Source organism: Dendrobium catenatum, unplaced genomic scaffold, assembly GCF_001605985.2.
Source record: "Dendrobium catenatum unplaced genomic scaffold, ASM160598v2 fragScaff_scaffold_205, whole genome shotgun sequence".
NCBI classification, from domain to species: Eukaryota; Viridiplantae; Streptophyta; class Magnoliopsida; order Asparagales; family Orchidaceae; genus Dendrobium; species Dendrobium catenatum.
In genome coordinates this window covers 559,682-703,860 of record NW_021318667.1, presented here as the reverse complement: position 1 = coordinate 703,860, position 144,179 = coordinate 559,682, and positions in this window count along the sequence as shown.

Sequence of the window (144,179 nt, the reverse complement as noted above, 5' to 3'; positions counted from 1 at the left end):
GCATTACTGTAATATCCTTGGGCTCCTATAATGTTTCTAGCACAATGAGCCCCCATATCATCTAACATCGACTCGATTCCTTGTTCATGCAAGAGGCTCAATTGGTTGGCCTTGATGAACCTAGAAAAAAACTTACAAATATATTGATTAGGGATGACCAGCAGCTTAGGGTCATCTCTGTGTTAGGCATGGGCGGACTTGGTAAGACCACTCTAACAAAAAAGGTATATGAGAACCTACAAATTGTAGGTGAGTACTTTGACTGCCGTGCCTGGATCACCATCTCACAATCATTCAATCTAACTGTACTTCTGAGAGACATCATCAAGCAAGTCGCATTTCATGACCATAAAAAGGATCTGAAGAAAATACAAAGGAATTCTACTGACAAAATTGAACATAATGAGGATTTTGACAACATGCAAAGTAATGAAGATCTCATCAAACGAGTTGAAAAATTACTACAAAATAGGCTTTATATTGTAGTGTTGGATGACATATGGAGCATTGTGCATGGGAGAACATAAAACATGCTCTACTTGAAAACAACAATCGAAGTAGAGTAATAGTCACAACACGGATAGAGGTAGTGGCAAACAACTGTTGTACTGATGCTGGTGGGGGTGACTATGTCTATAAGCTACAACTTCTATCAAAGGAAAAGTCAATGGAGTTATTCCAAAAGAGAGTGTTTGGTCCCGGTAAGCGCTGCCCGGAGCATCTAGAGAAGGTGGACAATGATGTTGTTACAAAATGTAATGGACTTCCACTTGCCATTGTAGCAATGGCTGGTGTTCTCAAAAGCATGCAAGCCCCTAATGACCATCATCAATGGACTAACTTGCTAAAGAACTTAACCTCAGTGCTAGAAACCAATCCACGCCTTGAAGGCATGAGACAGGTGCGGCTTCTTAGCTATAATCACCTCCCATACCTTTTCAAACCTTGTTTTCTATATCTTAGCATCTTTCCAGAGCACCATCTCATCAACCGCAAGAATTTGATTCAACTCTGGGTAGCTGAAAGGCTAGTGAACAACCATTATGCCATAAGCATAGAGGATGTGGCAGAGTATTATTTCAATGAGCTAGTTAGTAGAAGTCTTATCATACCATCAAAAGTGGGTTTGAATGGGAAGGTAAAAAACTGTTGAATTCATGATGTCATGCTTGAAGTTATTATCTTCAAGTCAATGGAGGAAAATATGGTTTCAATTCATGGTAAGCATAGCAAAGCAACTCTTCGAGATGAAAAAGTGATTCGATGATTATCTCTTTAAAGAGAAAGAAATTAAAATAGATGCATTCCAGATAACGTTGACCTATCACAGGTTACATCATTACCAATTTATGATTATAAAAAGATCCTAGCCTTTCTTCCCAGATTCAAATTATTAAGAGTCTTGGTGTTCGAATATTATCAATTTGACCATTAAGCAGAAAAAGGAAGCTTCTTACAAATTCTTTCTAAGTTAAGACATCTTCGATACTTGAGCCTGAAAGGAACTTATCTAAAATATTATCATGAAAATTTAAATTCTACCTTCTCCAAGTCCTTAAGTAAGCTTCAAAATTTGGTTAAACTTGATATACGTGGTACCGGAGTAGACAGGTTATATTCATCAATTGCCAAACTTCGAGAATTTTGCCATCTTCAAATGGGAAATAAAATCTCTTTTTTTTGTTCCATATTCCAAATATGATACTAGGATGAAACTAGGAGTGTTAAGAAATCTCAAAGATCTGCAAACATTGGTGGGCTTGGAGATTAATAATATGGAAAAAGTTGAGGAACTAGGGTACCTAACTCAATTGACGAAGCTAAAGATCAAGGTTGTTGAAAAATCCCAAAAAATACATAGCTCCTTATGGGCTTCTCTGGACAAATTAAGTGGGTCTCTTCTTTCCTTGAGCTTTTATGGCAAGTCAGATCCACCAAAAAGATTTAGCTTAAAAGACTTCTCAAACCCACTTAAAACATTTAATTTGAACATAAAAAAACTTTATTCCTTGTTCCAAAGACTTACAATGGAAAATATTAATGTACAATATTGGGTAGGCTCTCTTAGTAACTTAGAAAAACTGAGTCTATTTGTAGAACAAGCGGACATTTTTGGAAGTCATCAAAACTCTACCCAACTTGCTTTCCCTTAGTCTATACAATGTTAACAGCATGCCAATAGAGTTGTTATTTAGTGCAGGAGGTTTTCAAAAATTGAAGATATTGAAAATTTGCAGTCCGGTTCGAATTGAATTCCATATGGATTGCATTCCTGTTCTTCAAAAACTTTATTTCTATTATTGCTCAAAACTTGCTGGTGTCATTGGAATTCGATTTTTGCCCTGCCTCCAAGAGATTCAACTTAAAACCGTGCAAAAGGGAATTGTAGATGTATTGAAGTTGGAAGTAGAGAACCATAAGAACACTCCCAAACTTACGGCTCTTGATGTAGAAGATATATTTAAACTAAAATAAAAGCTTTGGAATTGAATGGTTGGCCTACAAGCAGATATTACAGCTCCTCTTTTACAAGACTTGATTTTACATGTTTATCTCCACCAACCAAACACTTCAACATTTCTTGAAATTAGGCATTTGCTATCTTATTTGACTTCTTCTATGTTCAAGAGCATTGATGTGGTTCAAGGTCAACACAAGTTAATTATAAGATTAATGCTTAAGTTATCAATGTACTTTCTAATTTATTTCTTTTAGTTTTGAATTTTCATTTCTAATGAATGTATATTAGTTTGTTGGTATTTAATCACAGTTTGTTTTCACCATGTTATGTGAACATTGCCACCTCATTTTATCAAGTTATCAAAGTGCAAGAAATACAATCAATATAATTGAGAATATTGAATTATATTATGTGAACCATATTTTGAGAATTCAAGTGCATTGTTCCATTGTGCGAACTATAATCAATATAATTTAAAATATATATATTTTTAAAATTTAGATATAAAGACCAAAACAAATTCAATAGTAAATCTATTAATATCTATGCACAATTGAGTTTTTTTTTGTGTTATTTATCGTTTCTCTTGTGTTATTTATCGTTTATCTTGTGTTATATTTTTAAATATCACATAATTAGTAAAAATAAACATTGGAAAGAAATAAAAATTAATAGGGGAAGTCAATTCTTTCTGGGAAAAACTTCGTGGTTTTCGCTTTGCTCATTAGTTGGTATGCTTGAAATAAAACTTTTTAGTAATAAATTTGTATTTATAATTTTTATTTTGTTTTGTGTGGTTTCGCCACTTCCTTCTCTTGCTCTTCCTGAGAATAAAATGATAGCCAAGATCAAGTCTATCCTTCCTTCACCTATAAAACCATCACATCAATATTAATAATAATTATTGTACTTTTTTTTTATATTTTAAGCAAGGTATCTATAATGTTCGAATTCTGGATGAATTTCCAATCCAAAATCAACAAATTTTTTTTATAAATATACATTTTTTTGTGAATTTTCGACTGAAGATTTTTTGCCTGTGAAACACGCAGAAAAAAAAATCACTGAAAAAAAAAATCAACTGGAAAATTTGTGTGGATTTTCGGCGAAATTTTAGCTAGAAAATTTAGTCAGAAATTTGAATAGAAAAATCCGTTAAAAATATCTGGTTGAAATTTTTCTAGATAAAATTTTGCCGGAAATTCCACCAATTTTTTCTGTTGGAAATCATTTTGCAAATTTTGAAAACAAATTCTTATTAGTATTGATCATTAACGTGAATGGCTGGGTGAGAAATTTTGCTCTGCTTCAAATGTTGAAATGCTCTCCACCCAGTCTCTTTTTAATGTTAATTATAAAAGGAAATGCTTAATATTTAGATATTATTGTGCATGGTTATAAATTAAAATATTATAAGGCAAATAGAGTTCACATAAACCAATAAAATTGCCTAAAAATATGAATTTTTATTACGTCCGGTGTCCTGATGTAGCTCTACGTTCGGACGCTAATAAAATATCGCCACATGCGCCTACTCTTTACCGTGCGGCACGACAACCCGACCCAGACCGGAACCCAATATTTCTATGTCTGTGTATTGCTATGTATTGCTCGATATTGTTCGATTTTGCTAGGTATTGCTTGGCAATAACGAGAAATACCGCTCTGTCAATGATATTTCTCAATACCGAGCAATATCGAGCAAAACTTAGTAATATCTTGTTGTGCACAAATCAGCCAATATATAGCAATATTGGGTTCGTGTCCGGGTCTGATTGTCGGGCCGCGCGGTAAAGAGTGTCATGATATAATAGTATTTCTCAATACTGAGCAATACCGAGCAAAACTTAGTATTGCTCGGTATTGCTAGGTATTGGTCATGATATAATAGTATTTCTCAATACTGAGCAATACCGAGCAAAACTTAGTATTGCTCGGTATTGCTAGGTATTGGTCATGATATAATAGTATTTCTCAATACTGAGCAATACCGAGCAAAACTTAGTAATATCCCGCTCTGCACAAATCAGCCAATACATTGCAATACTGGGTACGTGTCCGGGTCGGGTTGTCGGGCCGCGCGGTAAAGAGTAGGAGCACGTGGCACCATTTTAGTGGCGTCTGAACATAGAGCTACGTCAGGACACCGGATGTTATAAAAATTCCTCTAGCTTTGGAGAATTATTGATTGCTTGAAACTATAACTACTAAATATCTGCTGTAAGTTCTAGCATTGAAAATGCAGTATAAATATTCTTCTGAACTGCCGGGACATGAAATCACTGAAAAGAAAATCATTTATGAGAGCAAAGATAAATGGTTGTCTCATTCCCATCCCTCTTAGCTTTCATCTAATACTTAGTGTTTTTATTATTTTATTTAATAATTGGTAAAAAATTGTTCTAGAGTAAAGGTAAAAGCAGATGTAAAGAGATTCAAGAGTATAGCCTTGATAAGATGTGTGATCGTGTGTTCTTGGTTGGGTTTATGGTTGAGGATTCTCACGCTCATAACTTTTTATAATATATAAAGAAAGAAAGGTGTTGGTGAGTAGAAAACTAACACACATTACGTTTAGGAAGAAAACTAATTAGTTTAGCAGAAAATCTACACTCATTTTATTTGAGAGGGAAAAAACAAAATATGTTCCTATTAGGTTTAGAAGTGAGAGAACATACATCCACTTAGCCTTAACCCCAATCGTAAGCACAAGAAGAACCAAGCTCCCCTTTAAGCTTCATGTTCAATAAAGCTTCTTTAGCTTTGTGTTATGGCTGCTTTCGCACACCAAAAATTGACGCGAATGGAGATGGACGGAGCAATTTGTGTGAGAATCCTTGAACTTAAACGAGGGATAAAGCGGTATGGTTAGCTTGAGATTTCTTGAATAGCGATGAGGGATGGAGCGGCAGAGAACTACATTCAGAAGAAAGAAAAATGTGGAATGCCATAAGGGAATGATTTGGGACGCAGCAAGGCGCTCTTTCCACCAGCAATTCCAACAGATTATTTCATCAAAAAGTAAGCCAAAAATTTTTTCTGATTAACTAATTACAGAGAATATTTTATAGAAACTTTCTACCAAAAATTCTATTGATAATACCTGTGATATATATTGAATACCTATACCAATCATATCTTTCCACAATATTTTTAATTCTTCACACAAAATATGCCACATAAAAATTAAGTTAAACCCCAATAGCCTTAGTAGGTCTTGATCAGGCTTGGATCTACCTTTATAAAGCCTTTGAATTCACAAATTATTATTTTTTTGGGGTCACCCATTTCAAACCAGCAAATAAATTTTCCTATTCTATTCTTTTATACCAAATTCAACATTACACCCCACATCAAATGATATCCATGCTCTAGATAGAGCGCAAACAATGAGCAACATATTATCTCCAAAAGACACTTGCTTTGTTTCCACTAGTGGTTAATATTTGCCTTTTCACCTTCATTTTAATTCTAAATTGAAAATTTATTAAACATATTTGTGTTGATAATTACAAGTTATTTAGCAAAACGCATAAAAACTTGTTTACATTCAACTATCGTACTTCATTATGATCTTTAATTAATTTCTTCCTTAATAAATCTATGTTTACATTCAAGGCTCTTTCATTAGGATAAAATTGTTTTCTGAGCTCGGGAACGTCAAAATCTGTAAACTTCTCTCTTTTAGCATTTTCTTTTGCACTTTAGATTTTCTTTTTCTTTTTTGCATGAAGTTTATGCTGAATGATACTACTTTTCACTTCCGTATTTTGGGTGCTGCAGCCTTGCAGCCCAGTTTTAATTTTTTGTTATATTGTATTTGTAGAAAAAGGATCCACCGGCTCGTAGGCTTTATTTTTCCTTTTGATTGTAGCTCGTATGAGCGTAGTGAGCTGGAGGATCCTTCTAAGGACCTTGTAACCGTTTTTTATATTAACGCGTAGGCCCCTCTGTGGGTTTTAACAAAAAAAAAAAAAAATTCCTTTCTACTTTTATTTAAGTTTATCTAATAGGTGAGGGTATTTTACATTTCAATCAAAGTGTCTCTAAATAGTTGGGAGTAGAAAACCAATCATAAGATTTTAATAAAATTCTTAATGCATTAATACTTAGATATATACATTTTCCTTAGGCAAATTAAACAAATTAAACATTAGAAAATGAAACTCTATAGCCTAATAAGATTAAGAAGAAAATTGACTCTGGTCATAGGTTAATAATGTTGTTGTTAATGTTTAATGAGTTATCTATTATTTGTGCAAAATAAATCCTTCTTTTGGAAGCTTTTTGAAAGGTAGATCAACCCAGAAGATATAAACAATCTCATTACTCTTGTATGCCTATTTTTTTTTTTCTCAAATCTAAATAGCAACAACGAGTTTGTATTAAATACTCAGTTGGCCTTGCACTACAATTTCGTAATGGCTATTAATATATTTAATACAAATGACTATTATGGAAGTAGAAGAAGAGGCATAGAGATTTTATGATCAATAAAAAAAATAGTGAAAATTTTTAACTCATTGTGATATAAATGACTGAAGTTAGATCTATCTATCAATAATAAAATTTAAACTAAAATGTAAAAAAATCATAGCATTATCAAAATGATTAATCATAATTCACTGATAAAAATTTATAGAGTTAATTCGGAATTATTTCTAAATTTAAACAAGTTTCAATAAATTTAAATTACGAGCAAAATTACTGAGTGATGTCAAACTTTAAAATATCTTAAGAACAAAACTTAAGATTAATGGCATAATTTTAAGGTGTGGGCTTCAACAAGACCAAACAACAAATGTGAGCATAAGATGGCACAATTATCAAAGATGAATATATGATATGTATCATAAAGTAAAATTGTTAAGTGTTGAAATAAGAGTCGCGATCATGTATATCTTAGCGGTGCAATAAAAGATCAAATATAACACTCGAACATTCTTATTTACATATTTAAAAATTAAATCTTACTATTTACATTTATATCAGCCTGTTAACTTCTTTCATGTACACAATGGGAAGAGCAAGCTATGCAGAATCTCTCGGTGAGATCTCGCCAATGGCCATCAATTGAACGGTGTTATGCAGAAAAATTGCATGAGATGAGAAGAAGGCCATTGATGGGAATGAGGGATTCTATAGTACTGTAACCCTTAAAAATATAAAGTTGGCCTAGCACAATAGGACCGCACAGTCGAGCATCAGTAAACTCTTTCAATGAAATATGAGAATTTACAGTTGGCCTAGCACACTACCCATTTGTTACTCCTTGTTCTTGAGAATCTATGGAACCACAATCTCAATTCCCTCACACCAAAATAATCATATGAAATGACTTAAAATACAGTATAATTTTTTATGAATGAAAGAAAAGATCAATCTTAGAACTAACTAAATTTCTACCCCTTATATAGTTGATTTTATGGCTCCGCCTTCAATCGATTCCTCTAAAATCAATGAACTTATACAAATTTTTTTGTCACAGCCCATCCCAAGATAACTCATATACCTAATGGGTTATATTACGTTAGATGTGAGATAGAACTTTTACCCATGATCTAAATGTAAGGAATTTTCTTATATCTTCCCTATAATATACAAAGCAACTAATCCTTTAATAATTATAATAAATAAAAGCCAACATCCAATACATAAATGTAAGCATCTGAAATATATTCATCTCAAAAAATTTTATTTAATAAAATTGTTTCATCTATCATTTCAATAAACAAATTTGATCCATGATTACAACAAATTTCTTCTAGGAATTAAAAAATGTACCTTGAAAAGAAACTCTTTAGATCTACCCTACGCTGTTGCTCATCCCTAATAAGTAAATCTTTAAGCATTCTTCTAGATTCATCAGTGCCCACCAATTGAGCCTCTTGCGTGAATAAGGCACCGAGTTGATGGTCGACGAAATAGGGTCCCATTGAGCTAGAAACATTATAGGAGCCTGAGGTTATTGTAGTAATGCAATAACGCAATCGAAAATCACTTATGTGAGCAATCTTGTATTTGAGGTCTTAAATCTCAGCTATGATCTCACGACAAACATGTAACGTGAAAAGCGATTGAAGCCGACAACCCGACCAATTTAAGAAATTGTTGCAATTAAACAACATGCAAGTTTTTTTTTTTTTTTTTAATTTATTTTATAAAGCAACAACATGCAAGGTTATGTGGTGCTCATTTAGAAAATTTTAATGTTAACAAGTTATGAGTTCAAACATATCCAAAATTTCACCTAATTATAATAGTAATCTAATATTAAGGTCGCTATAAAATAATTTAAAAAAAAAAAAAAAAAAAAAAAAAAAAAAAAAAAAAAAAAAAAACATTTGTTAAGTTTAATAAAATTATTTTTTAGTCTACACATTTGATAATAAGGAATCAGGTTTAATACATTTTACTGAAATTTATAATGTCCAACAAAAAAACTAAATCTTAAGATATTATTTAATTAATTTAAGATTTATTTATTTTTCTTTAATAAGGAATTGAGTGTAATGCATATCTATATCATAATAGGGATCAATTTGCCCAATGTATCCAAAATATATATTTGACATCAAAGGTAGTTAAAGCTCGCGAAAACATAGAGCTCACTATGGAGGACTTATCAAGCCATCCCAATTATGGTACTTAATGACTACAAGTTACCAAATTGCAAGGACCTAATTCACCTAGTGAACTCGGACTTAATGGCAAATTAAATCAATTCATCCAAGCCAATTTGTGTGAAAACTCACCAAAGCATGCACACCAACTTCAAAACAGATTTGCTCCACATTTGGAGAACACCATAAGTTTAGTGCAATTAATATTTAAACGTTAAAAAACAATTAATAAAGTATGGCAAGCCTTCATTAGGCCTTATAATATAATTTATTCATTTTAATTTTTCTTGAAGAGTCTATATATTTTCTTATATAAATTTGGATCATATATTCTTTCAAGTGTTGTGAACATAATCTATAGGAAAGAACTAAAAAATCAAGCAAAACAGGTACAAAATAAAGAATAACGACACAAGAAAGAATGATTCGTAGTGGAAAATCAAGGATTTATCATTAGCCAATAACAAAATGATGTAGATTAAATGGTAATCAAATAAGCCCTTTGGACTGGTGGTGTTTTGCTTTCGGTTGGCTATTGGTTTTTGGTACAGGAGATAGCTGAGGTTATTTTGGTGTTGCTGGAGGGATGTTAATGGATTGGTTTTACTGGCTGTTAGCAAACTTTTTATTGTTTTTGTTAGCCCTACATTTCTAAATCACCTGTGTGGTGTTTACGTGGAGCTCTATTTGTGAGCTCATTTTTGGGTGGCTGTTTATGGGGTCTTTGACCTTTCTGAACCCCTGTAATGTTTTTCGGTATAATCACACTTCCATTGGTGGTTTGATGGTGCTTCTTTTGTTCTTTGCTTGGGCTGGGTCTTGTAAGTGTTGTTTGAAAGTTCGTTAGGGCACAGCCAGCAATAAATAGAAGAAGAAATACCAGCATCCAAACCTGGAGCACCCAACACCCCCAAGAAGAACCACCCAGAAAAAACACCACCTTACCCCAGTCTAATATACGGCATACCCACCCGATCCAAATGAGTAATGCCAACCAATTTGGGAGGTAAAGAGGTACTAGTAAATTCCATAAACTCATTCAAATTACCCCCCAAATCAGCTAAAAAATCTACCGCCGCATTACCTTCTCTGTGAATATGAGATAAAACAAAGTTAAAAGAATACAACAGACATTTTATTTCTCTAATAATGTATAAATAAAGAGGATTAGCCGAGCCTTTCCCAGAAATGTAATGTATAATAGTTTGGGCATCCAATTCAATCCACACATTCGTAATCCCAAGAGTGTTGCATAAATTTAACCCATACTTAAGAGCAAGAATTTCAGCCAAACAAGCCGTTCTAATAACAGAGGGACCAGCAAAAGCCATAATCGTGTTACCTCTGCAATCCCGAATAATACCCCCAACACCAGCTTTTAAATTGCTAAAGGCACCATCAGTATTTAACTTGTAATAGCCACTAGAAGGTTTAATCCATCTAACTAAGATACGATTAGGAGGCAGCAAACAAGAAGCCTCCACCACAATGCCAAAAACCTTAAGAAGATGATGATAATGATGAAAATAGTTAAAAGTAATCAGCTTAGCCCCATAAATGCATCTCACTTTATCTTTAATTTGGTTGATTAAGGCCATAGCATTCATTTTGGTGGCCTCATGTTTAGACTCATTTCTGCCTTTCCACAGAAACCAACAAATGATAGTAGGAAGGACATTTCTAATATACTTCTTAATGGGAAACGTCCAATCATGCAAAATATTAATGATATTATTGTAATTCTTACAAAAATGGTCCCCAAACATATTATCAAAATATAGCCAAACTTTTAAAGCCACCGGACCATTCGCAAAAACATTATTCCTATTCTCCATATGAAAACAACATTGACATTTAGAAACTATATTAAAACCTTTCTTCATAAGAATAGTATCAATAGGCAAATATTGGTTCATGATCCTCCATAGCAGGATGGAATAGGAAGCAGGAATACAATTTTGCCAGCAATTAGACAAGAAAACAGACTTAGGAAAAGAAGGCCTAATAGAATGCCACACCTCTTTAACAGCAAAAACCCCATCATTAGACTTATTAAATAAAGTTAAATCATTTTGCTCAAGTTGAAGAGGCACAGTAATAATAAGATTTAAAATAAAACTAGGAACCATATCAGCAAGAAGAGATAGATTCCACATACCATCTTGATAAAAATCAGCCACTTTCACCATACTGTTGGAACGAGTATTGAGCATATTATCAATAGAAGCACATCCGAGCCAATTAACTTGCCAGAAAAAAAATCTTCCCACAACCAAGGCCCCCTTGAATAAAATTCTCAACCTCCCACTTAATAGCACAAAGACGTTTCCAAATGGTAGAATCACCACTTTTAAAAAAACCAGTTAGGGGGTGTTTACCAACGCAATATTTCTCAATCATAAATTTAGACCAAAGACTAATATTAGATCTCATATTAAACCAAAGTTTGTATGAAAAACAACAAGCCATATCACTGATAGATTTAAAACCCAACTTACCTTCGTCTTGAACCCCCGAGCATTTATTCCAAGAAGCCCACAAAATTGCAGACTTACCCTCTTTAGCCCCCCAAAGAAATTTGTTAAACATCCTTTCAAGCTTCAAACAAATGTACTTAGAAGGATCGAGGGTGTGAAACAAATATAAAGGAATGGAGCAAAGAACACTTTTGATCAGAACTAATCTACCACCAAACGAAAGAAAATTGAAAGCCCAGACAAAGAGTTTTTTTTTAACATTGTACACAATATCATGAAATAAATGAGACTTTTTTCTACCTCTATAAAGCAAAGTGCCCAAATACTTAATAGGTAAGAGCTTGTGCAAAAAAGCATATTGATTTTGAAGAGGCACAATGGATTGGTTTTACTGGCTGTTAGCAAACTTTTTATTGTTTTTGTTAGCCCTACGTTTTTGAATCACCTGTGTGGTGTGTACGTGGAGCTCTATTTGTGAGCTTATTTTTTGGTGGCTGTTTATGGGGTCTTTGACCTTTCTGAATCCCTGTAATGTTTTTCGGTATAATCACACTTCCATTGGTGGTTTGATGGTGCTTCTTTTGTGCTTTGCTTGGGCTGGGTCTTGTAAGTGTTGTTCATTGGTTTATCAGATGCTGGTTGGTGTCTTGTGGTACAATTGTGGGTTTAATTATGTTTTCAATATCTCTATTTTTAATCTGGTCCATCCTAATATTGTTTCTGAGAACTATCTCAAGTGTTTTCTGGACTTCTTTGTGGTTTGCTGCTCTTTACTGGATGAGGGTACCTTGGTTAACTTGGTGGTGTTATGCGTTTGGTTGACTAATGGATATTGGTATAGGAGATATCTGAGGTTATTTTGGTGTTGCTGGAGGGATGTTACTGAATTGGTTTTGCTGGCTGTTAGCAGATTTCTTACTTCCTTTGTTAGCCCTATGTTTCTGATTAACCTGCATGGTATGTGGAACTATATTAGTGAGCTCATTTTTGGTTGCCTGTGCAAGGTTATGGTGACTTTGACCTTTCTAGATCCCTGTTATGTTTTGCGGTATAATCACACTTCCATTGGTGGTGCTTACATTTTGCTTTAGTTTTTACATGTACCTACTTCTCTGGTTGTTATTCTGGGTCTCAGATAAGACAATTTTGTTACGCTTGCCACCCTTACCTCGTTTTGGATTATTTTTGTTCTGGGAAATACTCTGTTTTGGTTTACTTTACTACTATCGGGCTCCTTCATCAGACGCAATGAAGAAACTATTTTTGCATTCAGCGAAGGATCTGTAACCCTTTTTCTTTTATCCTATGTCATATGCTTTGATTTACTCTTACCCCTTTTCATTTTCCATATGGACTTTTTGTGATGTAGTTTCTTTTTATTGCAGATCTGGCGCTTAGATACTTGGTGTTATAATTATTGCAGGGAGATTACAAGCTCCAGTTTCTCGAGTTTTTGGAAGGTTAATTATAATTTTTGCAGGAAGATCGTGCTGATTGTTATTATCTTTTTCTTTTTATTTTTTGGGTGCTGTTTTCTTGCAATCCTAGAATGTTCTTAGGTTTTTTTTACATCTTAGTAGTAGGAACCACCGGCTCTCAGGTTTTATTTTGTTTTTTATTGTTGCTCTTCTGAGCATTAGCGAGCTGGAGGTTCTTATTAAGGACCTTGTAACCCCCTTTTTTGATATAAATGCGTAGGTCCCTCTGTGGATTTTGTAGGCCCCTCTGTGGATTTTAACCAAAAAAAAAAAAAAACCCTTTGGACTAAACATGCAATTACAAGAAAAAGAGAAGTACCTTGCAAAAGTTGAAAAACAAAATTGTCCATGCCCAAGGCAAAGTTTAGATTTATTTTAATATAATATTTATTTATTTGCATTTCTATTCCCTACATTGGAATCATAAATTGGTTACCTCTATAATGCATTTTGCATGAAAATCAATTATATGTAAAGCATGTTTGAACCACTCCAAGCATTTAATTGTCAACACCATTTTTCTTATGCTTTATTTAAAATATGAGTAGTCCAAGGGTATTTTAATGCCTATAAATATAATATTATATCTAATAAAAGTTTGTAGTTCTTTAACAAAAAAAAGTAGGGGAGTGATTCTCTTCTCTTTGCATGGTTCTTGGTTATTTCAAATTTAGTTTTTACTTAGGGTAGATAAAGCAATTATCCTTTCCAATCCTTCCTCGCACCTTTGTCCGCATCTTAAACACCCTCTAAGATACTCATTAGTCAAATCCTTCTCTTTGCATGGATCTGAATTTAAGTGCAATAGTGTGGTTTGGAAGGTGCTGAGAGATATAAATCCAATGTGAAGCTATCCATGGAGAAAGAGATTGATAAGTTTCCTGTTGATGTGCCCAATATTGAAACTATTAATTGTATTTTGAGCACATAGATTGGTTCTTCTTTTCTTTTTTAATTAGTTTAATTAACATGTTTATCTTAAGAGGTTGATTGTTGGAATTATCTCTTGTTGATCAGATTAATGACTTTTTTATTATTTAATTAAGTGCAAGGTTAACTAGACCAACTATTGTACGATGATTTAATTAATATAAGTGTCTTCTCTCTTTCTTACTTTATTTGTATAAAGTTGTTTTCAAATTCGTCCAATATGATTTTTTTTTTCCAAAGAAAATGTCGGTGTAACTCATGGAGATTTGTTTTCATAATAAATTACTAATCACTTGATAGTTTTACTAAATAAATGTTCTTCTAAATCTTACTATGATATAAATTACAAAAAAGAGTATATTTTTTAGATAATTTATTCAATACTTATCAAGAAGTCTAAAATTTAATTGCATCTAAATAAAAATATTTTTAAAGAACTAATGATAATCTTTGAAATTGACTTAATATTATACCTTTATTCATGTAAGCTCTACTTGTATTCATAATATATAGTTATTTTATTATATTACTTGTATGTTGATATATAGTTTATTCATTTTCTAAAAATAAATATAGAATTATAAATTCATTCTTGCATATATAGTTTTTTTTTTCATTAAATGAAAATGCATTAAAGAAATTGGAATATGGCTTCTTTTTGTTCTATTAGGAGATACATGAATAGATCGAAAACAAATATATGATTTACTAAGGGCACCACATTGCATTCATCACCTTCAACACATAAACAAGTTTTCAATGCTACTAAAGTTAGTAGGTCCAAGCCTCATTGGATCCAAAATTCTTGAAAATGAGTTTGAATTTTAGGTTTACCTCATGGAGTACAGATAAGGATATGTATAATAAAGTAAAAAATTGACCATCTAATGGTATATATTCAAATTAATGTATGGAATGAATGAATTGTTAGTAATTGTTTTACAATATATATATGAGTCCAATTAAAAAAAATATTAAGGGTTACACTTCCACAAAAGCTTATCATTAACTTTGAGCTCATAAAGAACTTTTCAATTCTCGGATATTAGCTAACCAATTAAACTTTCCATGTCATAAAAAATTTTCTTAAGTTTCTTCTATGTAGATCTTTTCTATAATATATAAGTTTACTTTAAATATATTAAAATAATATATTTTTTTAATATAGTAAATTACTATTTTTTATAATTATCATAATTTTGTTCAATTTTATGTGAAAAGGCTGGATTAGCTTCAATGACAGATAAAATTAGAGAGAATCAACTTAGATGGTCTGGTCACATAAAACCGTGACCTTCCGACTACCCGATTCGGAGATTAAATGTATTAGATTTAACCTATGTTAAAAACGGTAGAGGTAGACCTAAAAAGACTTGTTTAGAAATGACATTTTTTTATTAGTTCTAAATGAGACATTGACTCTTAACTAGACACAATGGAGGAAAGGGATTCATGTAGCTGACTCCACATTGTGGGATAAATGCTTGAAGTTATTGTTGTTGTATCATTATTTTGTTCAGTAAATTAAAAAAAAAAAAGCACATTTCTTATGAAATATAAATTTGTATTTTTAATACGAAGTTATTTTTTGTGAAAATCATTCAAAAGTAAAAGTAGCAACAAATATATTGAGAAGGGATATGCCTACAAGTCTGATCGACATTTTAATTAGATTTTAAACTCATCCATGTTGTTCTCCATGTCCAAAGAGACCTCTCTGACTAGCCGCACCCACTCCCTCACCATGGAACCTGTCTCCTGCTTCTCTTCTGCATTTCTTAGAAATGCCTTCATAATCTAAATCTCATCAGTTATATAGGTGATTTCCCCACGAACACCCAGCAAAAGACACAGTTCCTTTGTTTCCGGATTCTCCACGTTTGAACTTATCAATCCTTGCAAGAATGAAGTAATAATATTTTAACCTACTGTCTCAGCCATATCAGTTTATCTCTCACTCTTTTGGAGACGAACAAGAGCTACTGGGCTATTTATATTCTTTTAAGGAGTACTTGAAAGCTAAGTATAGTTCCATAAATTAATAAGTGGAACTTAGTTTCTCAAATTGAAAATTGAATTCCAAGCATATTTATCTCTTTTCTTTAATTGAGTCGTAGCAGTAATCTTTTAGCTGAGTCTAATTAGTAATATTCCAAGAAACAACAATTTTATAAAATATTCATAGTAATAATGAAAGTTCTTCCAGAAAGCAAGTCGTTCCTCCTTCCGGCCTTAGCCAACCTATTATTCTTGTCTTAGTGGGAGTTCAAGGCATCATACATACCCAGCGTCTTAGATTTGATTTGGAATGATTTTTTTATTGTTTCTTAAAGCAATTTTTTAATAAAAAAAATTTAATATTTATACTAAAAAATTGTTTCTTAAGGCAATTTTTGCAAACTATATATGATAAGGAAAATCCTAAGCCCTAATTAAACTGAGCATTTGATTTTCCCTTTTATGTTTCTTAGCTATATTAATCATTTTATCTTATATGAGATCAAATGATATAACAATTTTGATTAGTTGAGTTTTCTATTTTTAAAATTAATTAATTCGTTCAGATTACTGGTTTCATGAAATTTCTTCATATTTCTCAAGCTAGTTTACTCAATTTACCCATCAACAAAATAAATATTTGCTTTACCTGACCTGACCCAAGTGGATTAAGCATAATAAAATTCAGTAAACTTTAACTAAAACAAACCAGCTGAATCTACATTAACCAATAGAAAATGTAAATCCTTTCTATTTTATTTAGAAAATTAATTACTTGGAGCATTCCTAAATTCCTAAACTTTTAAATATTTTCTTTCCATCAAATTAATTAGGCATTTCATAATTTTGGTTTCATGTGATAATCTCTTATTTAAATGTTTGGTGATTTTCGAATTTATTTTTCAATATTGTTAAAAATTTATATGCCTGGTTATTGTGATCATTTTCAGTTTAATTAATTTTGGTGAGTCTTTAGCATGTTATGGCACCTCTCCAAATTTTCATGTAATATTTTAATGCTGTTTGATTTATAATAATTAAAAAAAACTAAATAAGTAAGATAAAATTTGCATAATTTTAATAAATTGCAAGAAACTTTTTACAATTATGTGGGATTTTTTCCTCACTATATGAATGGAATTTGTATTTAACAAAAAAACAACTTTTGAAATTATCATTTACCCTTATCTTTTGCTAATGATTGTGGAGCCTATTCCATGTGTTGGTTAATTTCATAATTTTGAGCCATGCCTAATTTTCATAGAAATTTTGTATAAATAAGCAAATATTTTAAGTTTCATATGCATTCGATGTGTATGAATGGAGATATGTATATTTCAGCTCTAAAAATCATTTTTTAACTGAAGAAAGAAAATACAATATACAAAGCTCTTAAATATGTAGCAAATATACAGTTGTCAAAAGTTATCCGAAGCAAAGCCTTTTAGTATGCAAGGGGGCTTAGAGGATTGGGTGGCTTGGTTTTAAATACAAAATATTGTAAAATGTTTTGAAAATATTCTTGATTTAAATAATATTTTTCATAATGTTCATGCCTTCCAAGAAAATTTTTAAAATATTAATGAATTCTCAAAATGACTTAAATATTTGTGAATAGTTTTTTTAATTAAATACACAGTGGAATTATGTGCTAATATCGATAGAATAATAATTGTCCTTTAAGGGATCCAACACTAAATGCACGCTTAAAAAACTACAAACAAAGAAGAAAAAAAAAAAAAAAAACCCTAAGGAGTTATGGATCCCTATCTAATTACAATAAAGAAAACAAAAAATAAGATAGGCAAGCATCCAAATTCCAAAAAATAAATGCCCAACAATATTGAGTATATCAATAAACCACTCATGTATTATCATATTATCTACAAAAAAGAAAGAATCAGTAGAAAATATAACAAAGAAGTAAGCACCTACAAAACAAACAAAGGTTAAGAAATTCGTAAGGAAAAAATAGGGCAAAAACAACCAAACAAACAATAACAAGAGGAAGAAGCAACAATATGAAGACAAAGAAGACAACCAGAAACTAGTAACAAGAACCTTGCAGAATTAAAAGGATCACCCAGAACTCACGAAGCCAAACAAAGAGAGACAACACCCAAGCAAATTGAATAACCAGAAACCCAACAAACAAAAATAACACCTGACAACCGGTTATCCATTACCAAAGGAACACAACCAACTAACATCCCTAAGAGTCTAACCTAATAGAAAAAAATGAACAACCCAATACAGAATAAGAAACAACAAAAAGAACGAGAAGCTAAAGAACCCACAGTTAAACACACGACTAAACAAACTCAATAGGACACAACATAGCAAGAACCCCATCATAAACCCTGACAAGGAAATAAAACTAAACGAGAAGGAAAAAGAAACCCCATAGAGGAAATAATAAAAAGACAAACCAAAGGCACAAGGAGAAGGTAGGATCCAACAAGAAGCAACAACCAACTAATTGATAATGTAAGGTAACTAACTCCGAAGCATCTAGTATAATTTTTCCTTTAAGAATAATAGGAGCATTTAACATGTGGGAAGACACAAAACAATTTTTGATATAGCCTTTCATAACCAACCACATCACACATGCATTACCAGTCTTTTTAATTTAAGAGATTCTGAAAGAAAGATTATTAATTAGAATTTTTTAGAATCTATTTCAATCCAAATTTTCTAAATGTTGTTGTCATTAGAATTATCATAGTTAATATTAAAAAAAGTAAGCAAATATTTCATCCCTCTAAAATGCTTCAAAGTTAATAAGCCAACCTTGAAGAGTTAATGAATATTGAACAACAAAGAACATAAAACCCTTTGGGGACAAATTTTAATATCATTGTACTTTCTCTCATTCCTTTCATCTCAAAGAAGATAGGGGACCAGTAATAAAATGACAGTGAAAATATGCCTTTTAACTTTAAGATGAAAACAACCATCTAAAAAGAAATAATAAACTTCTTATTAAAATTAATTTTAATTTGCAAACCTTTCTTTAAGCAATACAAACTTTAGCAGCAAACGACCCATTAAAGAAAATATGGCTAATAGTCTCAACATGATAGTAACATTGATATTTAGAAACCAAACATAAGCCTTTTCCTTTTAACCTATTACTAACAGGAATATAAACTTTTTAAAATTCTCTAAGCTACCATAGAAGTGTTTAAAGGAGTAGAAGAATTATAAATTTTACCAAAAGTAGAGATAACATCTTTTTTATTTCTAAAGAGCCTTGTTAAGAATAAAGTTGACATCCTTAGATAATTTATACATAATTTGATCATTACAATTACTGTTAATGGGAATGTCGCACACACTATCCACCAATCTTTGAGGAATATATTAAGAAAGATGATTTTTAGTCAAAATATCATTGGTGATGAACAAAGATATTTTTAATGATGAGGTAGAATGATGGTTGAAGTGAGCGTCTAGACACCCATCACCAGACCAATCACCCTGGTAGAAGAAAGAGGAATTGTTGCATATTCCAAAATTTATGACTGATTTAGCAAACCATTTAATGTTGCACAACCTTTTCCACCCAAGAGACTACCCTTGCAATAAAGAACAAGAGGTTTGACTCTTATTGTTATAATATTTCTAATTCATAAAATTGGCTCAAAAGAAATCATTTTTCTTGAGTTTCCACCATAAATTGAAGGGAAAAATTTTAACCAAATAATAAATAGACATATAACCCAAACCACCTAAAAAAAAAATAAAAAATAAAAGGTTTGGTACAAGCACCACAATTAGACCAATTCTTTTTTTTAGAATTAATAGTGGAGACCCAAAAAAACATTATTCATAGCCTTCTTTAATCTATCACAAACACGAATAGTAAGATTAATGGTTTGGAGGAGACAAATGGGCATAGAGCACAAAACACTCTTGTATGAATAAGTCTATTGTGAAACCCCTTAAGTAAAAGAGGCTCAATCCACATCAAGGCACTTTTTTATGTAGTGGTTGAAATTTCATCAAGAAAATCAATACTTAAGCATGCCAATCTCAAAGAATTTTGGAATGGGTGACCTATCAGGAAGGGCAAAATCGCGAGGGCCTTTGGTAAAAGAGGATAACTTCTTGAAAGTTAAGTGTTTGTGCTATTATAAATGATATCAAAGCAATACGCTAGCAAAAAGATTGGATCTAGTTATCATACAAGATCAATTGCTACGCCATGGGAGCCACCTCTTGAACCATGAATTGGACGAAGTGCTACATGGCGTGAACCACGACTTGAAGTTGTAGGGGTCACCTCTAAAATTATATCCGCCTAGTGGATGATTCTGGGATAATGATACCGAAGAGGATGCCAATTACTTAAGTAAGGGAGATTATAAAATCTCTTAAGTAAACAAAGCTAAGCTCTTGAACATCGAGGAACTTTTTAGTATAATGGTTGTAATTTTATTAAGAAACTCTGAAGTTAATCGTGCTCATCCCGGAGCAATTTTGGGGCGGGTGACCTAATGGTAAGTTTCATCAAGAATTTAAGAATATCCAATTCAGCCCCCTTAGTTTATGTGAAAAATAAACATTAAATCCTATTAATTCCTCCAATTTCTATAAGCTAAACACCTAGTTACCATTTGTTTTTTTACTTGGCCATTTTTTAATCTTTTACACTCTTAGAATTTTTTTTAGAAGAAATGCCAAATTGCATTATAAAAGAAGCCTAGATAAAAAATACACAATCAAAGGAAACATATTACATTCCTCCTTTAACAAAAGAACAAATGAGGGAGGAATATTATTCTCACTAATTACATCCCAAAAGAAATCATACTCACATGCTAAGTTAGCAAAATAATTAATTAACTTATTACATTGTCTATTAAGAAAATTAAAAAAAATATTGCTGAAGTTCTTCATGAATAAAAGGACTTCATTTATTTGATCTCTCATCCTCTTCTCCAGTATGCTATACAACTTTTGGAGAAAGTTGATGACATTTAGATTATCTCCCTCTATAACAATGCCATTAGCCTCAAACATCCAACATTGAATAAAACTTTTCAAAGATTTAAAAGCCAACAACTCCAACCGTGCACTATCCCAATGAACATATGCACATCCAAATGTCATTAAAAACTTGCCTTTGCAATCTCTTACTACTCCCCCAATTCAAGCTTTGTTCTAATTGCATAGGGATCCATCTATATTTATTTTCAACCAATTGGGTGCAGGGGGTGCCAAAAATTAGACAGCCATGAAGATTGATTAGTACCCTAGTTTCCTAATTAGATATTGTCTTAATGTAAAGTAGTCATAAAACTTATGCTCTAAAAGCAATAACAACATCACTTTCTTCCACATCACCATGCTTTACTCTATTTATAATAATCCATGAATGAAAAAGCAATATAAAGTATAGTTTTGGAAAGAAAGGGTTCCTTATAGAAAAATGATTTTTGCTTCTTCATACATTCCGAGAAAGAGCTGAAAACTGGAACCGAGAATCCCTTTGAGTTCAGTAACCTTATAACCTGAAGCAATTTTGGACATGTAGATGTATAATGATCAATACGGTCCACCTCAAGATAACCTCTTGGACAAAGGTTTGAATTAGCAAGCCTTCTATAAAATAGGTAATCTGCAGTTGGAATTGTATTCATACATAGCGTCAAAATAAACAATTCATTTCATGAATTATGCTTTAGCTTGAAGAGTCAATGGTCCACCTCTTCTTGTGTAATATCTATATATCGAGCTACTAAACATAAAGATGAAATGGATTTGCCAAATAACTTAAACTTGAGTTCCAATCTATCTTCCTCCTAGCTCTGTTGTATATCAACTTTGGTAATCAGATTTACAAGTTGTTCTCCAAAATATTGGAAAAGCTTAGAAACATCCCAAGCTCTATTAGCCAAAAGAGAATTTAGAGTTACAATCTCTTCCTCCCAATTGATTACAAATGTTGGCCATCTCTCTAAACTTCTATCAAGAATCCATGTATCCTTTCGAATATCAATCAACGAGCCTGAAGCTATAATCCATCTTAAAATTCCTTTAAGAGAATTCCATCTATCCATCAAGATCCTCCATGTGGCCGAAGAACTCCTCTTCCCATCATTATTCCACCAGCAACTCCCATATTTATCCACAATGTTTCTATTAAGCAGAGAGTTCAGGTTTTCAAGTTGCTTCCAAGAAAATATAGCTCTTAGCGGACCCACTCTAGATACTGCTGAAAATATACCCAAGCCTCCATATTCTTTCAGTTTGCATAAGATATCCCAAGCCAGAAAATGAAGACCATGGGAATTCTCACGTTTATTCCAAATATAGTTCCTACATGCCTTATCAAACTCTTTCAAAATACTCAAGAGAACCAAGAAATGAGAAGAAATAAAAAAAAGAATAGTAAGAAAAATAGACTTTATCAAGGTAATCCTTACTGCCATTGAGATAAATTTGTTTCCCCAGATATTGAGTTTTTTTGAAGCTTTATCTAAGAGAATTTGAAAATCAGATTTCTTCAATCTTCTTAAAGCAAGTTTAACACCCAAATAGTCCATTTCCTCAAGCACTTTTATATTGAGCAACTTAGATATTTGTTTCTTCTTTCTTCTCCCTATATTCTTCCCCATTAGCATAGAAGATTTTAGAAGATTACCTTTTGACCGGTCCACATGCAATAGTCTTGAATCAATTTCTTCACTAATTTGATGTTCCTTAACTTTGCATCAGAGAATAGTAGAATATCATCTGCATACAAGATATGTGAAATTTTCTTTTCATTTTGTGATAGTTTAATGCCAATCTCCAAGCCTTTATCCAAGAAAGAGTTAGACAATAATTGAGAGCATATAATGAATAATAAGGGAGAAAGAGGGCATCCTTTCGAAATCCACAGCTTCCCTTAATCCACCTTGATTTGATTACATTAATCTTGATAGAGAACATTGGATCCTTCACACATTCAAACATTAAATCTGAAAATCTAGATGGAAAACCCAAAATCTTTAGCATTTACCTAAAGGTAGCCCAACACCTACTATCATATGCTTGTTCCATATCGATTTTGATTGACAAAAAACCATCTTTAGCTTTAGAGCACCTAATCTTATTGCAAACCTCTTGAGCCAAGAGTAAGTGATCCGAAATTGATCTATCTTTCACAAAAGCAACTTGTTCTTCAGATAACACCTTATGAATCACCAAAAGTAATCTATTTAATAAGACTTTAGCTGCAATCTTATAAATAGAGTTGTATAGGCTTATGGGTCTGTATCCTGAAGGAGAAATAAGATCTTTGACCTTAGGGATCAACACCACAGATGTCTCTTTACATTCATCACAAAGCTTACCAAATTAGAGGAACTTATTGATAGCTTTGCATACATCTTCACCAACAATATTTCTATAGGATTTGAAGAAGGAATAGGTTATCCATCACAACCTGGAGCTTTTTTCTCACCCGAGTTCCTGATAACATTCAGAAATTTTGAACAAGTGAAGTCTACCTCCAACCTGATTCTATCATCTTCATCCAATACATTCCAAGGTGCCAGCCAATTTAGTAATGAACAATCCCTTTCCCTCTATTTTTGCCTTGAAATAGTTTAGAAAAACCTCTTTTATCTCCTTCGGATCCTCCACCATGACCACATCCGTACCTTATACACGATTAATCCAGTTGCTATTCCTTCTTTTATTTGCAAAGGCATGAAAGTATTTAGAGTTAGAATCCCCTTCTTCCATCCATTTTACCTGAGCCCTTTGCCTCCACCAATTATTCAACCTTGCAAGGTGGACATTAAGATCACCCACTTTATTTCTCAAGATTCTTAACTTTTCTTCACCTAATCCAACTTCCATAGCCTCCTCTTCTTGTAATTGCAACACCTCTTTTTTCATTCCTTCTTTAAGGGATAAGAAGTCCTTCAATTTAACTTTGCTCTGAAAGAACAATTCTTTCTATGTTTTTTTTATTTTTGCATTTTTTTCTTTAAAATTTGCATATCATCTCCAACATAGGACTTTCTGCAAAATTTGGGGATAATACTTGAAGAAGCATGAAAAGACACCCACACATCTTCAAATTTCAAAAGATTCTTCTTCTTATTGGTTGAATCAAATATTTTTAAAATAACAGGGCAATGATCAGATGCTACTCTAGCAATGTGCCTTTCAACCGCCCCTTGAATCTTCTCCAAAGCATATGAATTCAACAAACACCTATCCAACCTTTCCAAGATCCTTCCTCCCCAACTTTTGTTATTGCACCAAGTGAACCTTGGTCCAACCATCCCAATTTCTTAAAAATCATTGAGACTCATAAAATTAATAATGTCTTTTGAGCTTTGAGAAAAGACAAATTTCCTTCCACCTATTTTATCTTCTTGAACCAAAATGCTACTAAAATCTCCTCCAATCACCGAAGGTACTTTCCTATGAGATACCTCATGAAGGCAACCCTGCAAATCCCTTCTCTTTACTACCTCCTTGCTACCAAAAATGATGAAAATCATCCAGGTCCCCTTGTTGAACACTTCCAAATCTCCAACTACACATTGCTCAAAATACGTTAAAACTGAGAAAGAAGCAAGATCCGATCTCCACATCACCATAATGCCACCTGACAGTCCAGCTGAAGTAAAAAGAAAGAAATCCCAATCCATTCCTATCATTCTTTGAAACAGCCATTTTATCCAAGGAAGAGATTTTAGTCTATACAAAACCAACAAAAAAACACTTTATAATCTTTTACAAACTCCTTCAAGTAGAGAGAGACCTCCTTCTTCTTAGCCCCTCTATAATTCCAGAACACAATAGCACTCATTGATCAACCATGGGAGGAGAGCCCCCAGCTCTTAATTTTCCATTCCCATCCATTGACCTGACTCGAGGTAAACTTTTAACCGGCCCAAGCGATCTCAATTCTTTGGAAAGTTTAACTTTAGCTCCTTCATTATTACCACCTACCTCCTTTTTCTCTATCACTCCTTTCCTTCCATTTACCAAAAACTTACAACTTACCACAATAGTTTCATTCTCTACACCATATTTATTTTCCTTCATAGATTTCTTACTAGCTGCCTGAAGACAGCTCCTCCTCCACATTCTCACTTAACGTTTGAAATTTAATGGCCATACTAATAGTAGAAGAAGTAGGAGTTGATTTTAATACCTTGGCATCACCAAATTATTCCACCAAAGTACCAGATGGGTTGTTGCATTCCAACAGTTTTGCTAAATTTTCAGTATAGATTTCTCCACCAGATGTAATTTCACCTTCTTCTACCAGCAAATTGTCAATAATGATCTTCTCTTCTTCATTATTTACAACAACCTCCTTCTCTTTGTTTAACAAATTAGGTTGTTCAGTTTGAACAACATCTAGTTTGCTGTGATATTTCATATCAAATTTCTTCTGTATCAGCCTAACCTTAGTCACTTATGTGTTAATTCTCTTATTCCTTTTGTAATTAACATGGACCCAAGGTCCATAAGTGTCTTTAACCTCCATCTCTTGTGCTATCTTATAATGGTTTCCTTGAACTAGATTTTTTATAGCCTCCCCATTGTTTTTCACCACCACACTTGCATTTTTACAATTACTTTTATCATTGCTAATCATACCACATTCATAACAAAAAGATGAGATTCTCTCATATTCAACCTTTTGATAAAACCTTTTGGCCATCCCTTCCACCCAAATACCAATGGGAAGAGGTTTATCAAGCTCCACACGAACATAAACCCTTGCAAACGCCCTCCTACCCCATCACAACATGTTCCCATCCAACATCAGTGAAACACCCACCCCAGAAGCAATCATAGCCTTATTGTTTTCATCCCAACATTGTAGAGGCAGCTGTGGCATTCTGATCCATATAGGTGAAGTCAATCCTTTCATTGAACTAGGAGAAAATTCAGTCGACCACCTTTCCATACAATGTGACCATTTACAACCCATAGGCCACCTGACAGAACTCCTTCCATTGCATCCAATGTCTTGAATGAACACAAATACCAACCCATTCCTAAGGTTGTAAAATGAAATTGACCAAAAAGAGCACATTGTCGTCTCAACTCCCAAGATGGTATTTTTCTACCAAATACCTTTGCAACCAATGAATATTCTAGCCATTTAGCATTCATAACTTCAGAAGATTCAATTAATTTTATAGCTTTTCCATCCTTAGTTAGAACAACATTCTCCCTATTGAAATTTTAACTTGATATACTATTTTTTGTTCCAAGGATTGGCCAACCTGCTAGCTTCTTCTCTATTCTCAGACATATACTCAATCACTGGAAGTGCATTGCAATCACTGCTCATAATATCTTCCTCTGAAGGAACCACCGTCACCTTAATACTATTATGGAAACTTTTGTTAACCGAATTCAAGGAATTCGCATTTATCGCACTGTCATAAACAGTAATTGCATTTGAATTCCCAAATCTTTTAATAAAAATTTTCATACCAGATGACGAAGCCTCGAGATCAAATGATTTTGGGGGAGAAAAGCCAGTCGATTTCAAAATACATGGAGTCTTGCAATCAATGTTCAAAGAAACATCTTTACTCTTACATTCAACATGCTTAACCTTCTCAGTATGAAAATCAACATTTTCTGTAATGACAAGTTCGCCTTTAATCTTCTTCTGCGAACATCGTCAGCTTCACGATCAACTCCAGTCACCAGACGTCCTTGATCAGTCTTATTTAGCATATTCATTCTGCCTATAGATGATGCTTTCACATTTGAAGGCAATGATGGCTAGCAGCTATCTGCCGCCATGTCCTACAACCCTGCCGAATCAAAAGGAGGAAAAATCGTGAATGAAAAAAATTTGAAAAACAGAATTTTCTCTCTCTAACAAGAGATTCTCTCTCTAACCCCGCAGATTTTTTTGCACTCTTAGCATTTAAATGCTAATATATTGTGTTTTTGATTTATATATAAATATTTAAGTTTTATTTCGATGATTAATGAGCTTAACCTTCTAGCTTTATAATTGACCTACTTTTTAATTTCTATCGAAATTGAGTTCGTATATTAATATTTGATTTTGAATTTACATGTTATAATACGGTTACCACCATCATCAGGTGATAGTCAACTATTAATAAGAATTAATCTATCATATCATTTGAGTATGTCTCTGCCTTTTAAGTTTTATATTATTTATCATGATATTTATTTTGTTGTTGCTTGATTTTTATTTTCTTAATGATGTATGACTATTTAAATACATATGATTAATAGACTCTTAGATGAATATCCTTTCTTTAACTTCAATCAAACTATTTATTAACCTTAAAATAATTTTTTTAGAAAATTTCTTTTGTATACTATAATTCAAACTTGCTACTAAATAATATCTTATCATGCTACTTAGACTGTCTTTATAGATAAGTAGATATATAATTTAATAACTTGATTTAATAAATTAATGAAATCAAGAACTATGAATTCTATCTACATTTTTCAAAATATCTTACGAATATTCACCAAATCTTTCATCCCAATCATTCCATTCGGATTATAATAGGTGTCAATTCCGCCCTTGCTTAATTTGAACAATCATAATTTTTTTATGAAGAGAATTCTTTGATATGTCCAAAATATGTTTAAGCTAACCAAGTTTAAAACGTCACAAGTACTTATCTAACAAAATCATTCATTCAGTATTTTTTACCCAATCTAGCACATCATTTGTCACTCCATCCATGTAAATGAAGATGTTGTTGGAAATTCAATCGATACCTGCACATTAGTAACATATTATTGCATGATAATAATAATAATAATAATAATAATAAACTAAATAAAAAATTTAAAAAATAAGAAAAATATTATTGCATGATTATTTGAAAAAAAAAAGATTTTAAAAAAAATATTATTGCATGATTAAAAGCCTTGTAAGATACATTAACCACTATTATTATAATTCCAAACATTTCTAACTCTTAAGACCTAATAAGCTGGAAACAACCTTCAAATATTTTGTTATGGGAGGTAGGTGAACGTTTACTTATTAGTTAAATGTAATTTGATATTTCAATAAACTTGTTTGGAATCGTACACTATTGGGATGAACAAAATATTTCTAGAATTACATCTATGATTAAAGTTCCTTTATATCTAGATGGCAATTCATTTAAATGGGGGAAGAGGGAGTATGCCAGAGTTTGTGTTCACATTGATTTAGAAAAAAAATTACCCAAAGGTGTTTGGATTGAAGGAAAGCACGGTAGATCATTCCAAAAGGTTGAATATCAAAAGATCTCATCTCCGTGTTATCATTGTGGAAAAATTGGACATCTCAAGAACACATGCCCTCTTACCACTACAAAGACATTTGTTCCTGTTACAAATGTAAGTAAGGACGGGATGTGTCATGAAGAAGGTAATTCTAATGAGCATGATTAATTAGGACCTTGGATACAGGTCAAGTTTAGGAAAAATAAAGGAATTGGGAAAACTACAGTTTTTTCAAATCAGAAATCTGAAAATCAGAAGAATCCTCTTATCCAAATTGAGTCCATCATAAAAGAAGGAGAGATCATTGAACCACAAAGCAATGTTGCTGTACAAAGTAAAGAACCTGATGCCAAGGGTAACTCTCTTGAGACTAACAACTCTGGCATAAGTTTGAAGAACAATTTCAGTATCCTTGAAGAAATATTGGATGAAACAAACATAAGAGATACTATGGAGAATGATGTTATTTCTAAACAGGTTCAGACAGGAAATCTGCCACCAAACATTGTGGTTTGCACTTCTACTGATAATCCAATCAAGCAAAATTTGTTATTAACAAGTGATGTTATTACAGGTGAAAATGTTTTCAAGACAACTTCAGGAAAATTGAAGTTATCTAGAAAAATAAGGGATTTGGGCCCTGTGGATACATTCAGTAAAAATAGAAGAGGAGTTAATAAAAACAAAAAAGAAAAGGTGGGGAGTCATCCCCCCTGGGAATTAATGGCTTCCCTTATTTTTTGAAACTGTAGGGGGGCCAAGAAGAAGGAGGCTTCCCTCTATCTCAAGGAGATAGTAAATGATAATGAAGGTTGTTTTATTGGTCTTGTAGAGACTAAAATCTCATGCTTTGACAGACTTGATGTTGATAAAGTTATTGGAAGGGAGTGGGATTTCTTCCACCATCCTTTTGAAGGTAATTCAGGTGGAATCAATATTTTATGGAATAGAAATAATGTTTCCTTTGAAGTTATGGATCATTCTTCTAAAACTGTCATTGGGATGCTTAAATCTCCTTTGTTTGGATCTTGGATGGTGGGGATTGTGTATGCTAATAAGGATTATCTTATGAGGAGAAGCTTATGGGAGATGCTTGAAAAAGCCACTAAAGAAGACATTCCTTCAATTGTTGGAGGAGATTTTAATTTATTATCCAATGATGATAAGAGAGGTGGCGTTAGGTTCCTTTTTTCAAAAGGTCCTCAAAAAATAAAATTGTTTTTGACTAACAATGATTTTTATGATGGAGGTACTATTGGTCCTAAGTACACTTGGCAACAACAAGGATGGAAATATGAGAATATGGGAAACACTTGATAGATGTCTTCTCAATGTGGCTGCTCTTCAAAAAGTTCCCTTGGCTCATGTTAGACATTTAGCAAGGATTGTATCCGACCATTGCCCTATAGCTTTCAAAATGCTGGAATCACAACACAAAACTCATTTTATCAAATTTGAAGAAACCTGGAAATCATATACAGTAGCAAAAAGTATTGTTTCTAATGCTTGGAGGAATACTAATTTTGGTAATGAGATGGATGTATTACAAAGGAAGCTTAAAATATCCTTGAGGTCTTTTTTCTTTTCGAGCAAGAAAAAGTGTAAGTGCCTAAATCCACTTAAAGAAAATTTATAAAGGGAGATAGCTGATCTCCATTTGGAAGAAGCCTCTCTAGGCAGGCTAAGAGATGAAAAGCTGAATCTACTCAGATTTAAGGTGAATGAATTAAACATAACCTTGGGAAGACTTGCTACATGGTGGACCAAAGAGCCAAGGTGAAATGGCAAGAAGAAGGAGATGTAAACTTTAATTTATTTCATAAATTTGCATCAGCAAAGAGAAATGGTAATCTTATTAGATAAATAAAAAATGATGAAAATGTTTTGGTGGAAGATTTTGAATAGATTTCAGCTATTTTTTTAGAATTTTTTGGAAAGAAAATGGCAGTCTAGAAATTGTATTTTAGATGGTTGGCCAATTTCCCTGAAGAAAAAAAGCTTAACTCCATGGATATTAAGTTCCTTAGCAGTGATTTCACCTAGGATGAACTAAAAACTGCTATTTTCCAGCAAGGTAGAAACAAATCCCCGGCCTTGGATGGGATTACTCCATCATTTTTTCAATTCTTTTGGAATATTGTTAAATATTCTACTTGGAAAGCTGCCGATAACTTCTTCAAATCTAGAAATATGAGAGATGAATGGAAGGATACTTTGATAGTATTAATCCCAAAAGTGAAACATCCGACGGTGCCTTCTAACTTCAGACCAATTAGCTTGTGTCAAACCACTTATAAGTTGGTTACAACCATGTGGGTCAACAGAATAAAGCTATGTATCTCCAAGCTCATTTTTGAAGAACAAATTGCTTTCATCCCCGAGAGATCTATGTCTGAACATTGCTTACTTGCTCAAGAAATCTTCAACAAATTCAGGACCTCAAAGGACATGAAAGGCTTGATGGCTATAAAATTAGATATGGAATTAGCATTTGATAGCATGAGTTGGCCAACATTGCTTCAAGTTTTACAAACTTATGGATTTCCTATTTCTTTTTACAAAATTATCTTGGAATGTGTTATGAATGTCTAATTCTCCTTCATCTTAAATGGAAGATTATCTAGTTGGATCAAAGCTGGAAGTGGTCTTCATCAAGGCTGCCCACTATCTCCTTACTTGTTCATAATGTGCTTTCAGCTACTTTCTCATGTGATTAATCAAAGAGGGCAACATTTGGGAGTTAGTTTAACACCCAAAAATCAGAGAATTACACATCTTTTGTTTGCAGATGATGTTTTAATTTTTTCCCAAGCTTCTTCAACAGTAGCTCAAGAACTGAAAAACATTGTTTCGGATTTTTGCAGTTGGTCTGGACAGAGAATAAATGCATCCAAATCTCATATTTTATTTGGGAAGGTTGTGAAGCTTCCAATGAAGAAACACAAAGAAGAAGTTGGGTTTCAATGTAGTGAACGAGATGATTTATCTGGGTGTTAAAATGGCTCTAAGAAGGCTTAGAACATTTGATTTTCAAGGAATGATAGACCTTATTTTAGAAAGGTTAAATGCTTGGGGAAGCAAGCATCTTTCCATGGTTGGTAAGATCACTTTGGTTAAAGCTTCTCCCCTAACCTTACCAAGTTTTTTATCAACTCATTCTTTGATTCCAAAGAAAATTTTTCATCAAGTTGATCATTTCTGTAAAGAATTCATATGGCATAAAGGAATGGGCAAAAAGGGATTACATTATGTTGCATGGGAGATTTTGTGTAAACCAAAATCTGAAGGTGGAATGGGTTTACATTCAGCTGTCCAATGGATGGGACCCCTTAGATCAAGGCTTGCCTGGAGATTCATTCAATATCCTGACAATCTTCTGTAGAGAAATATTATTACTAAATATGGTGATAATATATTTGAAGGGAAGTAAACCAGCTCATCAACGTGGAAAATTCTGCTTAACTGTGGAAAGCATCTCAAACCCATTGTTAAATGGAAAGCTTCTAATGGGAAGAAATAAATGTTATGAATGACATTTGGCTCTTGGATAGATGTCTCAGCTCATGGACAACACTTGCTACTTGTGCATAATTAAATAACATTAATCTGGATATGTTTATTCTGGTGGATGGCTCGTGGAATAAAATTATGCTACAGAATTTTTTCAATGAAGATCTCATAATGTTGATTATACAAGTCAAAATTGATAAAGAAGCTAGAGAAGACTATTTGGAAACCATCTATAATCACAATGGCAAGACTATAACTGCTATGGCTTATGAAGAATCATTAAAGTATCTTCCTAAATAGCAAGACTGTGATTTTACTGATTGGATAAGAAGATTAAAACTGAACCCGAGAGTTGAACTTTTATGGTGGAGGATGAGCAAGTTTTCTATTCCAACTTTTGAATTTCTCAAATATAGAAATTTAAGCCATAAAGACCAATGCCCAAGAGATTGCCAGATGGTTGAGAACTATGAGCACATAATAGTTCATTGCACATTTATAAAAGAAATCATTCTTAGATTAAGAGAATGGGGTTTCTTTATTCCTTTATTCCAATCACTTGATAATTGCCTTGAAGAACTAAGAAGCCACTCATCTCATTTCCCAGACATGGTGAAAATTTATCTTACAGCAGTCTTTCTATCTTGGAAAAATAGAAATGACCTTGTTCATGGTAATCTCGTTCCTTCTAGTTCATTTGTAGCAGCTAATGTTCTATTTTTGGCAAAGTAGAATTTCTTCCCAAATCTAAATAACTCGGGTGCTAATCTCCTAAGGGAGTTTACTAATGCTTGGCTCCCCCCACCGCTAGATTGGATCAAAATAAATGTTGATGCTTCATTATTGAAGACAAATCAAGCTGAAATTGGAGGTGTATTTAGAGACCACAAAGGAAGGCTATTATTGGCTTTCAGAAAGAAGAAACTACATTGGGATATTTCTCAACTTGAATTAGAAGCTGTTCTAACTATAAAGGAATTCATACAACCTTGGTTGCTTGAAGCTAAAGGCATTATCATTGAAGGTGACAACATAAATATCATCAACTTCGATCAAAATTCTTTGAATAAGATTAAATGGCACTTAAACACAAGGTTTGATAACGATCTCTTATTCTCAATGATTTTAATAAGGTATTTTTTAATCATATTCATAGAGATTGTAATAAAATAGCAGATGGTTGTGCTACTTTAGCTTTAAGCAATGATTTTTTGCTTTGACAGTTTCTCAATTGCCAACATTCCTTCTAAATTTTCTAGCATATTAAAGAAGGAATGTGAGGCCTCTATTTCTTGTAACTAGTTTCCTTTCATTAATGCTTTTTGCATTTTTCAAAAAAAAAAACTTACAATCCACTCGCAATCCCTCTTCCAATTCTTTGTCAACCTCTATTCCTACCAAGTCTATATCTAAACCACATAGAACAACCAAAGGTAAGGCCCTAAGGAAATGCCCCAATTGAAAGTGCTCTAAAACCACTTGAAATTTCAAGGGGGTTGTCAATCCCTAAAAAACTAGTCTCGAGGATAACCAAGTGGGGGATGAATTAGATATTAAAAAAACTACTTTCAATTAATATCAAGATCCCCTTCTTAAAGCTTTTTCAGCATTCAAAAATAGATAATCAATACAACATAATATCAATAACAAATTTTCAACCAAGCTGTTATAACCAAAAATAAATGCGAAAAAGAAAGCCCAAAAAAAAAAAGAAAGAACACAGCAGATTTATAGTGGTTGGATCCAACCTAACCTACATCCACTCCCCGGAGGGCCCCTCCGAGTATTGCACTAAAGATTTAGTGACTATCTTTTAGCCTACTCAGCTAGGCATATGATCCCTTACAAAATCATTTCTACCTTCCCCGGTGCAGTGAAGTTGCTAGGTCCTTTGACACCAAGGAGATTTTCTTCTTCACAAAACATCCCTAAAGACAATCCTTGAATCCGATGGTACTGAGGTGCAAGCTTGCCAAAGCAACCATGTGAAATCCCCTCCACACTTCCTTGAAACCCCCTCAAAGGATTTTCTCCCTCTAAAACTCCACTTTTTCCTCTTTTACTTTCAGGTTCTCTCTTTAAGATTTCTCCAGAAGAATGAAGATATAATGGTTACCAAAGAAAATTACCAAGTGCCTTGAGATAGCTTAAATAAAGTGCATTGAAAAACCCTAAAAATCAATTCTGGTGGAAAAGATCATCCAGGACTATTGCAGGTTCATCTAGTACGATGTGCTTAAAAAGAGGGCATCAAAAAACCCTAAAAAAATACAATTATAGCGTCAAATATCATCGAGTACGATGGCATGATCATTTAGGATGAAGTACAGAATTTGACCTAATAGTCCTAGACGATCTCCGAATAGTCCAGGATGATCAGTTCAAATTTGTACAGATCATCCAGTACAATATTTAGGAACATCCTAGATTATTAGAAGAAAGTTTATGGTATTTCCACTCAGATGATCAAGTATCGTCCCATTTATCTCTCAGGTTGTCCAGTACAATCTTCACTGATTATCATGGATGATTGGATTGAATAAATAAATCATAATTAGTCCCCTAATCACATGATTGATTTAGAAATGATTTTCATATATCATCCAGTACGATGTACATCGTCCTGGACAATTAGAACAAAATATGAAATTTAAAAAAATTGCCTGAATTATGATAGGTGGCTAATTTTCATGATCATCTTAGATGATCTAAATCATACATTACTATTAGTTAAATGAACTAGTCGTATAGTATAATATAAATTGCATAATATAATTAGTTCAAAAATTAAACTTCTGGTTTTGACTCAATCTCTCTTCCTCTGAGTGTGTGTGAGCATGGTCACCAAGAAAGCATACACCCTTATAAGTCTTGACTCAAGAAATAAAAAGTACATCAACTATTAATACAAACATCTTTATAACATAACCTATTCTAGCCAATTTTGAGTATTGAATCTTTGTTAGATGGTGCTTAGCATTCCTGAAATATTAGTATATACTCAAACAAATATTCATTGCAGATACAATTAATAAAAGGATGCGAGCCATAATGTTTGTTATCATCAAAAATATAAATTCGTGAGCTCCTGTTGCAACACAAATGCCCCATCTCTTAATTCATGACCCATCCTAATATTGTATTTTGGAAAATCAGAGGCTTCATCAACCCTAATAAGGTTTTTTGCTGTAAGAATTTGGTTCGAAACCATAATCTAGATATTATATGTCTCCTTGAAAATAGAATTCTCCTCTCTAACCTCAATGACCCATGGTTCTGTTTGACTCAATTTTTTTTAGAATGAAAAAAATTTTAATAACTTGAACATTACCGCTCCTGGGCATATCAGGATTATGTGGAACTCAGATAAAAATGTTTTTTCCCAAACTTTTACTTCCAACAAAATGATTTTTGGAATCATCTCTCATGGTTCCAAAAAACCAATCGTCATCTCTTTTGTCTATGTATCTAACTCGTTTGAGGAGCATTCTGTTCTCTACGATGATCTCAGGAATTTGAAATGACTAAACTGCATTCCTTGGGTGGTGATAGGAAACTTTCATTGTTGCTGGTTCCAATCTAAAACATTTGAACTAAATGATATTATAGCTTCTAGACTTGCTCTTTTTAACTCCTTTATCTATAATAGTAACATTGTGGATGTTCCCTCATTTGGAAACTTCTTCACTTTGTAAATCAAAGAGCTGATAACCCTATACACCACAAACTCGATTGGGCATTTTATAATGAAGCATGGAATAAAGCCTTCCCTAACAGTATATGTAAAGTAATGAATAGTTCTATTTCTGATCATGCTCTATTGATACTCGAGACCAACTCAGTTAAGACTGCTTAATAGAGATTTATGTTTACAAATTATTGGATAACAATTCTTGATTTTTGGGAGTCTCTCTTGTAATTTTTTTCCACTCCTTCTCAAGGAAACCCTATTACAAACTTTTACAATAAGTGTAAGTTGCTCAAGGAAAGCATCAAAACAATAAATTGGGATTCCTCTAATCCCATTCTGAGCAAACGTGCTGTCATGTCTGCTCAACAACAGCACTATAAGTTGCTTATTGATGTATATTCTCTAAATGTGTCTTTGTGTGAAAACCTCAAGACGATTAATGTAGATCTGATGTCTTATAACTCTCTTTGGGAAGCCTAGAGAATTCAAACAGAAAATTTGAAATGGCCTAGAAATGGTGAGGAAGACCTAAAATTCCTATATTCAAAGATTTATAAGTGGAAATCTCATAAATGAAGTTTCCAACATGCTTCTATCCTTGCTGGAAATCAGAATTAAGGTGAAAATATTCATAATATTATTGAACACTTCAAAGACCTCTACAACTCTCCTTCCCCTATTCTAGCTTACATTAATAAAATTCCTATTGGTAATGTTGTACTGAATGCTTCTATGCAATCCCTGCTTATGTCGGTCACCAATGAGGAGAACTTTTTAGCTTTTTCTTCTAGCTATCCCAATTCGACTCCTAGACCTGATGGATTTAAATTTGCATTTTACAAGAACATTTGAAATATCATTGGATCAAAGGTTTGCAAGGCTGATAGATCCTTTTTCAGCAAATGTTACCGTCCAAATCATGTTAAAGAAACTTCTATTGCTCTAATTCCCAAGAATAATCAAGCTAAAAGTGTTCATTATTTCCATCCCATTGTACTCTGCAATGTCTTTCATAAAATCATAGCCAAGATTCTTGCAACTCATATGAAACCGATCGTGTTCGAGGTTATTCACCATAGTCAGGCTACTTTTATTACCAACAGAATCTCCACTGAAAACCCTATCCTTGCACGAGATATTCTTAGTTTCTTCAATAAGAACCATAAAGATAGCTACTTCTACGATAAATTAGACATTAAGAAAGCATTTGACACTATCTCTAGAGATTTCCTCTTTGCTAGAATTACTCAAAAGAAGTTTCCTCCCACTTTCATTAATTGAATTAAAGCTTGTATTAATGGAAATAACTTCTCAATTTGCATAGATGGGTATCTTCAAGGAAACTTTATCATCATGGATGCTTTTTCCTGCATATTGATGACATTAATGATCTCGAGAGATTTGAAGGATTCAGCATGGATGGTTTCTGCCTTTCATACCTTTCCTATGCAGATGACTTATTAGTTTTTGTAAAGCCACCACCCAAAACTATTATCACCTTGTGAGGGTTTTAAGTACCTTCTCTAACTATTCAAGCTTGCATCTTAACTTGCATAAGAGTTCTCTTACTGTCTCGTTCCACGCACTAAATGCTTCTACCATTTTTTAAACATTACAAATTTACAATATTGCCACCAAAATAACATACCTCGGCCTTCCTATCTCACTAGGGAGAATCAAAGTTTTTGATTTCTCCCCTTTGATTAAAAAAGTTACTAACATGCTCTCTACATGGAAAGCAACTCTTCTTTCTTTTGCAGGTAGGATACAATACATCAAATTTACTAATACAAATCAAGTGGCTTATTGACTTAGAGGTTCTACTATCCCTATAACAACTGCTAAGGTCATTTGAAAACTTTCCTCAAAATTTATCTGCAATGGAGATACTCAAAATAGAGATCTAAACCTTATTTTGTTGAAGAATTATTTCAAGCCATTTTTTAAAGGTGTCCTTGGTATTGCCTCTTTTCATGCTTTATGCACAGCCTTCAATTTTGGGACTATTGTTAGACTTTATAATGATGCTACCTCCCCCCTTTCTTGTTTGTTAAAAGCTAGATATATTTCTCCTTAGAAAAATTTGCAACATAACTTTGCATATTTTTGGAAATGCATTTGCAATATGGAACCTTTGTTTAACAACAAATTTATGTTTCAAATCGCTCTTAACAGTCTTGTCTCCATCCAATGGGATCACTAGTGTCTAAATGATAATATCACTACTATTTTTCCTGAACTCCTATCCACTTTAAATTGTAATCAGAAAGCTACTCTTGTCGACTGGATGTCGTGAAACAAATGGTCTTTATCATCAGGAATTATGTTTAGGAAATCCATATATATCCTAACTGCTCAAAAAACATCACCTGGGGAAATATAGTGAACTCCTCTTTTAAAGATTACTACTTGGAATTTTTTTTAGAAGGATCACACCTACAATTTTTATCCGCTAGTCTGGCACAAAAAGCACTCTTTCATATTTTGCATTTTTACTTGGTTGTCGTAAAGAGGTGGTCATAAAAGTGTTGAAGCTCTTTACAAAAGAAATGTTTGTATTTCGGACCTCAAATATTGTCTTTGTCAAGGTTGCTCTGAATATACCTCTCATCTGATGTTTGAATGTGACTATTCCTTTCATGTTTTAACTAAATTAATCCCAAATTTTTCATAACTGCTTCTTAAGATTGGCTATCTCTCAAGCTCTTGATCAATTTGAAGGGGTATCTTTTGATTGAAACCTCAAAGATGAGATTATTCTTACCCTTCATGCTTCGATTTATTTTGTCTAGACAGAATACAACAATAGGAAATTTAATGGTAAGGCTGTTTGTACCATCACTTTATCAAAAAAAAAAAAAAAAAAAAAAAGCTAGAGCAGTTTATCTTAAACTTGATAGGTGGAAAAGTGGAGTTCTCTTAAAATAAAAGCTCAATTTGAGCTACACTTGAGCTCTTATGTGTTGGTTTGCTTTGGTTCTTCCTAGCTAAGACTTTGTTTCTCTTGAATGATCTCAATATGGATGTTCTTACTGATTTCCCAAGAATTTTGTTGCATGGGGGAAATTTTAGTGAACTTTGAATTTTTGAGGTTATCAAATTAATGCAGGATCTCCTTACTCTCTAATCCTGATGGATTTGATTATGTTGTTAAATTAGCATAACTCTCTACTGACTTTTGGTTTCCTTTCATGGAGAATATTCGGTGCCAATATGTTGCCTTCGGTTCACAATTGGTTTTCATTTGACAGGTATTTTTGGGCCTAGAATTATGATGGCGCATGTTAATCTCGTTTTGGATGGTCTATGGGGCAGCCAAAGGAGATTGTGACTCCTAATGAAACTCTTAAAGTCCATGCTGAGTCATGGCCTAGCAGTGTTCACTTCTTGTTTTATAATTTTTCTGGTTCCTTTTTTTTTTGTTGTACATGTCTTCTTTCTTCTTGGGACAGTCTCTTTTGGCTAATGGCTGGTTTTGTTTTCTTATGCACACCTTTCTCTATTTATAGAATATGCTAAACCTTAATTTTTCCTACAAAAAAAATGTTAATAACTGAATTCCATTTAATAGACACAACTGTTATACCATGTTAAACTATACACATCGCTGCTGTTAATTAAGTTGTAAGGACCATAATATAGAGCGCATAAATCATGGTAAACAATTCACAACTTCTGCGCTTATATAAGTTGTAAGGACCATTGCCTTACATACTAATTTTTTTTTAAAATATAATTTTAGGGACCTGCAATACCTTAATACTATTTGTTTCTTTGTTCCATATTAATTGCTCATAGAGGATGCATTTTGGCATTATGGAAAAAATGATAATATTAAAATTAAGAAGGCACTAAAAAAATATTAAGAAAAGAATAAGGGATTCTTTCTCTTAGGACCACTATTACTATTTTTAATTTAGATTAAACATGATCAATCATACAATTAAGTTATTAGTCATGCTTAAGTCAAAACTTTGTCCCCTTTTCTTCATTTTTTTCCTCTCTATTTTTTAGGGAAAATTTGGGGCAAAACCATTTCATTGATAAAATAAAAGTAATACAACAACTCTAAAACCATATATAAGTAATAGTAAAGAAAGCTGTGACAAAAGACAAAAACCCAAAAAATTGAAAAGCAAAGAGAGGTGTGGGGGACTCCGAAGACAAGGACCTGAACCGGATGGACTTGAGCAAGATCATGAAAGCATCGGATATTGGTCCGTAGAAAGAGTCTCACAAAAAAAGGCCCTGTTGTTGCCAGAAACCCCCAAAAATCATTTTTGTAGGTTGTTGAATCAGCCAGACAATTTTAGATACAACAACCATCCAAGGGAGACCCTGAGCAAACGGGTCCAAACATCATCGTCCCAAAAAAGTCACGAAACAGGCAGGGAAAGAAAGGTAAATTTCATCTATATTTTTTTCATTTTAAATCCATCGCATAGATAGAATTTATAACCTTGATGCAGATGAAGTGTAGAGAGGATATAGAATTCCCAAAATGTAAATCATTGCATTCTCTCCATAAGAAATAAATAGTAGCACAGATAACCAAAAAATATAAGTTCTTTTATAGTAATTCACCAATATATTTAAACAAATGAAAAAGCACTGGTCTGGGAAGGAAATCATTCAAAATTGGAAGCAATGAGGAGACAATAGAAAAAGAAAATTTACACTGAAAAAATAAGTGCATTATGTTTTCATCCCCAACCTTGCAAAAAGGGCAAACCTTGTCAATGTGAATTTTCCTCCTTTCTAAAACATCAACAATTTTAAGACCCCCATGAATTACCAACATATTAAAAGAAGAAAAAATTTGAGAATATACCTCTTATGCCATATAAAATTAAACAAGGCCTCCATCTCCAAATAAGAGAAAAGATGCATCCTAAAGGTGTGGAAATTGGGCTTGTCCGACCGATTCCAAACCGTCGAAGCAGCAGGTTGTAAAAGAATAGGAACATAACCAATTTTTGTAGCAACTTGGGAAGAAATGAAATCAGGGAGAGACCAAACCCCATCCTGAATGTAATCTTGAACCCATATCGGCCTGGACCCAGGTGGTTGCAAAAATTCCAAAATGGTATTGCCATCGCACCATGGTTCCCAAAAGAAAGAAATCTTATATGTAGTTGAGAATACTTTAAGCTTAATTTTATCTTTAATCAAAGCAGCAATGCAACATATAAACTTCCAAAATGTAGAAGAGGACATTGGGGCCTGCTTCGAAGGAGAGGAAAACTTGAACCGAAACTAGTCAGGGACCAAAGAATCCACAGAGAGAAACCTCCTGATAAAGAACATCCAAATCCATGATAAAAAGGTTTGATACAAGGGATACCCAAACCCCCAAATCTTAATGGAAGACATGTTTTATTCCAAGCAATAAGGTGCATTTTTTTATTAAAATTTCTCCCCTAATCCAGTAAGATATCATGCTAGCAATGGAGAATTTGATGAATTATAATCTACTTGAATAATAAAAAATTTATACTTTCCAACCATCAAGTAGAGTAAAAATTCTACACGATAATGGTTAGAATTTAAAATTAGGTTTTTGATGGAAATGGAAATGCCAAGATATTTGAGATAAGAATTAGACAGGGAGAAGCGAAGAGAGAAACTGATATCATTATCAGCCACACAATACTGAAAAAAGGATGGAGCATTTTTCATTACTATTGTGAAGCCCAAAAACATCTGTCAAGAAAGCAAGAGTTTCCTTTAAGCACAGAGCATTAGTAGTGGAATCAACCCCGAACTCCAAAATATCATCCTCATATAGCAGATGTTGTAAATTTAAAAGGCCATAAAGAATCCCCAAAAAATTTCTTGCCTATAAAGCACATGAGAAGGCATCCATCATAGTTGTGAAACGTAGAGGGAAAAGAGGATACCCTTGCCCTAGCTCTGAGGATGATAAAAAATACCCTTCAAGAACACCGTTAATTCATACAAAAAAGGGAACATCATAAATGCAGCCTTTAATCGAATTAACAAACTTAGTGGTGAAGCCATTGAAATGCAGCCTGTAGATAAGGAACTCCCTTAAAACCATACAAAAAGCCTTTCTAATATTCAATTTGGCATAAAAGAAGTTGTTGCAAGCCATAGAATTAAACTCTTTCAGGAGTTCAGAGGAAAGAAAGACATTATCAGAAGAAATTCTATTGTTAATGAAACCCGCTTGACGATATGAATGATATGAGAAAAAATATCCTTTAAATGATTTTCCAAGTGCTTAGCAATGATCTTATAAAACACATTACATAAAGATTTGGGATGGAAATTAGTGATGTTTTGCGCATGAGAGCATTTTGGGATTAAAGCTATAGCAATAGGTTTTGCACGCTTAAGGAGTTAACTCGAGTTAAACAAATTCTTAACCGCATTGCAAAATTGAGAACCAATGATGTCCCACATAGATTTGTAGAATTCAAATGTAAATCCATCAGGACAAGGTGTGGAAGAGGCTGGTGAAAGTCTGTTTAGGTTATTAGACCTAAAGAAATTGTCCCAATGCTAACCATGAGGGGGATGAATTTGTAATTTAAAAAATTTGTTGGAAATTTTATAGAAAACTATTTTATAATTTTAGCACAATGAAATTTTTTATCAAATTAAAAAAAAGCTTCTAGAGGAACGCTCGGATTAAATCTTCTCGTACGAACTAAAATGGTATAATATGATTAGTTTAAAAAATTACAAAATTTGATACTCCCCCAGTGTGTGTGTGCACGGTTACCTAATTATAATTACGCTCTCCCAGACTCAAGAAAAATATAAAAAAGTATAGACTTTAAATACAATTAATCCTAGTCTAATCTATGTTCAAGACTTTGACTGTCTGGAGTATGATTTCCCTAGAATGTTAGTACACACAAATAAATAAAGAAATATTTCCAATATATGTTAGGAGCAATAGTAATCAATACAATTATATTTTTTAATCATCAAGAACACGCATGATATAGAAATATAGTTAAGAAAACTAAGTTGCCACATTATCCCCCTATTTATGATGGCAAAATAATTATTATTTGAGTTAAAATTTAAAACTATTGATCTCCTTAGCTCCTCCAAAATGAATGACTAAATAAATAATAAAGGGTTCCAAAGAAGATAAAAAATAATAAACCTAAAAAAAAAGAAATAACAACTACTCAAATAAAAAATAACTCTAACAAAAATGCGAACACAAACGAACATTCAAACATTCAATATGTATACATATGAGCATTGCACACAACACAAACACAAACCAACATTCAAATATTGAATATGTATACATACACACATTACACACTTATATTAATCATCAAACAATATTTGGACTCCCCCTTTTGACAACAAGAAAAGGGAAGTACAACTTGAAATGAAATGTTTCTGTAGATAAACCAAAAGAGTTGAAAGAGAAAATGATTTTAAACCAATTGCAAATACAATATTAATTTCGTAATACTAAAAAATAATTCCAAAATTCTCAATCAAAGAACAATTAAGATAAGAAAAGTCAACTAGGTTCATTATTCATGCTAGATAAATAAAAAAAAATTATTACAAATATGATAAAATGAAGATTAGTTATCTTCGAATTTAGTATTGGATATGATTGTTAATTAGATAGATTGAATGATAATGGAAAGAACACAGTAAAATCTTTCAATTATTGATATTTCAAATCTTTTCAAATATTTGTGGCACACTTTTTGCATCCTTTTTATTTGGGCTAATTGTGTGCCTCTTTTCACTTTGTGAACCATTGCACATCTTTTCTATTTTTGCACGCTTTATGCATTTCTTCCTTTTTAATTTTTCTTTTTGGATCTTTCTAATATTAGTAATCTAAAATAAAATTTCACTAATAGCAAAAATAGATATATTGAAAAGGAAAAAAATAATAAGACATCAATCTTGCAACATTTATAGTTTTGATATATTTGTCTATAATAACATGAAATTGATTTCCTTATCTAAATCCAGTTATAATTTCAATTTAAAATTTTGAAAGATTAAATTTTATAATAAAATTAATTTGTAGAGCTAAGTAATTGATAACCTATTTCAACAATCAGCTTTAAAATGTTTTTCTCATTAAAGAGATAAACATTTCAAGAATTAAGAATGAATACATGTCAACAAAGCATTTCATTGATATAAAGGATCACATACAAACATTTCATTGATACCACACATAACAATAATCAACAAACATCATCTTATAGATTCAAAATAACATATAAAACAACTACACTCATAGAAGAAATAACAGAGCAACAAAGATAAAAACTCAGAAGCAAGAATAACTATGAAGTACAACTAGAAATCTGTGGGGCCCTGATCTGGAGGAGGAAGCTGGTTGAATATTGAAAATTAAATATTCATTATAACTATATTCATGTTACTATGTCAAATTGACCACGGATCTAACTCATGTCTTCCTGATATTTTATATCTTGATGATTTAAGTGATTCTCAATTTGATTAAAGCATTAATCAAAATGAGTCTCCAATCTTTTAAAGTGCTGGACCATTTCCTAGTAGAAATTCTGGTTGGGTCAAGGTGTAGGAGCTGGAGTAGGTGTTTTCCCTTCTTCCTCTGAATCATCACTCTCTGAATTCTAATCCCACCCAAAAAGTACCCCAAAAGAGGTATCAGTGAAGTAAATAGGAAGTTCTATGGGAGGATCATGATGGATAAAGTTGTGCTTCTTTTCTAGGGTGAATGCAACTAGATGTTCTAAAGCCATATTTTTCTTTCTTTTATGATGAGCAAGTCCAATTTTAGAAATATTATAAATATAGACTATGATGAGTTGGGCTTCATCAAAGGGTTTTCAATGATAATCAGATAAATGACTGTGGACAAAAGTAGAGTCATATTTATGCGATCATCAACATTGGGCATTATTAACATTCTCAAAATATGCTAGATGACCCGGGCATTTTGATTTAGAGTGTAGATTATAGACAAATGGCACACATGGGATACACCTTTTAGAGTTTGATTAATTTTAGACTAATCAAAATTGGCTCTTGAGGTCAAAGTGTGGGCTTTAATCCCTGTGGTTCTCAAATGGTGATAGTTACCAAAATCTTCCATTGTAATTTCTAAATATTGTTTCTGAACAAACAAAGTAATCCTTGAGTGGTCTTGGTTAATTCTCATATTGGCCAAAAAGTTTTGAAAAGTCTCTTTGTGGTAGGAAAATAAGAGAGTTAGGATGAAAAAAAGTTGAGTTGATGGTCATGATAGAGAAGTGAAGATCAACCAGAATAAGAAGTCTAAAAATGGTGATTTTAGCAGCATAATATCTAAAGAAGGTATCCTCATTATCCTTAGATTGAAAATTATCATCCCTACCGCTTAAAGAAGAAGAACCCTTAGAATGAGGGGGTCATTTGCTAGAACTTGCCATTCCAAAGATGAGGGCTCTAGAGGGTTTTCAAATGGATATAAAGGTGAATGAAATTGCTTTCAAAGTCACTTCTATTTAAAAGAAAATGACCTATCATACAATATGAAACATGGATCGTACGTATGATTTTAAAATTGTATGGGATGAAATTTTTTTCGTATATACGAACAAAATTGGCCAAAAATGAAACGACTTTTTATAAAATGTCATTTATGAGGCATCCTTTAACATAGGATTTTTGATCATATAATCATACAAACGAACAGGTGTTCATCTAGGATGATTATAGTATTATAGATTATTTTAAAGACGGTTAGGTTCGTCCCCCACAGAAACTAGCAATTGAATCGTACAGACAAAAAATTATTTCATACATATGATTAGAATTAAATAAGTGACACAACTGATAAACCATCTGCACGCGTACAGAAAAAACTGTACAAATCATGCAGTACGATTACAACATCGTACAATATAAACCCTATGAAAATCAATGTTTTGCATGCTCAACTCCGAAACCTACCATGTACATGCTACAGAATTTGTACGGGAAGAAAAAAGTTTTATACAGTACAAATAAAACACATAGAAAATAAGAAATGATAATAAAAAAACTTCTCAAAACCAATCATTTTATATCAACCGACATGCTTCCAATCTAATAAAAAAAAAAAACAAAAAACATAAGACTAAACATACAAAAACAAATAAAATAAATAAACAGAGACAAACTAAGAAAACACATATTTACAACACATCAAGTTTCTAGAATTCTTAATTTAACCATTAAAATCAATCACACCTTACCTGGTTCTAAACGTAATAAAAGTTTCGAAGGCCAGTGCTTTTATGAAAATATCTACAAGTTAATTTTTCATAGAAATATAATTCAATTCAATCTCTCCCTTAACTACATGATCTCTAATAAAGTGATCTGTTATTTCTATATGCTTTGTTCCAGAATGTTGAATTGGATTCTTTGAAATGCATATGGAACTAGTATTATAACATAAAATTAGAATTGTGCCAATTTAAAATCCTAAATAATTGAATTATTATTTCAACCAAATAACTTGTGCCACATAGCTACCTAAGGCAATGTATTCTGGTTTAACAATATATATGGTTACTGAATTATATTTTTACTGAACTAAAGAACTAACGAGTTTCCTATGAATTAACAAGTTCCCGATGTACTTTTTTTATCAACCCTACAACCTACAAAATCTGAATCAGAATATCAAATAATTTCAAATGAAGAGTCGTGGTTAGGATACCAAATCTCTAAGTTTTGAGTTCCTAAAAGATATCTAAGAATTCTTTTTACTATTGTCAAATATGATTCTTTTAGATCTAATTGAAATCTAGCACACAAATAAACATTGAATAATATATCTAGTCTGCTAGTAGTCAAGTAAAGTAATTATCCAATTATACATCTTAATTTCTTTGATCAACATAATTTCCCTTAGGGTCGTTACCTAATTAAATTAAGGAACTCATCGGTGTAGTCACTGATTTAGAATTATCCAATTCATATTTCTTTATAAAGTCCTTTATATACTTTGACTGACTAAGAAAAGTTCCTTCCTCATTTTGCTTTATGCTAAAACGAAAAAAAATAAATCAAATCTCCCAGCAAACTCACCTCAAATTCACTACTCATTATTTTTGAAAAATCATCACAAATATTTTTAATTGTAGATCCAAATAAGATGTCATCAACATATATTTGAATAATGAGTATATCATCTCCTATCTTCTTGAAAAAGAAAGTGGTGTCCACGCTTCCTTTCATAAAAGATCTCTCTAATAGAAAAATTCTTAACCTCTCATATCAAGCCCTAGGTGCTTTTTTCAGACCATACAATACATTTTTAAAATTAAGTACATGATTAGGGAATTTACAATTCTCAAAACCTAGTGGATGCTCAACATAAACATCCTCTTGTATCACCCCATTCAAAAAGGTGCTCTTGACATCCATTTGATTTAATTTAAAACATTTAAAAGTGGCAAAGGCTAATAAAACCCTAATTGTTTTATTTCTTTCTATGGAGGCAAAAGTCTCTTCAAAATCAATCACTTCTTTTTTTTTTGATAGAAGTAACATCTATATTAAAAAAGGAGAATGGAAAAGGACTACAAACTACTCAAGAGAAACATCCGATTTCTCCTTCAAAATTTTTACAAAATAAGGAGGAATCTTATCTAATGAGATGTTTTCCAAAATGGAAGAGCCAAAGATAGCATAGTTAGTACATAAGTCAGCTAACTTATTATTTTTTCTATCTATAACTAAAAATTACATTATTGAAACTATCCAAGAATAAGAGATCTGGCATTTTTTTACATTTCTTCTTTATGGTATCCTGGAGAAGCTTAATGATATTATATTTGTCCCATTCAATGATAATTCCTTTGTATTCAAACATCCAATCTTGCACAACTTCTCTAATAGCTTGTATGGACAAAAGTTCAAAATGAGAATTATCCCAATCAAAACATCGCTTTCCAAATCCCAGTAGAAATCTACCCTTATTGTCTCAGAAAGTTCCACCGGTTCCAGCTTGATAAGAAGGTAGAAGAGAAGCATTTTCATTGATTTTGATCCAATCAGGTGGGGGAGGGAGCCAAAAATTTTCCAACAGCATATGCTGATTGACATCAAAACTACCCGAGTTATTAAGGAATGATTTTGCTAAATTTGCAGCTAAATTAACAGGAGTAGCTGCTATACACATTGAATTCCCCTCAATGCCTTTATGAATCCATTCATTCCTAGCTTTCCATGAAAGAAATATGATGTTGCAATATAAATTTATTAACCAGGAATTTTGGGAGCACATCCATCTATATCAGTTATTGAAGGATTTAAACTCAGGAATTTGAAATCCCCATTTGTTTATAATTTTGACAACTTCCTTCAGTTTCTTGCATTTGACAACCACGTGATCAACATCTTTAATCCCTATATGATAAAAATTGGTTTGTGGGAATTGCTTTATGGAACAATCTCCACCATAAGTTCTTTGTTCTCGGATGAACAACAATTTTTCTGATCAAACTCCAATATTTATGTTATGTTTCACATTTTTCCTCTAGTACTTCAGTTGCCATATAAGAGATGGATCTTCCATAATTCTTGCTAATGAGTTCCATTCTATCATGAATTAGATTAGGTTTAATCTAAATTTTGCATATCAGTTTCACTAGAAGACTTCTCCCAGTTTTTTCATGTCCCAATTTCCTTCAGTGATAAAGTAATCAACTTTTGAGAATGAATCTTTTTGAGGACTTACAAACATAGGCCATCTGTTAAGAATCTTGTCCATAATCCAGGTACCATAAAATATATCAACTGATTTCCCATCAACTATTTCCCATATGGTGATCGGTTTAAGAAAGTTTGCACCATCACGGATCAATTTCCAAGCTGTAGATCTAGAAGATTTTGAACGGGCATCATCATGAGGAGACCCATACTTCTTGTACAAAACTCTGTGTAATAAAGAGTTTTTGTTCTGTGTATAATTCCAAGATATTTTGGCTCTCAGCGGTCCATCTTTTTTTGATCTTTTATACAGACTTCTACCACCAAAACAAATTGGTTTAGACATTTTTTCCCATTTTACATAATGAATTCTCTGATCTCCTCCATTTTTGCTCCATATAAAGCATCTACAAAGTTTATCTAACTCATCAAGTATACCTTTAGGTACCCAAGATAAAGTAGAATGAAAAGTTGGGAAGGTGAGCAACACCGACTGGACTAAAGTAATTCTCCCAGCTAGGAATAATATTTTACTTCCCCAAACGTTCATCATCCTTATAGCCTTATCTATGATGAATTGAAAATCAGATTTAACTAATCTTCACAATGTAATTTTGACACCCAAATATTGCTTTTCTTTGAAAGTTTTGAAGTCCATGATTTTGGAAATTGTTTTCTTCCTTCTCCTTTTTATAGAATTACTAAAGAGAAAACAGGATTTGTTCTCATTAATCTTCAATCCTGTCTAGTTACAGAAATTCATCAAAATGGCCTTCACTTTTTTAACTGCCTTTAACTTTGCTTCTAAAAAGATAACCACATCGTCTGCATATAGCAAATGTAATAATCTATACCCACCAAGATTCACACGAATCCCTACATTATTGCTACTTTGAGAAAAAGCATTCATTATCAGTTGTGAGCATAGAATAAAAAGAAAAGGAGATAGAGGGCAACCTTGATGAAATCCACTAGAAGCAAGGATCCAATATGAGAGATTGCCATTAATTAGTAAAGCAAATGACAGTTGTGAATACATTCTAATACTAATTTAGAAAATTTCATTGGAATTCCAAAGTATTCAAGAGCTTTTTCCAAAGTAGACCATCCCATAGAATCATAAACTTGCTCCATGTCTACTTTGAAGGAAACAAGCTATTTATTATTTCTAGAAAACTGAAACTTGTTGAAAACTTCTTGAGCTACAAGAACATGATCAAAAAGTGATCTTCCTTTCATAAAGTCCGCTTGTTCTTCAGTAACCAATTTATGGATAATAGGAGAAAGTCTATTCATAAGGACCCTAGCTGCCACTTTATAAACCGAGTTGCACAAGCTAATAGGTCTATAATTAGATGGAGATAAAGGATTATTCACCTTAGGAATTAGAACAATAACTGTCTCTTTCCATTATTTACACATTTCTCCCGAGCAAAAAAAGTGGTTGATTGCACTTCAGAAATCCTCTTTGATTATGGACCAATAAGACATAATAAAAGAGTAAGTACCAGTGATATATTACCTCCAAACTCCTTAATTACAGCTTCCACTTCCTATATGGTGAACTTTTATTTAACATAAGGGGATCTTCTTCATTCAAAACATGATTTGAGTTCGGCCATCCCGTTAAACTGCACCTTCTAAGTTTCCATTTGTCTTTAAAAAATCTGAATAGAACCTCTTCAATAAGCTTCTAATCCTCCACTATAATACCATCATCATTTCTGATTTTGTTAATGAAGTTAGAGTTCTTTCTAGCACTAGCAAAAGCTTGAAAGAATCTAAAATTCCTATCACCATCTTCAAGCCATTTAAGTTTTGAACGTTGCCTCCACTAAGTGTTTAGCTGAGCCAAAAGTGGAATTTAATTCATTAACTTTGTTTTTAAGGTTCCACCTATCTTCTACCGAGAGCCCACCTTCATTCGATTCTTTTTCTTGTAGCATAAAGATATCTCATTTTAACTCATCTATAGCAAGATTAAGGTTTTTTAATTTGGCTTTGCTCCAATAGAAAAGTTTCTTTAGTGCTTTCTTCAATTTGTAGTTCAGAAATTGAGAAGGACCGCCAAAAGCTTTACTCTTCCATGCCTTTTCCACCAACAATTTTGAAGCTGGTATAGACGCCCAAACTTCTTCAAATTTTATGATTCTTTTAGCACAAGGTTTTAACTCCATCAAATTCAATAAGATCAGACAATGGTCAGAAGAAAATCTAGCCAAGTGTCTAATAACCACTTGATGAGCCGAATTAAATGCAGCTGAATTTATGTAACTTATGTCAAGTCTCTCATGAATTCTTTCAGCTCCCACCTTGTTGTTACACCAAGTGAACCTTGGTCCAATGCATCCTACTTCATGCAAGTCATTACAAGATTAGAAGGATTGCATCTCTTGAGGTCCCTGGGAGAAAACAAATCTTCTCCCTCTTCTTTTATCTTCCTTAGCGAGCAAGTAGTTGAAGTCACCCCCAATCACCAACGGCATCTCAGTATCCGAGTACAATTCCAATTTTTCCCAAAAAAATATCCTTATATATACATCTTTATTGCCATATATAGTAGCTATTCTCCATCTTCCTTCATTGGGAACATCAAGTTCACCAACAATAAATTGAGAAGAAAAATCTTTTCAAAGCACCAAAATTCCTCTAGATAAGCCCTCAGAAGGAACTTGAAAAAACTTCCAATCCGAACCAATCATAGAATTAATCTCCATTCTATCAAACGAAGATATTTTTGTTTCAATCAAACAAACAAACAAAATCCCATTATCTTTTACTATCTCTTTGAGATATAGAGAAGCCTTTTTCTTTCTAATTCCTCTACAATTCCAAAAGATGATTGAAGACATCATTGAACAAGAGGGGACAAAGTCCTCAACTTATCTTTTATATCAGTGTTCCCTCTTTGTTTTTTTGACACCATACTAATAGGTCCCAATCCCTTTAGTTGTTTTGTGCCTTTCTTCTTGACATTAGAAGAACCTCCTTCTATTAATTCCAGTTCCACCTGCAATGATACCTGACATTTTTATTCCAGAGCAATCTCCTCATCCTTACTGATTAATGATACATCAGTAATATGAATTCAAGTATCACCTTCTGGACATATTATTTCTCCTTCTTCTATTATTTGATTTAGAGCATCAAATTTGTTGAGAATAGAAATAGAATTACCTGAATCAACAGTGAAGATTTTCTCAGTTATAACATTATTTCCCTCATTACTGGAATGCGTCATAGTGGATTGCTTCAAGGAGTTGAGTTCTATTACAACAGCAGTTAAATTAGAATGATTTTTAGGAATACTTGTTTCAGTTGTTCCTACAGAATTCCCCTCGATTGTAGGACTTGTAGCAGGAGCTTTTACTTTATCAGTAACTTCCTTTATAGATCTTGTCCAGACTATGTTAAACTTCTTATTTTTGAATCTATCTTTCCCATATTTCACATGGACCCATGGTCCATATGAATTGTTGTCTTTAGCCTTGCCTTCATCCAGCACCTTCCCAGAACCTATATGAGTTCCTTTGGTCACAAAATCAGTGTCTTTAACTTGGCTGTTTGCTTCTTTAGATCCTAGAGATGGATCTATAAATTTCTCCATACAATTTTTTTTCCAAATGCCCTATCTTTTCACATTTGAAGCAGAAATTTGAAATCTTCTCATACTCAATTTTTTGGAAGACTTTTCCTTAGCTTCCCTCCACCCATACACCCAAGGGCAATTTGTCATCGAGCTTGAAATGGACACAAACTCTAGCAAACTCTCTTCTGCCCCACTAGAACATATTTCCATCAATTAGATAAGTTGTTCCTATCATTGAAGCAATTCTATACACATTGACCTCATCCCGCCATTGTCATGGGAGATTAGGCATTTTGATCCACACAGGAGCCATAAGTCCTTTTAATGAGAAAGGAGAATAGGAAGGAAACCATTTGTCCATTCCTATAATATGTTCATTGACATACCAAGGAACACTACAATAAATAGATTCCAAAGCACCACTTTCTTCAAAGGCAGAAAGTCCCATCCCATTCCAAGCATTGTCATATGAAACTTCCCAAATTGGGACCACTGTCTTCTTAATTCCAAACCAATTAAGTGGAAAGGAACATTCTCCCCAAAAACTTTGATAACTAGTGATTTCTATAGCTTCTTCGATTTTTCTAACTCGATTTCCAAGTCAATTTTAACCACTGAACCATTTCTATAAACTGTTCTCCATAATTCACATTGAGGGCTATGATATTAGAATTCATGTTCCATACAGATGACACAACATGCTGAGGCCGAGAATTATTAAGATTAATTCCCGTATTATAGTTTCCCAAAACTGCAGTTTCATAGATACGAACCTCCTCTAGATATTTACCAAATTGTTCCTTCTTATGAAAAACTTCAGACTTCTGTCCCCCTGAGTTAATTGCTTCCGAGTCTTTTGCTTTAAAAATATCAATTTGTTCAACAACTTCATGTTCCTCTATTATTTCAGACCATTTCACAAGAATTTTGTCAACACCATTTTCATGAACTTTGATCTTAGAACCAGATTTGTATGGGATTTCATTAGCTGGATTGTATTTAAGAGAATACTTCTCAGAAGTTTCCACAAAAATAGATTTGCACTTTCCAACACATTCCGCAACCTTCTTCAGAATCAACAATGCTCCCTCATTGATTTTGAATGGCTTTGTAGTTTTGAGTCGTAGGTTAGCTTCATGATCAAAAACAGAATTGCCATCTCCAAATGTAGGAGGAGAAACAGGAATAACCCCACGAGGAGTCAAACGGGATCCACTAGATCTCAAATTGTCTTGAGGTATGCCGACCGTCAAAGGATGACGACTCTCTGTCATCATCCAGTGAAAATGAAAAAACTGTGAAACAGGAATTCAAAATTTTCCTTCTCTCTCTAGAAACATGGACCTTCTCTCTCTTGATCAAACGTTAAATGTGGACCTTCTCTCTTTTTATCAAACGTGGACCTTCTCACTTATATTTGATTATGCCCCTTGGTCACCAATCTCGCCTTTTTTATAATCACAACTCCTGAATAATTCATTTTTTTTAATACCCACTTAGTTCCAACAACACTTAGATCCTTTGGCCTTTCGATCAATTTTCAAACATCATTTCTTACAAATTGATTAAATTCTTCTTGCATGGAAAAAATCCAAAATTCATCTAAAAATGCTTGATTTATATTTATGTGTTCATCCATCAATATAAAGGCAGAATGGTTCACCTTTTTGCTAAGTTTATGCCTAGTCCTAACACCCTCACTAGGTTCACCTAAAATCAATTGCTTAGGATAATTTTTAAAAAATTTCAATTCTCAAGGTAAAGGGTTTTCGTTTTCCACAACATTCTCTTTCAAATTTATATTTTCAATTTCTTAGAAGATATTTTCAATATAATCATCTTCAAACCTTGGCTCTTCCAAAATATTAAATTCATTAAACACAATATGTGTGGTCTCATCAACTTTTGTTAAAAACTATATAAAATTTTCTAACACTAGAATATCCGAGAAAAATTCCTTCATCAAATTTTGGATCAAAGTTTCCTAAAGGAGTTTTCCCATTATTATGAATGAACACCTTACATCCAAAAACATGCAAATATGATAAATTTGGTGTTCTTCCCTTAAGAAGTTCACAGGGTGTCTTATTCAATTTGGATCAAATGCTCATACTATTCAAAATATAACAAGCTGTTCTAAGTGCTTCAGCCCAAAAATATTTTGGAAGTGAATATTCTACAAATATGACTCTAGCAGCTTTACCTAATGTTTTATTCTTTCTTTCGATTACCACATTTTACAGATGGGTGCTAGGTTTGGAAAAATTATGATCAATTCCTTTCTCTTTACAAAAATCTTTAAACTTTGCATATTCAAATTCATCTCTATGATCACTTTGAATTGATATAATCTTGCATCCTAGTTTTCTTTGAATCCAAATGAAAAAATTTCTAAATTCTTCAAATAATTCACTCTTATGAAATAAAAATTTAGCCCAAGTGAACTAGAAAAATCAACAACAATCTCAAATCCAAAAATTTACCTCTTAGACTTATAGTGCTAATCAGTCCAAAAAGATCCATGTGAATAATTTCCAATGGTTTCTAATTATAGGATCCTTAATTGAATGAAAAGAGGACTTCATCTATTTTTCTAGTAGACATGCATCACACAGATGATCTTTTGTAAAGTCTAGTTCTAGTATTCCTCTAACAAGATATTTTTGGGTAATTTTTCTAAGATTTTTTATGTTAGCATCACATAGTCTCCTATGTCATAACCATAATTCTCACTTATTATTTTGAGATAAAATGCATTAGGAGATTTAATACAATTCAATTCAATCATGTACACATTATTAACCCTAAATTAATTCAAAACATCAATTCCATTTTAGCTTATTAAGTAGGTAGTGGGAAAAAAATTACACTATAACCGTTATCACATAGCTTACTAATAGTCAACAGATTATGCTTTAAGCCTTATATAAGAAAAACATTTTTAATGAAAATATTATTCAAGTTTCCAATCATACATGTTCCTACCATTTTCTTATTTGTATTGTCTCCCAGTGTAACCTTGCCTCCATTCCTGGCTTCCAGTGAAATGATTCGTGTAGTGTCTCTAATCATATGCTTCAAACATCTACTGTACGTCCAGGTTCCGAATGCTCTCATGAGGTCTTGTATGAGAGCATTTTTACATGATAATCAAATGTTAGTCTTGGAAACCCAAACAAGTTTGGTTTCTCCTCTTGACAAAATTAAGCTAAATGCATGTTTGGTATACTTTGTTATATGTATCTTTGGTATCAATACTAGATATGATTTATTATGTATAGTACAAGTGTAAGATATATGGCTAATCATTCCAAAAGAAAAACATTTGATTCTAGGAAAGGATTTATCAATCTATGTAAATAAAAGTGTCTTTTCCCAGGTTTTAATATTTTTGGCTTCTTATCAGGATTAAAAAATTATTAAGGTGCCGGTGGAATCCTATTTTCCTCAAGTCCTTTTAATTCAACTTTAAAAAATGAGGTTGCACTTTTTAAAATAGCATTACCAACCTTCAAATAATGCTCTCTACTATCAGATTCAGCCATAAATGTGTTAAAATCAATTTCAAGTTTAGTGTTGGATGATTTCAATAGTTCATGCTGTTTGCTGAATTCATCAAACTCATCCAATAGTTTCATGTGTTTCCTATCAATCAGTGCATGTTCTTTCTTAAGGATTTCATCTGCTTTTTGTAATTCAAGGAAAATTTATGTTTAACCTAGTATGCATCTTTTTGAGTTTTCGATATGCAGTATGTATTTTCTTAAAAATATCAAATAGCTCTTCATAAGTTTAGTCAAATTCCTCTTCCTGATTTAACTGATCAAGCTTGTCAGCCATTAAATACAAATTTGTGACTTCCTCCTCAGCTTTTACTTCAGAGGAATTTGAGATGAGTCCGTCCAAAAATGCTCTTTGTAATATCCTCTTCTCATTTATCACATTTGTTTTCTCCTCTACCTTCTCCTTGCTAGGATTGGCTTTAAGATTTTGACATTCATATTTAATGTGTCAAACATTCCTGTATTCATATAAAATAACATCGCTAGAATCCTTAGCATTTTTTTGGAACTTACCTTTATTCCATTGCTAACATCTCCTTTACTTCCTTTTTAGAAAACTCCTAAATTGTCTTATCATCAAGGCAATGTAATCTTCATCCTAAGGTTGAGATTGATCACTCTTCGAGTCATCCACTTTCAACGCTTTGTTCATCTCTTTCGCTTCTCACCTGCATCAATCTATCTTTGAGTAACTCCTTACTCATAAGTAATTAGTGGTCCAAAAGGATTACCAATAGAATAAACATTTAAATATTTTGAATCAATTATAGTAGAATCTTATTTACTTTCTCAGCATTTATTAGTTCCCTAACTAAAGCATGCAATGAGGTAACTATTTCAGTGAAATGTGTATACATATCCATGATTGATTCATTTGGTTACATGCAAAACAGTTTATAATCATGTAGAGAATGTTCAATCTAGATTATTTCACTTCGTTAGTCCCTTCATATGTGATATAAAGTCTATCCCAAATTTCTTTTCCACTTTTATTGGTAGAGACATGTATATAGTCTTCATATTTAACTGCACAGAAAAAATTATTCAAACATTTAGCATTTAACGGAGCTAATTCTTTTTCTTTTACATTCAAGTTAGTATATGGTGTTTTAGTTCTAATGCCATCTATAAGTCTAGTTGGCCTAGTGTATCTTTCATGTACTAAAATTCACATGCGATAGTCAAGATATTGAAGAAAAGTAGACATACGTATTTTCCAAAAATTTAAAGTGATGTTATCAAACAAGGGGGATCTAGTGATCGAATACCCTTCCAGTGTGTTACAATTTCCAAAAGTAGCCCTGATCATTTTCAAAAGGTTTTCTTAACCTTAAATTTTGAAACTAAGCTCTAATACCACTTGAAAGTCTATTTGGGTTGTTAGACATAAAGTAATTGTCCAAATGATAATCAAGAGGGTGCTGAATTAGTAATAAATTTTATAGAAAATTGCTTTATAATTTTAGAACAATGAAAAATTTTATCAAATTAAAAAAAAAAAAACATTTCAGCCATAAAAATAAAATGAGCAGAAAAATAATAATGTGGTAAAGTAAAAATACAGATATTTATTGTGGTTCAGTCCAACTAAACCTACATCCACTTCATGAAGACTCCCTCTTCAAATATTGCACTATTACCAAAGTAACTCTCATTTTACTCCCACAGGAAGATGGATAATCCTTTATAAAACACCTCTCTTCCACCAATCTCTAGTGCGATAGAGTACCTTCATCCTTGCATACTCTATAAGTGTCGGTAGAGAATCATCATCCTTTCACACCTTCCTTGTCTCATCAGAGAACTATCATCTTTTTACACCCTCCAAGTGTCAGCAGAGAACCATCATCCTTTCACACCATCTTGGTGTTGGTAGAGAACCTTTGAGCAACCTTGTAAACCCTTCAGAAATTCCACTTGAAAGATCTCTCACCATACTCTCAAACACTCTCCCAAAGCACTCTCACACTTGCTTTAAAAGAAAAAATGAAGAAGGATTTCTTGCACAGTTAATTTTAAGACCTTACATATGAAAGATACGAAAAATCATCTAGAAAACTTAAATTTTCAATTTTGATAGTCCACGATCATACAATACGATCGATGATCATATATACAAATAATTCAAAATTTGCTTGTACGATTAAGTACAAACTAATTTCATACTCTGATAGACCTATGTCTGAACTGACATCGTATAGTATGACTATTCAAAATTAAACAATTTTGTCCAGTACAATTCATTACGAATAAATTTTGTACTCTGAAAAACATTTTGTACGAAACTCATATCGTATAGTATGATATTTTTTAATCAAACCATGTTTCATTTGTTATAAAAATGGATGCAACCATTTCATAATCTAGAAGTTATCTATACGATCCAAGAATCGTATACTATAAACAGTTCAAGAAATTATACCTATTCGTAAGGACGAAAAGATATGCGAGCATTTCATAGTATGGATGTCATCTATATGAAGGTAACTTCATTTAGTATGAACACGAATTAGAAATTTTTTCATACATAGTTTTATTAGCTACTTTCTAGAGGAATGCTCAGGTTAAATTGTCCCGTACAAACCAAAATTATATAGTACGATTAGTTTAAAAATTATAATTTTTTACACTCCCCCAGTGTGTGTGTGCACGGTTACGCAATTACAATCACACTCTCTCAAACTCAATAAAAGTATAAAACATACAGACTTCAAATATAATTAATCCTATTCTAATCTGTCTTAAAGTCTTTAACTATCTTGAGTATGATTTCCCTTGAACATTATTAGTACACCCAAATAATAAAAGAAATATTTCCAATATATGTTAGGAGAATTATTAATCAATATAATAATATTTTAGAATGCTCAAAAACATACATGATATAAAAATATAGTTATGAAAACTAAGTTTCAACAGCTGGACCTAAAATCATAGCTTTAATATTAGAATCAGAAAAAGGAACAATGAGATAATCTCTGTGGTGAGAAGGGATGGAATTTCCACAAGGAAGATCAACTAGGTGGTCCACATGTGGCTTAGGAAAATTGTAAAGAGTTTTAAAGTAATGAATAGCATCAAGCGCAATGTCTTCATGAGAAGTGAAGTGGCCATCTTAAGTAGTAAGTTAAATAATTCTACAAAATTATTACAGGCTTTAATCCTGGCATACATAAAGCTTAGATCATCTTCCCCCAAGGAGAGCCATTTAGCTTTGGCTTAATGGATGATCCAGCTACTCTAGGAAACCTAAAAAATAACAAGAGAGGAATAGATACATTTTAAGGTCTCATTGAGGCTCGCGCCAAGCAGATTGCTTTGTAGTATAAGCATACAGTTCCTCTAGCAACTATGAAGCTCTAGAGGAAAAGAAGTTAGAAGAAGACCAATTCTGACTCTTAACGAAATTCTTAAGTGTTAAAGCTAAGAGTAAAAAACTCCAATAGAACTTCCTTCAAAACCAGCTGAAAAGTAGTATTAACTCCATCCCAAAAATTTTCAAGGTTGGTCCAATAGTTTTTAAAAAGAAACCTATGATTCTTAATAGAAGAAGCATCAGAGAAAAGAATAAGCGTAGAGTGGTCAGAATAGTGAGGTGGTTCCACCTTATAGAAGGAGGAAGGAAAATTATTCAGCCAAAGATGGCTTAAAAACATTCTATCCAATTTAATTTATATAGGATTATCAATCCTCTAGTTAAGCCAAGTGAAAAATGAACCAGTAGAAGTAAGATCCAACATACCAGATTTTAAAACCCAATTGTTCATTTCACCAAATCTGCTAAAATGAATGGGAGTACCTACAAATTTATCTTTCACATCTCTACAGCAGTTAAAATCTCCCAAGACAATCCAAGGTGTAGAAATATAGTCGGCCAGGAAATTTAACAACTGCCAAAGTGGAGCATGATTCAAAGGAGAATTGGTCGCATAAACAATTGACAATGACAATAGAGAGGGAGGTAAAGCACCAAAAGTCAAAGTGTCATGATTCATTTGATGGTGGACAATTATAGGTGAAAATGAAAAAACAACCGGATTCCATTTCGGTCAGATCCTCTCCAGAGCAGATAAACCAAAATTATTATAACTCAGCTCATTAGGAAAAATGAGATGAGAGTTCACGAACCAGTTGTCATCCAAAGCAGAGCTAAGGATCTTTTCTTCCAGCACAACATGTCAAAGTGATGGAAGAGATAAGTTGTTTGCAAGCTAACACGTTGTCAGGAGTCGGACATTCTAGCACCGAAAGTAATGGAGGGTCCTTTAGATTTTGAAGCAGTTTGCATGTTTTTAGCGCCTTAAGATTTGGAGGTTTCAGATGATTGAAACTGTAAAGTTTTAGAAACTTTAGAAGCTGTATCAGGATCATTTACCACTTGATATGGAGGATCTTCTTACTGCAAAATCTAAATTTTATTGGATGACCTGAGGCTTGGTTAAAAAGGAACCCACAACCTTATCAGTAACATTATGAGCCATAGGGGGGAATGACCCGAGAGGGAAAGGGGTAACGAATGGGGTGACGAAGGACTGTCTGAAGAAGAAGATTCTTTAGTTGGAGAATTTAAATTAGAAATAAGCAATCTTGGAATCAATACCTCAGGAGAATGGTTTTTGGTTTGAGAGATGAGAGCAGGTAGAGAGGCAGTGGGAGGAACCACCAAAGTGGAGGTATAGGGGATGGAGGGGGGATGGTGGGAAGAGTCTCTAATAAGCTGGGCATAGACAAGGGAAAGCACATGACTAAGTGGGGTTTTAGTAACAATGGAGGAAGGGATAGGCGATTTATGAGGGAGAGGTGGATGGGTAGCAGCAGTAGAGGGAAGTGAGGAGTTTTGATTTAGCAAAGGTTGAGCAGTGTTAGAAAGGATACCAGGGGGTCTCAGGTTGGCAGGGCGGGAGGGTCAAGATCTAGAAGTGGCTTGATATGGCACAAGTTGGAAGGATGAATATTAGAGCCACAACCCTGGCAAGTGGTGGGCTTCAAAACATATTGAACCTTAAGGGATACATCATCTCCATCTAGAGAGATTGGAATTTCATTAGGAAGTAAAGAAATACTCAAAATCATGACACATACCCTGGAAAAAGTGAGGCGAGTTTTCCTCGCAGTGAGATCATCCACCACCAGTGGGTGGCCGACGAAGCTAGCAATCTTCGAGATCCCCAAATGGTTCCAAACTGCTAAAGGAAGTTCCATAATCTTGATACATATGGAGAAGGAGCTGAACTCATCACATTTTGATTTGAACTTAGGTGTCCACTTCTAAAGTATGAAAGGTAAACTAAAAAATAACCAGGGACCACTTGACCAGGTGACATCAAAGCCTTCGGGAGAAGAAAAATTAAAGAGGAAGAAACCATCATTCAATGACAATAGGTCAATCGAGCCTTTAGGGGACAATAACTTCTTAACAGCACTTAGGAGACTCAGATATATAGCCATATGCCCAATGGAATATCTGACATGAGAAAGACTCTTATCAAAATTCACCAAAAAATGATCATCTGCAGTAAAAGGGTATTCGGCGGTAACAGGGATAAAGGACAGGGAAAACTCGTCAGCCACTGGATCATGCTAGGTAAGGTTTTAGATGTAATTTAGGTTAGAGGGTGCAAAAATGAGAGGGTAAGATCTCTCAGGGTGGGGTGGAAAATCATTAAGGTAAGAGGAAGATAACATAAGAAGAAAGGAGGAGAGGTGGGAGAAACCCCCCTCTTGCGGCTAGAAGAAGAAAAGAGGGGCGGCGGGAAAGAGGAGAAAACCCTAGCAGAGCTCCAACAAAAAAAAAATTTATGACTAACTTTTTTTTCCCTCTCTCTCTCTTTTTATATGTCTCTGTATGAGTTGTGTCGGTAATACATGTGAAAGAAAAAAGATGGCCATGTGCTCTCTTTTTTCCCCTGTAAAACTTTTTTTTTTTTTTTTGAAAAATTTATTACAAAACTTTCTTTTCCTTTCTTTGTATAATTCTAATATATTTTTAATGTTATTATCTTATTTAAGAATATATTTTCTGCTTAACATAGGAATAAATGCTCATTTAATAAGCATAAATAGGGGTATAAGTGAGTCAAGCCAGTTTAAGCTCAACATGTTCATGGGCTCGTGCGTCAAACTTATCAAGCGCACAATTTAAGTTGGAGCTCAAACTCAACCTTATTTATTTAACGAACTCCAGTTTGAGTTTGATAAGGCTTGACTCACGAGCTCACTAATCGGTTAAATTATCTATTACATTTGAAAATAATTTTTATTTTATTTATTAAATTTGAACACACTTAATCCCACCTAAAAATTAATACCAAATGTTTTAATCCCGCCTAATCCTACTCAAATTTGAGGCGGACAATACTCGAGGCGCTGTGTTTGTACAGGCCTCGTGCCCATGGGACGAGTGTGGAATGAAAGAGTGTATGGAATGAGGCAGAGTACGCATGTGATGAACAACAGAATCGATCCAATTTACACGAGGAAGAAGAACGGGACCGCGAAAGATGGCAGAGGCTTGCGAGCCAACACAAGCTCATTTACATCAGGACTAGCAGACTTCGAGCTCATTTTTTTGGCTCGACTCGAGCTCAAGTTTGAGCTGTTTTTTTTACTAATGAGATGAGCTCGATAAGGACAATACTCGAGTCGTTTACACTCCTAAACAAATATACGGACATGTGAATGATCCCATCCAGTTAAAAAATTTTGCAACATTTTCAAATTGAGGACCTGCAATACATTAATATTATTTGTTCCCACTATACATCGTGAATGCTCATAGAAGTAGCATTTTGTAACTCTAAAAAATAATATAATAATATTAAAAATATGAAGGCATCAAACACCCCAATATTAAGCAAAAAATATGTGATGCTTTCTCTTATGCACGTTTGATTTATTAAAAAAAGTAATCTAAAAAAATATAATATAAAATAAATTTACTGTAAAGTAAATTCAATCTATTTAATTTAAATATGCTTGGCCTTAATTGAGGAAAATAGGTAAATATTCTTGTAAGATGTTTTACTATTCAACTCATTTTAAATATTCAGTCCAAGAAACTTAGACAAACATACATTGCTTTCAAGCATTCGTTTCCAGAGGAATATAAATAGCCCAGTAGCTTTTCTTTATCTCCAAAAGAGCGAGAGAAAAGTAGATATGGCGGAGGCACTTGCATTGAAAGTTTTCCCTTCATTTGTGGAGGGAATGATAGGTTCAAACTTGAGGAATCTAGCATCAAAATAAGTGGGTCTTTTTCTTGGTGTTCATACGGAAATCACTTATGTAATTGAGGAGGTTGAGATGATGAAGGCCTTCCTCAGAAGTACAGAAGAGAGGCAGGAGACAGATTCCAATGCAAGGATGTGAGTGCGGCACCTCAAAGAGGTCTCCTTGGACTTGGAGAATGGCATGGACAAGTTTGAAATCTATTTAAAACATCGAATAAATAGGTAAGCATATTCATTTTCATTATAGTTTCTACTAATTTTACTTCTAAATCATTTTAACATAAATTAACTTAGGATTAAAAATACATATTTAAATTTCATAAGAAATATGTTATATTATTTTACTATAAAAAATTTGATAATTATAAATAATATTATTTTACATGATTTAAAAAATATAATTTTTATATATTTAAATTAAACATATACAATATAGAAAAAATTACATAGAGAAAACTTAAGAAAAGTTTGGACGATGTGGACAAGTTTGATTGGCTAGCTAGTATCCTAGAAGTGAAAAACTCATGATGAGCTCAAAGTTGATGATGAAATTTTGTGGAATTGTAACACCTAATTTTTTTTCATACCCTCTTCAAATGAGAACAATGATAAATTGACATACATATAATCAAAAACCCTAAACCATGATAATTAATGAAATTTGACAAGGGAAGGACAAACTCTACTTTGGTCTCGTTCTACCAAATGAACTATGATCTATAGATTGTTAGATGATGTCCACATGAATAGTCTTCTTCTTAATGGTCAAAAAATTAACTTTGTGAATATTTTACATGAGATAATGCTACAATTCCAACTTATTTTTCTAGATTTTGGTATATCCAAGCATGATTGGATCTACTAACTTTGGTAGCTTTGAAAACTTGTTTATGTGTAGAAGGTGATGAATGAAATGTAGTGCCATGAGTTAATCATATATGTGTTTTTGATCTATACATATTCCAATTTCTTTTATGAAAATTTTAATTAATGTTGGACAAGGTATGCATGAATGAATTTATAATTCTATATGTATTTTTAGAAAATTAATAAACATTCCAAGATGATATACGAGTGTGTTTCAATGTGCATAACATTAAGAATGCATACAAGTAATATAACATCATAACTATAAATTATAAATACAACTAGAGCTTACGGAAAATGAAGGTATAGCATTAGGTCAATTCCAAAGATTATCATTAGTACTTTAAAAATGTTTATGTTTACATGTAAAATTTTAATTATATAAATTGACTTTGTTCTTAATTTATGACAATAGAATTTAGAAGGACTTATAAAATAAATAAGGCTTCGTTTGGGACGACGCTTATTTTCTTCTTCTTGAAACAGCTTTCTAGTACAAAAATTTTAATTTTATGCTAAAAAGTTGCTTCATGAAGTAGTAAAAAAGCCGTCCCAAACGAAGCCTAAGTTTTCATATTTTATTTCAAATGAGTAACTTTAGTTTCTAATGATAGAGTATGATGATAGATTTTTTAGCATTTATCAAAATAAAATTAAAAATCAAAATTTTGTTTAAAGATCTTATATTTCTTTTAATAAAAAAAAAATTACTTTTTCTATTACTATGTGCAATGACTATTTAATGAAACATATGAGATAAGTTTACAAAAAAGAAATGGTTTACCTATTTACTGTCCTCTGAGTCAGATTATTGTTGTGTGAATTTAGATGTTGGTGTGGAGAATGCAATGCAGTTAATCCTATGTGTTTTTTAACAATTAATTTATCACATAAAAGAACAAAAATAACCCATATTCAAATTTATTTAATGAAATCTTTAAATAATTGTCTTTGACAAAATGTACACGAATGAATTTATAATTCTATATTTATTTATATAAAATGTGTAAATATTCCTACACGATATATGAGAGTGTCTCAATGTGTATTACATGCAGAATTCATTCAAGTAATAGAACAACATAACAACAAATTATGAATACATCTTTTTTTCTTAATTTTATGATAGTAAGATAATAAGAACTTATAAAACTATTAAGTATTCATATTTTCTTTCGAACGAGTAACTTTAGTTTCTAAAAATAGATTATGATAATGAGAATTTTTAGCATTTATCAAAGACAATTTACTTCCGTTTAGTTTCTAAAAATAGATTATGATAATGAGAATTTCTTTACAAGTGCATGCCATAAGGTTATTTTAACTCAATTTTAACTCAAGTGTTCACCATCAATTTAGGTTTTATCATTGAACCCTTCTTAAACTTAAGAACGGTATCATTAAAAAATATATGTTTTAAACTTTAGAACTGTACCTATCTATGAAATACTTTTTTTTTTGTTGGAACTTTTAGGGGATTCGAGCGCGAATGAGAGGGGAGGAATTGCTTTCGTCGACCATCTTATATAGCTTTCAGACTCATTTAGGGAAGTAGTATTTAATTAATCTTTATTTTGTTAAATTTAGAAAACTGTTTATCTAAATTTAATACATTTTGAATGAAACCAAGCTTTGGCTGTAGATGGCTTTTTTGCTGATAGGTTGGCCACTTAGGCTTCGTTAGGAACTTTTTTTTTAATTATTTTATGAAGCAGATTTTTTTAGTACAAAATTTTTTGAAATATTTTTATTAGAAAGTTGTTTTTGAAAGCATTAAAAATGCTATCCCAAACTAAAGCATGAGTAAGATTTAAGAATAATTTAATATAAAATTTGTACTAATTTTAAATTCAATCTGAAATAAATTTTGAAATTATAGCATTTGATTAAATTCTACCCTTATCATAATTAAGCAAATACAAATAGAAATGTGATTAAGAAATATATTTACTTAAAATATATTCCTCTAATTCTCGTAATATTTTTTTCCAATATAATTTTTATTCTTTTTGCTTCCTACATACCTAGGTTATTTCTTATTAATAGATTGTTCATTGTTAATGTTTGGCATATCCAAGATGAAAATTCTCCAAAGGGATGGAATAATTAATATTGTTCTTTTGATTGACAATGAGTTGTCAAATGAGAATTGCATACATTGTTGCAGAATTAAACATACTAAATCTTCGTTTCTCAGCAGTAAACATAGAATTTAGTTTAATAGCATCTTTGATAAATTATTTAAAATTTTTTACTTAAAAATTTTTCCGATAAAATTATGAACTGAAATATTTATTATCACAAAAAAGGAAGAGATTGTTGGACATTATAGACTTGATGAACATAAAAAGATTTTAATTATCACAATTACTCGCTCGCGCAAGCACGCGAGCTCACGTGAGTGCAAGTTTTCACTATTTAAGCTAGTATTTTAAATGAAATGAAAGATGGAAGACAATGAACATTTAAGGAAGAAGAAGACTGATTGACTCTAAATAAAAAATGTGAAGCGATAAAGAAAACAAGAAGATCTCAAAAGGTAAAGTCGTGTCAAATTATAAATTTTCATTTTCTTTATTCTTATTGTAGTTATACCAATATATAGTGGGTTAAATAAGATAAAGAGAATCAAAGGTGTGAAGCAGGATTAGAAAGGATAATTATTTTATCTAGCCTAAGTAAATACAAATTTTGAAATAACAAAGAACAAACTAAGAGAAGAGAATCACTCTCCTATTTTTTTATTTATTTATTAAAGAACTACATAATTTTATTACATATAAGATGATATTTATAGTCATTAAAATATCCTTGTACTACTAATATTTTAAATAAAACAAAAGAAAAATGCTTTTGACCATTAAATGCTTTGAGTGGTTCAAACATGCTATACATAAAATTGTTTTTCATGCAAAATGGATTATAGAGGTAACCAAATTATGATTCCGATAAAGGGAATAGAAATTCAAATAAATAAATAAATATTACATTGAAATAAAACTAAATTTTGCCTTGGGCATGGTCCATTTTGTTCTTGAACTTTTGCAAGGTAGTTCTCTTGTTCTTGGAATTGCATTTTTAGTCCAAGGGATTATTTGATTACCATTTAATCTGTGTCATCATAAGCCTCTTTATATCTTCCAAGTTATTCTCTTATCCATTTTGTAATTGGCTAATGATGATGCCTTCATTTTCCACTACAATTCATTATTTCTTGTGTTTTATTCTTTGCTTGGCTTTTTGTTCTTGCCAATAGATTATGATCACAACACTTGAAAGAATGTTTGATCCAAATTTATATAAGAATTACATTCACAATAACAAGATAAATCATCATTTTTGCCAACGTAGTTAATTGCAAGAAAAATAAATGTATAAATAAGAAAGAAAATAGCACGCCAGATTTGTAGTAGTTCGGTCCAACGTGACTTACATCCACTCCCCGGAGGCATCCTCCAAGTATTGAACTAAACCTTTAGTGACTCTCCTTTAGCCCTCGTAGCTAAGCAGAGAAGCCCTTACAAAATCACTTACACCAACCCCGGTACGGTGTTGTAGCCGAGTCCTTTGTCACCAAAGAGATCTTCTTCTTCCCAAAACATCCCTCAAGACGAACCTTGAATCTGATGGTACTAAGGTGCAAGCTTGTATGAGCAACCATGTAAATTCCCCTTCACACTCTCTTAAAACCACTTCCAAGGATCTTCTTCCTCTCAAAGTTCACTCTTTCCTCTCTGCCTTTTAAGTTCACTCATCAAGTTTTCTCTTGAAGAACAAGGAAATAATGGCGGCCAAAGACACTTACGAAGTGCCTTGAAAAAGTTTAAATAGAGGGCTTTGAAAAACCCTACAAATTCAATTTTGCTGAAAAATATCATACAGTACAATCTTGAGATCATCTTGTATGATTATTAAAAAATATGAAATTCAAAATCTTGCGAGAATTATGAATTGTGGCTATTTTTCATTATCATAACTTATTTTTCTTAATGATCTAAATCATCCAGTATTATTAGTTAGATGATATGATCGTATAGTATGATATAATTTGTATAGTACGATTAATTAAAAATTGAATTTTTTATTTTGACTCAATCTCACTCCTCGAGAGTGTGTGTTTGCATGGTCACCAAGCAAGCATACTCCCTTATAATACTTGATTGAAGAAATCAAAAATACATCTATGAATATTACAAAATCATTATAACATAACCTATTCTACCCAATCTTGAGTTTTGAATCTTCGTTGGATGGTTCATGGTATTCCTAAAATGCTATTAGACACACAAACAAAAAATATATTACAAATAGAAGTAGACAATAGGATGTGGAGCATAATATTTGTTATCATCAAAAATATAAACTCACGAGCTCAAGTTGCAATAGGTACGAGTTTTAGGTGCATGAGCTTTGAGTTCCGAGAGGACAGAGGCCTCATCGGGGCTTTTTAGAGACTACATGTGTTAAAATAAGGTGGTATGAATCCTTTTGGATATGTGACTAAATCATATTCTTTCAAGTATGGTTTACCTTTTAGAGAAAATGAAGTACCTTGAGATTTAGCTAGCACTTCTTAGACTTGCTGCTCTACCATTTGCTTTATATTTAGAAATTGGATTGATTCTATTTTTATCATTACTAGTTTATTCTCTACTTCTCCCTTATGTTAACTAGCATTGATTCATGAGGAAAGGATTTAACCTACACGTATGATATCATAGATGATTTACTTTGTATGATAGCGATCAAAGCCATCATCTCCTCCAATTTGTTTTCCATTCAAAATATCTATTCATCTTTTTAAGATAACTACACCATAAGATGTTGAGTTGAATTTGCTGTATCATCTTCATCAACGTCATCATCCATGGCTCTTGCTTTACCTTTACCTTTTTCTTTTTCCCCTTGTAATAATGAATGAATATTCACCATGTTGATACTTCTGCATTTCTCTATATCTTGTGACTCCATCTCAATAATTTCTATAGCTTCCCGCTCATTTATTTTTCTATTATATTCTATTAAAAGATACATCATTTCAACGATGGATCTTGTTGCCATATTGTGAGGATCAACTGAAGTACACTCTCCAATAGATGACTATTTAGCTTTAATTTTTTCTTTCTTCACTTTCACTTATGCTACACCATTTTTATGAGTGATTAAAATAGTTAGAGTTGAAATCATTTTTGGCCTAGAAACCCTCTATCTGTTAGATAATAAGGTTGGTTGAATAATTGATTTCAACTTCTTCCTATCAAAATAAGATGATGATTTATTGCATTATAAATGATGCCAATCTATTCTTGAATGGTGTTGATTTGAAGAGTGATTAGAGGTTCTAGCCAAACAATTTGTCAATTTATTTGAGGGTTGAAGAGATATTAAATTATATCCTCTATGAGATAATGCTCCATATCTTATTGATTTAATATGAGTTTGCTAATTCTGAGAGTGATATGATGTTGCATGATGATTATCAAATGAGAACCTTGGTTCTGAATGTTGATCTATAGTGATAATTGGTCAACTCAGGCCTCATTCTTAAAATTATAACTTTGTTTTAGAAGGGGGATACACTTCTCATTCTCCTATTGAATTTGTTTGTATTTTGGTAGAAATAACATCCTTAACAATTTTTAGAAATTCATTCTTTTACTGCTCATAACTAGTGGTGTATTTATGAATCAATCCATTCAGCAAAGATTTAAATTTTTTATTACTTTTTTTAAAAGCTAGAATAAGATTTCAACTAGCAGTGATAGAAGTAGAGTTTGTTATCCTAATAGGTTTATTTTCTCTAGCAACACCTAACAGTAAAAGAAATTAATTTTTACCATGAAATGTAGAGTTTATAAATACTTCTGGAGTTTTAGAGTTTGCATTTATTTTTTCTTCAGTAGTTGTGGTAATAAAAATATTCTTTTCTAATAGTATGACCTTCTCAGCCCTAATCCTTAGTGGGTCGTTCATGTTGCAACAATGAGGTTTTGTCATCTCTTTCACTCTAGAAGATAACCCCATCTAAAAATTCTTGAAGATAGGCATTTAGTAATGAGTGAAATTCAAATGAGATAAGACTGTTGCAGATCTATTTTCATGATTTATGATTTTGATGATAGCAAACACTCTTATTTCTCTATGACTGCTTTCTACTAACATTTCAGGTTCACACGATCGGACTGCAATTTGGAATCAGCTCAAGATTGGGTAGACTAGGTCTGAGTCAGTTTGTATCTTTTTTCCTTTCTTGAGTCTATTGTATTTGGTGTGGCTCCAGATATTTTGTAGCATAGAAGATTTTCTATTGTTCCCTAAAGATTTATATTTTTGGTAACATCGTCGTGGAAGATATTTATATGGTCCTAGATGATCTGTCCAAAAGCAGAAATCCTGTTTAGGGTATCCTCATTAAAGCAGCCGTCATTATGCAAAACACATCGTCCTGGACGATTTTGTATCGGCCAGGACGATAGGCTCAATTCAGAAAGAATCTGCCGCCAAATCTGTTCAGAAATAACCTATTTTTGGACATCGTCCCGGTGGATCGGCCTGGACTATAAAATATCGTCCTGGCTGATCCACGTCAATTTTTTCCCAAATTTCTCATGCAGTTTTGGAAAGAAATTAATGGGGATTTCGTCCAGACCGATCGCAAGATCGTTCGGGACAATTAGACATCATCCAGCTTCATTTCAGGGCGATATTTAGGACGATTTTCCTCATATTTGAACTAATCGGCCAGGACGATTTGTCTATCGTCCTGGACGATAATGGCGGCAACTTGCATTAATGAGCTCATTTTGAGAGCTTCTATTTAAGCTATGGAAAGGTACTTTGTAAGGGTCTTTGGCAGCCATTGTAGCTTTATTCTTGTGGGGGAAACTTGAAGAGAGAGCTTGAAAGGGAGAGATGAAAGGGTGGAGTTTGAGAGGGAGAAGATCCTGTAAGGGGGAGGAACTCAAGGGAGTGTGGTGGGGGATCCACACGGTTACTCCGGCGAACTCGCATCTTAGTACCATCGGATTCAAGGCTTGTCTCGAGGTAAGTTCACCAAAGAAGAAGGTGTCAAAGGACCCGGCGACTCCGCCGCACCAGGGAAGGTGGAAGTGATTTTGTAAGGGCTTCTCCACCTAGCCGTGGGGGCTAAAGGAGAGACACTAGTTTAGTGCAATACTTGGGGGGTGCCTCCAAGGAGTGGACGTAGGTCAAGGTTTGACCGAACCACCATAAATCCAGTGTGTTCTTTCCTTATTATCGTTTCCGTATTTATTTTTCTTTCGCACTTTATTTGTGGTGATTTTGGTTGGAGTTTTATCTTTGGTTTTAAAGTTTTCCAATTCACATATGTAACAAACTTTCAATTTAATGATTTGCATAAAAACCTTGAACTATTGAAATCATCTTATACTAAACTTGAAAATGATTTTAAAATATATATGGATGAATTTGATCGTAGAGATCACTATTTAAAAGTTGATAATACTATTTTAGAAAGTGCTAACTCATATTTTAAAGTGGAATTGAAAGTTCATTCGAAAAAAATTACACCCCCAACACTTGAACAAATTTTCAGTCTTGATTAGACACCTAAAACTTCAAAAGCTAGGAAAAGATAGTATAACTCAAGTTAATTAATAAATCCTTTTCTGGGAGTTAAATGAATTTTTTTTTTCGGAGTGATTGCTCATATTTCTCACACTTTTACTATTCATAATAAATCATATACAGTATGGAGACCTAAGATGCATAATTTACAACAATTCAAACATGCATCTTGATTATTATTGCCAAAAAGAGAACCTAAACTTGTTTGGGTTCCTAAGTCTAATATTTTATTATTTTGTAGAATCGCTCTGATATAAGATCTCATGAGAGTATTTGGTACCTGGATAATAGATATATTCAAAGTATATGACTAGAGACATGACATAATTTATATCACTGGAAGCTAGGAATGAGGCAAAGTTACGCTGGGAGATAATACCATGAGGAAAGTGGTAGATATAGTTATGATTGGAAACAAGATTAATTTTTTCATTAAAAATGTCTTATTGGTAGAAGGCTTAAAGCATAACTTATTGAATATTAGTCAGCTATGTGATAAAGGTTATAGTGTAAATTTTTTTCCCACATGCTGTATAATAAGCCAAAATGGAATTAATATATTACATGAAAATAGGGTAAATAACATGTACATGCTCGATTTGAATATTGTTAAATCTTCTAATGCTTTTTATCTCAAAATAATTACTAATGAATCATTGTTTTGGCATAGGAGGCTTTGTCAAGTAAGCATGAAAAGTATTAGAAAGATTTCCCAAAAAGAGTTAGTTAGAGGTATACCTAAATTAGATTTCACTCAGGTAGCAGATATTTCCTTGTAAGAGAGAGAAGGCCTACAATTTTCTAGAGAGAGAAACTTGCTTTCAAATTTTTTGATTCGTTTTAGTGATGGCGATGAAAGGTTGCCGGCCACCAATAATGGCTGGCGGTTCGAATGTGGGTTGAAAATAAAATCAGACAAATCTATTCTCATGACAAGCTAATGCGGCTTCCTCCCCTCAAGCATTCGGTGAAGATCTTCCGGTGATGGATAGTAAAGTTAGATTCATGTCCAGGAAGCCATTGATTATCCATTAAGGTGTATTGTTGAAGTAGAAGAAACCTATTGAAATAATATGTAAAGGTAAGAAAGTTATATGTGAAGAAGGATCTGAGGTTTAAATTTCTATATCTCCTCAAAATTTTGGAAAAAATATTTCTATGGATGTTGATGGGTCATCTTCTGAGTCAAAACTGAATCACAATAAAACTATGTTGGAATTGAATACAAAGGAAATAGTGAATCTATGGCTGCTAAATCTGTGTCTCAAGCTTTCCCAGATTCAAGTATCAAAGTTGTCGAAATAGAGGGAAATACATCCAAACAAGGTGGAAAAAAGTTGAATGATTTAAATAAAGATCATTTATGTGATGAAGGTGACCTGGTTGGATGCAATTCAAATGATATTCTTATAAGGATGCAGAGGAGACGCTAGTAGTGAAACAGAGTTAAATTTAATAAGAATGTTAAAGTTTCTAATAACGCGATTTGTTATGAATGTAGGAAATACGAACATATAAAATCAGAATGCCCAAACCTAAAGCCACTCCTAGTAAGGAGAAGGCAGAGGAGAAACCAAATCTGAAGAAGGGCAAGAAAAGATTCCAAATAACTTTTTGGGCAGACTCAACTTCAGATTCATCAGAAATAGAAAAGGAGGAGGAAGTCACCAATTTATGCTTAATAGATGATAATCTTGATCAGACAGATCAAGAAGAGGTATATGATTTAACTTATGCTAAATTATTAGAAGTTTTTGAACGGATTCATGATGCATATAGGAAGCTTAAGAAAATTCATGCTAGTCTGAATTTAGAATTATAAGAATTATAAAAAGAATACAAAATCCTTAGGAAAGATCATGCATTGATAGATAACAACTACATGAGCTTACTTGATGAATTTGATGACATGAACAAGAAAAATGAAATTTTAAATTCATCCTATGTTAAAGTTGAAAAAGAATTCAAAGATTTTAAGGATGAATCTAAAAATAGAGAGCATCATTTGAAATATGGTAATAATGTATTAAAAGATTTAAACACATTTTTAAAAATAAAAGTTCAAGCTCTCCAGAAAAATAAGAAACCACCAACACTTGAAGATTTTACTAATAAGTGTCTTTGGCAGTCATTGTAGCTTCATTCTTGTGGGGGAAACTTGAAGAGAGAGCTTGAAAGGGAGAGAGGAAAGGGTGGAGTTTGAGAGGGAGAAGATCCTGTGAGGGGGAGGAACTCAAGGGAGTGTGGTGGGGGATCCACACGATTTCTCTGGAGAACTCGCATCTTTGTACAATCGGATTCAAGGCTTGTCTCGAGGTAAGTTCACCAAAGAAGAAGATCTCTTTGGTGTCGAAGGACCCAGCGACTCTGCTGCACCGGGGAAGGTGGAAGGGATTTTGTAAGGGCTTCTTCGCCTAGCTGTGGGGGCTAAAGGAGAGACACTTTTGTAGTGCAATACTTGGAGGGTGCCTCCACGGAGTGAACGTAGGTCAAGGTTTGACCGAACCACTATAAATCCAGTGTGTTCTTTCTTTATTACTTTCGCATTTATTTTCTTTGTGGTGATTTTGGTTTGTACTTTGCTTAAAGTTTCTTCTTTTCACCACTCTCTTTATTTAGCCTTGGGCCAGTTCTATAGGGCTTAACATCCCTAACAAACTTTTAAAAACTAAAGGTTAGTAGCTTCCGTAGAAACTATAGACCCACCCTTAATGTTGATCTGAAAAGGAGTTGAATTGGAGTAAATATCTGTATCCACTTCAGTCAAGGGTCCATTGAATATGAAATGTACATTACCTTAGCCTGATCCAAATTTAATTTAAGTGCCCTCAATTGATTGGGCCTGGTTATTGTAGAAGTAAAAGATTAACTTGCCTTCAATTTTCTAAAACTAAACCAAAAATTTGTATCCATTACTGAACTTATCGAGTCTAAACACCAAAATGAATCTTTCTACTCACATAAGCAAGTTCTAAATAATATATGATGGAAGGTAACATTGTTTGACTTTGGACCTAATACAAATAATATCACCGAGCTACATCAAAGAATGTAACTATGATGCACTATCCAAGACTAAAAAATTCATTTCTTTAGAATTTGTATTTAAACTGAGTATTGATTGAAGTTTTTTGAAAGATTTGCATATTGATAATTGAAGTGTTAGTCATTCTCATCTGAGAAAAAAATAAAATGATAAGAATAATGCAAGGAAGTAACTCACTACATAAGTGAATACACTACCAATCTAAAATCTAGTCTTTACTAAAGATGAAAGTGAGTTAGTCTCCAATAGAGTCGACAGAAAAATCATGTGGAAAAAAATAAATGGTGTATAAGCCACTGATTTGTTGTAGTTTTTTCTTTAAAAAAACTGCATAACCAATATTAACTACCTCAAAAGATAGACTAATGGCACACTATTAACTTGAAAAGAGAAATATTTTTTTTTTATAATCAAAACTCAGCATAAGGAATGAAAAAATCATCTCGAAGGATAAAATTCATATTAAACTATCATTTTAATTATGAAATTAACCAAGAAATAATATTTATCTAGCATACACAGATTCTTTCCACTATTCTTAGATAACTGAGATGATATATTTTAATCTGGGTCCTTAGGTACCTATAGAGGCAAGCCAATATAATTAATTACATCACCAAAGAGAAAATATTTAAATAAAGTAGAGACTAGACTTATTTCAAATTTGAAAGTTTATTATAATTGATTTAAATATTTATAAACTTTATTTTTTTTAGTACAAAAGATACTATGAACTCTACAGATTCCCCAAACTCTATATTTTACTTTTGGCTAAATCAATATTTTCTATAAATCCTAAGTCGTAATTTTCTAAGAAAATTTAGCAACATAATGGCCCAATACCAATGTGAATATAAGACTCACTTCAGGTTATCACTTGCTTGTTGTTGGCTTTTGTGTTAGACTAGTGTACATTAAAGTACATAAGATGTATGTATGTATGCATTTCAGATTAAAGGTGTTCATGTATATGGTATAACAATCATATTATCCTAAAGCTAGCATACATGTTCTTACAAAATCCAGAATATATACACTAAAAGAAACCTATGAAGAAAGCTACCCTCTAATATACTCTATAACAAATATGAATGTAATGTATGAAAGTATAGAAGTGAAGAATAGAATTTTATTTCATTTATTGTATGAGAATTGTGTGACCTAGGGTTTGCAAGAAAATAAGTTGGCAAGGCTTTACCATAATAAACTGGATTTCTAAACCTATGATATATATATATATATATATACCTACTTATGAACTTTTTGCTCCTAATCCTCTTATTGAATTCCAAATGAGAGTATCATCCCAGAGAGAGAAATTTATCATTAGGATCCATATATATATATATATATATACATAAACAAGTTCATTTGAATCTTTACAACTCAATGACACTTCACAACTTGATCTATATACAATTTATATATACAATGACTCCTTATATTTACATCAGATCCTAAGTACATTCTACATTGAATTTTGCAAGTAATAAAAGGAAAGTAAAAAAAGATATACTAAAAAAATTTAATACAGGGTCTCAAAAAAACCTATAGAATCTAATGCAACCTATAAGTGTAACAACTAAAATTAAAACTTCTAAGACACTAAAAGTACTAAAAATATAAAAAAACAAACACAAGATACTCTCTAAGCAAAGCATCCAAAATCATACCAAATGAAGCACTAACAATGCATAGACTATAGTTTGTTGTCCAAGCAAACCATCTATAATGTGTCAAGGAGGCTGTGTATCTTTGATATATCTAAAGGGGTTTATAGTTTAAGCAGGCTTTTTTAAGGCATTTGTTTATTAAAGGTGAAAATTTGATTTTAATTTAAGTTTAGGGCTTAATGATTTGACGTTTTCATGTTCATACTATAAAGTCTAAAGTTGATTATTTAGTTTTAAAGGACCATGTAAGCTAGGGACTATAAATCACCAAAGAAAATAATGTACAAGTTTTAAGAGTCAGAATTGTAATGCTTTCATTCCTTCCTAAAGGATATAATAATTTGCACAGAGTACTTAAACATTTATTAATGATTTATTAAAATAATTAGAAGAAAGATTCTATCAATCAAATACACAAGTTAAAAAGTTCAAAGAGGTTGTGAGACCTTAATGAACTAGCCTCAGGCACTCAAAGATGGGGTGATTTAGAATTTTCAAAATATTACATGTTTTCAATATAAACAAAACATGCCTTTTTTATTTTTTCATAGTTTAGAGAAATAATAAATACTTATCATCTATTATGGAACAAAACAAACTTATCTAACATTTTGATGATGATAATGGAATTCTAATTAACATAAATAAAAATGGCAATCACATATGTCAACGAAGTAGTTATAACATAAAATATAATTTGAAATAGTAAAATGCAAAAAAAAAAAAAAGAAAATTAGAACAAATACACAAAAAGTTTATAGTGGCCTGACCTACGCCTACTCCCAGGAGTCATCCTCTCCAGGTTATGCATTATCATTATAGTGTATCTTCTTTAGCTCCAATATATAGGTGGAGAAGCCCATATAAAATCTCTTCCACCGCTCGTTGCGATAGAGGGCTATAATTCTTATCACCCTCCTAGTGAAGTAGAGAACTTAGAATCCTTTTCACCCTCCTTTTGAGGAAGAGAACATGGAATCCTTTTCATCCTTCTAGTGAGGCAGAGAATCTCGAATCCTTTTCAACCTCCTTATGAGGTATAGAATAGGGAATCCTTTTCACCCTCTGAAAGTTCATGAGGGTTGTTAAACCCTTATGAACTAGCCGGAGCCTAACCAAGAGGGGTGGGGGGGTGAATTGGTTAATTTTTTAAAAATCTTTAATAAAAATTAAAACCCTTGATGTAGAAGAAAATCAGTTTCATAATAATAAAAATTAGATCTTTTAACCACACAATTATGACAAAAATAAATGAAAAAAAGAAACATAAAGAAAAGTAAATACAACGAACACACCATAATTATAGTGGGAGAGAAGCCCTTACAACTTGACCTATGTCCATTCCCAAGAAACCTATTTTCCAGATATTGTATTAAAAGTAGTGTCTCTCCTTTTGCTTCCCAAAGAAAGGTAGAGAAGCCCTTATAAAATCTTTCCGCTGTCCCCATGAGGTAGAGTACCTTGAATCCTTTTACTCCCTTATGGAGTAGGAAGAGAACCTATAAATCCTTTTACTCCCTCCATGAGTTGGCACAAAACATTGAAATCCTTTTACTCTTTCCTGGAATAGGAAGAGAACTATGGAATCCTTTTTCACCCTCCTGGAGAGGGCAAAGAACCTTGGATTTGACGATGATGAAAGTCTCTGTCAGATCCATCAAGTAACCTAGAAAGTAGCTTAAAGAAGATGATGGATATCTTTGTTGGAGCTACCATTGTGAATCCCTCATAAGTCCCCTTTATAAGGATCTCTCCCTCCCTCTCTCTCTCTACTAAGCTTACTCTCTTCATTCTCTATGCTCTCTCTCATATCAACTCCATAGCAAATAATTTTTTAATAAGAGTACTAGAAATTCTTAGATAATGTGCTTAAAAAATCCTAAATTTCAAGAGATTTGTCTTCTATTCTTACAATACAATACACATATTGTATAGTACGATCAATGTAATTCATACTCATCCATTAAGGTCATTCTAATAAACTTTTTAACCTTTTACAACATTTTGTATAGTACGATTGAAACATCATACTCTACAAATTGTAGAATTTTATTCTGTTTGTTTTTGACAACCATTGGTATGACCAACTTCATACAAGGGTGATTGTCCATCACTATGGACAACGTACGATATGACAAAAATAAAAATTATGGATTTCATTTGGTATGAACCCTTGGATGACTAATTTTGTACACATGTAATCATACTGTAAGAACTCTATCATATAGTATAATTGATCATAATAATTACCCATGATTTGATTACTTGATATCAGGGATTAATTAAGAAAGATTTAATTATGTTGTAGAGTATGAACCAAATTGTATGGTATGATCGTCATATAGTTGGTATCTTCCTTAACCTCTAATAGCTAGGGTTTTGGAAGAGCATTATATATCATACAATATGAATTCAAACTATACAATACAAAATAAGGTTATACAATATGAAGCTAAAATCATAAAGTACAAGTTTCTTAAAAAAATAACTCTCTAAAAAATATTTTTCTCTCTCACCCTGTGTGTGTATAAGGTTACTCAGCAATGATATCCACCAAGTTACATGATATGACTTAAGAGAGAAAAAGTATAGAACAATTTGAAAATATAGACTATAACCCTATTCTACCCAGTCTTTAGTTAATCAGAATTTTAAGTGAATGGTGGATTGAATTCCTAAAGCATTATTATACACATCAAAAACAAAATATCATAAAAATAAGATAAAGCGGTAATAAACACAATAATATTTGTTATCATCAAAATCATAGTCCTTGAATTAGATTTGTAGCACCCTCCTAGTGAGGCATAGAACCAAAAATCCTTTTTTACCCTCCTAGTGAAGGAATAGAACATATAATCACTTTCACTTCCAAGTGTGATGGAGTAGCCTATTCCTTTGAAACTAAAGAGGTCTTTTTACCAAAGCATCTCTTAAGATAAAACCTTGACACATAGAGGAACTAAGGTGCATGTTCGTTGGAGCAACCATTCAAAACTTTGTCTCACACTCCCTTGTAACCCTTAGGGATCTTCTCCCTCACTCAAACTCCACTCTTTATCTCCCAAGTTGTAGGCTATCTCTTCATGCTTTCTTTAGTGGAAAACACTCAATGAATGCTCAAAGGACTATTATAAAGTCTTATGAGAATGCTTAAAAATAGGGTTTCCCCTAAATATTCAATTTAGTTGGTAAAGATCGTGTAGAATGATCACAGGATCGTCAAATATGATACCAAAAATTTTACCTGTTAGTAATGTATGACTACAAATTAGTACACTATGATTAGTTAAAATTTTCTTGTTAGTACTGTACAATTTGGATTTCATACAACATGATCTATTCATATCGTATAGTACGATTACTTCAATTGACATGTAGTTTGTAAAGGATGAAACTCAAGATGACCAAATATTATCTCTATCGATCGTACTGTATGATCCAGTTCATATAGTACGATAAAAAATAAAAATTAAGCAGATTTGATTGACTAATCACAGGATTAAATTATGCAATATTCTAAATATTATATAATATGGTTTAGTTTATACAGTACTAATAAATTAATATTTTAATTTCAAATTTTTGCCTAATTTAATGAACTAGATGGTACTGTATGATTACTAGTTAGTACAGTACGATCAATTCAAAATTTTCTTGTTAGTGTTATATGATGACATGTATGAAGAAACAATCCTACATTACGATTAATTCAACTGAAATGTAGTTTCTAAAGGATAAAATATCTGATGAACAAATATCATCTTTATTGATCATATAATATGATACAATTCATACACTATGATCAAAATTTTTAAAATAAGTAGATTCATTTGACTAATTACATGATTAAATTAGGTAATATTTAAACATTATATAATACCATATAATCCATACAGTATGAATAGAGCAATATTTCAAATTTAAAATTTTGTCAAATTTAATCAATGATAGAGTTTCTAATTATATCATATCGTCCAATATGAAGTGGTGTTTCTACTTGTACCACCAAAACAAAAATTGGGATAGGTTATGAATTAGTTAAGAAGGTACTAGTGAAATGAAACAAACTAGTATTAACATATTATTGCATGATTATCAACTTTTTTACATGAAATCTTATGAGACTATACCAAATATATACACTAAATTTACTCAAACAGTGACATCATTGCATTCTTTAGGAAGAAAATTTTTAAACATATAGAAGGTTATTAAAATTCTTCATTATCTACCTAATAAATTTGATGCCCTAGTCACTTCTATATAAGAATCAAAAGACTTGACTGCTTAATTTATTAATAATCTAACTGGCTCACTCATTATCTATGAGCAAAGTGTGAGACAAGAACTTTTTAATACATATGATGTGAACGCTAAAGTGCTAAAGGAAAAAGATAGATAAAAAAATTACTTATGATATGATAAGAGCTAGCATTATCAACAAGAAAATTCAAAAGTCTCTTAAAGCGCAAGCACAAGCATTAATAAAAATGGAGCAAAGGTAAAATTGGTAATTATGACAAGTTTGCTTCTAACATTATCTGCTTTGGGTGTAGGAAACCTAGACATCTAAAATATGAATGCCCCAATTTTAAGGAAAAGGTTGAGGATAAGAATTTTGCAATAATGGGAAATGAAAAGAAGTGAAAATCACATGGGTAGACTTACCTTATGACTCATCAGAATAGGAGCAAGACGATGAGGTAATATACATATGATGAATAGACAAGGATTTGATTGGTGATTCTGATCAAGTATAATGTTTGTTTCTTAGTTTGTATGTTTGAGTGTTTTTTTACTTATTTTGTATGTTTTCTTTATCTGATTTATAGTTTATGAATTATTTTTATGTATGATTGCATGTTATAATTTCCTTCTTCATGTAAGATCCGTGTGTGCTTTAAAGGATGGTGAGAAGGGTTTTCAAAGGATTGCTCCATTGAACTTGCTCATGAGTTTCTCCAAGACTCAATATTTATCTTAAGGGAAGCTTTTGGAAGAAGACTTACTTGTTGACAAAAGACCCTCCTACTCTGTTGCACCGCGGAAGGTGAAAGTGATTCCTTGTTCTTTGCCTTAGTAGAATGGCAAAAAGGAGTCAAGGTTCTCTGCTTTACGAGGAGGGTGCAATGAGTCCAGGTTCTCTACCTCACTAGGAGGGTTAAAGTATTACAGGTTCTCTACCTTACCAGGAGGGTGAAAAGGAGTCAAGTTTCTCTACCTGTGAAAGAAGTGCAGTCCTTTGCTACACCGTGTTGGTGCAAGAAAGTTTATATGGCTTCTCCACCAAGCTATGGGGGCTAAGGAAGAGTCATTAAAGATTTTAGTGTAATACATAGAGAGGATGACTCCGGGGAGTGGATGTAGGTCAGGATTTGATAGAACCACTATAAATATGGTGTGCTCATTCTAATTTTTATTTTATGCAATTTATTTTTTCAACATTATATTTTTGGATAAAATTTCATGGTTAAAAATCTATGATTAATATTATGTTACACTGTTTATACTACTATCACCATCTTTGTAATTTTTGATAAGGGTATTAGCTTCTACATCAAGTGATAGTATTTCTTACATCTTAGTGTGCCTTAGGGATAGTTCATTAAGGTTAACAACCATCATAAACTTTCAAGTGGTATAAGAACATGTTTCAAAAACAAGTTTTCGGAAAACTTCAAAATTTTATTAATGGCTCATTTTAATAATCATAACACTACGGAGGGTTAGTCAACAACCAGTTCACCTTTATTTAATAATATACTTTTTAATTTTTTAAAAATCAACATGTTTTTATTTTTATAATATATTAATTTTAGAATGTGGACTATTATTCAAATTAGTTATTCTATACCTTCATGTATTATCGATGGAGTCAAAACTAACATTCCTTTTACTGAATGGAGTATAGAAGAACAAGTCTTTGCACCACTAAATGCTAAATGCATAAATTACTTTTTATGTGACTTAAGTTTGAATATTATATGATTATTTCTACATGTACCACTCGCAAGGAAATTTTTTATAGATTATGCATTGCATACGAAGGTACTAGTGAAATCAAACATTTTAAGTTTAACATAATAACATGATTATAAACTTTTTCACATGAAACCCTATGAGATTATCTCAGATATGTACACAAGGTTCAATTAGATAGTGACATCTTTGCTTGCTTTAGGTAGAGAACCTTCAAACTCTGAGAATGTCAATAAAATTCTATATTGTCTACCTAAAAATTTTAATGCCGAAGTTACTACTATATGTTAATCGAAAGATTTGAATGTTTATTCTCTTGATAATATGCATGGCTCACTCATTACCTATAAATAATATGTTAGTTAAAGATATTTGGATATAGGTTATGAGAAGGCTAAAGTGCTAAAGGCCAAAGACAAAGAAAAAAATGACTTAAGAGATTATGAGAGTGAGGACATAGCGTTAATAGCAAGAAAATTTAAAATTTTCATAAATCGCAAGCACAAGCATCAACTAGAATCGAGAAAAGCTAAAATAGTAAGAAAGATAGTTTTTCTTCTGACATTATTTTCTTTGAGTGTAGGAAACCTATACATTTAAAGTCTGAATGCCCCAAATTTAAGATCCACCCTATGTAGGAAAAGGTTGAGGGGAACAGAAAAGAAACAAAAAGTATCCTGGGTGGACTTAGCCTTTGGCTCATCAGTACAAGTGAAAGTAGAGGAGGTAATAAACTTATGCTTGATAGTCATTGATTAAATTATTTATTTTGATAATGTATAAAGTTGGTTTGCATGCTTATATGTTTTGTGTTATATATATATAATGTTTAATGCATGCTTGTATATTTATAATTTCTTTTTGTATTTTTTTTTGTAATTTATTTATGAGTTACTTAGTCTTAAAAATGCATTTCTTAAAATAAAAAAAAAAAATCAAAACAAATTTCACCTATTTTTATTGTAATTCTCTTAGTATGGGGGAGATTTGGAGAAAACAACAACAGACTACAAATTTAACCAAAAAATTTTGTCATCATAAAAAAGGGGGAGAATATTGCAACTCATGCCCGTGAGTTTATATTTTTTATGATAATAATTATTATTGATTGCCTCTTAATTTATCCTAGTGTTTGTAATGTATATATATTTGTGTGTTAAATAACATTTTAGGTACAACATGTGTTGCTCTTTGAAGATTCAAGACTAACGGTTAGGTAGAATAGGTTATTTTAAAAAGAATATATAATTTTCATTTCTTTATTTTGAATTTTTTGAGTCAAGTCTTGTAAGGGTGTATGTTAGCCTAGTGACCGTGCACAAACACAAGGGGAATAAAAATATTTTTGAAATTTTTCATTTTTTTGTACATCGTATAATACGACTAGTATATGTTGTTATATGATTTAACTAAAATATTTTAATTTATTTGTTAATTTTAAAATATAACTAATCATACAGTACAAACACCACATCATACTAGACTATTTGTTATAATTAGAAACCCCATTATTCATTAAATTAAGCAAATTTTGAATTTGAAATATTACTCTATTCAAACTATACGAACTGGATCATACTATACAATATTTAAATTTTTGCCTAAATTAAATCCAATGATTTGTCAATCGTATCTACTTAGTTTTTATATTTGGATTATTCTGTATGAACTAGATCATACTATATGATCAATAATCACGATATTTGGTTGTCCCATGTTTCATCATGTTCGAAATGCATTTCGGTTGAACTAATCATATTGTATGAATGGTTATTTGTACATGTGATTGTATAGCACTAACAGGCAAAATTTAAAATGAATGTATTCTTGTAATTATTGATTGTATAGTACTAACAGGACAAATACAGTTGATCATATTAGATGATCCTGCAATCGTATTATATAATCTTTGATGGTTGAATTGAATTTTTAGTGTTTTGGAAACTCTATATTTAAGATTTATCAAAAGTCTTTATAATACACTTTTAAGCATTCATTGAATTATTTTCTTTTTGAAGGAAGCTTAAAGATAGAGCCTTGGGCTGTGGAGAGAAAGGGTGGAGTTTACAAGAGATGGAGAAGATCCTTCTGGGCTTCAAGGGAGTGTGAGCGAGGGTTTTCACATGATATCTCTGATGAACTTTCACCTGAGTTACTCCAAGAGTTAAGGTTTTTCTTGAGGGATGCTTTTAGAAGAATAACTATTTGGTGCTAAAGACATGGCTACTCCATCATACTGGAGAAGGTTAAATAGATTTCAAGTTCTTTGCCTCACAATGAGGGTGAAAAGGAGTAAAGGTTCTCTAACTCACTAGGGGGTAAAAAGGAGTTTAGGTTCTCTGCCTAAACGGGAGGGTGAAAAGAAGTGAAGGTTCTCTTCTTGTTAAATTTATATGGTCCTCTTTCATACTAAGTTACTGAAAGAGAGTTTATAAGGGCTTCTCCGCCTAGCTATGGGGGCTAAAGATCAGTCACTAGAGAGTTTAGTGCAATACGTGGAGAGGAGGACTCCAGAGATTGGATGTAGGTCATGGTTTGAACGAACCGCTATAAATCTGGTGTGCTCATTCTAATTTTTAGTTTCTACATTTTATTTTTTGCATTATATTTTGTATATAACTATTATTTAAAAATCAGTGATTGATATTACGTTGTATTGATTATACTATCATCACAATATTTATAACTTTTGATAAGTGTACTAGCTTACGCATCAAGTGATAGCATTGCTTACATTTTAGTGTGCGTTAGGGATAGTTCATTAAGGTATAGCAACTATATCAAACTTTTAGTGATTATCTGGGTTCTGAAGTTCAACCTGATCCCAAAGAATCCCACATTACTGCTGTTAAAATAATTCTTACAAATCTTTTATAAACCAAAAACTAAGGAATACTGTATCTGAGACATATTATTTCTTTTGAAATCATTGGATATTATGATTTAGACTTTAAAGGTTTTATGAATGATAGGAAACCACCTCTGGAAAATACCAATTCATACAATAATTTTTATTCTTCTAGTCTTGTAGAATATAAAACTCTATAGCCCTATCTACCACTAAAGAAGAACATATAGCTGTAGGGAGTTGTGTTGCACAAGTATTATGGTTTAAACAACAAATCTTTTATCTTAGACTACCTATAGGCATTATTTAAATCATTTGTGATAACACTAGTACCATTTGTATATCAAAGAATCCATATAACATTCAAGGACCAAACTAATAGACATTAGGGACCATTTCATCAAAGACCATATGACAAATGGGAATATAGAGCTACATCAAATAGCTATTAAAAATCAATTGGAAGATTTATTTTCAAAACCTCTAACAATTGAAACCTTTACACCTTAAGGGCTAGACTACGTTTTATAGGTATTCATGCTTGAATGAGGATGCTTTTTAAATTGGAAAAATAAATGTTTTTTGTTTGTTTTCTTTTCATTTTGTTTTTTTATTGTTTGTGTTGTTGATTTTGTTTTTGTGATTTGTTTTTTTTTTTTTTTTGTGAAGCTTTCCTGATCATCATACACCCCTTAATTAATTTTGTTCATATCATACCATATGATTTCACATTGTAGTGTATGATATTCGCCAAAAATAACAAATCATTCATCAAAGTACTATACTAAAACCTACTTTGTAATATATGAAACATATGGTAATAAACCATGGATGAATTAAATTCAGCTAGTACAATATTTAATATTGGGCCACCACCCCTCCCCCCCCCACCCCACACACACACTTACTTTGCTCAAACCACCCTTCAGTTCGTTCTCAAAATTGCCTTCCTGCTCAATTCTGAACATCTTTTAAATGTTTTGCTTGTCTCTGAATTAAAAGTGAAGGTTTCACCCTCCAATCTTACGTCAATACGAGGTTTGCCGAAAATAACTATTAAAACTTTCATGAATTCCTCTACCTTTCTACAACTGGAATAAAAATCCACCTTGTAGCTCAAAACACTAATTATAATTGAACCCTTGCAAATACTACCCTTAGGGAATCAAATATTATATACTATATCCCCCATGTTAATACCTTAGTGCAAAAGCCTAGAATCATCTAGCATATCATTCGCAACTCAATAATTCAAAAAGCTGGGGATTAAATTAACATCAAACCTCTTTTATCCATGACTACCATAGGTCTCATAATTTCTTTTTACCTTAAATCTAAATACCACCATCAAATTTTTTATTAAAATAACTCCTTCTATGACCTTCATAGTACTCACCACATTAATGTTCACTATGTGGACAATGAGCTAGAGGAAGCTGAGGGAGGTACAGCACCAGTTCCACCACCATAACCTGTCCACCAGCAATCTCTGTACGATATGTTGGTTCAGAGGTTTGACCAGTGCAAGGCTCATTTTGACTCCTACGTAGAAGAGAAGCAACAACAACATGATAATTATATGACTCACTTTGATAATTATATAACAAAACAACATGATAATGACAAGGTTTGCTGTAGAGAGCAATTTGCCTCCATTCACTAATTATTCCAACAACCACCTCCACCTTATCAAGACTCTTCTTAATTTTAGTTTATTCTTGGTTAGTTCTTGTATTTGTATTATTCTTATGTTTTTTCCTTTATAATGTATTTTTTATTTATTTTGGAATCTTTTATTTTCATTATTTTCTCCTTTTTGTGATGTCAAAAGGCAGAGTAGTTTGTTGCTATTAGGCTATACTCTATGCTAGAATGATTAATATTATGTTTCCTTTTTCATTTCTTATTGATTGTGTGATTTTTCTTTATGCAGAACTAAAAAAAATAAATAAAAATATTCCCTATTTTTGAAAGATTCACCTAGTAAAGTAAACGATGCTCTAAATCCAATTCATTTGAACTAATCATACCAAATGATGCTCTAAATCATTCTGGGTGACCATCTCAATTCATTGAAGTAATTGTGGTTCATTTTGTTCTTTATATAGTACTAATAAAAGTACTCTATTTGTATTGTACTAACAGAGACGCCATAATAAAAATTAGGGCTTTTTATGAAGCCTTGTATTTAATCTCTCTCAATTTAGTTATTTTAAGTTTTTGGTTGATGAGTCTTCTTGAGAGGGAGCTTTGAGAAAAAGAACTAGGAGAGCTTTTGGAGGAAGAGGGAGATCTAGTGTATAAGGGAGAAGTAGTGTGAGGGGTTCACAAGGATGCTCCAAACAAGTGTCTTGCCTTGTTTCTCCAAGTGTCTGTTTAGGTTTCTTGGGTAGCCTTGCGGAGAAATTTTCCAACTCAAGGACATGGTTCTCTACCATTACTAGGAGGGTGAGAAAGGAGGTATGGGTTCTCTACTTTCTCCAGGAGGAAGAAGAAGGAGTTTAAGCTTCTGATCCTTCTCTAGAATGGAGAAAAATAATTTAAGGTCAACTGCTGTAACCAGGAAGGTTGACAAATCTTCTAGCTCACCACCACATCGTATTTTGTGGAAGTATTTTTCGTATGGGTTTCTCCGCCATGCTGTGGTGGTAAAAGGAGAGTCACTATAGTTATAATTCAATACTCAGAGAGGAGGACTTCGAGGAGTGGACTAAATTCATTGTTTGACTGAGAAACTATAAATCTTTAGTGTGTTTGTTCTAATTTTTATTCCCTTTATTTTTCTCATTTGTATTTTGTTCTATTATAACTACTTGGTGAAATTATTATTCAATGCTTTGTTCCACTTATTATAATATCATCATAATTGCTTAGATGTTTTGGTAAATTTGTTCACTTCCGCATTAAGTGATGGTTATTACTTATTTTTCTAAATATTAAAAATTTAAAAAATATTATATTTGTTTTAAACTAACAAATTAGTTTTTAAATTCACCACCCCCCCTCACACACACACATTTGGTTTTCCTATGGACAAGTTCACTTAGGCTTAACATCTTAATTAAACTTTCATAGGAGGTAGGCAAATATTGCATTACATATTGTACTTGATTTGATCTTGATTGAATTGAGGGGACTTAAATGAATTATAAATTGAACTTTAACAAAAGTGACAGTGAACTAAATTTGTAAGCTTAGTTGAACTATATGGGACTTGGACTAAATTGAATGCAAAGAACTTGAACTTGATTTAGGGGCTTCTTGGTTGCCTGAAAAGAAAATACAGTGTAAAGTAAATGCAATGTAAAGTAAATGTAGTGCATTCCAAATAATTTAAGACTGTTTGGTTTTCTGCAAAATAAAATCAAGAGAATTGTTTCCTTTGTTTAGTTAGGTAGATCCAAAGTAAAGTAAAAGCTGTTTTTTATCATAATTAATTTTTGCATTATAACAATTGTATTTATAAAAGCTGTGTATTAATAGATTTTAATTAGTGATATTTCATTAATTTTGTTAATTTATTTATTTTTATTAGATTATATAATATAAAAATAATACTATTCTAATAAAATAAAAAACAAATATACAACTATTTAAAAGAATAGTTTATATGTTCATTTTAAATATTAAGAAAGATTAATAATTTTTATTTTAATAAATATAATACTATTTAGAATTGCTCAAGGAATTCTGAGTGATTGCCCTGTTGTAGCAATCGATAGCATCTGAGTAATGCTTCTTCCCCATCTTCACATACTTGTTTCCCTGCTCCTGCACTCATAGCACGATTGATTTATGAAGCAAACACGATTTATTTTCATGTCGATGGTATTGGTAGAAACCCTATCAGGGTAATATACCAGCCTGTTTATAGAAGAAATGAAGATTAATCAATTGCAAAAAAGGAAATAACAAATGAGGTTTTGATCTGCTGAATGGATCTTAAGCAAGAGAAGAAGTGCATACCTAGAGATGGGTTCCAAGCTACTCATTCGTTGTTCCAGAGGGCGATCATCGGGGCAGATACGGTTCAGGGGTAGATTAAAGAGGTAAGGAGATTAGCAAGTCGAACTGAAGGTTAAAGTAGTCTCGACCATGGGGGAATCCGAGAAAAAGTGAATATCTTGGAGAATAAGCTTTCCATAAGAGCCTGAATGAGGAAGTAGCTGCTCATGCTCTAGCTTTCCTGTGCCACTAGACGCGGCAGCTGAGGAAGAGATTCCGGAGCTGAATTTTATGAAGGAGTCATCTTCGAGGCCAAGGAGGCATTTGATGGAGGAAAAACCTACAGATGATCGTGATAGGATTTCTAACCAGCTCAATTTATGCGGGTTTCGAAGTCTCACGAAATGGCCTATGCAATACACCGCTAAACCTTCGGAGGAATTTCTTATTTTCTGCTCAAAACCAACCAAATAATGTAATTTTTCAAATGCTTGTAATTAAAATACTTTACCACTATGTTCATAAGAGACAATAAAAACTCATCATACATCTAGTATGTTTTTCCACAAATAAAGTGTAGAATATTGTGGATATAGGAAGGTATTGGATATGATACGAGTAAGATTGACAAACATATGACTAGTGCAAGTACCTACAAGAAGCATAGAAGAATGTCACAGTGAATACAAAACATCCCCGTATTACAGGGTGTCTCCTGAAGATCCCCCATTATCCTAGAAGAAAATACAAAAGTTTGTGATGACTGGAAGTGTACATGAGCCATCGTAGGAGACTATTTAGTACACAACAATCTATCAACATAAAATAACAAGTAGTGCATGATAGTCTACCTGTATGAAACAAGTAGATAACTATTATGTGAAGCCATGCCGCCAGATCTGGAGCATTCATACAAGCATACAAACAAGTAGATAGCTATCTAAATGGCACCACATTTAAAATGTTATGATTGGGGCCCTCTAAACTAGGTGCTTTACTTTGGAACTAAATCCTTGATATATGAATCAAATAAAGTGCTGTGATTTACAATCCATCTAATGGGTAAGGAAAGCTTAGGGATTTATACAAATTGATGGCTTACATAATGTAGGAACATAAATGAATTATTTGTGTGAAGTTTTCAGTATGTTATCAATTGATCTAATTAATTTGTGTTTATTAGGTGCTTCCATTTATGGTGTTTGAATATAATAAGAGGTTACATGGTCAAAGAGCCATGAAAGATAGAAAATGTATTTTAATCTAAATTACCTACGAATATTCTACTTATAATTCTGACAAGTGTTTTCTCTGTAATTGGTAAAATAATTGTCTATCATAATTTCACTGGTAATATTGACTCAAGTGTTCAATGACTAATTGCCAAAAATTTGGACGGTACTTTTCTCAAAAAGTTATGGAAGAAGCTTCTTTGGGAATTCTGCCGGTAATATGGGTGGATAACGATTTCCATAAATAGATCACGAAACTCTTTTTTTTTTAAGGAAAGTAATTAAATTTCATTAATAAATGGAAAATAATTACAAACTAGAACCATAGTCTGATTTCTCCTTTAACAATTGATTAAAGAGAGGAAGAATCTTATTCAAAGATAATTCGTCCCAACTGCTAAAGAGAGCATAACTAGCACATAAAAATAAAAAAATTGAAATCTTTTAAGAAAGCAAGCTCATCCTTCCAATTACCTCTCAGATTTTTTAAAAATCTAATTATGTTGGGGTTATCTCCTTCAATGATTATCCCATTGTAGCCTTCCATCCAATCTTTTTTAATGTATTTAAGCATTTTGAACCGACAAAATCTCAAGAAATGAAATGACCCAATGAATAGAAGTGAATCCATAGGCTAGAAAAAATCTTCCTCTACAATCTCAGATTACACCTCCTCCTCCTTTTTAAGACTTTGAAAAAGTTGCATCCACATTAATTTTGATCTACTCAGATGGAGGGGGTACCAATGATTAAATAGTTTATTTCACTGATTAATACCCCAGTGGCCAAATTTCTTGCTATCTCCCATAAATGATTCTAAAGCATACCAAACCAAATTTATTACAATTACCAAAGCACTAACATCTTTTACTCCATGAAGAAACTGGTTCCTTGCACACCAAGAGAGATAAACTGCATTACAATAAATATTAATAGTGAATCTTTGATTATCTGAACATAATTCCATCCATTTTCAACACTTTTGAAATGAATCAAAAATAGGGAATCCAAATCCCCATTTGTTGAGAAAATTCATCACTTGAACGAGCTTTATACATTTGACATTATATGATCTTTGTCTTCTTTCACATTGCAACCTCTTGGACACCAACACATCTTCAATCTGAATTGGACTTTTAAAAATTAAATATACATGCTCTTTTCCAAGGAGATATTTTAATTTCTCTATATCCCATCTACCATCCATAATAAGCTTGTCCATAGTTAAATCTATTTGATCAGGATTAGCCATATACATCAGCCATAAGTTTAGACTTTTTTTCTAAAATCCAAATGTCATTTTAAACTTTAATAGAGGTTCCAGATCCTACCTTCCACCTTAAAACATTCTTTAAAAAATTCAAACCATTGGAAATGATTTTGAAGGATGAGCTCCCTTTTCTTCCACTGATTTCTCCACTGTGAATAATAACCAAACTTTTTCATATCATTATTTTTTATGGTTGTTTGGCCAAAAATACATTGGAAACCTGAACCATAACATTTGTACAATCACGGCCAATCAAAATAATTTGTTTCAACATTTCTACAATCACATTTCAACATCGCATAATAATATTAATGCTAAAGTAACCATACATTTAATTAAAAACAAATGTTCAAATACTTCTATAATAAAGGTCTAGTTCTTATACAATAATAACTGAACTTAAATTTTATAAACACATGTAGTTTAGTCAAAATTTGTATTATCATTCTCCTTCATTGCTGTTGGCTACTTTCCACTAATCTGCCCCCCATTTTCTATTGCTCCTCTAATATTTTACTTTGCTGCATATGCATGTCAACTTGTGATTTTTGAACATTTTCTTACTCTAATTTCTAATATCCATATCACAAATGAGAAATGAAGACCTACATATAAAAAGATAAATTATTTTTCTCCATCTAATCATAAAAATGTTACTTAATAGCATAGAGGGAACTTCCCAGCAATATTCCACTCTCCCGAAAAGTATATTAGATATACAAAACATATATCATGATAGCTTATTATAAATTTTTGAGGCCAAGTGATATTTATAATAAAATAAAAAGTATTAGCTCCATGATCATCATTTAGAAATACTCTATATAAGGCATATATTATATGATTACGTTAATATGAAATAAAAAATTTTTTTTATCAGGATTATTGAATATCTTAATATAATCATAAATTACATCCATAATTCATTTTTTCTTAATCAACTATTATTAATGTTATTAGATTATATGTGTATTAACAAGTTTGGCCACCACTTCAAGAAAAGTATCTGATCATCTAGCTTCAAGAAATATTACATTAGTGGTAGCATTGGGCCATATACAGCTTTAAAGCCTGAAAACAAAGCATGTAAATAAATAAAAATAAACATATTTGAAATGCGATGAAGTATAAAATAACATATAAATTAACAGGTCTGTACTCTATGTTTTGGGTTAAGATTATTATCCATATTAATCAAAGTTGAGATGGTTGGGTGATTTTGTTCATACAAAGCTACAAGAATTTTAGTTAGTGGTTATTAGACTTATTACCTTTTATAGCTAATTCAATGATCTGGTGATGAGTTGAGTGCAAATTTGAATGCTGACTTAGTTGCATTTTCTCTAATAACTCAAAATTAATACTTGAGATAATTACCACACGGAGCTCAACTCCAATTTATTATATAAGATGTCATTTAGGCTGTCAATATATCGTGAAATGATTTGACTATGGGACTCATTGAGATTATTGCATGCACTCTACCTGTAGAATTCTTATGTATATTCACTAATAGAACAAGCTCCTTGCACAAATGCTGATATTTTATGTAAAGTATTTGCTCAAAATTAGTGGGAAGGAAATGAGCCCTCAAAAGCTATTTCATCTTATACCAACTAAAATTCCATCATTTCCCCTCTTTGTGTCTCATTTGCAAAAATTGTGCCCACTAAGCACTAGCACCTTCTCTCAACTTGCAAGCAACATACTTCACTTAATAGTTCAATTAAACCCCTATGTACTAAAAGAATATCTCAATGACGTGTTCCTAGTCCTAGTAGTATTCGATGAGAAAATATCCATTAAGAATAAAATCAGTACAAAAATAAAAACAACAACATCAAGCATTTGTCCCACTACATGGGGTTAGCTACATGAATCCTTTTTTGACATTTAAAGGATTCATATCATGATTATTCGATAAATTTTATGCTGGTTGGTTACTACCTAATGCAAACCTCCACATTTCTCATCCAGGACTAGCGACCTGGCAATGACAGTATTGAAGAACGAAATTAGTGCTATGGTATAATATTGGTGCTATGAATCAATGTCGTAGAGAGCTTATTGGTGATATAGAGTTTATCTTTGATAGTGGCTGAGTCATAATTTTTTTATAAGAAACACAAATTAATTATTTTAAAAATTTTATTAATATTTTTTCAATAGCTATTTAAAATTTTAAATTATAAAATTTTAGAGGGTTCATAAATTAAAATTTTTTAATACAAAAAATCTATTTATGTAATTGAATTTGTATGATATATAAAAATTTAAAATGTAATTGAAGTGAGTATTAGTTTGTTCATGCCCCTTAATTCATCCTTTTATTTTATTATAAAAATTTAATGTGTTTGTAACATATCAAATTATATCACTAATGAAATGAAGTCCAAATTTCTTTAAGAAACTTTAGAAAGGGCTTCAATGTCAATGCTTTTGGCCCCACTTATTTAAGCCTGAGCTAGATATTAGATCTTTTTCTTTTATGGACGAACATAGGTTTGAGAATTGTATAATAATTATTTATGAACATACACATACATGATTGCATGCTTATAGTAATGTTGCCATAATTTTTTTCATGTGGGATCATAATACTTAAATTAATTCTTCAAAATTATAAAAATGTAAATCGCATAACTGATCATCATGAAACTCTCAATTATCTGTTGGTTGGAATCTTTTGTTTCAATTAGAGGTCTTGTGTTCGAAGGTTGCATAAGTGATGGTATGTGAGTTTTCCTAATTTAGTCAAATGTCCCCATATTTAAGGAAATGGTATTGGTTGCATCTAAGCTTTAATGTGTTAGGTTGTATGGCCCAATGGGATGGAAAAATGCACAAGCCTTAAATGCTTCCATTTACAGGACATAAAAAAAAAATTTGAAGCCAAAATTAGAACAAAAAAGGATCAAGTTTAAGAAAAATATGTGATGATTTTACTTTCTAAGGGTCTTTCACTGAACAAAAACATAACAACAAGCAGCCTTCATTCTTTTAAGTATAAGCTCTTTGTTTCAAGACTACATTTATTATCCCGCAGACTCCGACTTTATAACCAAACATGATGGAACCTATTCATTTTAGCTTCATCAATACATTGAATTTAACCCTATCGTCTATCCATCACTAGCTACAGCCATTTGCCCCAAAGCCAATTTGTGAGTTCCCCACATCATAGACTACATTGTACGTGAGATGCTGCTTACTACCAATGACCACAACTTCACTATCATCCTTATTTTGAATAAAGGGAAAGCACGCTCGAGATTTTTTGAACACGAAAAGTATCCCTGTGGAATCTAAGTTTGTCATCACTTCGCCATCATAGATCAATGAAATCTCTGGCACCGACACCATCGGGTTGTTAGAGATGTCATAACATGTGTCAAGATTGAAAATTGGCGGCTCCATCGTGTAATTTCTCATATAGTTTTGAAATTTGTTGCGGAGGACGGAGTATGCACTGGGCGGTAGGTAGCTAAATGTTGTGCCGGAGTCCAACATAGTTCCAGGTCCGTTGAATATAGTAGGTGGAAGGACAAGCCTTTCACCACCAATTGAAATGTCAATGAGATTGAGGAAGTAGTATGATGGCATTTCTGGTTTTGTTAGCATTGGTGTATACTTCACACCAAGGACTAAGCTACCTAGTTCGAGATATCCAATTGTATCGGGTCGTGATGGTAGACAATAAGAGAATATTTTGTTATACAATTGAGGTGTTTGGTTAATAATTGAAAGAGGCCCCCGGCCGAGGCCTAATAACCCATCTGCATGTCCATAAATTCCGGTGTTGTCATGTCCACAACCAAAGACGAAGTCATAAACTATATCATTGGAAAAGGTTAAGGAATCTTTAATGAGGGAGCCATTAGTTTTAGAATTATCGACATATTCTTGCTCATAGAGGCAGGTGTAGGTAGAGGAGCAACCAAATCGAGGGAGTTGGGTACAATAATTAGAGTTGCATGGGATGCTGGTGAAGGTGAAGGATTGGGTTGGGTCATTAATTTGGTTTGTTTGCTTATAACAGTTAACGCAGGGGACACATTGGGTCCAAGTGAGATCGCTACCGGTGTCGAACGTAAATGAGAAGAACTTGGTAGGAATTCCTAGGCCTATGTTGACGATATGACTATAGTGACTAATATCATAATTGATGGTTGCAGGAACTCTTGCAAAAAGAGAGTCGCCAATAGGGTTTAGGCGAGCAGTGGCGTTGGATGCCCGGCGGTGGATGTAGTCTACGCGGGCTTGATCCTGACTTAAGAGCTCCACAAGTGACGGCTTGTCCTGGCGCATCCAAGATGAGCATAGGCCATGCATGTGGACCACGTTGAGCTTGGAAGGGCTCGTGCCTGTCACAATTGTAACAACTAATTAATGTTTGTATTGAATTTTTTTTTTCTTTTGCATCACATTTAAGCTTGTGATATATATCAAATGAGCTTAATTGCTGTATTATTTCTTATTATTCTAATTATTTTATGAAAAAATAAGTCTCCAGTAGGGTATTAAGAAATTATTGACATCACTTACAAACCTTTATTAGGCACGGAGCAGGAGTTGCTCAGCAATAGTGACTTGACGTCTATGACATGGTGTTCTCCGGTAAGCTTTTCGGCTGATACTAGAAAATGTTTTTCTATTAGAAGAAAAAATAAGAAAAAATTAAGAAGAATATGATAGAAGAGTAGAGAAGAAGATGTTTCCATGAAAATAGAACTTTGAACCAGTGCTTAGCATAACTTGAAGGAGTAAGCCAAGTGGAGGTGGGGCTTTATTGGCAGTGGATTATTGGGCATAACGGGGTAATTTGAAATTTAGTTTCTAATATATCATTATTTTATGGGAAGATTAGATGGTAGAAGAAGAGATCAATTAAGTGTTTTGGCCTATAATGAAGCAAACAAATGTCTATTGTTTGGGCTTATTCTTATATTACCAACTTGGTGGTTTTTTTCTCAAGTTTTAATTGGCGATAAAGTTATAAATTAATTTCATTCCTATCAATCAAATATCTTTGAAAGGTGTTGGCCATTGGATTTGGACCTATGCTTGATCGAGTATAAACATAACAACTAATGATGAGCGTTGAAAAGTTAGAATATGCTTGCATTTTTCCAATGACATAACTTGTTATTTTTTAAAGAAAAAAATTCAAAAGTATTTTGAGCGAGAACTTATTTTAGGGCACAAGATAATTATTAGCTAATTAGAGGATTTTACATTTAATAATGAGATTTTTTACAAAATGGGTAATTTATTTTAAAATTTTGAAAAATCTATAGCACAAATTTAACAAACTTTTAGCTATGTATAGAATATGATCGTGTTGATAAATCAAGTGGTATTAGAGTGTGGGACCTAAGTTGTGTTGGTTGAACTCATTGGCAGGGTTGCACGGGTTCTCTATGTGCTTGGGTTCTAGTGTTTTGTACCCAATTTTTTTTCCTTTCCCATACAACACTATGTTGTTGTATAGTTGGGTTGGAGATAGACAGAGATAGGAGTGTCACAACACACTAGATTTTGACATAATTTCTTGGTTAGTCACACAAGAGACATAGAGTGGAGTCTTGTGGCACTCCAAACTTCGTGACGCAATGTTACAAGTCGGGCAATGCATTTTATTTCTCACTTCTTTTGTTTAACTTGTAGTATTGTGCCCCATGGTTAGTTTTATTTTTGTCTCTTTATCTATTATGTGTAGAGAATGGTGTATGGAATAAGGAGAGACAAGGACAGAGTGAGAAAAAAAGAGATATGTACAAATTCTCCAAATATTTGTTGTGAATTTTTTGTGTTTTGTGGCTCAAGATTTTTATTTTATTTTAAAATTTTCCACATTAAATCCTAACATTTTTTTGCTACATTTTCCATTTATTGTTTGTAGACGTTGTGTGGCTTACTTTCCAAACTCATTCTTTTGAAGGGAAATTTCACTTAAAATAAAAGTGCCAAGTTATGTGAGAAAGGGCTAATTGTAAATAGAAATTGGAATGGCACTTAGTGCAATTCACATAAATGGAGTTTGTCACTTATATGAAAATCTGATGCAATATTGTAACTTAAATTATTTCAAAAAATATTTTAAAGAACCAATTTTAGTGGAGATTTGGGATATTTAGTTTTATTGCACTTTTAAAAGAACCAATTGTAGGTGAAATTTGGGATATTTTGTTTTATTGCATGTGCATTAAATGCACATGAATAAAAATTTAAATATAAAAATTCATATTATGAAAATTTATATTATATTTTCTATGATAAAAAGATAAAATTATTAATTTTATCCCTATAAGTAATTCAAATTATTAATTATATTAGTGAAGCATAATATTTTTTTAACTTTGATCAAAGGAGTGGATAAAAAATAACCTATTTACTATTTTAAATTGGAAGCTCATTAATCAGGAAATGAGATTTCTTTTATGCAAGTGACAAAAGAACTTATTGTAGAGAAAAGATGGATTGTGTACTCGATCATAGTTAGTTGGACAAGTTGAAAACTTATAAAGTATTGAATTTGCACTAAAAATATTAGCTAAATCTAAATTCTTATAATCAAATGGACAGACAAAATATAATGCGTTATGGAATAAATGGAGGAGGGCCAGGGCTAATTAAATTTTCAAATACTACATTTCAAGGATAGCAATTTTACTTGAATCAATCATTTAAGGAAACATCCAAGATAGCCTTGGAAAATATCAATAAAAGAAATGAGCCTACTATAAAAGACAAAATATAATGAAACGTTACTCTCGATAGAGGCCTTGTTGAAAAGAAATGATAATAAGATTTATTCCTTCTATTACAATATATGTAAGTTCTTACACAATTAGCAGAGAAAAGAGTCAAAGACTGTTGAGTTGTTACACAATTGGCAAGTAATAATGATCAGGAAAAATTAAGAAATAAAAGTATCTCAATTAATAAATAATTTTCTCCAAATTACATGTTACTCGATAATGAAATAATAATACGTAAGAATTGATCATTTCAATATGTAAGAAATCTATCATTATTAATTTTATATATCAACTAAACATATAGATAAGATCCATTTGTCAATTCAGGTTATAACATACAAGCCCTTCAATTCCCCTTTTGTAAAGGGAAAATCATTATCATAATGACTACAACATTTTATGTATATAAAAAAAAAGATCAATTCATATGTAATAACATAAAAAATAGCTATACATTTCAATAATGAGTTGATTCCACTATTAGCAAATTTTTGAAGTGTTATGTTACAATATGTATAAAATGATAGTTTGAGGAGGTTGTGAGACCTCAAAGAACATGCTCGAGGCTAACCAAGTGGGGGGTGAATTGGTAATAATAAATTTTCTTTAACAAAAAGAAAATATTTTTATAATTTTTCAATATCTAAAAAGTAGAAATTTTTATCTCTTGATATAAGCGAATTAATTTTACAATAATAAAAATATTAAAGTTTTCAACCACACAATTAATCATAGAAAATTAAAGTGTAGAAAATAATAAGAACGAACACACAAAAATTTATAGTGGTTTGGTCCAACCAAACCTACGTCCACTCCCTAGAAACTTCCTTTCCAAGTATTTCACTAAAACGGGTGTCTCTCCTTTTTCCCCCATAGAAAGGCGGAGAAGCCCTTCCAAAATTTCTTCAAACAATCCAGTGTGGCGAAGGACCTTACTATTTTTCACCCTCCTAGTGAAGGCAGAGAATCTGGAATATTTTTTCTCCCTCCTTCTAAAGGAAAATAATATGGAATCCTTTTTCTCCAACCTATTGATAGTAGAGAACCATGACCTATTATTGTTCTCCCCAAATACATTAAAGGATCAAGGATAAAACTTAAAGAAGATAGGGAAGATCCTTGCTTGGATTAACCTAGTGAATCCCTCACAACTCTCTCTAACAAACAACTCTCCCTCTATTCTCTCCCAAAGCACTCCTAAACTCCCTCTCTATGCTCTTTCTCCAGGAACATAGCAATAAAAGTCTATTTGGAAACAAAACTAAGTGAAATTTTAAAACAAAGCCTCTTAGAATGCCAAAATTTTCAATATGTAGACTGTGATCAGTATGATCCAAGATCAACATATAAATTTAGTTCAAAGTACTCTATGAAGAGATAGGCCTTGTACGACAAGTTCAAAGAGATTAATGGATCGTCCAGGATAATTCGGAGCATCGTCTAGTATAATTAATACAAAATAACCTTTTTAGATAATTCAAATTGCATTGTTTTGTAGTATCAGTTCAAGAGTTCGTACTGATCATTTAGTATGATATGCGATGATAAAATTGTTTCCCATGTAGAGCTCAATCAATACAATATGAAAATGGGGGTTATCCTATACGATTAGTTGAAAAACTATCGCATTTTTTCTTGGACGAAAAGCGACGAAAAAGTATCATCCCATGAAAGAATCAGGTCATATAGTGCCATCATCACCAATTGTCTTGTACGATCTAATTGATCAAATTAACCATAATTTCTCCCCTAATCACATGATCAATTTAAGCATGACTATCATATATCATACAGTACGATACATATTGTAAGGTATGATTAGACACAAAATTTGTTTTATAAAATATTACTTAAATTATGATTGACGACTATTTTTATGATTATAATGGATCATACTTTATGGTAAGAGTCATACAATACTATTAGTTTAATAAATCTTAATTATCACATATGCCCTATTTAAGTTTTTTTTGGTTAACTAATTATCTGGTATGATATAAATCATATTGTTTGATTAATTCAAAAAACTCAACTTTCTCCTAACTCACAAACTCACCATCTTGAGTGTGTATCTATGTAAGGTTCCTTAGCTTTAGGATCCACCAAAATATATAATTGACTTAAGAAAGATAAAAGGTACATAAAGACAAAAAATACATACCTTAATCCTAATCTATAAAATCTTGAGCTGATCGATAACATAAGTGATCAGTGGACCTAAAATGTTAGTGAATATTGTAAAAATAGATATGCAATAAATTCTATTAGCATAGTGAAAAATCCAATAATGTTTGTAATCATCAAAATCATATGACTTGGCTCCAAATTTGTAATAGAAAATTGCTTACAAGATAAGGATTTAAGAATTAGCAAAAACAAATTAAGCATGTGATTTCTAAAATTAATGAAGATATTATTGAAAAATTAATTGACACCTAGATGTTTATATTTTATTATGAGAATATATATTTTACCAATCTATACACATACAATTGCTAAAGTTAGAACATGTTACTAATTAATTACACTAAATCAAAATATCACTAGTTCATATATGAAGCAAAGAAATAATTATATAACATGTTACTAATTTTTCCATATGTTATAAAACAAAAAATTATAGCATGTTACCAATTTCATAAATAATTTATTATCTTTTTGGCTTTCATAGTCTATATAAGCCTCGTATAGACTGAAAATGACTTAATTAGGTTTTGGAGTTTTAGAATCCTTATATACTAGGTGGTTACAATAAGGACAAAATGAATGGCTTGTTTAGAAAGTGTAATGCAATACGTGGCAATTATTATTTTATTCATCTTTGTGATAGAACTTATCTTATGATGACATTTTTCTCCAATCATTTTTGGAATTTGTAAGAATAAATATATTATACAAGCAACCTCAAAAAGAAGTTACTAGAAATAGTGACTATTATTGGATGCTATACAAACTTTTATAATGATCACCAATATTTATATAATAATTTCTATTTTTCTTACATGTGCAAGATCAAACCATAAGATGAATTTGGTTAGAAAGAGCTAAAATAGTTGTTTAAGAGGGAGAAAATTGGATTAACAAAGTCAGGCTTTTCCTGTCTCTTGAACACTATGCCTTCCATCCTTACTTGAACATAACCAAATGAAGCCAAACCCTGCAACAATTAATTTATCATCCTTTCAATACAAAATATTCAACTTCCAATACTACTAACAAGTTCTTATTGAGATTGTGCAGGTCTTGATATCTCAACTAACCTAACATGGGATTCAAAAGTAAAATTAAAATTCATTGCTGAAATACTCGAGATTTACTTCAGATAGCTCAATTGTATGTAAGAGTTATAAAAAATAGTTATGAAAATGCTACTAAGAAGGACATATATATATATTTTAAATTATTGTGATTAATTTTCCTTTTTCGCATTTGAAAAAATAGTTAATAGCTTACTTATACTTATCCCACTCTAGCAAATATTTATTAAAAAAACTCTCATCATAAAAATGCTTGAAAAAAAGCTATAAAATTATACAACAACAACATCAACAACTCTTTATCCAACTTTGTGGGCTTGGCCACTTGAATTTTTTTTTTCTTAATTGTATCATGTTAAGAGTAAAATTATAATTTAAATTTAATAAAAAATGTAATTTCTAATAGTTTCTAACCAAGTCTTTTTACGCCTACCTCTTCCTTTTTAACATAAGCCAAACCTAATACATGTACTTTATAACGGGGTCATTGGAAGGCTGATATTTTATATGACCAAACAATCTAATATCACTATCTCTAAAGTAGTAAAATTATAGTAAAATAAAATGTGACAACTATCCAAAAACAAAACCATTAAATAAAATTTAAGGCACAAAAATTCATTAATTAAGAAATTAGTATAAATGCAAAAGAATATTTAGCAAGTATGGGCTTTAAATGTTTAAACATAAATCAAAAGAAAATGATGGAACATGTTTTTTTAGTTCAACAATTAAAAATGTTTAAGTGACAAAAAAAAATGAAATCATGTTTTCCAATTACAATCTTACAAAGGGGAGCTATTAGTCTTATATATAATACACATTTTGTCATTTTGAAATATTATATCTTTATTATTATTATTATTATTATTATTATTATTATTATTATTTGTAGTCTTCTCACAATATATTTATTATTTACCCTATTTCTTTAACATGAAACTACATAAATTTAATTTTGGGATACTTTTATATTGAAATTTCTATGCTTGAAATTATGATGTTTTTATATTTGATAAACTTTTATGATCATCTCAATAATTAAAAATTAATAAATTTATTTAACAATAATTAAAATTTATCAGAATATTTTTTTCATAACAGTACCTCATGATTTTCTTGAGAAGAAAAATTATTAAATTTGTAAACAATTTTAAAAAATTTAAACTTGTAGAATTATAAAGAAAAGGGTATTTGTAAAAATATTTTTTATATATGTTTAATGATTCATCAAGAATTTTATATCTCAAAGGTTTTTATTATTTTTTTTCCTTACCTTTCATAATTATTTTAGATTTAATATGAAAATATGTGTTAGGGCTCTCCCAAAACCCTCTTTCATTTTTAGGGTGAACTGTGCAAATTTCTTTATTAATTTAAAGTTAATCACACTTGTTTGTATGTCTTTGAGAAAAATAATCTAATAGAGGTGGGGTATACATGGTGCTTCTCGTTATTATACTCACCATCACCTAATGCAAATGAAGAGAATTGATTGAAGATATATTTCTCAAAAAAAACCAATACACCAAGTAAGTAGGTAGAATACTTATTGAATTATCAGGGCTTTTGAAGTAATGGTAAGATCTCCGAACAATACTCAGGAGGCCTTTTATGGAATATCAAAGAGCATGATGAAGGCCCTTGAGAGATATTACCCTTAGATGAAATAAAGTATCATTAATACATCTATATAGGGAATTGGCTAGTATTTACTTTTATTTATTGCATTATTTCCTTTTTTGGCTGATATGATTATCAGCCCTTATAATTAGGAATCTCTAGTGTGGAGCTTACCTAAAAAGGGTGACATAAGGGATTCCAAATCAACATGCTCTTCAAGGTCTTTTAGATGAGAAGACTTTTTCCTATTATACTTAAAAGAGTGCAATTACCTTGTTAAGCACAATCACTACAAAAAAAATCTAGCTATTTAGGTGCCTTAAAATGCCATAATAGATTTCTATTAAGGCACATAATTTATTAAGACACTTGACAAAGGCTACTCTTAGGTGGTTGTTGGCATATAATTAAGGACAACCCTTATAAATAAGCTTTATTTGCACATTATGGTAGACTTCTTCTTTGGAAAAGACATGTAGATCTCTTTAAGTTACTATAAGGGTCTTTGATCTGTTGGAGGGGGCATTATTATCATTTATAATTCTTATGAAAAGGTGAGGGGCTCTCCTCCTAATTCTAATTCTATAGAGGATTTCAAAATTATGACGTTGGAATGTGGTCTTTATGATATTAGTTTTTTTGTTCCAATTTTTGTTGGTCTAATAGATTATAGGAAAGATTAGATGGAATTTTATTTATTAAAGACTGACTTTGATTTGTTGTTGATCACCTTATGAAGGCTAATTTTGATCAGTCTCCATTTCTTTTAAATATTTCTTTTATTGATTCTAGTGGTTTCATTCCTTTTCATTTTAAAAATATGTGGTTGAGAGCTCCTGATTTTGTTATGTTTGTTAATGAGAATTGGGTTGCTCCTCTTTCATACTACCACAAGGGGAGCAATTATACGATATTTTTTTTGTTTAAATCCTAAGAGAATCATAAAGTTTTAAAATCGTGGACTAAAGTTAAATTTGGCAATATTTTTAATAAAATTATTAAGGATAAAAAAGAGTATTTATATCCTATAATATAAGTTTGTTGCTTCTTCTAGGGATGTTAATTTTGATCAGATTTACTCTGCCAAGGCTAGCCTGGTTAATTTTCAACTTATGGAAGAATAATTTTGGAGATAAAAAGGACCTTCTAAGCCTATTTTGGTATGTGATAGGAACACCAAGTATTTTCATGTTGTGGCTAATGCTAAAAAGACTAAATCCTTCATTAATAGGATCAAATAGGAGTCTTGTGACTAGTGCGACAATCAACCCTTAGTTTATGAGTTTTCTATTACCTTCTTTAAGAAATCTTTTTGTTTTAGCAACAAATTTTTTGCCTATTTCTTATCCTCATGTTATTCATTCTTCTATTTGTCTTGAGGGAAATTATAATATTTCTAATTTTCTTGATGAACTTGAAGTTTTTAACTAATTGATGAGCATGAATAAGGATTCTATGGCAGGTCAAAAAGATTTTACTATAGTTTTTTGTAAAAAATATTGGAATATTATTAAGGTGGATCTATGAAAAGCTGTGACATCTTTTTCTAAAGGTTTTCCTATTCCTTGTAATGATCCCTAAAAAGATTAACTCATAATCAAAGAATTATTATAGACCTATTAGACTTTTTCCCACCATTAATAAACTTTAATCCAAAAGATTAGCATCTAGGTTATTTAATTTTCTACCTAAAATCATATCTTCAAATAAAACGAGAATTGTTAAAGGTAGGAACATTACTTATAATGTTCTTCTGTCTATCAAATTACTTCATGAAATTAACAACAAAGTACATGGCCATAATCTAATCCTTAAACTTAGATATTTCCAAGGCTTATAATAATAAATTAGACTTTTTTTAAGTATTATAAAATAATTTTGTTTTGATCTTAATTCTATTAAACTATTTAAAAGCATTATTGAAAATTGCTTGTTTTCTATTCTTATTAATGGAAAGTCTCTTGGATTTTTCAAAGGTGCCCAGGTTATTAGGCAAAGAGATCCTTTACTAACTACACTTTACATTATTTCTGTTGATAATTAATTTGGAGGTTTATCCTCATTTTTTTTGTACACAAAAACTTTTCCTATAGGAACTCTAGTGGGCTTGATATTTCTCATCTCGGCTTTATTGATGATATGATATTATTTTGTAGTGGTTCTATTAAGTATGTCAAGAAGGTCACAAAGTTTATATCTACTTTTAAAATGGAAAGTGGTCTTAATTTTAAAAATAGCAAATGCTCTTTTATTGGTGGCAAAGGTATATCGCTGGTGCATTGTAATAATATTAAATTATGCACTAACTTTTAAAATAAGGTTCTTCCTATAAGTTACCATAGCACTCCTTTTTATAAAGGTCATAAGAAATCACTTTTTTATAACATATTTTTTGCTATCAACAAGAATCATTCTACCTAGGAATTTATATTTTTTTCTATGGGGGCTAGTCTTATTCTTATTAAGAGTGTTCTAGCTCTATGCCCATTTATCTTCTCTAAACCATTAATCCTACTTTTGATGTTTGTGATAGATTGGAGAAATCTATGAATCAATTTTTTTGGGGCTCCACTACTAATTCTAAAAAGATGCATTGGTCTAATTGAGGAGCTTGTTTCAATCCTTTTTTTAGGAGATCTAGGTTATAAGTTTTTTTTTTTTATTTGGTTAACAAATTTTCCATCAATTTATGGTGGAAACTCAAGAAAAATGATTATCTTTGAGCAAAATTCATGAATAAGAAATATTATAAGAAAATAAACATCCAACCTCTTGTTCTATTAAGCAAGTCTATTCTCTTGGCTTGAGAAGGTTATGCAACATAAATGGTTTGTTGAATTAATCATCTAGTATATAATACACAACAGTTCCTCTTTCATTTAGCAGGATGATTAGTCTAGTGACGGATCTCTAGACGCTCACTTCAACTCCATTCTACATCCTCATTGAAAGTATATTAGTTCATTATCAAAGACATTTTCTTTAAAAATCATCTTTTTGAGTTTATTCCTCAAAGCTTGGTGGACAATTTGTGCGACATTCTGCTTCACAATAATTTTAATGATCAAATTATGTGTAATTTAACAAAGGATGGAAACTTTAGTCTTAACAAAGTGTGGCCTTCTTAAGAAACAAAAAAGATGTTATCCCTGCTTTTGGTAAATACTAGAATTCCTCTACTCTTTTAAACACTTCTATGATAGCGTGGAGGTTTTTTAAAAAGTTATATTCCTATTGATAGTAGATTAAAGGGAAAAAGACTTATATTCAGTTTCAAAATATCAATGCTGTTATGATGTTGAGACTATTAGAGGTATTTTTTGGAATGGGTCTTTTGCTGCTAAAGTTTGAAATGCTTTAGAGAAAGGTTTGAAAATTAAAATAGATTTTAATAATAAGTTTATTATTACTTTTTTAGATGGTTATTTTCATCTTAAAGTTAAAAGGCATATTTTTCTTGTCATTCTGTTGCTAGTCCTGTAGCTTTTTTTGGGATTAAAAGAATAAGAGCTAGCATATTGGTATTAAAATGTGTCACCAAAGGGTTTTAAGTTCTTTGTTGTTCGAAGTTCGACAACTTTTAAAAGTTTGTTTATTAACTTTGAAGCATTTTAGATGTAGGAAATATTTGCATACTTTCTTTAATATTCATTATGATAATTTTAATATGGTTTCTACTCCTTTCATTATTAGTGGTCCAACCCTTCTCTTAATAAGTAAACTTAAAATTCATAGCTCTTTTTCTTGTTCTAGTAATGGTTTTGGTGGGTTGATTCGAGATCACAATGGTAAGATAGTGAGTGGCTTTGCCTCCAATACTATTAACTATGATGCTTTAGGTGTGGACTTGTATGCCCTATTTAAAGGTTTAGGATTTGCTATGAAAACAACATTTAGAAAATTTGGATTGAATCAAATTCTAAAAGATTTGTCTCTTAGATTAATGCAAAAAAAAATTTAACTCTAATAAATTCTAAATGTTTATGAAGATTATGGTTTTAATGAGTAATTTTTCTTTTAGAATCTCTTCAATTAAAATGGCTGGTAATGCATGCATGGTGTGGTTGTTTAAGAATGGCTCTATTAGAAATAGTTTTGTGCCCTTCAGCATGTTAAATGTTACTATTATTATTGAAGGTAAAATTATACTTGATGCTTCAAGGTTGCCTTACATTATAAATTATTTTGTTGGTTCTTCTTGGTGGATCCTACCTTCTCCTAGTGCCTATGGTCTATCTTTCTATTATTTCTTCCTCCATATTTAGTTAGATTTTTCCTATCAGGGTTATGATGGGGTATTTATTATGCTATGTCTAGTTGGGTTTGTTTAGTCTATTGTTTATCTGTGGGTTCTTTAGCTTCTTATTCTTTTTGTTGTTTTTTATTGTATGTTAGGTTGGTTATTTATTTTTGATGAGTCATACTCTTAGTGTTGTAGGCTAATTGTGTTCCCCTAGTAATGGTTGACTGGTTGTCTGGTCTTATTTTTGTTTATTGGGATTATAATTTGTCTATTTTCTTAGGTGTTTTCTTTCTCTGTTCGGCTTGGTGAGTTCTGGGTGTTCCATTAAATATTGCAGGGTTCTTATTGCTAGTTTATGGTTTTCTTCCTTGCCTTCCTATTGTTGCTTCTTCCTCTTGTTATTGTCTTGTGTGGTGGTTGTTGCCTTATTTTTTCCTTGGGATTTTCTTAATCTTTATATGTTTTGTAGGTACTTGCTTCTTTGCTTTATTTTCTACTACTTTCTTTTATGTAGATAATCTGTTGATACCCGAGTTGCTGATTGATATACTCAATTTTATTGGGCTTTTATTTTTTGGGATTTGGTTTCTTGCCTACCTTAATTTTATTTTCTTTATTTTAATTAGATAGAGATCCATAACCCCTTAGTTTTTTTTCTCTTTTTTGATTGTAAATTTTTTATCATGTATTGAGTGGAGGATCCTTAAAAGGACTTGTAATTCTTCTTCTTATATTAGAACATAAGCACTCTGTGTGTTTTAACCATAAAAAATATATATTCACAAATATTTAAGTCATTTTTAGAATTCAATAATATTTTCAAAATTTTCTTGAAAGACATTAACATTATGAAAAATATTACTTAAAATCAAAAATATTTTCAAAACATTTAGGGATATATGATATTTAAAAACAAGCCACCAAATCATTTAACCCCCTGCATATTAATGCATTTGCTTTGGATTATTTTTAATAACTATATTTTCACTACATATTTAAGAGTTACTACAAAAAAAAAAAAAAAAAAACACTTCTAAATAATTAATGAATTTTGAACAAATTGTCATTGTGTGTATATTATATTTTCTATTTTCAATAAAAAAAGCTTTTAAGAATTGAAAAATACAGATCTCTATTCATTCAAGTTGAATGCATGTGAAATTTGAAATATTTGCACATTCATACAAATTTTCTATGAAATTTAAGCATGGCACTAAATTGTGAAAGCAACACATGGAATGGGCCCCACAATCATTTCCAAAAGATAAGGGTAAAATGATAATTTCAAGATGAGTTTGGTGCACAAAATAAGGTTTTCATCATTACAAGTATTATTAGTTTTGTTATTATTTAAACTAATATTTTAAATGGAAGGAAAGATGAAGGATAAAATAATATGTTATATACAGGAGTGAGGATAAAAAATGGTGCCGATTGAACCTAAATAAAAAATGTGAAGCAATGATAAAAAGAACTCTAAAGGAAGAGTATTTGAGGGGTAGTTCATACATATTTATTAACTCTTATCAGCTCCTATTTACCTGCTTAAGAGGATCAAGTTAAAATTTGTTGACCCACGCAGCATCCCTAGACCTAACGTATGTTCCTACAACATGCTCACCGGGTTGCATGCATTTTTTTGTGATTGCACATGCCCTTTTGTGTACCTAAGACCATATATATTCCAGTGCATGTACTGAGGAATTTTGAGATACTTTAGTTGTACAGGTAACTCCCATTTGAGTGCACATAATATTTCATTTAAGAACTTATATATGCCTTCATGCCACTAATACAAGTGTTGTGGATCTCGTGGCATGGCATCATAGGATGAATTTCATTTGGGAATTTTTAAATACCTTTGTACTATGGGTTTCCTTTTACTTTTTACAGTAGTAGACTTTCATACACTACATATTACTTTTTTTCAGGTAAATTGTAAAGCATGAACGAATCTCCTGTTATCACAAGTAGATGTTGCTATATATTGTAGTTCCCTTGCATCATTCGTGTAAATGGCATGTTAAATGTATATAGAGTTTCCTATAGAAGCTCATAGGAACTAATACTTGTTACATTTTTATGCATTTTTCTATGGTATTTGGTTTTTGCTGGGGAATGACATATTACATGCTCACAAAGGATCACTCACTTTTGTAGTATACCTACTACTGCTACTTGTAGGTGATCTGTGTACTTTATTTGTGAATGTCATTGTGTTCATTCACTAATTGATGTTGTCTGCAAGATACTACATATGTTGAAAACTCTTGCATATTTGTTACAATCCTTCTTCATTATTTCTTATAGATGACATACAGTGTGTATGGTGGCTCTCATATAAGGGCCTGTATATATTTATTTTTTTTATGTTCCTTGTATATAGCATATTTGATGTACATCTGTATTTGTTAGAAGCTTCTATATATTTCAGACTTTCAACCCTTATTTTCAGAGGGTTTAATGTAACTATTTAACATTGAATTCTTATTGACCGCAAGGATGCCCTTAGCATTTACTACATACTGTTTGTTGTCACTCATAGGTGAGTGTCATTAAGCATGAAAATCCTCCAATAGTGGCTTGCAGGAGCATGCATTGGATGTATTTCTTTTATATCTTGCATGTGATGTGCATAACAGGTCTTCTATATCGGCCTGTAGAGCTTGACTCTATTATAGTATTATTGTGTTTCTACCCTAATAGCTTGCAGGGGTTTGTACATTTGCCTTCTATTGGATAGTTGTTTTGACTCTAGAGGTGTTATTTTATCTTTGCTATGACATCTTGTAGGTGATGTGCAATATGTTATGGATATGCTATCTTTGCTTATAGTGGATCCTCCTTGCATATTGATTGATGAATGGCCATATTTTTCATCACATTCTTTATGCATGTTGCTCAATGGACTATTGCATTTATTTGGAAAGAATTATATCACTCATAGGCAATAGGTTGTATGTTCCACGGTTCTTCTATCAAAGTCTGCAGGGAATTCGTTGCACTTATTGTATATCCATCACATATTCTTCACATTTTACTCATGAATACATCACTATGTTCATTACAACTTTCACATTCCCTTCCACAAGTATGAGTGTTGTATATTAACGCATATCATTCATAGGTGAGTGCTATTTGTTGATATTTACATTCCATTCATCATGTTAAATCTTGGAAGATTTCATTGCAGATTTTATGCCATTGCTTAAAGAGTCCTTAAGCAAACTATAGTGGAGATTTTATCTAAAACATATCCTTGCAGCCAATGTAAGCATCTTAAACCAATCAATTGCATGAGTTTCCCTTATCATTTTTTTTTACAAATTTGTATAATCACTGCACTTGTGTTGTTAAAATCTCTTAGATTTTTGTTGATCAATGCTTGCAAGTATATGACATATCCTTATTTCTTGTTGAAGATTCTTGCAAATCAAATGATGATTGAATTCTTGTGCAACATAAGTTATTATGTTCATTATAGTTGTTCTAATGTTGCTTAAAAATATGTTACCACCCTTGTATATGATCGTAGGTGAGTTATCATGTTCATTAAGAGCATGCATTTTTGCTTATGAACAAATCATCAAATCATGCCTTTTAAAACATAATACCCTATTTTCACAAGTCTTATATATGTTGCTTGGTAGTTTTTTTAAGTCCCTAGTGTCCTTGCGAGTTAAATTGCTTGTTCAAATAGGTCCCCTAATTATTTATTTACTTGAGCTCAAATTCTTATTATTTAGATCAAATCAAGTAAAATTCTATGTTTATAACTCCTGTGATATTTAAAAATTTGCAAGTTCAAGTTCAAGTTTGAGTTTGAGTTCACTTCATTCTTGATTGTTCAATGTCATGTTCCTTGAGTCATGTTAAAGTCAAGTTTTACTTCAATTTTATTTTAATTAGGCATAAAATTTTTATTATTAGTCACTTGCATTATGCTCGAAAGTCCAAGTACTAATCTTCTATCATTATAAATTTTGGCAGCCCCTTGGCGTCTCCTCCACTTAAGGGAAAAACTAAGCGACAGCCTTCCCTTCCACGCTACATGAGCACTTCAGGTAGATGTCGGGTGACACCATGGTTGTATAATCTTTGATCCAACCATGCTACAAGAGCGTGTATGTGGACTTCAAAATACCTTTTAAAAAGCATAGTTTTCTTTTCCCACAAGTACATAGCCACATATGGGTATTTAAAGAGCATGTAAAGGACCCATCCACCTCATCGTATATGTCACACCAGATTCCCTCCTACCATGAAACAAAAGCTCGTATAGGTTATTTTTCAGCTCGATACAAATTTCGAGATCGAATATTTGAGTGAAATGAACAAAAAGCATTCCCCTCTCCCCTCTTTTGTTTATTTTCCTTTTCTTTTACACTTTTTCCTTTTTTTTCTTGCATCACTCTTATTTTTACCAAAAGGGTAGGGCTACTAGAGGATTTCAACAAGAGCTATGCGGGAAAGAGGGTCTCAGTGGGATTTCTGGATGGATGAAGGAGCAAGGGAGGTTGAAAGTTTCAATTTTATGGATCAGGAAGAGAGGCTGGCTAAGGCAACTAAATTTGTAGTTAGGTAGGGATATCTCCTTCCCCCTCTCTCTCTCTCTCTCTCTCTCTTTCCCTCTCTCTCTCTCTATGTATGTGTGGACCAACAGCTTATAGATATGATGTCGATGGGATTGGAGGTTCAGGCATAAGGAGATGGATGGATGTGGGGTTCACATGAGATGAGGAGATCGTTTACATGGAGATATAGGCATGTGAGCTATAGAGGGCTCTTCAATGAGGGAGGATTTGGATTGAAGCTTCAACTAGGGATTTTGAAGAGAAGAGGTCAGATCAGAGGCAGTGTAGTTGAGGTAGGTCTTGGGTTAAGTCATTTGCAAGAGATGGGAATTAGAAGTGGGATTTTGACAATGAAGGAAATTACGAGATTTTTATAATGGCAGAGAGGAAAAGTGTGAAAGCTTTATTTGGTTGGCATATTTAATGACTCAATCGATTTACTCTCTGCAAGTTAGAGAAGTGACTTGAGCGGCATCGCTACAAACTGCGAATAAGATTGTAAGTAGGCCTTGTTTTGGCAGAGAACAGGGGTTGGGCGCAGAATTTGCATACAAGTAATGATTCAAATACACTTTTATTATTATTATTATATTAATTTTATTTTATTTTTTGTTGGTTGAAGCATAAAGGTTAACGTGGTGCTAAGTAGTTTACAGGTTACCTCAATTAGATGGTTCTTCACCGTACTTGTTAGCGACGTATGTCTTACCGCAACAAAGAGTTTAGCAACTAATAGCTTATCAACAAAATAGCACATGCTATTTGTGCATTAAGTTGTGCGTCGTTACCCATGCATGGCATAAATAGCTTGAACTATTCTAATGTGACACACTGCGTTGCATGCCATGCGCATGCTATTTTGTGCTATTAACATGCATGTTGTCCAGGAGCTCAAAAGAATTAGTTATATGGAATAGAATTAATGGCTACCCCTAACTATCTTGGAGCCTGCATAGAAATATAATATATACTATTGAAACTCAAACGTATATGCATTCTTTCCAATAAATCCATAATATATTTCTATTGATACATCGGTTAGGTTTTCCCTTTTGTGAAAGAAGGACCAGTCATATAATAATATCAGCTCATTTTTTCCCTCAACCTCATGAAGATAAATATAAAAATTTTTAGTATATGTCTTTTCTTAATTTCTTTAGAACGAGCAATAGAAATTTTAGTATTTATTTTCATGCATGCAAAGAAGAAAATGATCATGTAAAGCTATTCTGTTTGCCTTTGCAATTTCCCATGAAATATATAAGAAAGAACATTAGTTCAATAAGAGCAAATTGGTTGTTCATTTAATGTATTTCACAAAATTAGCACATTATCTAGATCATAAAGACAAAATTCATAAATACATACAGCTTTGAAGAAGGAAGTGATAACAAAGAAGCACAAGAATGAAACCTTTCCCTCCTTTCCATTCTCCAATGAAAAAATTCACTTAGTGATTCTCAAAGCAGTTATACAAAGAAGACACGTATATATATGTATACATATATCCATTAATTTCAATAAAATTTTGTATATATTAAATCTTATCTAATAGTATTAACTCATTTTATCCAACAATACAAACTTTTCTTTATACCAATCATACATATATCAGTGGAATAGAAAAAAGTGCAAATTGCTAAACATAGCAATTCAATCTTCTATCAACAACATACAAGTGAAGCTCATGAATCTATTCAATATTATTAAGATTTGAAAAACTAAAGCACATATAAAGCCCATTTCATTTTTAATGTTTGGCACCATGAATAAGTTAGAATACCAATTGGCAAAGTTAAATTTTTAGCAGAAGAGATATGAAAGCTTCATGCCAACATTATAATATTTTGTGTATTTTTATCAAATATTGAGATGAACAGAGGTTGTGTGAGAATTTCCTCACTGTTAATTACTTTACAGTTTGATAGGAAGACTTAGTCCAAATAATATTTATATGAATGGTCTAGAGGGCAGCCAAAGCATTATGGAGATTTATCTCTTTGCAATGTTTATATAGAGCCTCCATTTCAAACAAACACAATGTTGTAACACTTGAATATGCCATAAAAAGGAAACCAAGTACAACATTATATCATGTGTATGTATTAAATAATGAAATCTCTACTGCTAAACCTCAAAACTCATGATTATGGCTATGTAAACAAAAAAAAAACAAAACCATAGTACTTTTTTTACATAAAATTTTAGTTAACAAAAGAAACCATATGTAATTTTAAAATTGAAACATAGCATATCCAAATATGTTCACAAACATTGGTGAGATATGCTTGATAAGGATGATATGAGGGGATCTTCTTCTTCTCCAACATATACATATATATATTACAAGGTGCAGCAAAAATATGGTAAGAATTATGATACTAAGATAAGAAAGAAAACTAAGGCAACAAATAACTCCATCTCTTTTCTTTTGAATCAATTACCTTATATAGCTATTATAGTTTTTGCGAGTAAGGGAGGATTTGTACATGGAAGAAGGCCGACAGTGCATTCTTAATTGAATGAAAAGGAATGAAATCTTTGTTAGTCCTTATGTGAGAGAGAGAGCGAGGGTCGAAGGAAAAGAGCTTTTCTGCTGGAGAGATCAAAAAAGAATTGGGTTGTTTGTGAGCATGTAGACTTTTAAATGAGCAACGATGCCCCCTTTCTTCTTTCATTCAAACATGTGGCTCATACAAATGGATGCTATCATCCATACCCTTCCCCTATTGCCAAATAGACTTCATGCAAGTAGTAGCCGAATGGCCTTCTCCCACTCACACAAAATGAAGGGTCATGAATGCTTCATCTTCCTCGCACATCGCATGCCCTTATGCTTGAAAAATTATTAAGTGCAGAGTATGGGTGTAGTTATACACTCTAGACTGCAATTAAATCTTTATACTTGTAGTTAAAATTTGGATATTCAATTAGATTTTTGTTTTTATTTAAGCCTTGTTAGCCTGACCTGCTCGACCAAATTTAGAGATAAAAAAATTGAATTTTTCAGAGTTCTAAAGCTTCGAGCTAGGACATTTTAATTTTCTTATTTACTTTCATCCCAGTATTTCACTCCTCAATTTCTCTCTCGTTCTGCATTCTAGATGTTTCACTACAAACAAATGCAATCCCTCATCGTTCTATAAGGTGCAAAAGATTACCTCCACATGAAAATAGCTACAAGAACTTGATGTAATTTTTATGTTCTTTTATTATATAATCACATCTATCAATATCGTATCGATTTTTTCAATTTTAAAAAGAAGGTTTCATAGCTTTAAAAATTTTGAGTTTCTCTTGATCATTTTAGCCTCATTTTAACTGTGCTTTAAGTTTTCCTTCACTGTGCTTTTACTTACATGGCATCAGCTCGTATATCGATTTCTTCAGTTTTCAAAACTAGGTTGCAAAAGTTTAAAATATACGAGTACATTTTTAATTACGTTTTCACTACACATTTGCTATTGCTCATTCACTACACTTTTGTTGTGCATTTACTATTGCACATTCATTGTGCTTCGCTTCAGTTTCACTAGATTTTTTTATGCGTTTTCATTGCACTTTTCTAGTATGCTTCTATTGATATTTAAATGTGATTTTCTTTATATTCACCATGTATTTTTTTTTTTCTCTACAGGACTATTATTATTTATTTCTCAGGTAACATAATGATATTGAGAGGTGATCTTAAATGACCTCATTATAGATAAATACTTGGATAACAAAAATGTAAATGCTTTTTCTTTATTATTATCTAAAAAAAATATGCTTATACCTAATTTGTTCCAACTCTTCATATACATCTCTCCAATGCACATGTTTAGTATGAATGAACTATATAGTCTCTAAATAATATTACTTTCTCAAACATTAGCATTATCTTTATAAACTTATTGCAGGTATACAAGGAATACGATGAACCTGCCAAGTTATATGTGTTGCAACTTAGTTTTTATAACTATGTTTTCATGTCATCTGTGTTTTTGATGATTTCAAAATATTATTATACTGACTACTATTTCTCCTAACATATATTGAAAATATTATTTTTTTGTTTCTTTTATACTAATGTTTCATGGAAATCATACTCCAGACTGCTGAAGACTTCAAGTCAGATTACATTAAGGTTTATTACTTTCGGAGTCTGCACCTTTTATATTTTTTCTTGAGTCTTAGAGAGTGTGAATGTAATTGGGAAATCATGCACACACACACTAGGGGAGTGTAAAAAATTTGTATTTTTCTTAAAACTAATTATACAATATGATTTTAGATTGTGTGGGATGATTTGACCTCAGGGTTCCTTCAAAAAGTAGTTAATCAAACCATGCTAGGACAATTTTTAAGTCTTATTCATTCTGTATGAAGTTACCTTCATACAGATGATGTCCAAAGTATGAAATAGATACGTACAAGTTTTTCCCAATGAACTCCTATTTTCTTATGAATTGATTGTAATGTATAATCTTAAGTTCATACAGAAGATATCCACAGTATGAAATGGTTTCATATCTTTTCGTCTATACAAACAGGTAAATTTTTTAAATTATTCATAATATACGATCTTAGGATCATAAAGACAAACTTCCAGACTATGAAATAGACTCATCCATTTTTGTAACAAATGAAACATGGTTTGATTAAAACATATTGTACTATATAATATGGGTTTCTTATAGTTCGTTATCGAGAATACAAAATTGGTTCATACTGAATCATATTAGATGAATATGTCCAATTTTAAACTGATCGTACTATACAATATTAAGTACTACAATGGTTAATCATAGTACAAAATTAATTTGGACTGGAGCGTACTAGAAAATTTTAAATTGTTCATACGTAAGATCTTCGTTCGTAATGTATGATCTTGGATGGTCAAATTGAAAATTTTAGTTTTCTAGATAGTTTTTTATGTTTTTCATATATGCGGTCCTCAAAACCGATAATGGACAAATCCTTCTTCATTTTTTCTTAGAGAGCACATGTGAGAGTGCTTTAGGAGAGTTTTTGAGAGTTTGTAAAGAGATATTACAACTGGAATTTGTGAAGGGTTCAGAAGGTTGCCCAAAGATGAAGATCTCTTTGTAAGTTTTATTAAATCTCTTCCTTACTTCATTGAAGTTGCTAGAGAGAATATCTGGTTCCGTGCTAACACCAAGAGGGAGTAAAAGGATGACAGTTCTCTACTAACACCAAGGGTATTGAAGAATGAAAGTTCTATGCCAACACAATGAGGGTGTGAAAGGATAACGATTCTCTGCCGACACTTAGAGAGTGTTAAAGGATGACAGTACTCTACTGCATTGAGGATTGGTGGAAGAGAGGTGTTTTGTAAATTCTTCTCCATAATGTTATGGGAGAAAAAGAAGAGTCACTTTGGTAATAGTAAAATACCTTAAGAGAGAATCTTTAGGGAGTGGACCTAGATCTAGTTGAATCAAACCACTATAAATTTCTATTTTTTTATTTTTCCCATTTTTATTTTTATGCACTTTTTTATTTTTGTGGTTGAAAAGTTTTCAGTTGGATTAAAACTTTCTTCATGCTAAAATATATAAAACGATTTTCTATAAAATTTCCAAGATGTTTTTTAAAATAACAAATTCACCGCACTTTTGGTTAGCATTGGGACAATTTCTTTATGTTTAATAACATATATAGAGTTTTAAGCGGTATTAGAGCATACTTTAAATAATTAAGTTTTAGATAACCTTTTTAAAATGATAATGGCTACTTTTAGAAATCATAACACACTTGAAGGGTATTTAATCACTTGACCACCATTATTTGATAACATCCCTTTCAATTTTTGGAAAACACGTATATCTACTTTGCTTAGATTGCTTGAGTATTGCATGTGGATTTTAATATTCGAAAGATACACTAGGCCAACTATGCTCTTAGATTGTATTAGAACTGAAACACCATTTATTGATTAGAGTGAAGAAGAAAAAGGCTTAGCTAAATTAAATGCAAAATATTTGAATAGTTTTTTTGTGTACTTAAATCTAAAAAATATATGTCTATACTTGTAAAAGTGAAAAAAAAAATTTGGGATAGACTTTGTATCACATATGAATGAACTAATGAAGTGAAATAATCTAGATTGAATAATTTGCTACATGATTATGAATTGTTTCGCATGAAACCAAATGAATCAATCACTAACATGTATACACGTTTCATAAAAATAGTCACCTCATTGCATGATTTAGGTAGGGAGCTAACAAATGATGAGAAAGAAAATAAGATTCTTCATTATTTTCCTATTATTTATGATGTAAATATCATAGTTATTATGGAATCAAAAGATTTAAATATTTATTATATTAACAATCTTCTTGGATCACTAATTGCTTACGAGTAAGGAGTGACTCAAAGACGGATTAATGAAGGTGAGAAGTGAAAGGAGAAGAATATAGCGTTGAAATTGGATGACTCAGAGAGTGAACAGTCTCAGCTATAAGATGAAGATCACTTTGCCTTGATGTTATAGAAATTTACAAGTTTTCTAAAAGGAAGAAAAGGTGACATCAGCAATGGAATAATGGTATATTCCACAAAAATACTAAGGATTCTAACGATGTTATTTACTATAAATACATGAAGATTGGACACATCAAATCTTAATGCCCTAATCTTAAAGCCAATCCTAGTAAGGAGAAGGTCGAGGAGAACACAAATGTGAAAAATGGGTAAGAGGAGAACATAGAAAGCATTTTGGGCGGACTCACCCTCGGATTCCTCAGAAACAGAAGCAGAGGAGGAAGTCACAAATTTGTGCTTAATGAATGAAAAGCTTCATCAGTCAAATCAAGAAGAGATATGTGACTTAACTTATAAAGAGTTATTTGATATTTTTGATAAAATACATGCTGCATATAAAAAACTCAAAAAGATGCATGCTAAAATGAACTTAGATTTTCTAGAATTACAAAAAGAGCATAAAATCCTTAGGAAAGATCACACACTGATTGTGAGCAACCACTTAAAACTATTGGATGAGTTTAATAAATTAAACAATAGAATGAACTATTGAAATCATCCCGCATTGAACTTGAAAATTATTATAAAACATTTATGAATGAAGCTGATAGTATAGAGCATTATTTGAAAGATTACAATTCTATTTTAAAAAGTGTTAACTCATGTTCTAAAGTAGAATAGAAAGCACAAGAGGAAAATAGGATTCCACCCATACCTGAATAATTTTTAATCCTGATAAGAAGCCAAAATTTTAAAATCTAGGAAAATATAGTTTATTCATATAAATTGATAAATCCTTTTTCTGGAGTCAAAAGGTTATCTTATGGAATGATTGGTCATATATATCACCATTGCACTATTCATAATAAATTATATCTTCTGGGGAGACCAAAGATGCATAAAATAAAGAAAATCAAATATGTATTTAAATTTATTTTGTAAGAGGAGAACACAAATTTGTTTGGGTTCCTAAGACCAATGTTTAATTATCTTGTATATAAGCTCTCATACAAGACCACATGAGAGCATTTGGTACCTAAATAATGAAAGCTTGAAGCATATGACTGGAGACACTACGTAATTCATATCACTGGAAGCTAGACATGGAGGCAAGGTTGTATTGGAAGATAATACCACTATGAAAGTGGTAGGCAGATGTATGATTAAAAACTTTGATAAATTTTTCATTGAGAATGCTTTACTTGTAGAAGGATTAAAGTATAATATGTTGAGTATTAGTCAGTTATGTGATAAAGGTTATAGTGTAAAATTATTTCCTACTAGCACTACAGGAAAATCACCCATTTCCGGCGGCCTTTTCCGACGGTAATTGAACCTTTTCCGGCGGTTTTGTAGTTTTGCGGCGGTTTAATTACCGCCGGTAAAAACGGCGTAGGAAAATGAATTCCGGTAGTTTTTTCTGGCGGTAATTTTGTCCGACGGCTTACCGGCGGTCTGGAACCGCCGGTCAAAAAAAAAAATACAGCGCCGGCAGCCAACCTCGCTCCCGCGGCTCAACCCCCCAGCGCTCCGGCAACCACCCCCGCTCCCGCGCTTCGGCAGCCACCCCTGCTCCAACTCTCCGGCCAGCTCCCCCCAAGCGGCTCCCGCGGCGTGCAGCCAGCTTCCCATGCGCGCTCCGGGCTCCAGCGTGCAAAGCGAGGTTCGAACAGCGGTTCCTCACGTGAAATTTCAAACGACGGACCGCTTTACTGAAGAAGAAAATACGTTTAACTTGTAAATATTTATTATTTAAACTATATCACCACAGAAATAAAAAAAACTTTATTTATAAAAAAATTAAAACTAATTAATTTAAAATAAAAAATAATATTTAATAAAAAATAAAAAATAACTAACTAATTAATTTTAAGATGAAAATTAAGTTAATAGTTATTTTAACTTTTAATAATTTTTTGTTAAATCATTTAAATGTTTAAAATTTTATTCATTTTTTTATTAAATTTTTAAAAGCTGCCTGAAACGTTAAAAAGCCGCCGGAAAAGTCATCGGAAATGTGACCGCCGGAAAAGTCCGCGGGAAAATTTTGCTGGAATTTAGCCGTCGGAAAATTTTGGGGGGAAATTAGCCTTCGGAAAGCCGCCGGAAAATTCTGCGGGATGATTTTGCGGGAAATTAGCCGTCACAAAATTTTGCGGGAAAATTAGCCGTCGGAAAGCCACCGCAAAATTTTGTAGGAAATAAGCCGTCAAAAACGGCCGGAAAGCCGCCGAAAAATTCCGCCGGTAATAAGTGATTTTCCTGTAGTGTAGGTGCATAATAAGACAAAATGGAATTTATATTTTGAATGGAATTAGGGTAAATAAAGTATATCTGCTTGATTTGAATTATTTTAAATCTTCTAAAGCATTTTGTTTAAAAAAATTAGCGATGAATCTTGGTTATGACATAAATCTAATTGTTTTTTTAGCATGAAAAAGTTTAGAAAAAACTACCCAAAAAGAACTTATTAGAGTGATACCAAAACTAGACTTTACTAAGGATCACCTGTGTGATGCATGTCAACTAGGAAAATAGTTGAAATCCTCCTTTCATTTCACAAAGGTTCTTAGAACTAGCAAATAATTGGAAATCATTCATATGGATCTTTTTAGACAAGTTAGCACTGTTAGTCTAGGAGGTAAAATGTTTGGATTTGGGATTGTTGAGATTCACTTGGGTTAAATTTTTATTTTGATAAGAGTGAATTATTTGAAGAATTTAGAAATTTTTTGCACTTATATTAAAAAAATTAGGTTATGAGATTTTATCAATTAAAGTGAGTATGAAGAAGAATTTAAAAATTAGAAATTTGATGATTTTCTAAAGAGAAAGGAATTAATCATAATTTTTCATTACCTAGGACATCTTAAACGAATGTGGCAGTAGAAAGAAACAACAAAACATTAGTTCAATATGCTACAACTATGTTGGGTGAATATTTACTTCTAAAATATTTTTGAGCTGAAGCAGTTAGTACAACTTGCTATGTTCTAAATATGGTGAAAATTAGATCCAAATTGAATATGACACCCTACGAACTTCTTAAGGCGAGAACACAAAATTTGTCATATTTGCATATTTTTTGATGTAAGGTGCTCATTCATAATAATGGAAAAAATCCTTTAGAAAAAATTGATCCAAAATATGATGAATATTTTTTTCTTGGATACTCTAGTGCTAGAAAATATTATAGAGTTTTTAACACGAAGACTTTGGTAGTTGAGCAAACTACACATATTGTGTTTGATGAATCTGGTAATTTGGAAGAGCCAAAGTTCGAAGAGGATCAAATTAAAAATAACTCCCAGGAACTAAAAAGATAAATTTGGAAGAAAATGTTATGAAAAAAGAAAATCCTTTGCCTAGAGAATGAAAATTTTCTAAGAATCACACCATATTGATTTTAGGTGAACCTAGTGAGGGTGTTAGGACTAGGCATGGACTTAGCAATGAGGTGAACCATTCTATGTTTAAATCAATGATTAAACCCACAAATTTAAATCATGCACTTTTGGATGAATTTTTGATTTTTTCCATGCAAGAAGAGTTTAATCAATTTGTAAGAAATGATATTTGGGAATTGATTGAATGGCCAAAGGATTAAAGAGTTGTTAGAACTAAGTGAGTAGACTTTTGCTCCTATAGCAGGACTTGAAGCAATTATGGTTTTATTAACCTTTACCTATTTTAAAGGTTTTAAATTATATCAGATGGATATAAAAAGTTACTTTTTGAATGAGATGATATAAGAGGATGTTTATGTTGAGCAACCTCCAGGTTTTAAAAAATCTAAATTCCCTATTATGTGATAAAATTTAAAAAGGCATTGTATGGACAAAAATATGCACCTAGGGAATGGTATGAGAGATTAAGCACTTTTTAATTAGAGAGAACTTTTGTGAAAGAAAGTGTGGAAATCACTCTCTCTTTGAAGAAGATAGGACATGATATACTCATTATTTAAATATATATTGAAGACATATTGTTTTGATCTATAAATAAATACTTTTTGTGAAAATTTTTTAAAAATAATGAGTAGTGAATTTGGGATAAGTTTAATGGGAGATTTTAGTTAGTTTCTTAGTTTTAGCATAAAGTAAAATGAGGAAGAAACTTTTCTTAATAAGTCAAAGTATATTAAGTATATCTTCAAAAAATATAAAATGGATAATACTAAATTATTGACTACACCAATGAGTTCTTCAATTCAATTAGATAAGGACCCTAATAGAAAATCTGTTGATCAAAAAAAAAAAATTTAGAGGTATAATTAGATTATTGCTTTACTTGACTTCTAGTAGACTAGATATAATATTTAGTATTTATTTGTGTGTTATATTTCAATCTAATCCAAAAAAATCACATTTGATAGCAATAAAAAGAATTCTAAGATATCTTTTGAGAACACAAAACTTAGGGATTTGGTATCCTAAGCATAGCTATTCGTTTGAAATTATTGGATATTCTGATTTGTATTTTATAGGATGTAGGATTGATTACAAAATTATATCTGGAACTTACCAATATATAGGAAATTCCTAAGTTTCCTGGTCCAGTAGGAAGAAGAATTTAGTAGCCCTATCTACTTCTGAAGTAGAAAACATTACTTTAGGTAGTTGTGTGGCACAAGTTCTTTGGTAAAAATAATAATGATTGATTTAGGATTTTTAATTGGCACAATTCTAGTTTTTTGTGATAATGCTAGTAACTTTTGTATTTTAATGAATCTTATTCAACATTCTAGATTCAAGCATATAGACATAAGGCATCACTTCTTTAGAGATCATGTAGCTAAGGGAGAGATTAAATTGAATCAAGTTACTACAAAAAATCAACTTACTAATATTTTTACAAAACAACTGTCCTTTGACATTTATAGCACCTTAAGAACTAGGTTAGGTGTGATTGATCTTAATGCTTAAATTAGAACTTCTACAAACTTGATGTGTTGTAAATATGTGTCTGTTTAGTTTTTCTCTATTTATTTATTTTTTTGTTCATTTTTGTGTGTTTAGTCTTATGTTTTTCATTTTTATTTTTGATTAAATTGGAAGCATGTCACTTGATTATCATGCCTTATTTTCTAAGTGTTCTTTCATATTATACTAAGTCTTTTTCGTCCCATACAAGTTCTATAATATGTATATGGTAGGTTTTAGAGTTTATGAAGCAAAATATAATTTTTTAGGTGATTCGTATTGTATGATGACATCATTGTAATATACAATATGTACAATTTCATCTATACGTGTGTGGACGGTAAACTAGTTGGAGTCAGTTATTAATTGTTGATCGTACATATGAAATCGTATTTTGTCTATATGATCAAGCCTTCAGTTTCTATGGGGGACGAAGCTAACAATTTTTAAAATGATCTTTAATATTCTTATTATCCCGAATGAACACCTATTCGTCTGTATGATCATATGGCCAAAAATCCTATACAAAAAGATGCCTCGAAAATGGCCTTTTATGAAAGTCATTTCTATTATGGCTATTTTCGTTCGTACATATGAAAATATTTTCATCTCGTATGATTTTAAAATGATACATATGATCCAGATTTCATATTGTATGATACGTTGTTTTCCTTTAAATAGAAGGATATTTGAAATCATTTTCAATCACTTTCATATTCATTTCAAAATCCTCTAGAGCCCTTGTCTTAAGAATAACAAGTTATAGCAAACGCCACGTCTTTCTAAGGGTTCTTTTTCTAGACGTGGAAGGCATGATAAATTTCTATCTAAGGAGAATGAGGATGCATGCTTTAGATATTCTTCTTCCAAAATCACCCCTTATCGACTTCTCATTCAGGGTGATCTTCACTTTTTAGTAATGCCGTTATTTGCTTCAACTCAACTTTCTTTTATATTAACTCTCATTTATGCCTACCCCAAAGAGATTTCCAATTCTTTTTGGCCAATATGAGAGTAAACTAACACCACTCTAGGATTACTTCCTATGTTCAAAAACAATGCATAGAAATTATAAAAGAAGATTTAAGCGACTTTCTCCATTTAAGAACCCAACGGATTAGATCTTACACATTGACCTCAAGAGCCAATTTTAATTGGTCTGAAATTCATTAAACACCTAGAGTTGTATCCCAAGTGTGTCATTTGTCTAGGGTTTAGACTCAAAATTATAATGTATGTGTCATCCAACATATTCTCATAATATTAATAATTCCTAAAGCTAGTGATCATATAAATATGACTGCACTTTTATCCGTTGGCGCCTATCTGATTATGATTGAAATATCCTTTGATGAAGCCCAACTCATTATAGACTACATGTACAATTATTCTAAAATTGGACTTCCACATCAAAAGAGAGAAAGAAAAATATGGCTTTAGGATATCTAGTTGCCTACATCCTAGAAAAGAAATACAATCTGATCTATCCTGATCCTCCAACAGAACTTCTTATTTAATTTATTAATGCCTCTTTTCAGGCACTTTTTTTTACGGGTTCAAAGTTCAGAGAGTGATGATTCATAAGAAGAAGGGGGAACTCTTGCTCCAGCACTTACACCTTGACCCTACCTGAATTTCTATCAAGAATTGGTCCAGTGCTTTGATAGATTCGAGACTCATATTGATCATTGGTTTCATCAAATTGAGAATTACTTAAATTAGTAGGATATAAGATATCAGGAAGATATGGGTTAGATCCCTGGTCAATTTGACATGATCAACACGAATGTAGCTATGATGAATAGTTATTTTTCAATGTTCAACAACCTCCTCAAGATCAGGGCCCCTAAGATTTTTAAATTTACTTCCTGTCATTATTATTTTTGCTTTCGAGATTTTTTATCTCCCGTTCTGATTTTTCTTTTATCAGTGTAAGGGTTTTACATATTATTTTGAATCTATGTGATGATATTCATTGATTGTTGTTATGTGTGGTATCAATTAAATATTTGTATGTGATCCTTTATATCAATACAAATGTGATAAGTTTTTTTGATATGCATTAATTCTTAATTCTTGAAATATTTGTGTCTTTAATGAAAAAAAAAACTTTTGGAGTTTATCATTAAAATGGGTTATCAATCGCTTTTCTCTACAAATTAATTTTCTTACAAAATTTAATCTTTCAAAAAAATTAAATTAAAATTATAAATGGATTACAATAAGGATATCGATTTTATTTTTTTTATAGGGAAATATATCTAAGGTATAATTTTTATAAGTTTGATATCTTATTATTTTTATTTCTTTTAAATATATTTATTTTTATTATTAGTGAAATTTGAATTTAAATTAATAATATTGGAAAGATCTAAAAAGTAAAAAAAAAGGGGTGAAATACGCAAAGCGTGAAGAATAAAAAGGATGTGCAATGGTTCGCAAAGTGAAAAGAGGCACAAAATTAGTCCAAATAGAAAAATACATAGTGTGCAACAAATATTTGAAAAGAAGCGCATTGTTGCAAATTGAAAGCTTTTATTGTGTTCTTTTCATTATCATTTAATCTCTAATCCAATTCCATCAAATTAGCAATGATATTCAATATTAAATTCAAAGTTAATTAATCTTTATTTCATCATTTTTGTAATAATCAATTTTATTTATTTTTCTGGCATAAATAATAAATCTGGTTGACTTTTCTTATCTTAGTTATTCTTTGAATTAAAATTTTGAAATTTTCCTTTTCAGTATTACAAAATTAATATTATATATGCAATTGGTTTAAAATCCTTTTCTCCTTCAAAACTTTTGGTTTATCTATAGAAACCTTTCATTTCAAGATGTACTTTCCTTTTCTGTTGTTGTCAAAAGTGGGAGTCATAATATTATTTGATGATTGATGTAGGTGTGTAACGAATCTATGTATGCATGTATTATGCATGTATTGTGAATGTGTGCATCTTTTGAATGTTTGAATATTTGTTTGTGTTCGTGTTTTTGTTTGAAGTGTTTTTTTTATTTATGTTCACATTTTTGTTCGAGATATTTTTATTTGAGTACGTGTTTTTATTCGATTTATTTTTTATTTGTGTTCGCATATTTGTTTGAGTTAATTTTTAATTGAGAACGCCTTTTTGTTTGAGTTATTTTTTTTAATTAGTAGTTAGTGTTTGTTGTTTCTTTTTTATTTTTAGGTTAGCTATTTTTGATCTTCAAGAGATCCCCTTGTTATTTAGTTGGTCATTCATTTATGGGGCTAAGAAGAAAAATTGTTTTAAATGTTAACTCAAACAATAAATATTTTTCCATCATAAAAGAGGGGGAGATTATTGCAACTTAGTTTTCATAACTATGTTTCATTTCATATGTATTTTTTATAATACAAAAATATTATTTTATTTACTATTATTTTACCTAACATATATTAGAAATATTATTTTTTGTATTTGTGTGTAGTGATATTTCAGGAAAACAAAACTCCAAAATGCTAAAGACTTGAAGTCAGATTATATTAGGGTTTATTATTTTTGGAGTCTGTACCTTTTATATCTTTTTTAGTCTGGAGTGTACTATTGTAATTGGATAATCGTGCAACACCTACTAGAGGATTGTAATTTTTTTTTAATTTTTTTTAAATCTAATTGTACTGCATGATTTTAGATCATATGGGATGATTTGACATTAGGGTTTCTCTAGAAAATAGATACTCAAACCATGTTAGGAAAGTTTTTTATGTATTATTCTACTGTACAAAGTTACCTTTGTACAGTGATGTCTAGAGTATGAAATAGATATGTACAAGTTCATCCCAACAAACTCCTAAATTTTTCATAACTGTTTGTATTGTGTAATCTTAGGTTCATATAGACGATGTCCATAATACAAAATAGTTTTATATCTTTTCATCCATACGAACAGGTAAATTTTATAAATATTTCATACTGTACGATCCTAGGATCATAGAGTCGACTTCCAGAGTATGAAATGGACTTATCCATTTTTGTACCAAATGAAATATGGCTTGATTAAAATATATCATACTTATAATATGGGTTTCTAGAGTATTAAATCAGTTTGTACTGAATCATACCCGATTAATTTGTTTAATTTTGAACTGATAGTGCTGTGTGATGTCAGCTCATGCACATGACAATCAATTAATTCTAAGCCATACGAGCAAATTTTGAATTGTTTGTGCATACGATCTTTGATCATATTGTACGATTATGGACGATCAAAATGAAAATTTTAATTTTTTGGATGATTTTTCGTGCCTTTCATATATATGGTCCTAAAAACTGGGCGTGGATGAATCTTTCTTTATTTTTTCTTATAGATCAAGTGTGAGAGTTCTTTGGGAGAAGGTTTTTATAGTGTGGAAAGAGATATTGCAAGAAAAATTTGTGAAGTGTTTACAAGGTTATCCAAAAGTGACGATCTCTTTATAAGTTTTGCCGAATCTCTTTCTTAGTTCTTTGAAGTTGCTTGAGAGAAGATCTTTGTAGAAGATTTGGATCTCTGCCGACACTAGGAGGGTGTGAAAGGATGTTGGTTCTCTACTGACACCATGAGGGTATGAAAGTATGAAAATTCTCTGTCGACAACAGGAGGGTCTGAAAGGATGACTATTCTCTACCAACACTAGGAGGCTGTTAAAGGATGATAGTTCTATACTGACACTTGGAGAATGTGCAAGGATGATGGTACTCTACTGCACCAAGAATTGGTGGAAGATAGGTGTTTTATATAGGCTTCTTCGCCTTGTTGTGCTAGCAAAAGGGGAGTAACTTTAGTAATATTACAATTCCTGAAGAGAGAGTCTTCAAGGAGTGGTTGTAGTTCTAGTTGGACCGAACCACTATAAATTTATGTATTTTTATTTTACCACATTTTTTATTTTTTGTATGTTTTAATTTTTTTTGTTAATAAGTTTTAGTTTGATTAGAATTTTATTATGCTACAAAATATAAAATAGTTGTCTATAAAATTTTTATTGTTCAACAAAATATAAAATAGATTTCTATAAAATTTTTATGAGATTTTTTAAAATAACTAATTCATCCAACCTCTTTCTTAGCATTGGGATAATTGTTTTAAGTCTAATAATCTATTTAGACTTTCAATACGTCTAACATATCAATAAGAGTTTGGAAAATGAAAGCAATCTTCTAATTCAACCCATCATCGACAATAAGCACTAGACCATTCTTATAGGCAAGCTGATGGAGAAAGTTTGAAAATCTTATGATTCCTTACCTAATCCATTACATAAGCAAGTTCTTTCAATAGTCGTAAGTTAGGGTAGTATGCATGTTATATTAATTTTTTCTCGATATGTCCAATGAACTAAAAATTGTTCTTTATTTTTTTCAGAAAAAAAATATATATATGAGGACATGAAAGGATCCTTTGTAATGAATATAAAAAAATGAAATATCCATAGTGTCCGTGGAATTTCAAGGTAGAGTAATAGTCTTAATTGTGGCATATTTGTTTGCAAATATAAGGAAAAAGTTATTTATCAAAGGAAAGTGGACTGGGCAGAACAAAAAAATTTGCAAAATAAAATGCTAAAATTTTGTGTTAAATTCACATACAATCTATTTCTTTACCGAAGAAATAAACATGTTTTATGTACATTTTTATTATCAGTGATTCATTTTATATTGTATTATTTGATTAATTCTTTAATTATTTTATATCTACTTATAATTTTTTTATAAAATAATAATGAATTTTTTAATATTGCATTCATCTTTATTAATTATACTGCATTCCTTTCTTAGTACAACAAATGCACAGTGAAAGCGCAATGAAAGCACTGCTAAAGCGCAGGGAATTATACATTGCATTATCATTTTCAAAAAAAAAAATCTTAGAAATTTAAATCATAGCGAAAACCCTTACAATAAAATGACCTGAGCTAAAAAAAATTAAAAATTAATGATGAGAATAGTCAAAACCACTTATTAAGTATTAAAAGCGCAGTTAAAGAGCATCAAAAGAGTACTAAATTGCATAATATATTGTCAATTTCTAAAAAAAAATTCTTATAAATTTAATTCATAGTGAAAACACTAACAATAACATATCGGAACTAAAAAAAATTGATTACAATGGAGATTTCCAAACTATATAATCTAGTTTTTAAAATTAAAATTGACGATAGTGAAAACCACTGATTATGTTTCCAAAGCACAGTGAAAACGCTTTAAAGCATAGTGAAAGCATATAAAAAACACAATGAATTATACTATTTTGTCTCATTTTCTAGAAATTTTTTTCTTACAAATTTAATTCATAGTAAAAACATTTATAATAACATGATCTGAACTAAAAAATTTGTTTACAATATAGATTTTCAAACTAAATAATATAGTTTTTCAAGTTAAAGTTGATGTAGTCGAAACAACTAAATACACAGTAAAAGCCAGCTAAAGCGCAGGGAAAGCACTTCAAAGGTGCAATGAATTACACATTGTATTGCCACTTTCTAGAAAATTTTTCTTACAAATTTAGATCTAGTGAAAATACTTATTGTAAAGTGATCTGAACTAAAAAAATTTGAAAATTAAAAGTAACTATAGTCAAAATAATATAAAAATGCTCTTGCTGACCAAAGCAACATTAGGTACTTTTTAGGAATTTTCATAATATCCAACTACATCAAAAATCTCAAGTAGTGAGAACACAATAAACCCATCATCTCAAACTTCCTGTATGTGCATTGAATGTTATTGTATGATGCATTAAAATTAACAACCCATGGATTAGATTTATCCTTATTCATTGTGTACTTTACCAAATATTTTGAAGAATCACTTGAGACAAAGTCTATACTAATTTTACATACACCCTGTAAAAATTCTTCTTTAAAAATGAATATAATTTTCTTGAGTAAAAATCAAGCAGTTTGTTTTAATATTTAGTAAATTTTACTATTGGATATTTATCACCCATTATTCATACAAATAATCTAAACAATCATGTAAATGATTCAATTATTTCCTCTAATAAAATGGCCACACCAAGAAAAATATTCTGCCAATGATTATTAATGTCGGCAAATGGTGTATAAACTAAAATATATTTATTTACCATATAGAGAGCATAAAAAATCACATATTCAAAACAATCATAATCTATCTTACATATCCATCAACAAAAAAAAAAAATTAGCCATCTATCAAATTCATCAATTTGGATGTTCCATGAAAACATATTGCCACCCACTTAATAATCTTTAAATAATTGAATAAAGGAATTAGTATCCCCTAATTCAATCTTAGCTCTTTTTTATTTTTGAATAAAGTTGTATGCATCCCTCATAGAGAATCCACTATTATCGATACCTCTAAGTTCATCTGCAAGGTAGAAGAATGCATCAACGGTTCTTATCCCAACTACTATCATTTATTTTAAAACTAAAGCTTTCTCATCATCTATATTCTAACATGATTTCATGAGTTGTTAAACTTCTAGCCTAGCCAATTCATGATTGTAGGTTTCAAAAAAAAATTACATTCTAGTTTTTAGCTTCATAAACTACAAACCTATTCAAAGATGGATAATCTATTCAAATGTCTCATTTTTTAATTTTTATTTAAGAATTTTTATCAAATCTCTTCTTGTAACTAGAACAAACAAAGTCCTTAAATTTTATCTTTTTGGAATTTGGCCAGTAACCATGATGATCATACATACACTAAAACTAGTATTATGAGTATAACTGCAATAAGCATCATATTCTTCATTTTCATCTTTATACACAACCTATAATACGAAGTAAATAGAAGTGAAAGCGCATCAAAAGCGTAGAAAAAATGTAGTGTAAGTGATTCAAAAGTGCAGTGAAATTGATGCAAAGTGCAGTGAAAGTGCAACAAAAGCGTAGTGAAACTCATTAAAAGCTTAGTTAAAAAATAACAAAAGCACAGTAGCAATGCATTCTGGAAATGTAGTGAAAGTGCTATAGTTAATGCACAATAAAAGCACAGTAAAGCAGAGTGAAAGCATAGCAAAATCTCTATTAAAGCATAATAAAAGTGCAGTGTCAAATGCACATTGAAAGAGTACTAGCAAAGGCATAGTTAAATCGTTGTAACAACTTGGAATGAAGTAGAAATTACTGATAAGTTGAAACTTGTAGCTACTCCAACAAAATTAACTTTTGATTCCTAAAATTTGCATACCTCTTTAAAGTCTTCATGTCCTGTGAGCATGCCATCTCCACTAATAATTCAATGTTCTCCCCAACCTTCATCAGTTGTTCCTCATTTTTTCTAATTCAACGAGTATCAAAAGTCCTAAATATTTAGATTTAGGAGCTTTAATTGATTTTTTCTTAAAATGGAGTGCCAACCCTAAACCCCTCTTTTAAAAAGTAAAAATTATGGCTCAAGTTGGGTTGGTCAAGGTGATATGACATAAATAAAAAATGAAATCCAATTTGAAATTCACATGCCCACTCAACATGTTAAGATTTAATTAGAGTCTGGATGTAGAGATACGTTCCGGACTCCACATAGAATAGTTTCTCCATCTCCTCGGTCCATCTCCCTCCCTCTTTGGATTCCCACTCAGCCTCCCAAATAACCCCAAAATAACCCCCTATTCTCTAATGCTAGTAAGAAGGGCATAATAAACATCATGTCCTTCTAATTTTAATATATGGGGTGATATTAACATGCAAAAATTGAGGGATTTTGAGGGTTATATGGCTAAAGATCGTTGAATTAAGCAACTAAACTTTGTTAGATTTGAATTTGGGTCCATTTAATAAGATTAATTCAAGCTAATTAATGTTCTTTTATTTTTTGATCAAGTTAAAATGAATTAAATTAAGTTGATTAACACCACTTAGCTTTAAATTGCATTTGAATCGAGTCAAATCGACTTGATATTACTTGATTGAACCTATTTGATTAAAATTAAAATAGTTTTGATCAAAAAAAGATAGGCTTGATTCAATTTAATGGGCCGATGAAGGTGATTGTTAATTCTCTTTATAAAAGAGGTCAACATGAAGTATAAGGTAAAGTTTACTATCCATGATAGATATGCTCCAAAGTTGACTAGCACTTCCAAGAAGAAAGAGGTCAACTTGAGTTTAAGATTATTAATTCTAAATTCACCGAAATTACTCCCTATTTAGCCTAAATAAATGAACTAATACATGAACTTGCGTCATCTTCATAACTAATAATTATTAACTTTTATGATAACTGCTTTTTAAATTAATATATTATTTTAGTTAACCTATATATATACTATGACCATCATAATTTATCCCAATTAGTTTAGTAAAATTTTATTCATTAATCAATTTCTACCTGCTTAATCTCATTCATATATTAGTTAATTGACTAAAGCGTAACAAACATAATTTAAAACTTGCCTCACCCAGCCATAATTAAAACTTAAATATCATACAACACTATTCTAGTTATGAATTAATATATATAATTTCTTAAACTAGATAACACATAAATTTGTTAGTGCATGATTACTTTACTACTAAAAATAAATCATTTTAGATACATTATTTTAATTTTACAAGTGTAATTAAGATTTGAAGCTACAAATTTATTGTTTGTTTGGGATAATTTTCTTACTACTTTGATAGTTAAATTGTAGCCATAACCTTTACAAAAAGCAACACTGTCCCAAATAAATTATAGCTTGAAAGATTAAGAAATGGAATGAATGTTTAATAACATTTTGGAAAGGAGTAAAATTGAATCAAAATCATTGACTTTATCAATGAGTAAACCCCAAAACATTCATTTACAAGCTTGATTAAAGAGGTTTGCACATTGATGTTCTGATCATAATTCTATATTAAACATTTTGACTAGCACATATGAACTATTTAATGTTTCATCAGTTAGAAAAAAAGTGACAAACTTTAACATCATTAAAGAATATTCAATAAATTTTGATTAATGAGAGTATCAAAACCTATCATATGCAACATGTGCAATGCACCAACAAAGCCTTTTTTTTTTTTGGACTATATAGAATCCACCATCCAGCTTTAAATATTATTAAAAATGACTAAATAACAAAAACTATTGATTGTAGTCTAAGTAAAATAATCAGAAAATATACTTAAGAGATTATGTTAAAACTTCACATTCTTAATTACACATTTATAAGATTACACATTTAAGAATTATTTTTTTTATGAGAAAGTATATAATCTATTTTAACAGATACAACTAGTGAGATCACAACTCAAATGGATGTATAATGTTTGTTGTATTGATAGTAATATTGTCCACTATGAAGCTTTGGGTGATTGCTGCAACAAAAAGGAGATATGAATGAAGATCATGAATTAGGTACACGTTTAGTTCACACGTACATGCATGGAAGAACAATTGTTACGAAGATTATATGCTCTCATTCAAACAATCCTATCAATAAATTTGAATATTTGGCTACTCGCTTTCATGGTCATGATAAATCATAAGTGCTATCTAATAATCTTTCTAAAAGGTATTGCATGATAAAGTTCTCTTCTCCACATTCATCTACAAGACATACTTTCAAGACTCCTTCAGCATCACCGCTGATGTATATATCATGGGCATTCACAACCATTGCTATATAACTTCATTTACAACCATTATATGTTGTATACAAATATATTTACAGGCTCTTGGTGTATTGTATGGTATGGAAAATATAAGAAAGCTTAAGATGATTGATATGTCATCAAAAATTGACTTTATTAGACACAAATCTCAAAGCATATATAAGTTTGCTACTTCCAAAGTTAAACTCATGACCATCGAAACTTTAATTTTAATAAATTTATATTCAAATTGAACATTACAAAGAGACAAATACAACGATACAATAATTGGTCCAATTAGAGCCCAAATGGGTCCAAATCAAGGGATTGAAAGAAACTTGGATGGTTCAAAGCATTTATTTTATGACCAAATGACTCCAAATATGGCATGCTTATAGTCTAATCGAGTGGATCGACAAGGCTACAACTCCTCTAGCCCATCACTAAAATATAGTCCTTCTTACCTTTGTTGCCCATCGACTAGGTCCCTCGGACCACTGTCACCTAACTATTGCCCTTCCAACCTTTGTTTCTCACTAACTACAGTCCCTCTAACTATTGTCGGCCAACAATGATCCTTTTTACCTTTGTTTCCCATCGACTATTGTCCCTCCAACCACCGTCACCCTACTACAATCCTTCTAACCTCTGTTACTCATTGACTACTGTTTATTCTTTCAACCTCTATCACAATCTTTAATAATTTAATTTTTTAACTGAAAATTTTAAATTTCAGTGTCATGCCTTATTAAAGAAGATAGAGGGAAGAGAGATAATATTATTCAAGGCATTTTCATCTGTCAATTTTGTTTAGAGATTTCTTATATTTTTTATAGGTAACCCAAATATCATTTTAGTTTTCAATGATTTTTATTGTTATATAGACTTTCTTGTATTGAACAGAATTGCTTTTTTTACTACATTTTTATTGTGGTGTTTGAATAAGCCGGAAGGATTGGCTAGTATAAATGATATTTTGTGTGATTAAATAATAAAATATCTTTATATATATATTATTTTAGTTGCTTTAATTTGTTATTGTTTATTATATTGATGATTTATAGAATTTCTAGTATATTTTTAAATTGATAATTAAATTATTCTTCCAAATCTGATTCTAATGTGTTACACCCTCCAATTACAGTCCCTTTCATGAATGTTTATTGATTATAGTCCTTTCAAACTTCGTGGCCCATCTAGTATGGTTCCTCTAACCACCGTCGCATAACTACATTTCCTTATACCACCATTACTAGACTACAACCTTTTCAACCTCCATCGCTCATGACTATGGTCACTTTTACAACCGTCACTAGACTAAGGTCTTTCGGACTTCCATTGCTGACCGACTATAGTCTCTCTGACCCTTGTTCTTTGACCATAATCTTTTCAACCATTATAGTCTATCGACTATAGTCCCTCTGACCATCGTCACCCGACAATGATCCTTCTAATAAAATTAGAATGCCAACGACTTCTTAAGAAAAGCTCTCAAGTCATTTGATTCTTCCAACTTTAACTATGTACTATGTTATATATAATGCATATTTATTACATTGAGCCAACACCTTCTCCAAAGGAAATACATCATTTTGTAGTCAACAATAAACATTAGAGAATGCATTTGTTCTAGGTAAGGCCCGTGGTTTTTTCCCTTTTTACTCCCATAAATGAGACCGGTCTAAATGGAGTTGATTATTATCTTGTGGAATGAAGTTTACCACTGCAATAAATTCATTGTATACTAGTCATTTAACCATTGCTATCAACTGGTGGTTCAACCGCTAGTACTTAACACCAAACTGTCAGAATTTTCGGCAGTCAAATGACTACTGAAAATTTGTCTGATATTTTCTTTAGGCAGTGACTTTTACAGGTGGTTTAGCAACAATTTTTAACTTAAATTTTTCCAGAGGTTAAAACTACCAAAAAAATATTGGAAATGGCCCTAAAATTGGCCACCTCTGCCCTCCTTCCTCATTTCATCACATTACTCATTTTCATCTAGACGCCCACAACCTTGCCCTCACCCTCGCCAAAGTGCATTTGATTTATCAACAAAACTCTGGCAACTAAATGCCGCTCGTGCCTATCCCTAACACCCACACTCCGACGTTGAACGCCCCCGAAGGTGATCAGCTCCATCATCTCCTTATTTTTTACTTAGTCATGAATGTTCTATGTAGACATTTGCAAGAGGATGTACCTTACCATGGTTTTTTATTATGTTGTTGATATTCTTCATGATGATAAGATAAGAGAGGAAGCTGAAGGTAAACTTAAATTATGGAGATCAACCTTTAAATCTAAAGTTTGATTTTGAGAAAGCCTTATGCCCATATCATTTTACTTTAGTCATGTATGTTCTTACTAGACATTTGCAATAGATTATACCTTTTTTTTTTTTTTTTTTTTTTTTTTTTTTGCTTAAGATATTATTCTTATTGATATGAAGAGAGAGGGAGTTGAATGTAAACTTAAATTATGGATGTCAATCTTAGAGTAAATGTTTTAGCATGAGTTAATCTAAAACATGAATATAAGGAGTGTAATGTTAGTAGTAATACACTTAGTCAAAGGATTGTGACATTGGAGGATCAAATCATTAATAAGAGTACACATTTTAGATATACTGGATCTCTTGTTCAAAGTGAAGGTTAAATAGATGGGGATAATATTAATAGAAATCAAGTTTGATGGTTGTAGTGGAGGAATACATCGGGCTTATTGTATGATAGAAAACTCCCCATCAAACTTAAGGGAAAATTTTATAATATGGTGGTGAGACCTTCAATGCTTTATGGTGCTGAAGATTGTCCATTAAAAGAGAAGCATAATATTAAGTTAAATTTTGTAGTGATAAGTCACCTTAGATGGTTTGGTCACTTAAAGCGGTGGCCTTTCGATGGTGTTAATGGAGCTGAAGAAATTATTTGCCAGAGGGTTCTTACCCTGACAAGAGAGATAAAGGAGATCATAAAGATCCAAAATGAAATACAGGTGGATGATATCGAGCTGAAAATGAAAATAAAAAAGAGGAAGAGCCTACACCTGAATCACATGGCAGTGAGAATATAGAGGATGATTAATGTTATTATTTTTTATTAGTTGTTTTAACCTGTTTGGCGTAATTGAAATATCTGACTGTAAATTTCATATATTATATTGATTGTGGAACATTTGCATTGTTATTTATTTAAAGAACTATTTCTTGTTATCATAGATTATGTAAATATATCTGTTGATTATGTGTTATTATTTCATATGAATTATTTTGTTGATTTTGAATATATATACATATATTATCAATAGGTAATTATGGAAATTAATTAAATAGAAGGGGGGACTAACAATTTTTTTGCAAATACGAACGGTTTCTAGAGGCTAAATGGCGATTTTCCTGTCAAAACCTTCAATACTAAAAAACTTCAAGTTATCGCCTTTTTTTTTTTATTTTGCCACAGGAAATAAATAGAGGCTAACTGGTTACTTGGGCATTAGATATAACGGCGATAACTAACCATTGATAATAGCACCAATTGTGAGTGATGGAAAAATTTGCCACTTGAAATGGCTACCAATTTTCATTTTTTACATGAAAAATGGAGGTTGCCGAATTTATCGGTGATTTACCTTAGTTTTAGGGTTTTGGCAATTTTAGTAACTGGAGATCACCAAAACATTTTACCATTGAATAATGGCTGCTAGTTTTCATTTCTTATGTGATTTATTCTGGCAGATTATTAACCTCTGAAAACCACCACAAGTTTTGCAAACTACCAGAAATTCTATCTAAACCATCAATAATGGGCAATTTTTTTATATTGTACATTAAAAAGTTACAAAAGAGAACGCCATCCAGAGAAGATGAGATTATCGTTTGGAACCCAATATGTTTGTATAAGCAATCATAATTAGCCTTTTACAACTCTTTGAATGTATACAATTTGATCTAAATATATTTCATATAATTTATATTTGCATTATATCATCTATACATATACATTTGCACCTAGGTACATTCTACTTCACTTTATTTTAAAAGAAAGCATAGACACATTCTACTTTGATTTTCTTCTTATAACAAATGAAAGATTATATAATTTAAGACTTCAAGATAGATTTGATTAAGATTTCATGTCATAAAGTCTACAAATCTTTATTTTTTATTTTCTTGCTTAGAGAGTGTAATTGTAATTGGGCAATCATACACACAGAGGGGGAGACCGTCAAAACTTAAAATTTTAAAACTAATCGTACAGTATGACTACTAATTATAATATATGATTTGTCATATTTTTTCCTCCAAAATGTAGTTAATCAAATCAAGGCTTATATTTTTTAAACCGATCTCACTGAATGAAGTTAGTTCGTACATACGACTAAAAGTGTATGAAATTGGGTGTGTGCTAGTTTGTCCCAAACAAATTATTCATTTTTTTGTATTTTTCATACTTTATAATATTAGTTTGTACAGATGACTTATACTGTATGAAATAAGGTTCATCCATGATCATACTAGATGAAGTTTGATTTATATTAATTGTTCGTACTATATGATGTTAGCTCATATAGACGACTAACAATGTACGAAATAAGGTGCATACCATCCCAAACCATATGAACACATTAAGTTTTTAACTTCTCTTATAGTACGATGTCAATTCATACAGGAAATTGAAAATGTATGAAATAATATTTATACAAGATCATACCAAGATTTTTTAACTATTCGTACAAATAATCAATGATTGTACTGTATGATCTGAAGTTGATTCACTTGTAATTTTTAGTTTTTTGGATGATTTTTCTTGTATTTTTTTATGTAAGTTCTAAAAACTGACACTAAAGACCTTTGTTGTTATTTTCTTTTGAGAGTGGCCATTGAGTGTGAGTTTTTGGGAGAGAATATAAGAGTGAAGTGTGAGAGATCAAGTGAGGGGGCAATTGTGAGCGATTCACAAGGTTTCCCAAAGTGAGTATCTCTTTGTCTTCTTTAAATTTCTTCCCATATCCTTTGGAAGATTTTTATAGAAGATCCTCAACATTGTATCTAGGTTCTCCTCTTTTACCAAGAGGGTGAAAATAGGAAGTGAGGGTTCTCTGTCTTCACTAGGAGGGTAGAAAAGGATGTGATGATTCTTTGCCTTCACTAAGAGGGTGAAAAAGGACATGACAGTATGCTTCCATCACTTAGAGGGTGTAAAAGGCATCGATAATTCTACCAAAATGGGTTGGTGGAAGAGATTTTATATGGGCTTGTCCACCTTGCAATGGGGGAAAAAGAAGAGTCACTTTGATTTAGTGCAATTCCTAAAGAAGGAGTCTCCAGGGAGTGGATGTAGGTCTAATTGGACTGAACCACTATAAATTTATTATTCTTCGGTTCACTTTTATTTTTATGTATTTTTTTCTCCACACTTTGAAGTTTTGTGGTTGAAAGTTCTATTCCTTTTTGTTTTAGTTATTCCCTTATATTCATGATTGGATAGATATATTATGATTATATAAAATTTGCGTATTGTACATGATTTTTGGGAAATGATTATATATATATATATATATATACTTTTATTTTTGCAAGTATATATATTGAAAAAAAAAAAAATAGGTTGATCAAGATATGTAAATTATGAGACAAAAGGAATAATTCCTTCAACTAGATTATAATGCATCACATGACAAGTGCTCTAATGCTGACTTTGGTCCCGCTAGCATGTTGAATTTCCTAAAATTCTAGTGATGCTAGAACTACAATGTTGGAGTTGGTGCTAGGGTGTTGTGAATGATAATTGTTGCGGTTCTTGAAATGGAGGCATTATGGCATTGTCTCAACAATTGTGTAAGTTGCTATTTCTTTTGATATTCGTGCACAATAAGTAGAAAACCACATTTTTAGTGGTATCTAAGATAGTAAAGTGTTATAAAATTTACCCTTAATATGTTCCAATTATGTATAAATCACGATAAAAGCATTTATGGGAGGTCCAACTTGAATTATGTAATTAAATTTGTTAATTAGGCCTCAAATATATCAAATTCCATAAAGTTATACGGTTAAATTGAGAAATATGCTTGTGTACCTTTAGGGCCTTCCTCATCACAATCTTAGAGTAGCATTATTAATTACATAATATTGGTTAACCAATAAAAAATTAAAAAACCTAGGACACCCTATGCTTTATATTGAAACCCTTAAACCCATAAACTAGGTCTGCCCTAACTTAGCAGAATTGATGTGTCCAAGACCTTTATGAGTCATCATTAGACCCCTATAACCTATTTAATCACCTAGAACTCAAAATATTAAAACAACTAATTGCTAATTCTAGATAGCTCATAATCATAGGGCTCATTCTAGATTTAACAATATTTCTTTTGTGGGTTAAATAGTAAAGACTGATCAATCTCTTTGACACTGTGTCAAAGAGTGTTTGAATAAAAACTATTATTAGCATAAGGTAACTTAAATCTAATCTCAAACAACCAATTCAAACCAACATAACATCTTAGTGTTTTTTATAAAAAGGCTTAAATTCATGCTAGACCTATAGTCAATGCTATTTTACTATGGTAAACAAAATTTGATAAAAATCTTAAACTCTAAATCATCTTCAGCTAAGCTTAATAAAAAAAAGTCCAAAAGTTTCCAAACTTTTGTAGACCCCTTATATGACCCTAAACCATATGCTCAAGTTTGATTAGGTTATTTTGATTAGTGCATGTTTTAAACTCATGTAAACGAAACACCAATTGATATTAAACTAGAAATTAAACTTAATTCACCAATTACCTTACCTAATATAAATGCCTATAACTATCCCCAACTATTGCCCATCATTTTTTAATTTGTAAGGTTGTTGATCATTAGCAATTTTGTTGAAATGCCATATATTACTTAGGTGACATGTAAATTTTTCCCTAATTGAAAGCTTTGTAATATTAAAGCCTTCGACAATTCCTAGACGCTTAGTAATACCTTACTGGCTCATTCCTAATAAACTTAATCCATAATTTATATGGCTACCAATAAAATTTGAGGGATAAAACAAAAGTGAAGTCTATAAATATATTACTTTAGAGTTAGTTCGTGTTGTGCATTATGGAGCTCAATGCATTATTAAGTTTAATCCATCTCAAACACCTCACCTCAATTTTATCCTCTAATCAAGCCCCACTTTAAGAATTAATCCCGTAAACCTCAAATCATATGTGAGTCCTTGAACAGAAAAGCACTAATGTTTTTCTAGCCACTATTCTTCTGAAGTACCTTTAGTAAGCCTATTTAATATGATCATAAAAAGCGCCAACAATAAATAATTCTATTATAGCCTTTATAGATTAAGGTACACAATATTCTCCCAAACCCTAACTTCACACATTATGACTAGTTTTAATGCCATATGAATTAGATTATAGGAAAATACCCTCCTTACCTTCTTGACCATTTGAAGGATTGATTGTATGTAGAATATCATCATTAAATATACCTAGATAATATTATTTTGATGAATAGATTCTATTTTTGGCTAAAGGCAAGAGAAGTTGTGATCAACCCCAACTTTACTCAAATAAAATGGACAAATCTATTCCTATCAAATTAAAAATCTTACAACCTTCATATTATCCAAGGGTTTGATCTATAATATCCAATTTAAGGTCATTACTAGGATTAATCTTGAATGAATCACGGGTCTTCCACTTTATTAAAATCTCAAATATGATGTTGCACTATGTAAATCAACATTTTAGTTATTTAAAAGGTTTTTCAATTTAATAAAATAAAAAAAATAATTTAAACATTTAAAATTATTTACTAATTTATTTCAAATTTAATTTTATTAATAAAGCCTCAATAGATTTAAAAATATCATAAGAATATGTTACTGCTACATTCAAATGGATCTATCTCAAGCTTAAACAATCCAAAGGATTAAACCAATTATTTTCCCTCCAACCACCTTTAATTCTCAAATTCATATGTGATAATTTTAAGAGACTCCTATATATCTTGGAAGCTATCGCTAGCTTTTAGAAGTTAAATGTTAACAATTTTCTTAGTGAATTTGGTCATTTGGGATGGTTTAAACCATTGTAATTTTGTCTTGTCAAAATGGGTCATATTGTCCCATTTGCTTAAATATGGCCAAACACCAGATCAAATGGCTTAAACTCATTTGGATTAATTTTGTAACATTTTAAGTAGAATAAATCTTAGGGTTTAAATTTAATACTATTAATTAATTAAGCAAATCAACCCTTGAAATTAGCTTTACCCATTTATGCTCAAAGAAGACATGCTGAAACATTTAATTAAATTGAACCACATAGAAATGTCCAATTTTATTGGATTAAACTAAAATTTTCCATAAAATCTATTTTTAGATTCACTTTAAAGGACTTAGTTAGATTTGTTCAAGTGATTGTATTACATTGCATTAGAAATTGCATGCTACATTTAACTAGTTATTTCATTTCTTATGCATTAGAGCCAAATTATGCAAACCAAACATGGTTCATGTTATATTTAATCTAAGGAAGCTTTATGTCTAATACTAGGGCTATCAACATTTGATCCTGTTGAGTATAGTAATTAGGTTGTTAAGCCTAAGTTAATGTCCCAAAGGCTATCAAGAGGGGGGGTGAATTGGTAGTTTATAAATTTTAAGCCCTCTTTTAAAATGAGTTAAACCGAAATGAAAATTTTCTTTTAAGTTTTTATAGAAAGCGTTTTTGAACCACAATGTTTTTAAAACTAAAAATAAAATACGGAAAAGTAAAAAAAAGTAAAGTAAATGACACCAGATTTATAGTGGTTCGGTCTAAACCAGACCTACATCCACTCCCCAGAGGCACCCTCTGAGTAATGCACTAATACCAATAGTGACTCTCCTTTTGCACCCACAGCAAGGTGGAGAAGCCTTTACAACACACTCTTTTCACCACTGCCCGGTGCGGCAGAGAACCGTCATCCTTTTACACAATCCCTAGTGTTGGCAGAGAACCGTCCGTCCTTTCACACTCTCCAAGTGTGGGTAGAGAACCCTTCGGCTATTCACACTCTCCAAGTGTTGGCAGCGAACCCTTCGGCTATTCACACTCTCCTAGTGTAGGCAGCGAACCCTTCGGCTATTCACACTCTCCAAGTGTAGGCAGCGAACCCTTTGGCTATTCACACTCTCCTAGTGTAGGCAGCGAACCCTTCGGTTATTCACACTCTCCAAGTGTAGGTAGCGAACCCTTCGGCTATTCACACTCTCCTAGTGTCGACAGAGAACCGGATCTCCTTGACAGATCTTCTCACAAGAATCTAGAAGAAAGAAGAAAAAGAGTGAAGTAATCCCAATTCACAAATAGAGACTCTTACCTTTGAAATCCAAGTGAAGCCTTCTCGCTCCAATGGTAGGAATCCTCCTTTGAATGCTCTCTTCCACTCTCTCCTTGGCTATTCTCTCAAGAGGCATGAAGATCAAATGACAAAAAGATTGGGTGGCAGCTTAATTTGGACTATTTATACAAGAGACAAGAAAAATTGCCCAAAAACTGCAAGTATTCAATTCTGTACGCAGTGGATCGTCCTGGATGATTTTACTTAAACAATTTGAAACGACCCTATTTGTATATGTGTACGAAATGTCTTTGTACAGCTGATCGTCCCATACGAACTAGGTTCGTCCGGTACGAACGGTTATTATAAGGTCGGTTCTGGAAACTGCTGAAAATCATTCTAAGTCGGTTAATCGTTTGGACGAAAATTTATTCGTCTGGACGAAATTTTTACAGAGGACCGATCGTCCTGGACGATTATTTATTTCGTCAGAACGAAAATTTTCCAGAGGACCAATCGCCATGGACGATAATTTAATTTCGTCTGAACGAAAATTTTCCAGAGACTAGATCGTCTTGGACGATTATAAATTTTGTCTGGACAAAAATTTTCCAGAGGACCAATCGCCATTAACGATAATTTAATTTTGTTTGGACAAAAATTTTCTGGAGACCAGATCATCCTGGACGATTATTAATTTCGTCTGGATGAAAATTTTCCAGAGGACCAATCACCATTGACGATAATTTAATGTCGTCTTGACGAAAATTTTTTAGAGACCAGATCATCCTGGACGATTGTAAATTCGTCCTGGACGATTGTAAATTCATCCTGGACGAATAGGACTTAGAAAGATTTTGAAGCAAGTTCTTATTCGTTCCATGTGCTCAATAGGATATAACTGTCTGATCGTCCCGTACGAATGGATATCGTCCAGTACGATCAGTATAATTTTTTTATGATCTCCTTATGTGTGTGTATGTTTTTATTCACTCAATTACAATCACTCCCTTTCAATTTAATTACAAAGAAATGCAAACTTCAAATTTTACAAAGTATCTCATTCTGAATTTGATTTGAAGTCTTCGTAGTCTGCAGTTCGTTTTTCCTGAAATGTTAGTACACACAAGAGCAAATACAAATTTTCTAAAATTCTTAGGAGATAACTACACTTTTGAACAATAATGTTTGGAATCATCAAAACTACATAAGTTGCAAAAATGTAAAGCATGCAAATAGCAACTATCTTAACAGATCAAACCCGAAAACCCGACCCAAAATTTTTGGGTTCGAGTCAAACCGTTCAAAGAATGGGTCAGGATAGGGTTTTAATTTTTGACCCGTTTAGTTTTTCGGGTCGGGTTCAGGTTAACCCAAACCCAACCTGAAATAACCCGCGTCTTTTATGAGTAAATAGTTGATGCGGGTGTGG